Source organism: Pinus tabuliformis, chromosome Q, assembly GCF_031772625.1.
Source record: "Pinus tabuliformis cultivar Carrire ecotype Pingquan chromosome Q, CPIR1, whole genome shotgun sequence".
Taxonomy (NCBI): Eukaryota; Viridiplantae; Streptophyta; class Pinopsida; order Pinales; family Pinaceae; genus Pinus; species Pinus tabuliformis.
The window spans coordinates 884,189,028-884,333,206 of NC_142296.1; the positions used below are offsets into that span (position 1 = coordinate 884,189,028).

The 144,179-nt window shown below is 39.8% G+C and overlaps 1 pseudogene; it reads right to left on the minus strand.

Annotated features, from left to right (window-relative positions):
* Nucleotides 1–99,151: 99,151 nt before the first annotated feature.
* LOC149222314 (cytochrome P450 71AU50 pseudogene) lies at nt 99,152–99,688 on the minus strand (annotated as a pseudogene).
* Nucleotides 99,689–144,179: the final 44,491 nt, after the last annotated feature.

Sequence of the window (144,179 nt, forward strand, 5' to 3'; positions counted from 1 at the left end):
CCTCTGATACTGGGTTGACCTTAGCTGGCAACAGTTGATGCATATATAGGCTGTCAAGAGGGTAGCATGACTATTGGAAAGGGGGATGCTGTAAAAAATCTTGTTTTATATCCCCTTGCCAAACCAAGTCTGCCCATTGTAAAAATATGTAAAAAACCATCAGCATACTTGGAAGAAAGCATCCGTTCACCACTCACAGTAGCAGAGGCACTTGAATTCAAAGATCAGACTAAAGATGACGTTATCAACAACTTTATCAATCAGCCAGCTAATGTGAGCTATGTAAAGTGTCAAATTCTAAAAGAAATTCTAGGTAATGAAGCCTTGGAAGATCCCTTGAAGGATATTGATGATCAACACATCCAAATGACTGTTGTTCATAACAGCAAGCTTGTGGAAAATAAACCAGGAAAATCTTTAAACATTAATGATAGCCTGGACAGTGATTAATAGCAAAATCTCATTCAAGTCCTGCAAAAATATAAGGGGGCTTTTTCCTGGGATTATCCTGTGTTCATTTATGGTACGTTCTATGCTTAAAGCAGTTTACTTCTTTTCTTATTATTATCCATAGATTAGCAATCACATGTACATTAAGTAAAGTGTAGATAGAACATTAAACGATCGACATAAAAACAATCCAAGACAAGAGACACAAGATGTGGCAGCTAGCCAGGGACAAACCCCAATATGGGGAAACCCTTTGATCAAATCTTCTTTTATCTTCAATGATTCAACAAAGAGAAATAGTACATAAATCTGATTTACATCAGCAGCAACAAACCCTAGATCAGCCCTCAACTAGGGAAAACAATATCTTGCAAACTAACCGTCGGATCGGCTTTATTCCTTTACCAAAAAATGCGGCCTTCTGAGGAGATTCAGTTCCACCTACAGTGCAATTATGAGAGAGAGTCTTGATGGTCAATGTTGGTCAAAATTTCAATCTACAGTTGCAGCCCTAAATCTACATCCTTCCTTCCACACGTGTGAGAGAAGATTCTCTTTCTACGCATTAGGAGAAGAGCCTCTTTTCTGCGCAGGAGAGAGAGAGATGTGATGAGATGAGTGTTTCCAAATGAGGAAAAGACCTCCTGTATTTATATACAAATGTTGATGATTGAATAGATGCAACTGTTGGGCTTCTGAGACTACATGAGTTGCTGGTCGGCTTGATAATTATTCAATAATCAAAATAAATTCATATCTCCATAAATACTTATCAGAATCGGATGATCTTTAGATCAATCCTACACCTCCCGATAAGAGGAATCTAATAAAAATATTATCAACCATGAATAAGATGACCCATATGGAGTTTGGCCCTAGTTGCCAATTTTAACACTCCCTCTCAACTAGGGAGAACTCCATCTGCAATTCGTCTGTTAGTCGCTACTATTCATCCATCAAATGAACTGCCCTATACAGCTTGACCCTTGCTCTGCTCTGCTCTATTCTGCCTGCTCTGCTCTTGTTTTTTTCAACCCTATTCTGATCCGCACTGCTCTGCTCTGCTTTGTTCAAATTATGAAGAAGAAGAAATGATCGAGGATGTATCATACCATCCTCCATTGACTCAAAGTCAGTCTCAGAGTGTGTACCACTAGTCCCAGACCAGTCCTTAATCGACCCGAAGTCGGTGTCATAGTGGGTACAACTCCTACCACTGGTCCCAAACCAGTATCATTGATCCCATATCAATGAAGTCATCCTAGCATAGGGAGTATGGTGGATACAGCGATGCGTCCATCGGTACTACTATGGTCCCTATCCTCATTTCCCTGCTCATTGATCAGATGAGAGGTACTTCCCATGAATCCCAGACTGCATGGGTAGGATGCCTTGATAGGAGAACTAATCAATCATGTCCACAGGAGAGAAAATCATCCTGTCCCACAAGAGAGCGAATCATCTTGTCCCACAATAGAGCGAATCATCTTGTCCACAAGAGAGTGAATCATCTTGTCCATAGGAGAGTGAATCATCCTATCCATAGTCACCATGGAGAACACATCATCCAGGCCTCACATGAGAACTAATCATCTTGCTACACAATTTTCATGGAGAACACATCATCCAGAACTCACAGGAGAACTAATCATCCTCCTACATAGTCGCCATGGGGTGTCACAGGGAAAGTTTTGATTCTTTTACCCTATACACGTACACCACCAGGGGATGGTGAGTCACCCTATGGTCATATGTCACTCCAAGAAGTACCCCGCGCCCCCCCTAGAGCTCCCAGAGCTCAATACATCATACAGGACCCTCATCATAGGGTTTTTGAACGACACCAAATCGTTCTCAGAAAGTCAGGAATTTAGCCTTCTCCAGGGGCTTTGTCAGAATGTCGGCGACCTGTTCATCTGTACCGATATGTTGGAGCCTTATTGCTCCTCGCTGCACCATATCTCGAATATAGTGGTACTTGATATCGATATGCTTGGAGTGATCATGAAATATGGGATTCTCTGAAAAATGAATCCCACTTTGGTTGTCACATAGGATCACGGTGGTATCCAATGTAAATCCAAATAGCTCACTGAAGAGCTTTTGCAACCAGAATACCTCATAGGAGGCCATGCTAGCAACAATATACTCTGCCTCGATGGGGCTCAAAGCCACCAACTTCTGCTTCCTGCTCATCCAGGATATTGAAACAGATCCCAAGGAGAAACAACACCCGGAAGTGCTCACCACACTGCCTGCCCAATCAACAATAGTGTATCCAAGTAGTCTCACATCTCCGGAAATGTATCTTAACCCATATGTAATTGTGCCACGAAGATATCTTAACAGAATCTTGGCACCAATCCAATGTATGTGGTGAGGTTCAACCATATTTTCACTTAATGTGTTGACTACAAAACATATATCTGGATGGGAGTTCACTAAGAACATTAATGCTTTGACGAGTTTCCGATACACGGTGGCATTTCATAAAACAGGTCTAGCAGCACTACCGCTTAACTTCTTGAAGTCAAGCTCCACTGGAATAGTTACAAGCTTGCAATCCACTATACTGAATCTCTCTAATATCTTCACCACATATTTTCCTTGAGATAGGAAAATTTCCCCTAGCTTATGCCACACTTTAAGTCCTAGGAAATAGTGCATCAGTCCTAGGTCCTCATTTCAAATTCAAAAGCCAACTCCCTCTTTCATTTGTGAATGAGAGGGTCTGCACCTGTTAGAAAGAGTTCATCCACATACAACACCAGTATGAGATGTTTGTCGTCTTCAACCTTAAAGTAAAGGTTAGGATCAACTTCACTCCTAGTGAATCCGAGCTTCATCAAGTAGCTATCGATCCTCTCATACCATGCTCGGGGTGCTTGCTTCAGCCCATAGAGAGCCTTCTTCAACCTGCATACATGAGATTTTCGATCATACATCTCAAATCCTTCGTGTTTCTCCACGTAGACCTCTTCTTTGATCGAACCATGCAAGAACGCGATCTTGACATCCAACTAATGTAGGTTCCATCCTTGTGAAGCCGTAAGGGCTATGATCAAGTGGATGGTGGTATATCTAGAAACAAGTGCAAATATCTCGTCATAGTCTATACCTTCCTTCTAGGAGAAGCCACAAGTGACAAAACGAGCCTTATACTTTTCTGTACTTCCATCTGCTACATGATTTATCTTGTAAATCCATTTAGAAGTGACAATTGTCTTGTCCTGGGGTCTGGGAACTACTTCCAAGACATCATTCTTCATAATAGACTCATATTCTTCAGTCATAGCATCCTTCCATACTTGATGCTTGATGGGATCTGAGAATGAGGAAGGCTCATTTTGTATGATCGTGCTCATGATGGTCAGGTATCCCTGATACCTGTTAGGTTTCTTACTTTCATGGAAGGTTCCTCGTGGTGTAGTGTGTCCTTCAGCATCATCGAGTAGACCCCTAAGCCAAGAGGACCTCTTCCTAGAAGAGGAAGGCTCAGGTGGATCAATAGGATCCATGGGTTCATCCACATCAGGCATTATTACATAATCTTTTTCTTTCAGCTCCCTAGTGTCAACTTCTTGAGAGGTCCTCAAAGTAGGAAGATTGTCCACATTGCTAAGAGCCATATCTTCGTCAAAGGTGACATCATGACCAATTACGACTTCCCTTTGACCAGCTACATAGATTCTATAGCCCTTAGTATTTTCACCATAGCCCACGAAGATTCATTTCTTTCCAGATGCAGCCAATTTATTCCTTTTCTCTTTCGGCACATGAAAATATACAGGGCTTCCAAAAATTCTAAAATGAGATACGTCAGGTTTCTTACCGGTGAACATTTCTTCAGGAGTCTTGGAACCCAATGCTTGATGAGGGCATTGGTTTTGTACATATACGGTAGTTTTTTCAGCTTCGGCCCATAAAAACTTCTGAATTCTTTGATCATGGAGCATGGCACAGACAACTTCCACAATCATACAGTTCTTCCTTTCCACCACACCATTCTGTTCAGGAGTATATGGTGTAGTAGTCTTCCTCTTAATGCGAACCTCTTTACAAAATTCATGAAACTTGTTAGATTCATATTCAGTCCCATTATCAATCCTTAAGATCTTGATCTTCTTTTCATTTTGATTCTCAATCAAGGCTTTGAAGTGTTGAAACCAAGAGAACACTTCATCCTTCTTTTTCAAGAATCATATCCAAGTATTTCAAGAATAGTCATATGTAAAAGTAAGGTAATATGAATATCCTCCCAAGGAGTTCACAGGCATCATACCAGATATGTCTAAGTGAACCAATTGTAATATATCAAAGTTCTTACTTTGGCTTGAGGGGAATGGTCCCCTTTTGAGCTTTCCTTTGGCACATCCCAGACATGCACCTTCTTTCTCTACTCAGAATTCGGGCATACCTGTCACCATTTGTCTTACATTAGGTAGAGGTTTATAATGAAGGTGTGCAAACCTTCGATGCCAAAGTTCATAATAAAGTGATGTGTCACAATACATGACACCTATCGGACTTCCACTGACCTGATATAATGAATCAACTCGAAACCCAAAAGTGAAGTCATTTTTAAAATTGTTTTTCCATACACGTACCTTGCCATCACTAAAGGTCACCTTGTAGCCTTTGTCTTCCATTGCCGAGATGGACACCAGGTTCTTTTTGAGGTTAGGTACATATAATACATCCTGTTAGTGGATCGTATTACCTTGATTCAATTTAAGAGAGACATTGCCTACACCTTTCATGGGATATTTCATATTATCTCCAAGGACAATTTCCAGGTTAGTTTTTTTCTCTATCAGATTATGGAGAACTTCTTTGTAACCAGTGAAGTTCTTTTAGGCACCACTATCAATAAGACAAATTCCCAGCGAGTCCAAAGGAGTAGAGGTAGATAGACAAACTGGTAGATAATATTCATCCTGCTTATTGTCAACAGTGTTAGATTCATACCTGGAATTTCTAGCCTTCTTGAATGATTGTCCTCTTCCTTGATTTCCAGCACTCTTTTTACCTATGCTATTAGATTTTCCATTCCTTTGATTGCCATGAGAGTGATTTTGATCATCGTCCTGGTGTGAGTCCCTTCTATCAGGGCACTCCCTTGCATAGTGGCATGCTTTATCGCAAATGTAACATCATCCTTTTCTTCCACCCTTAGGTCCAACCTTTCTTTTTTATTTAGCCCCGGAATTATTTCTTTTCTTAGCATGAGAAGAAAAGGCAATAGGAGGACCTTTAGGCATGGGCATTTCTTGCTCTTCTATGCTTGTTTCTTCTTAAATGCATCTTTCCATTAATTCCTCAAAACCAGGAATTACATTATTGTTAAGAAGAGTAGTCCTAAACACATACCATTCGGATGGTAATCCTCCAAGAGACGTGAGTGCCATTTCCCTATTAGTAATAATCTCCCCAATAGATAGGATATCGTTCCTAATCTTGGTGATTCTTAAGAAGTATGCTTGCATACTGTCATCTTTGCCCTTCTTAATTTACTTCATCTTATTTCTAAGAAACAAGACTTGATTTGCATCATTAACTTTAAATAAACTCACCAGTATATCATAGATTTCCTTGGAGGTGTTCAGGTCGGAGATGTAGGCCACCAAGCACTTGTCGATAGAGTCCCAGATGATCTTCTTTGTTTTGACTTTGTCGGTTTTCCATTTTTTCCTGGTAGCAGCAGGTGCATTTGATGGAGGCTCAACAATATTGCTTCTCACATGGTCCAACACTCCTTGATCTTCTAAGGTTAGATCGAGAGACATTTTCCATCTGTAATATTCATCTTTCTCACGGAGCTTGTCTTCAGCAGGGAAGAGTGTTGAGGACCCCATAGTTCTTTTAGGATAGCCTTTCCAATCTTCTCTTCAGTGATTTCTCTTGCTCTTGCTCGGGCTTTGTCTTCACCTCAGCTCCGATACCATGTTAATTTATGGTATGTTCTATGCTTAGAGCAGTTTACTTCTTTTCTTATTATTATCCACAAATTAGCAATCACATGTACATTAAGTAAAGTGCAGATATAACATTAAACGATCGATATAAAAACAAGCCAAGACAAGAGACACAAGATGTGGCGGCTAGCCAGGGACAAACCCCAATATGGGGAAACCCTTCGATCAAATCTTCTTTTATCTTCAATAATTCAGCAAAGAGAAATAGTACATAAATCTGATTTACATCAGTAGCAATAAACCCTAGATTAGCCCTCAACTAGGGCAGATAATATCTTGCAAACCGACCATTAGATCGGCTTGATTCCTTCACAAAAGAATGCGGACTTCTCAGGAGAGTCAGTTCCACCTACAATGCAGTTTTGAGAGAGAGCCTTGATGGTCAACGCTGGTTAAACTTTCGATCTGTAGTTGCAGCCCTAAATTTGTGCCCTTTCTTCCACACGTGTGAGAGAAGAGTCTCTTTCTACGCATTAGGAGAAGAGCCTCTTTTTTGCACAGGAGAGAGAGAGAGATGTGATGAGATGAGTGTGTCCAAATGAGGAAGATACCTCCTATATTTATATACAAATTTTGATGATTGAATAGATGCGACTGTTGGGCTTCTTAACCTACATGAGTTGCTGGTCGACTTGATAATTATTCCATAATCAAAATAAATTCATATCTCCATAAATACTTATCGAAATGGGATGATCTTTAGATCAATCCTACACCTATCGATGAGGAATCTAATAAAAATATTATCAGCCATGAATAAGATGACCAATATGGAGTTTGTCCCTAGTTTCCAATTTTAACATCCTGACACGAAGGATATAGACCCACAGTTGTGTACACAACACATCTATACCAAAAAGGATACTCGTCCTATCCGGCAACCTCAATGGGTATTGAATCCGCATCTCAAAGACATTGTGAAAGAAGAGTTACAAAAGTTTTCAATGTGAATTTCATTTACCTTATTTCAGATAGAAAATGGGTTTCTCCAGTGGTGGTCATCCCCAAGAAAAATGGGAAGTGGCATATCTGTGTTGACTACCGAGAATTGAATAAGACAACACAGAAATATCACTTCCCTCTTCCCTTTATTGATCAGGTCCTTGATACTTTGGCAGGGAAGCAGTTATTTTCCTTTCTAGATGGCTTCAGTGGCTACAATCAGATTCAAATCACCCCTGAAGATCAAGACAAAACAACTTTCACCTATCCCTGGGGTACATTCGCTTACAAAGTGTTACCATTTGGCTTATGCAATGCCCCAGCCACATTTCAAAGAGCTATATATAGCATTTTTGCTGACCTGATAAATGAAGGACTTGAGGTATATATGGATGAATTTACTCCATACGGGGATGACTTTGATCAAGCATTGCAAACATTAGAAAAACTTTTAGAACGATGCATTGTTACCAGGTTATGTTTAAGCAATGTCAAGTGTCACATGATGATGACCAAATGCGTAATATTGGGACATTATATTTTTGAAGCAGGGATATAGGTAGATCCAGCAAAAATATAGGTAATTCTTTTACTACCTGCACCCTATACTCAGATAAAGGTAAGTAGCTTCCTGGGATATGCAGGCTATTATTGCAGGTTTATTAAAAACTTTTCACAAATTGTTGTGCCTTTATATTCTTTAACTAGAAATGTTGATTTCAAGTGATCTAACAAATGTGGCACAACTTTTACAAGTTTAAAGAAACTAGTCTCGATGGCACCAGTATTACGAGGACCAAACTAGGAACTGCCTTTTCACATATCCATGGACGCATCAGAAGCAACAATAGGTGATGTCCTCGGCCAGGAGGAAAAAAAACCATATGCTATATATTATATTAGCAAAAATATTACTACTGCAGAGCTCAATTAGACAGTAACAGAAAAATAATTCTTAGCTATCATTTATGCCATAAACAAATTTCGACATTATATAACTAGCTACCAAGTTTTTTTGTATACTGATCACTCTATCATTTGGTATTTAGATACAAACCTATCACAAATGGTTGACTGACTCATTGTCTATTGCTCTTACAAGAGTTTTACATCACTATCAGAGATTGTCCGGGGAAGGAAAATTCAGTCTTTGATTTTCTGTCCCGAGTTTCGAAGATAAATGATCCATTGGCAGTGGATGACCAATTTCCAGATGAGCATTTGTTTGTCGTAGTAGTCAAGATGCCATGGTACACAAATGTGGCAAATTATTTGGAAGTGGGGAAGCTGCCCAGGCATTTGAAAATAAGGGAAAGGAAACAGATCGTTCATCACAGCGCCCGATTCTCTTGGATTGGCGGATATCTTTTTCACACAAGGTCTGATATGTGTATATGCAGATGCATTTTCAAGGATGAGATTTATGACATCCTGAAGGATTTCCATGACGAGCCCTGCGGGGGACACTTCGCAGGCATAAGGTACTACAGATGGGCTATTATTGGCCCACTATTTTTAAAGATGCTAAGAAATATGCCCAGGCTTGTGATCGCTGCCAAAGGATGGGCCAGCCTGGCCAATCTGATGAAATGTCACTGCAACCCCAACTAGTCATAGAACCCTTCAAACGATAGCATTGTGTTGGGAATGGAATCCCCCCAAGGCATGTTTTGGGGCTTAAAGCCCAAGTGTTGAACAAATCTTATTGAAAAACTCTATGAATTGCGGGTGCGGGGTGTGAAAGTATAATAGAGTCATAGGGTTGTCCACCCTAGTTTTTGTAATGTAATGTCGGCTGGATAGACCTACCCATGGTCCGCGGACATGGGATTGTATAAATAGAGTGAGGGTCTAAGTGTAAAAGATAACTAATAGGACAAATAAAAGGGAAGCATGAGAAGTCTAAGTGACTGAGTCGAAGTGTAAAGTGTGTCTGTGTGGATTACTGCGAATTGAATAAGACAACATAGAAATATCACTTCCCTCTTCCCTTTATTGATCAGGTCCTTGATACTTTGGCAGGGAAGCAGTTCTTTTCCTTTCTATATGGCTTTAGTGGCTACAATCAGATTCAAATCACCCCTGAAGATCAAGACAAAACAGCTTTCACCTATCCCTTGAGTACATTCGCTTACAAAGTGTTACCATTTGGCTTATGTAATGCCCTAGCCACGTTTCAAAGAGCTATACTTAGCATTTTCACTGACTTGATAAATGAAGGAATTGAGGTATATGTGGATGAATTTACTCCATATGGGGATGACTTTGATCAAGCACTGCAAACATTAGAAAAAAAATTAGAATGATGCATTGCTACCAGGTTATGTTTAAGCAATGTCAAGTGTCACATGATGATGACCGAATGCGTAATATTGGGACATTATATTTCTGAAGCAGGGATATAAGTAGATCCAGCAAAAATATAGGTAATTCTTTTACTACTTGCACCCTATACTTAGATAAAGGTAAGTAGCTTCCTGGGATATGCAGGCTATTATTGCGGGTTTATTAAAAACTTTTCACAAATTGTTGTGCTTTTATATGCTTTAACTAGAAATGTTGATTTCAAGTGATCTAACAAATGTGACACAACTTTTACAAGTTTAAAGAAACTAGTCTCGATGGAATCAGTATTACGAGGACCAAACTGGGAGCTGCCTTTTCACATATCCACGGACGCATCAGAAGCAGCAATAGGTGCTGTCCCAGCTAGGAGGAGGACAGAAAACCATATGCTATATATTATCTTAGCAAAAATATTACTATTGCAGAGCTCAATTAGACAGTAACAGAAAAAGAATTATTAGCTATCATTTATGCCATAAACAAATTTAGACATTATATAACTGGCTACCAAGTTTTTTTGTATACTGATCACTCTATCATTCAGTATTTAGATACAAACCTATCACAAATGGTTGACTGACTCATTGTCTATTGCTCTTACAAGAGTTTTACATCACTATCAGAGATCGTCCGGGGAAGGAAAATTCAGTCGTTGATTTTTTGTCTTGAGTTCCAAAGATAAATGATCCACTGGCAGTGGATGACCAATTTCTAGATGAGCATTTGTTTTTCGTAGTAGTCCAGATGCCATGGTACACAGATGTGGAAAATTATTTGGAAGTGGGGAAGTTGCCCAGGCATTTGACAACAAGGGAAAGGAAATGGATCGTTCAGCACAGTGCCCAATTCTCTTGGATTGGTGGATATCTTTTTCACACAAGGTCTGATATGTGTATATGCAGATGCATTTGCAAGGATGAGATTTTTGACATCCTGAAGGATTTCCATGATAAGCCTTGTGGGGGACACTTTGCAGATCGAAGGATAGGGCATAAGGTACTATAGATGGGCTATTATTGGCCCACTATTTTTAAAGATGATAAGAAATATTCCCAAGTTTGTGATCGTTGCCAAAGGATGGGCCGGCCTGGCCAATCTGATGAAATGTCACTGCAACCCCAACTAGTCATAGAACCCTTCGAACAATAGGCATTGTGTTGGGAATGGAATCCCCCCAAGGCATGTTTTAGGGCTTAAAGCCCAAGTGTTGTCCAAATCTTATTGAAAAAACTCTGTCAATTGTGGGTGCGGGGCATGAAAGTATAATAGAGTCATAGGGTTGTCCATCAAAGTTTTTGTAATGTAATTTCGTCTGGATAGACCTACCCATGGTTCGCAGACCATGGGATTGTATGAATAGAGTGAGGGTCTAAGTATAAAATATAACTAATAGGACGAATAAAAGGGAAGCATGAGAAGTCTAAGTGATTGAGTCAAAGTGTAAAGTGTTTCTATGGGTCGTAGAGTAGGAGAAGGCTTTGCAACTGAGTGCGCAGGGAAGGTTGAGTTTGTAACCATTGGAGAATTAATAAAGAGAAGTTTTGCTATAATTTTGTGTATATTTTCCTAGTTTAATGCATGATTGGATATAATTTTCAAGTATACTATTTATTTACTGCGCGATCGTGTATGAATGTTTTGTATTGCTACTTATAACTTAAGACATTCAAGTAGGCAATGGTAATTAATTAATGCTAGAGGATAAGTAAGATCTCGGGTAATAGCACAGAGTGTGGCACAGCCCCTGGTTAGGGATGCACGAAGGTAGTGTATCAGGTCATGAGGAATGGAAAGTGCGCGAAGCGACCTGCGCACAGGAACAAACTGAAGACTAGTCGTACCTCTTAGACATCTCAAGGGTGTAGAAACTGGGTTCTAGCACCCTCCCATACTACTTCAGGTGAGACCTTAGTCTGCTCTCTGTGGTCTATTACCAAAAGTGTCAGTAGTATAGGGATTTGTTTGGCTAATTAACTCCAAACCTGGGTCAGGCCCCAACAAACCAACAAATGGTTCAGTTGTCGGGACCGGGATCTACATAGAGATGTATGATGTCGTATCACTGGAATCTAACAAATAAAGTAATTGAATATTGGTTGGACCAAAAGATTCATGAGTTCGCGGCGTAGGAAAACATGAATCTGCGACTATCAAAGGAAGAGTGGTTAGATTGCTACTTGCATACAGAGATCCATGAAATTTTATTAGCATCCTTCCCCACTGAGTTGTACGAGTGGATCACAAAGCTATCAGAACACCAAGGAAGGTGTTAACTTGACAAACCTATTGTGTGGACTCCAGAATTGGTGCACAGACTAGAAGCATCAGAAGATAAGATTGCATGCACTGTCGATCACTGGCTTGATCGAATCATAGGAGGATTCATCACCGAATTCAGAGTAGATACTTTAGTCAGTTATATCAAGGCAGAACAATGCTTCCTCAATGCTACTGTGTGAAAAGTAGGTTATGCGAATAAATTGATGTTTGGGGCTACGAGAAGTGGGAAAATCTATGGAAACGAAGTAGCACAGAACTAGAGACTATGCCCTTGATTTCACCTCTGCGAGGAGGCAAAGAGGAGCTCGCAAAGGTCTCGCCAAGGAGTGCAATCAATCTGATAAGGAAAAGAATTCTGCGCATACCACCTCCACCCACACCACCACCAGTTTCACCATATTCACCCTTGTCTTTGCCCATACCACCTCCACCACCACCGCGAAGCAGTATGGAAAGCACGATAAAGCTATCAATGTTCAAGGGAGTAGGCAATGAAGATCTGGATCAATGCTCTGCAAGATCGTGCACTAACCTGGTACATTAAACATTCCAATGACAATCTGAATGCGGGAATCGTGAATATCCAAGCTATGCTAAACAAATAATTCAGCAGGCCAAAGTTAGAGGCACAGTCGATAATTGTATTCAAGGAAATCATAATGCTACCAGGCGAAACCCCTTGGGATTTGGATTAGAGACTAAAGTGCACAATTCGCGAAGCTAACATGACATTAACATATGGTCAACACCACGAATTGTTTGTGGCATCATTAGTGCCGCATCTACGAAACTCGTTGTTGCAACAAAGGCTAACCACTCATGCTGAGGCTTTGGAGGTCACGATGAGATTGCACAAGACTCTGATACAAGATCCTAACCTGGGAGTTTAGTAGATTCACACGCAGTTGAAAAACTTATGCCTGGAGATGCAGAGTTTGAAACAAGATAGGACAACCCACCCAGAGATGTGCGATGAGGTATGGTGCATAAAAGGCAAGGGCTAGGGGCACGACAAGGACCACTGCCCGGTATTCACGAATTACCTTGCAGGAGGAGGGAAAATGCCACTAAGACCTGAGGCACAAGCAAGACCAAGTGCAGCTCCTGCATTATGGTGCGTGAATTTTCAGATAGGAGGAAAGCATGCTACAGATAACTACCATCTATTGAAGAAGTATACGCAAAATTCATAACAGTTGTTCTGTAATTTTTGTAGATCAGTAGGTCATGATGAGTGCACTTGTAGAAGTTATGAGCTGATGATGGATCAGACTCCTACCTACAAATTTCAGGCTAAAATGTGGCCCCTTGACCAGAACACAGGGATGGCGTGAATTGAATTTCAGGGGCATGAACGAGGCCGAGGTGGAAGAGGGCTAGGAAGAGGTTGCGAACAACTGCTATGTTACAATTGCGGAGAGCCAGGGAATTATTCCCGTGATTGTATGAATCCAACGCAACCATCATGCTTGTATTGTATGTTTTTTGGCCATGAGACGGAGGATTGTCCCACACTGATAGCAAGGTTGCGCGATAAAGGAGCACTCCAACCTCTCCCAACTCAGAACCCGCAAATGATGAGTTCTAAGCCGCGCGAGGAAGACCGTAATGTAAATTTCATGCTCCAGAGTGGTATTATGACGAGGGATGACAAAGGCAAGTAACCTAAAGAAAGCACCTGGGTTCGTAAGGCTCCAACGAAGGAAACAAAATTTTATTTGGAGCACGCTAAGGAGACCTTCATGGAAGCTAAGAGGAGCTTCGCTGATGCCTCCACTTCAGACATACTGGAGTCGAAAATGGACCCATCGATAACCACTACATTCTTAGAGACATGCATGAAGCTATTGCGCGATAGCAAGGCTGTAAAGGGGCTGTAAGAACTCATAACTAGATGCACTGGGACCATGCCAGGAGAACCACGCATAGTCTGGAAGCTCGGGAAGCACACAACGTGAATAGGAAGGGAAATGAGATTGATCGCGCAGATCAGGGAATATGAGATGGACCAAGTGATTCTAGATCTAGGATCAGACGTGAATGTCCTACCAAAGCAAACATGGGAGCACATGGGCAGGCCTGTGCTACAATGGTCTCCTATCCAACTGCGGATGGCGAACCAGCAAAAGATCCTACCTATGGGGAGATTGCAGGGAATCATAGTAGATATCAAAGGAGCAAGCGCGCTAGCAGATTTCGAAGTGATAGAGATTGTTGATGACAACAATCCCTACCCCGCGCTATTGGGAATAGATTGGGCCACTGACATGAATGGAGTGATAAATCTAAAGAAGCACAAGATGATCTTTGAGAAAAATTCATTGCGCATAGTGGTACCTTTAGACCCTGCAGAAGGATCGCGCTACACAGAGCCAGTGCATGACTACGACAGCGATGATGATCTAGACTGCATCTACAAGATAACTGCGCACAATCAAGACTAGGTAAATCCAACAGCGAATGGCCGAATCTCATGGGAGCGGGAAAGATCTTACACCTCAGATTCTGATGAAGAGATAGAACGATGACATAACTGATTAAACAAAGTAACCATGCTCAACTGTAACATGATGACGAGATCTTTGTGATGCATAGAAACAGAGGTAAGAGATCTGCCTACGTATGACAGGTTAAGCAAGGTGGATGACTTCTTGAATAAATTTGAACGAGAAGTACCAGAACGGTAGCGTTGCGATGCTGTGAAATGGGTACTATGAGCTACACCCACAAGATGGTGGGGTACACACCAAAGAAGTTTTGAGTATTGGCGCAAATGCAGCAGGGTGATGCACATATGGTTTGGGAAGCCTCTGATGCGATTAACAAACAAAATTGTCAAGAAAACTGGCTTGCACACCCACCTATCCAGGTGGATACATGCATATGGTATGAAACATGTACGAATGCACACTATCCTCATGGTAGGGGACACAATCAGTAAGCAGGTGCGGGAAAGGAAATGGCACGAATGACCCCTCCGGTTGGGACCACAAAGTATGGAAAAACCAAGTGCGCAGAAGCTTTTAACAAAGTACACGAAGCACTAAACAAGGTCCACAATCTGAAGCGAACTCACTGGGACCTACATGTACTAATGGTTCTCTGGGCTTATAGGACCACGTGCGCCAAGGCTGGAGTATGAAGCAATCAAAGTAAGCCCTATAGTACTTGAAGAGCTTAGACCACGCATGATAGCACCAGTAGATACTATGGTTCACGGAACCTTGGAAGCACAAATCCAACAAGGAAATTTTAGACTCCAAGAACTGGAAGAAGAAAGGGTACGATTAAGGACGAAAAGTGCTCTGGTGGACGCGGAAGTCAAGAAGCTAGAGGACGAGATAAAGGAAGATTTTCTTCGCAAAACGATCAGGGTGATAGGGCAGGATGCATATGATCGTGATGACGGGTTTAAGGCATATCGTCGCGAGTTAATCAATGTGATGCCTTGGCTTGGACCACACATTGCTAAGCGTATTGACTAGGGTAGCGCGTTGCATATGGTAAAGTGCGTGAGGCTGACTGTAATAATAATAGGTGGGTATTATCCAGGAAACATGATGGACGACCAGATGAAACTTCACAATGGTGGTGCGACCACCTGACTAGCCGAAGGAAGTACAGTCTTAGCGCCCCAAGTAGTTGAAAGGGAGCATGGGACTATAAACTATTATGCCCAGGAGTTGTGCGATGTTGGAGTTGCGCACAGAAGCAAAGAGTCACAAGGTCTGCGACCATGCATGGGGGGCTGCACTACCACGTGGGTTGGCTGGAAATTGACCGTTGAAGTCATTATTCATAATGGGAGGCTCGACTTGAGACCAAATGGAGCAGGCAGCAGGCATTTAAGACGCGATTTATGGGCAAGATTTAGGAAAATCTGCCACCAAGGTAGGATTAATGAACCAGATTTGGGGGCAACGATTGAATTCAAATTCAAAAAGCGCTATAAATTACAAAGGGCTGCCAAGCAAACAACACTTGGTCAATTGTGAATTGAGCTATTGAGCAGAGCCCTAATTGTTGTGTGTCGAGCATTGGTTGAGCCCCTAAGTTCACAAGTGCTAGATTTCTGGACGGACACAATGGCAACAGCTGAGGACGTTATGGAGATAACAAAACTGACCACCAAAGAGGTTGCGGAAGACCTAACTGTGGGGGATGCTTCGGAAGATGTCGAGATTGTGGCAGAAATCCCGAAGTCACCGCACACACCAAGACCCAAGAATGACAAACAAGCGATGGTTCCCATATGTATGTCCGTGCCGAACCCACTGCACATAAAGCTGTCAATGGAGGACAAAGGGAAAGTCGTCACCATAGAGACCGATGAAGAAGAAGAAGCCCTGGAGGAACTAATTATCGAAGAGGATGAGGATGAAGGCATGGAGGAGGAAACTCAGCCTGCGCACCCCCCAACGAAGTTTCCCACCTATGTACCCCCATGGAAAGGAAAGGCTAGAGTGTCCAAGGAGCTTGACGAGACCAAGATTTTTCTCTAGACCCCGCTCCTCCCAGAAAATATTATTTTTGAGGGCGTGCACCTAGGACGGGTGTCGAGCTTAAAATTATAATATTGGGACCTCGCTGACCATGAGAAGTTCCCTCACCTTGGGACCTCGCACCTCATGAAATCCAAGCAGAACACTGTGGCTGGGGTTATAGAATTAGTGCCGCGAAAGTGGTTGCGTGGAGTGGAAAAGGCTGGGCTACTAAACCTGCTCTGGGTGTCGCATTTCCACCTTGCCCCAATAACCATTTTCATCATCAGGAATCTGCTCTGCTTGGTGTATGGTGGGTTTTTATGGCTAGAGGAGCCCATCCCCATCACGGCAGACTTGATTCACCGCATTTCTCGACTTCCATGCAAAGGAGAGGACCCCGTGGACATCTGGGAAGGGAAAATCAATGACTTGGCCATTGCGGAGGCCATGAAGAAAAAGTACAAGTTGGCAAAGAAGAAAAGGAGTTACGCCATATCCAGCATTAATGACAAGGCAGTGAAAGTGGCAACCCAAATACTAGCCGATAAGGTTATACACAAGTGCCGCGCAGACAAGGTACTCGCACTAGTGGTCGCACTGGCTGAGCAATGCACAGAGGGGGTCCAATTTAACTGGTTTGAGTTCCTCTACAAGGATTTTTTAGAGAATCGCCACGAAGCTCAAGATTAGGGAAAAACATTCCACTATGCATGGCTTCTGTTGTCCATAGTGCTCGTGGCAGGGGAATTACCGGAGGATAGTCAATTCCCCACGATTGACAGATATCTTTCGGAGGCCATGAAGTATGGTTCACTCTGGGAAACAAAGGATGTCACAAGGATCCGTGACAGTAAAATATTCTGGGTGTTCATGGAATGAACCTCAGAATGGGGATCAACCACAAGTCATGGTTGTCACCCACTGTCTACAACAAGCCTTCAGAGTTTTCCGGAATTTAAAGTGGACATCCATAACATTTACATTAGAGCACGCAAGGACCCAACTAAGAAATGGTGGAAGCTACCCTTTGTAGCCACAGACGATGTCATATTTAACATCCTAGAGATATGGCCACTAGAGTGGCACCAGACATCACGGAGATAGAAAATTCAATGGCACAAAGGAAGAAAGACGAGGCCAAGCTGCGCATCGCACAGTTGGTAGAAAAGAGAAGAAAGGAAGCAGTGGCAACAGAAGTGCAGGCGGCACCGGACACTGCACAGATGGCAACTGAGCAGGAAAAGGCCGCAGCAACAACAGCATAAGAGGCAGCCACGAAAATGTGTGAGGGCCAAACGTCGCCTTCGCATGGGCAGGAAGCAGAGGAAGAAGAGGGAGGTGCAGACCCACAAACCGCGTCAACACAGTGGAAGCACCAACACCCAGCCGAGCAGATAGGGTCGTGTAAGAAGGTCAAGGCATAGAAGTTTTCTATTGACCCGATCACCCTAACCGAGGGTGATCTGCACGACATCAGTGAGACAATGCGCGATGTCACCTCTAAGGCCCTCCCAAATTTCATGCAGGAAAACCAAATTGTGTTGGGGGCCCTCAGATCGTAGCTACAAGAATTATAGGTGCACCCTTCTCAGGCTAGTACCCTTTCGACCAGCCTCGTAGTCGGAACAACAACAGCAGAACAGATGTTGCATACGCAGATGACAAATACCATAGTGGTGCCGGAAGGGGAACTAGTGACAAAAAATGAGGCTAACAGGCCTACGATTAGCATGTTGAAGGGTCTCGGTATTAATATGGCTGCACTCCCGTGAAAGACCTTATATGTTTTGCAAGATGGGATAACTGTAGAGCTGCGAGCTAGGGAGAGTCGTGCACTGCAAGTCCTCAGTGAGCAGAAAATAAATATGGAACAATTGAACTTGCAATCCGACAAAGTGGTGTCACAGAATCAATAGCTGGTACAGGTAATAGACGAAGCTTGCCAAAGCATCCCGGAGCTGGCCATCCCAGCAAACATACCAATAGAGGCACGCATCCATAGGTTAGTGGTAGGGGTGCGTGAGGTGCGGGAGGAAATGACAAAGGTTCAGCTGGAGCTGAACCTTCAGATCATCAAGCTACAGTTAAACGTGCAGCCATCCACCCCTCTGGAAGTTAGAGAACGGTGTGCTAGCACTATCACAGCGGGATTAGAAAAAATTGGTAGTGCAGTGCGTGACTGCATCAGCATGTTGGAAGAATCATTCGAGGTCCTCACAAATCTACAGGAGCACCTCAACATCCAGTGCTTAGAGACAGAGGCACAAGAACTCCAATAATAGTATGACAACGTCAAAGGAACTTCGCAAACAGTGGCCCTCACTTAAAGGCTCGCACGAATGCAACAAGCTAAAGCACTGAAAGAGCAGGTGGATGCAGCAAGACACAAGGAAGCAGTCCTGAAGGCGCACATTCAACCTTGGATCGAAGAGGCCTTCACCACCACATCAAAAGTTGAAGGTAAGCTCACACACAAGTAGGGAATGCATGCACTGATGCAGAGAAGCACTTCTGACACAGAGGTCTCGAAACAACGTATGCAGCAAATCCGGCAAGTAGCAGCTCAGTGCGTTGCTGACCTTGCCACAATTCGAGAATAGTTGAAGGGACTCCGCACAAATATCTTCGCGCCGACAGAGTGACTCGAGGGTGAGTCATGATGTTTGTGTTGGGGGCCTGTTGGGCATGGAATCCCCCCCAAGGCATGTTTTGGGGCTTAAAGCCCAAGTCTTGACCAAATATTATTGCAAAAACTCTGCGAATTACGAGTGTGGGGTGTGAAAGTATAATAGAGTCACAAGGCTGCCCACCCTATTTTTTTAATGTAATGTCGGCTGGATATACCTACCCATGGTCTGTGGACATGGGATTGTATAAATAGAGTGAGGCTCTAAGTGTAAAAGATAACTAATAGGACGAATAGAAGGGAAGCATGAGAGGTCTAAGTGATTGAGTCGAAGTATAAAGTGTGTTGTGGGTCGTAGAGTAGGAGAAGGCTCTGCAACTGAGTGCACAGAGGCCTAGTAGTTCGCAGCTGAGTGCATGGACCCCTGCAGCTGAGTGCACAGGGTAGGTCAAGTCTGTAACCATTGGGAGAATTATATTTTCCTAGTTTAATGCATGATTGGATATAATTTGCAAGTATATTGTTTATTTACTGCGCAATCGTGCATGAATGTTTTGTATTGCTAATTATAACTTAAGACATTCAAGTGGGCGAAGGTAATTAATTAACACTGGAAGATAAGTAAGATCTCGGGTAATAGCGCAGAGTGTGGCACAACCCCTGGTTAGGGCTACGTGAAGGTAGTGTATCAGGTCGCAAGGAACGAAAAGTGCATGAAGCGACCTGCACGCAAGAACAAACCGAAGACCAGTCGTACCTCTTAGACATCTCAAGGGTGCAGAAACCTGGTTCTAGCACCCTCCCATACTACTTCAGGGGAGACCTCGGTCCGTGCTTCGTGGAATTTTACCGAAAGGGCTAGTAGTATAGGGATTTGTTTGGCTAATTAAGTCCGAACCTGAGTTAGGCCCCAACAAGCCAACACGTTGGACATTGTTGGCTCATTCCATCTACCATCGAATCAGAAAGCCTACATACTGGTTGCCACAGATTATGTGACGAAATGGGTGGAAACATTAGATTTACCAAGAGCTACAAAGGAGGTCGTGATCAACTTCCTCTTTGGGCTATTCATGTGGTATGGTTTACCACAGGAAGTGATAACAGATGGGGGAGGACAATTTGTAGGACACAAGATTATAGCCACTCTCAGAAATCATCACATTACACATAGGATCACTTCCCCATATCACTCGTAGGAAAATGGGTAGGTTGAAAGCACCAATAAGGTCATTGAAGCAATTCTGACCAAGACAGTCTCAACACATCGGCGAGACTAGGCTGCTAGACTACCAGAGGCATTGTGGGCCTATTGCATGACTTGGAGGAATACTAATGGATACTCTCCATACCAAATCTTGTTTAGAGAAGAAACTATTTTTCTGATTGAATTCAAAATAAAGACTCTAAGAATGGCTCAGGAAGTGGGACTGGATTTAATAGTAACCCAAACCAAGCACCTTCAACAAATAAACAAACTAGATGAGGCTCAAATGCTTACTCTGCAACGAACTGCAATTATTCAGCAACAAAGGGAAAAGTGGCACGAAAGCCTTATAAAAAAGAAGACGTTTCAAAAAGGGGATTGGGCACTCCTCTATGACTCCATATTCCAGGATTTTCTGGGCAAGTTGCAAACAAGATGGCTCGGCCCTTATGAAATTCAAGAAGTACATAATAATGGTACTCTCACTTTGACTACCATTGACGAGGCTAGCCATTCTTTCAAGGTGAATGGCCATCGAGTGCATCTCTACCACAAACCACTCACCAAGGAGTATTTATACGAGCAGGTACGTGAGGACCCCTCCATGCAAATTTTAGCTGCAGGGAGTGATGACTCGACAACTTTTATTTCGTAAAATTGTGATTTTCTTTAAATTGTAAATAATGTATATGTTCCTATGATTGGTTGCAATTCAGTAGGAACCGTCATGTAAATATGAGATTTTTTATTTTATTTTTTTGTAAGTTTTATTCAATCGATTGATTGATTGTCGTTCAATCAATTGAATAGCAACTTTTTGTATTCTTATTGTTCAAAAGATTGAACAACAAATTTGTGTTTAGATTTTTTGTCCAGTCGATTGAACAACACTTTCACGTTTTTTCTTTTTTCATTTTTGTTGTTCAAACGATTGAACGATTGTTGTTCAATTGATTGAACAACACTTCTGCATTTTTATTTTGTTGTTCAAAGGATTGAACGATTGTTGTTCAATTGATTGAACATCACTTTTGCATTTTCAATTTGTTGTTCAAACTGTTAAACAACATTATCGCGTTTTCTTATTTTTTATTTTGTTATTTAAACGATTGAATGATTATTGTTCAATTGATTGAATAGCACTTTTGCATTTTTCCTTTTTTCAATTTTGTTGTTCAAACGATTGAACGATTGTTGTTCAAACGATTGAACGATTGTTGTTCAATCGATTGAACAAAACTTTTGCGTTTTTCTTTTTTTCAATTTCGTTGTTCAATTAATTGAAGAGCACTTTTGTGTTTTTCATTTTTTCAATTCTGTTGTTCAAACGATTGAATGATTGTTGTTCAATCGATTGAACAACACTTTTACATTTTTCAATTTTTGTTGTTCAAACGATTGAAGGATTATTGTTCAAATGATTGAACGATTGTTGTTCATTCGATTGAACAACACTTTTGCATTTTTTTAATTTTTTTTGTTCAATCGATTGAACAACACTTTTGTGTTGTTTTATTTTTTCAATATTTTTTATTCAAACGATTGAACGATTATTATACAAATGATTAAACAACACTTTTGCGTTTTTTTTTTTGTTGTTGTTGTTCAAACGATTGAACGATTGTTGTTCAATCAATTGAACAACACTTTCGTGTTGTTTTCTTTTTTGATATTTGTTGTTCAAACGATTTAACTATTATTGTTCAATCGATTGAACAACACTTTTGCATTCTTTTCTATTTTTGTAGTTCAAATGATTGAACAATTATTGTTCAATAAATTGAACAGTAGTATTGTTGTATTTTCGATTTTGTTGTTCAATCGATTGAACGATTTCTATTCAATTGATTGAACGATCTCTGTTCAATCAATTGATCAGTGGTTTGGTATTCTTTTCGATTATGTTGTTCAATCAATTGGACAATTTCTATTCAATCAATTGAACATTAGTTTTATTTTCTTTTTGATTTTTTTGTTCAATCAGTTGAACGATGGTTGTTTAATCCATTGAACAACACTTTTTGTGTTTTTTATAGGAAGAACTGTGATTTCTTTTATTGTTTCATTGTCGATCATTGTGCCATTTTTCTTTTTTCTTTTATGTTTTGAATAAACACCATCGTAGTGGATTTGTGTCTAACATAAGAAAAAACAGTAATGTCAATGCCATTATGATCTATGAAGCCTTTTGATGGCTATCTTTAAATTCAAAAGTTGATATGGTGCTTCTCTATGGTGACTGGGTGAACATCTTTTCTTTGGACACATCATAAAATGATTCATTATTTTAAAACCGTGATGACTTATTTTTCACACTTTCAAATGGATAAATACCTTTGATATGATGAGATGGGGGTAAAAGTATAAACTTTCATTGGCATTTTTCTTACTTCTTACACCATTCCTGACTCTTAAGGAGTAAATGAGCCTCCCTCTTTTTACAATAAAAGCATCAAAATATGAAAATAACAAAATGTGAAAACACAAAAAAAAGAGGATAGGGGGTCTCATCACGATCCAACCTACCATAATCATAAGGATGTAACAGGTGGCATTCCATGTTGGCCACAAAACAAGGTAATGACCTTCTTGATAATTAAAACTGTCAAGAGGACAGGGGGTCTCATCATGATCTAGCTTGATCACTTTGATACATCCTGTTGAATGGAACTATGATTATTTGGTCACCATGCTAGCATAGTGGTCTCTTTATGACGAGAAAAGAAAGAATCATCTACTTGCTAAAAGGAGGACTCTTGCTCATTTGTGGGGTTAAAAAGAAACCCTATAAAGACCATGAACGCTAGCTAGTAGCAGTGGCTCTGCTTGTGGTATCAGAGTATTATCTTACATTTCCAAATGTCCTCTATTCTATTACCACCTATGGATTCGTTTCTAAGGAAATTTCCCATTTGAACAGCACTCTTACAAGTCAACATGCATGGTAACTTATGTTATATATTCATTATATTATATTTGTCCAATCACTTTTGTTGGGTTGTGTTATATTCTTTCCATGACTAGCCTACCTAGTTATGGGGGGGCAGAGCCCCCCCTTTGCTGCGTCGATTGCGCAACGGGGGGGTCACAGGGGGGGGGGAAGCCCCCCCTGTCCAGGGGCTTTGAGGGGGGCAGGTAGCCCTCTCTACAAGGTCTAGGGTAGTGCCTCGGGGTAAAAAGAAAAGGACCCTATATTAGGTGGGGCAAACCTACCTATGGTTTTTTGCATGGTTTTCGCACATGGTTTTGGGCGCGATGGTTTTCGGTCTATGGTATTGGATGCTTTGGAATGTATATATATGTATTGTAACATTGAAAGGAACATAATGCAAAATCAATTTGGTAGTCCCTGTTTCGAGATCCAGGGGAAAATCTTTGTGTATATGTGTTTTATGTGTTATGCTCTCGCATTGTTTATTTTCTGTGTTTTAGAATTCATATGCAAGTAATTTTTGTATGGGATTAAAGCCTACATTTGATATCAAAGTTGTTTTGGCTTCAAGGGGACGCCTTTGTTGCTGAGGGGTTTCGCTCGGGCCTATGGTAGACCCTGTTCAGTGGGAGATCCGCGGGATCAGTTCTGGTGGTGAAAGAAGATGGCGAGCAGTGGAAAGATAGAGATCGAGAAATTTAATTGTCAGAGTTTTGAGTTATGGAAACTCAAGATGTAGGATTTGCCGGTGGATAAATATCAGTGGATCACGGTAGATCCAGGTACTAAACCAACGAGAGTGTCCGATGAAGAATGGAATAAGTTGGATCGGAAGGCAAAGAGCACAATATGATTGTGTGTCTCAGATTCAGTATTGCTGAATGTATCAAGGGAAGCTACGGTGAAGGCTTTGTGGGACAAGTTAGGGACTTTGTACCAATTTAAGTCTCTGGTGAATAAACTGTTCCTATGGAAAAAGTTGTATAACCTGAGGATGAAAGATGGAGACTCGGTGATAGAGCATCTGAATGCATTTAATATTGTGGTAAGTCAGTTATTATTTGTTGATATTATAATTTCAAATGAAGATAAGTGCATTAGTTTGTTGTGGTCTCTACTAGATTCATTGGATGGTCTGGTTATTGCAATAGGTAGCAATGCAATTGCCTTGTAGTTTGATGAAATAGTCTCATCCTTGCTGACGGAGGAGATGAGATGGAAAAATATGGAGAGCCAGAATGGTGATGCCTTGTCTGTACAAGAACAGTCCCAGAACATAAACAAAAATAAGTCATCGAGTGGGAGATCTAAATCTAGAGGGAGATCTAAATCTCCAGGAAAACCTGTAAAGTTAGTGTGCTGGAAATGCAGAAAGGAAGGGCAATACAAAAGGGACTGTAAATCTAAATCTCCTGACAAAGGAAAGGGATCTATTGATGCTCCTTCTGTAGAGGTGAAAACCACCTCAGATGAAGGTGGGGATTTATACTTGGATTCTTCAAGAACACATTTATATAATGAGGCATGGTTGATTGACTTAGGTGCATCCTTTCACTTCACTCCCCATGGAGAGTGGTTCTACAAGTATGAGAAATATGACGGTGGTGATGTAAATACAGAAGACTACTCCATACACACCTATGCAAAATGGAGTTGTAGAAAGAATGAACAAGACGTTGATGGAAAGGGCAAGAAGCATGCTCACTAGTTCCAGGTTAGGACAGGAATTCTAGGCAAGGTGGTGGAGACAGCATGTTACCTGGTCAACAGACCACCTTCATCAACATTGGAGGATAAGACTCCACAAGAGGTATGGACTGGTAATAAACCCTCTCTTTCATATCTGAGGGTATTTGGTTGTGATGCATATGTACATGTTACAAAGGAGAAAAGAACAAAGTTGGATAGCAAATCTAAAAAGTGCGTCTTTATTAGGTATAAGGATGGTTTAAAGGGTTATAAGCTTTGGAACCAAGTAACAAGGAAGGTTGTGTACAGCCGAGATGTGGTGTTAAGAGAGGTGAAAAATGTTATTAAACATGAAGTCCCATCAAAGGAACCTAAGAAGATAGAGTTTGAGCTAAAGGAGGAAGAATCAGACTCTACAGAAGAAGAGGAATCAGAAGATGAAGAGCCACAAACTCCAGTTGTGAGAAGATCAGTTTGATAAAGAAGGCAGCCAGAAAGGTTTAGTCCATCTGCTTTCTGTTCAAATTTTGCTCTATCTATTATTGACGATTATCCTAGAACTATGAAGGAAGTAGTAGATTCAGATGATGGAAAACTCTGGAAAGAGGCCATAGTTGATGAAATGCATCTTTGCACAAAAATGAGGCTTGTGATCTGGTGGAGTTGCGAGCTAAAAGGAAACCCATTGGCAGCAAATGGGTGTTCAAGAAGAAGATAAATGCAGAAGGAAAGGTGGAGAAATACAAAGCTTGGTTGGTAGCAAAAGGTTACCTAGTGTCAGGAATTGATTTTGGTGATCTTTTTTCTCCTCTTGACAAGGTAGCTTCTATTAGATTACTTTTATCTATTGTTGCTGCTTTTGATTTTGTGGTAGAACAGGTGGATGTGAAGACAACATTTCTCCACAGGGATCTAGAAGAGGAGATCTACATGAAACAACCTGAAGGCTTTGCGGTGAAGGGTAAGAAAGAACTGGTATGCAAGTTAAAGAAGTCTCAGTATGGGCTAAAACAGTCACCAAGGATGTGGTATTAGAAATTTGATACATTTATACGGGGACTTGGTTTCACCAGAAGCAAAGCCAATCACTGTGTGTATTTTAAATTAATTGGTGACCATGTTATTTATCTGGCCTTGTATGTGGATGACATGTTGTTGGTTGGAAATGACAAAGAAATTATCCAGGATTTGAAGACCCACTTATCCTCCAAATTCAACATGAAAGATCTTGGTGCTGCAAACTATATTTTGGGCATGGAAATTAAAAGAGATCGGGCAAAGAGGAAGCTCTGGTTAAACCAACGAAAGTATGTAAAGACAATATTGTAGAGGTTTAATATGCAATATAGTAAACTAGTGAAGGTTCCTATTCCTGTAGGTGTAAAGGTATCTGCTGAACAATGTCCCAGGACACAAGAAGAGGAAGCGGACATGTCCTGTGTTCCATATGCAAGTACAGTCAGTAGCATAATGTATATGATGGTCTATACTAGACCAGACATTGCACATGTAGTGGGAGTATTGAACAGGTTTATGTCAAAACTAGGGAAGGAGCATTGGATAGGAGTGAAGCGGGTTTTCAAGTATTTTCATGGCACTAGTGATTATAGTTTGTGCTACCAAGGAAGACAATGATTAGATAGATATTTGGATATTCGTGGCTTTGTTGATGCAGACTGGGATGGAGATCTGGATCAGAGAACATCTACAAGTGGGTATGTGTTTAACCTATTTGGAGGTGTAGTCAGTTGGATGAGTAAGAAACAATTTGTAGTGGCACTATCAACTACAGAGGCAGAATACATGGCAGCCACTCATGCAAGAAAGGACGAAGTTTCGTTACATAGATTGTGTTCAAGTATGGGGTTTGTACAGGTAGCTATAAGGATAGACTGTAATAGCGAAAGTGTAATTTTCTTGGCAAAGAAACCTTCTTACCATTCAAAGACAAAGCACATTGATGTTCAGTATCACTTGTGAGGGATATGATAGAAGACAGAAAGGTGTTGCTGGTAAAGGTGGACACTTTGAAGAATACTGCAGATGCATTGACAAAATATGTGAGCTCTGAGAATTTCTCTTGGTGTAGAGAAAACAACAAGTGGGAGAATGTTGGGTTGAGTTATATTCTTTCCACGACTATCCTACCTAGTTAGAGGGGGGCCGGAACCTACTCTTCATTGTGTCGATTGCATAGCGGGGGGGGGTCACAGGGGGGCTGGAAGCCCCCCCTATCCAGGGGCTTTGAGGGGGGGCGGTAGCACCCCTCTACAGGGTTTGGGGCAGCACCTCGAGGTAAACAATTTTGGACCCTATATTGGGTGGGGTGAACCTACCTATGGTTTTGTGCATGGTTTTCACACATGGTTTTGGACGCAATGGTTTTCACTCCATTGTATTGTATGCTTCGGAATGTATATATATGTATTGTAACATTGAAAGGAACACGATGAAAAATCAATCTGGTAGTTGTGGTTTTGGGATTCAAGGGAAAATCTCTATGTATGTGTTTTATGTGTTATGCTCTCGCATTGTTTATTTTCTATGTTTTAGAATTCGTATGAAGGTAATTTTTGTACAGGGTTAAAACCTACAAATTTATGAAATTCATTAATACTTACCACCAATTATGCATTTGTTACTAATACCGCTTAAGGTGAAAATCTTTAACATAATAATTTAAATATGTGTTTTTTACTTTTCAGCCATTTTACCTATGACACGTGTATTTCTTTAATTGCTTTGTCATAAATCACGTCGCTTTTATGGATTGGTTGCCTGCATTTATGAATTACCGATTCATTCTATTGCTTTTCACATGCTTGGCAGACATGGACATCCTTTTCTCATTGGAGGGGGGATGGTCCACGTGTGAACAACATGTGTGACACTTATGGATAATTGAGTGATAATTATTAAATCTATTGCTGGGTAAAGGACTACATGATGATTGTGTATGCGTAATAATTATCAAAGTATTTTTTATTGGAGAAAATATGGCGACCATTATGGATGGCATGCGGATTGATTATGAGCCTGCATCAAATATGGCTGACAAGATAAATGACTTGACTGTGTATGTTGTTCATTCCAAAAACAACATCATTTTCATGTTAAGTGCTTTAACATTCTTTGTTGTTGTTTTAAACTGCGAGAGTGCAAGAGAAGTCCATACGAGTGAACCAGTCACAGGAAAATAGCAACCATGGGAGGTAGACATATCTGAAATGAACCCATAGTGCTCATTATATCAGACTAGGCTCGTGAAATTCTCGAGTGCATTGGCTGGCTGCAATATCTGAATAAATTGTACGGATTTCACAAAGAAATGACACTTGAATTCTTGCAGAATTTGCAAAATGGCAGCACCACAATAAGAGGCAAGGACATAACAGAGTTTGAATCGGTCATAGCTGAAGTCACTGGACTTCCAGTTGAGGGAACAAATTGGACAGACAAGAACATCCTTCTGCACAATGTGGTCACAGTGTTCCAAGACCCAGGTGAGAAATTGGTGAAAACAGGGAAAGGGACTCACCCTTCAGCGTTAGGACAACCATGACAGGAGTTGGCAGTCATTGTGTAATGGTACATCACATATGATGGTCTCCAGGATGTGGTAAAGTCCCACCAATTGAAATTGTTAGCCATCCTAAAGTAGAAAATTTCAGTTATTTGTCGTTTTATTTGAATTCCCTATTTCATGATGTCACTCATCGAGTTAGGAAAGCTAAGGACCCACACACAATCATCAGTCATCACGGACTGATCAAATTGATTATCATGGATGGACTGGCCCAATAGCAGCTAACCTAGGATAATATTGTAAATCCTACTCTGGCCCCACCTCCAGAAAATCCAGCAACATAACAACAAGGGCCAAGAGCCCCGGGTCCGAGAAGGACACTAAAATGAAAGAATTCCTCTATGCCATTGAAACTAGCTGTTAGCGTCGATATCTTCATCCCTCCATCTGTGATCAAATTTCTCTTTTTACATGCATGTTAGGTTTCCCATCCAATCAGCTGCATTCAATTAGGTCATGGATCAACTGATGGTAGTGGTTCGTTGTCATTTTCCCTCGTGGAATTTACCTACTAGCCTGTTTTCACATGTTCAAATCATTTACTGTTACTTTATTTCATTCCATTTACCAAAATCATTTTTAGGGTTTTATGGCTCACTAGGTCTAGGATTTGTCACCATGGTCATCAAAAACCTAATAAAAGGTCAGCAGGCACATGAGGTGATCATATAAGTTCATCAAATCAAAATTTCACTAATAATATGCTCAATAAATTATTTTTACCTCAAAACTCTGTTTTGAGGTGAAAAGAGAGTTTTCTATTTTTATGTACAAAATTTATGTAATTTGAAATTTTTTCTATATGTAATAAGTTCCAGTTGTTGCCCTTACCTACCTTGCCAACTCCAACCATTGTAGACAAAAGCAAAAGCATCAATGCATTAGTTTACCAAGTGACCAAGAAAAGTCAATTTAAATGAAAAAACAGAGCTAATGACCAAAAGTGACTTGGAAATTAGAAAAGTGGGTTTGAATAAGTAAAAAATTTAAAATCCATCCATATATAAAGTCAAAGGAGTTCCATTCATCACTTCATTATGCAAAAGACCATTGGAGAGCAAAAAATCACGAATTGGAGCAAAGAAGGTCAAAAACCTTGTTTTTCAAGTAAACTTGTCTGGCGCTGCGCATCAGAGGCAGTGCGCTGTGCATCAGACTGGCATTGCGCATCAGTCACTTTCTTCCAGTGTAAATTTGCACAGGTGTTGCACATTGGGGCCAGTGCGCTACGCATTGGGCCGAGTGCGCTGCACATCAGTCTATAAGTTTCCAAATCATTCCAAATTTCTCAATAACCCTCAAAATTGTTGTATTTCAATTCTACAAGTAAGTGATCATTGCCCTAGAGCTAAATTTGATGTCATGCTTGTGTCCTTCATGAGCTTTTCATACTGAAAGTGAAACCCTAATTGTCTTCATTGTTTTCCATTACATTGTAAAATTTTCACTCCACCATCATTAAAAACATCCTTAAACCCTTTTCCCTCTTTCATTTGCCTAAATCACTCCATTAATCCCATTTTCCATATCCCACTCCCCTAAAACAACTAATTCCCTTCACCAAACCCTAAATCTCTCACTAAACCCTAGTTTCCCAAAACTAATCCCTTCATCCCTCAACTCCATTTTCCATTAGTAAAATCTCTTCATACTCATCACCCTTGTCCTCCCTCATTTCCATTTTTCACCACATCATCATCATATCACTTTCCTAAGATAAGCACCAAACACCATGGCAAGAAACAGTGAGTCAAGCTATGAAGAGGAGACACTAAGTGATAGTTCAAGAGAAAGGAATGTAAAACCTAGAAGTTCAAGTGATACCAATCTTGCTTTGAGTTTTGTGAGATGGTTGAGAGGGTTAAGTATCATCATGAATTGGCAAGGCAATTTGTCATAAACATGGAGAACAATATGGTAAACCTTGCTAGCATCAATTTCACACTTTCACCAACCATTATTATAGAAGCAACTAGAATGCCAGATGTAGGGGAAAAGTGGAACAAAAGACAGAATATCAGCAAACAGCATTATGAACCATACATTAAGGCCAAATATCGTGGTAAATTGAGCAGGGTGTTTCCTTTCAAGTTCTTGGAGGACTGGTATGTTCCACTCATGAAACTCATCATCAAATACTTCACATGTGAAGGAAGGTTCTCCAGACTCTATGCCTATCATATCAGATTACTTATGCATTTCACCAGGGTTAGAATGATGAGTATTCCATATTTCATTTGCAAAAACATAGAGAGGATGAATGTGATTGCAAAGAGAAAACCATACCCACAACAGCTTAACGGTATTTATCACTTTGTTGTCATCAATATTATTGTTCTGCATCATCTTACTCAGTTGGGAGTGCCATGGGACACCTTCATTGCCCATGAAATCTTCAAGGGGCCTCAAATTTTTGCAAATCCTCAAGATGAAGGTGGACCTTCCGGGCAACAAAAAGAGCATGAAAGCAAAACTAAGAGGCTCACATTCCTATGTTTATAACTTATGAGAAAGGTACAAGAAGACTTTTTGCATCTATCAAACGAGTATTATCTCCACCAGGGGTGGAAGGGGTCTCATTTCCTTCACCAAATCATAGACAAATGCTATCTTCACCTGGGGTGAAAGGGGCTTTGCCTTCTTCTTTAGCAGTACAGGTGCAGGACAAAGGAAAACAAAAATTGCATGATGAAGGCCCTACTGAAGAGTAGGACAGAGATTTTGTTTAGGTTGAGGAAGATGACACTGATTTGGGCTCCCAAAGCTCAAGACTCAAGGATGTGGTCATCAAAGAGAAATAAGTTGAGATCCAAGCCTTATCACTTGACCTTGAGAGGGCTAAGTGGATTATTAATGTCCTTGAGCAAGAGAACAAGCAATTGGAGGAAAAACAAACAATCATGGAGCTGCAAACCATTAGGGAAAAACGGCAAGTGGCAAAAAGAACGAAAATCAAGATGACATCACTAGAACAAGAAATAGAGGCTAACAAAGAATCATGGTTGGAAAAAGTGAATATCCACCTTGAGAAGATGCGTGATAAGGCCAACAAGGAGAAGAACATGTCGTGCCACATGGCTTATCACTATTTGGCCCAGAACAAAATTTGCAAGACAAGGATAAGAAGCCTAAAAGCTAAGTTAAAGAGAGCCTTAGAAGCCAAAATGGAGCAAGATAAACCTAAAATTTTGGCTGAAGCCTTCTTGGCTTAGAAAAGAAATTAACAAGCTTACCTCTTGCCAAATTTGAAGCAATTTTGAGAATTTTTTGTCATTTCACAAATTTTAATTTCAAAACACAGGAATTTTCCTCTGATGCACAGCGCCACTGGCAATGCACATTGATTTGACTTGGAATTTTAACAAATGGCTTACATTTTTGGATTCCTCATGGAAAAATAATAAAACCCAGAAAGTTTCATGAAATTTGGAGGAGATTTGGGTCACCTAAAGGGAAAAAAACACCTAAAAAATGCCCTCTCTGCCACGTTTTGGACCCACAGGAAGCAGTCTTGGGAGAAGTGATTTTTTAAGGGGAAAATGGACTCCAAATCCAAAAATTCCAATTTTCCTAGAAAGTAGATAGATAGATATTTCCAACAAGCCATCTTGGAGCTAATTTGGTGAAGGGTAAGGCTTTCAAACTTAGCCTTGAAGTGGCGCTACGCATCAGGCAAAATTTTGCCAATTTTTCTCAAAAAATCAGAATTTCGCCTAGTTTTCTACCAGTTTGACTTTTTCTTCTCTCATGGTAAAATTCATGATGTATTATGATGTAACTTGATGTACTATGATGTAAAAATGATGAAAAATGACTTAAGGAGGTATATACATTAGTTATAGTGGTTTTGAGCTGAATGAATCAGTTTCCATAGTTTTAGAGGCAAGTTGTTCTACTGCCTATTTTCAGTTCCTAGTTTAGATCATGTTGAAACAGCTCCTTGACTCATGAATTTGAACCATGATGGCTAGCATAGGTGGTTTGATGCCTATATATTGTACTTTCTTAGTGATTTGTCAAGGTTGGACTCTTTTGAATGCATTGAGCTACTTTGTACATCACTTTTACAGTTTGGCAAAGAAATAAACCAGGGTTTTGCAGCATTTTGTGGGATTCTTCTGGTAATGTGAATTAGAATTGTTTTATTCTATGTTATTTAGTTCATCTTATTTTTATATTTTACATCATCTCTCTCTTTCTGCATAGCTAAATGAATCAATTTTAAAAGGTGGAATCCATTGGTATATCAGTGCTCCGCCTTGGGGTTTATTTAGTTTTAAATGTTTTATGTTGTTTGAAGAGGACTCATGAACCTTACATGCCCTCTAAAACTCCTCACCAGTCTTTAGACTCACCATCACATTCATTTCTAAGTGCTAAAACACTTGCCTACCTTGCCCCACAAAAACCTCTGCAAATCTGAGTTGATTTCCTGGACCCAAAGCTGTTGTTATAGACATTTTTGTGCCTTACAGCTTTAAGCATGAAATGTCCATAATACAAGGGATCCAAAGTCACTAAAAGTGTTGTTCCTGCCCCTAAAGGAACAAGGTCAACCAATGACAGCTTCTCCCATAAGTTCTCCACCAAAAACCACTCAGAATCAGTCAATTCAGGATCAATTCAGATGCTCTACTAGCTGCCTGCGTTGCAATGCACCCCAGTACACTAGCTAGGTGCATTGCAACACACCTAAATGCACTACCAGGGTGCACTGAGCGAGAAATGCCAAATGGCAGTGTCATTCCGTGAGGTGTACAGACACTGGAAGCTTCCAGAATCTTCTCTAATGACACTTGCCTCAATGAATTCGACCAGTGATGAGTAAGAGGCTCTCAGCCTCCAAGTGGAAGCAAGAACTGACAGAGAGAAGCCACAAGTCAAAACATAAGCTGACTCATCATATCTGCTTACATCTATATATGGATCCCTCATCCCAGAGATCCAGGAGGCTGGAATTTTGTACTTTGCAGAGAATTGATGTTGGTTTGAGATTGAGATTAGTACGTTAGGTGATTTATGCTTTGTTGGAGGAGAGGAAGGGATTCCTTTGCTGGGAGGTAGATGCTGGATCGAGACTCACTTGGTTGTATCTCCTCTTGGACTTTCTTATTCTATCAATAAAACTATTTGAGTTTCTCCTACATGCTGTGTATCAATGATGTTTTGTTATGTTTGCATGTTTAGCTTAATCTGATCCTGAGATTTTTATGAATGTATATCTATATCTTCGTGTAGTTTCTCTCTCTTGTGATCTTGCAGGAATTCGGTGAAGCTGGGCCGGTAAGGGAGCAGGGAGCTGGGAGCTATTGAAGAGAGGAGTGATTGGATCAACAAACTAGCGAAAGACACAGGTTAGTTACATCCTTCCTCTTCATTTACATTTCATAAAGAAGAATACTCAAGTAGTTTTCCTTGTTTGTTGCTAAGGCACTATCACACCTTAGAGTGGGATAGGGGCGTTCTGAATAGATACTTTTCCCAACAAAAAATTGGCGACTCCACTGGGGAACGTATCTAGTTAGTTTATTTGTGTTTCTATTGTTGTTCTTCTCATAAACTTAGGAGTGGCGAATCGAACTGCATTTGCCATTTACAAATGCAAAGTAGAGATCTGCTACTCTAGTCCACTCGCTGGGCCTGTTTATGATCTAGACAACTGATCCACAAATGCTCTAACAGCCCTTTGTGATAGATCTTAGTCCTCCTTTAAATCATCCCTCTAATTGTACCTAATTGATAGCTTTTATCCAGCCAAAAACCGTAGATTAAACTGCAAACCGTGACCCAGAACCCAGAGACAATTCTTGTTTCTGCTTCAGCGCAGGCTCTGTGAAGAGGTTCTGCATTTCAACGCAGGTCCCAAGAGGGCTACCTGCGCTGCAATTTAGTTTCTCTGTGCTGGGGGTGCGCTGATCAGCCTTTGCCTTGTGCAGCTGTGGTTCTCTGCTTCTTTTTGCTCAGTTTTGTCTCTAATTTTGCAGCCTGTTATCAGTGTGTGTACCTATCTGAAAACCCCTTTTCTTTGCCTTAATTCTACCTTAGTTGTATAAAAGGAACTGTACTTGTTTTTGTGTATTTGTTACATCATTTGCAGTTTCCCACTACAAAAGTGAACTAGTCATACTATCGCCCTTAGATCTAGACCTGTCGTAAGTGTCGTTTTGATCTTAGGAGTAAGCTTGTTTGTTGTTGACAGTTGATTACGCTTTTACTTTTGTCTGTTGGTTTGAATTTATGAATTTCTAGTGTCGAAACAAGTATTTGCTTCAAAATCATAAAGTGTCGTAATCATCTTTTTGATTTCGAAAGAAGCTTGTTTGTGTTTTTCACTTGAAATCGAATTCAAATTTGTACAACAGCTTTCTTTTTAGGCATCAATATTAAGAAAGTGAAAACAAATACATGCATTTGTGCATTTTCATATTGAAATTTTGTATGGTTTGATTTAGGAAAAGTGCATTTACAGTGTGCTCTATGCTCTTTGAGAAAATATTGTGTCTTTCTTTTCCCCTTATAGCTAGGATTTTCATTGTTGAAAAGATATAAAAGCTTGCTTATCATCTTTAGACTGCATTTAGGAATTGTATCTACATCTCGTGGTGATTCAAAAAGGCAAACTTCTAAGAAAGATCAACCTAAAATAAATTGAATGAACTTAACAACGCTTTGTAACTTAACGCACAACATAGAGGTCTAGGCTAGAGACGTGTTCCGGCGTCGTAAAACCTGGTAACTGTTGCCTCACTAATGGTTGGGTGATTCCTCCTGAGAGACGATAAGTGCCAGTATGGATTGTGCTCCCACGTACCGTCGAGTATATATTGGGAGACCCCTATAGGCATAAAACCTTTATCCATATGAAGCCGTGTCGGCCGCCCTACTGATCGCAATGCACTGAACACAGCATTCGGGAAGATTGACCGCCCGTACCTTAAAAAGTATTCTGCGGTTTTGCGATTGGTTTGGCACACCCTCTACCTAGAACTCCAGAGCAGTCCCTTTCGTTCCTTTTTAGACTCCTTAACGGAAAAGGTCCATCTGAGCACTTGTCACTTCAGGCTCATTAAAAATCAAAGGAGACTGGAGTCATCTTTTGCTTTTTCTCGACTCTTTAAAATTGAAAAAGCAATTTGTGTCCAAGCGTCATTAAAATTTATTTTAAACGGAATATTCATCCCCTTTTTCCTGCGTTGACCTTTAGGTTAAGAAAATGGAGCCTACCAACCAAGGAATTCCCTTTGGTGGAAATCCTAGTCCCTTCTCCTCTTGGGGAGATGTTGGTGCGCCCCATATGGCCACATTGTCGCTTCCAGCACTGACAATTGGCTTGCCGGTCTGGCTTTTCTCAACCAATGTCGTTCAGAACACCACTATTCCTGAACAGTCGAATCAGCAGTTAGACCAGTCCATAGTTACCCACCAGCCTTCTACTTCCTCTAATTCTTCCTCTCCTCCTTCCTCTTTGCTTGATGGGGCTGGCAAAGCCAAAAGTCAAGTTCCTAAGGAGAAGAAGGAAAAGAAGAAGAAAGAGAAGAAGAATAAGGAGCCAAAAGCGACTGGGGGCAAACGAGTGTCGTCTAACGAAAATCCACACACTGCACTGACCAGGCCTAAATCGCCATGTGTCATTTGCAAGGGAGACCACTTCCACAGAGATTGTCCCTGCATCCCTCAGATACTAAGGGACTGGTCTCCCCGTTTGCACAATTCGGTGGCGTCAACCTCTGATAGCCATGTTGAAAGCACACCGTCAACTAGAAAAAGTGAAGTCCCAGGACGAAAAGGGAGAGCTAGATCTCCCTGTAAACTGTGCGAAGGTGACCACGCCATCCACCGTTGTCCCTTCTTAGATGAAGCTAAAAGAGTTTTGGATGATCGTCCGGTTTCACCGTTACGACTCCCTCCTCGATATAAAAAACTCTTGCCGAGTCCTTCGTTAGTTGAAAATCCAGCCGGCCCGCTCAAGTGGTCAGCTGACTGGTCATTGAAGATGAACCAGCTGAATCCATACCCGACGAAAGTCAAAAGGTCGAGGCGGCAGTTGACCCGGTCTTGCCTTCAGAGGTTTTATCTTCGAATGATACAGTCACTGAAGAGGATAAAGATGACACCATCCAAATTCTCTTCATCAACACAGACTCCGACGAACACGGGGGTAATCCACCTATTCCTTTATCATAGTAAGGAAGTTCGTCAGAGTGATACCCGGTCGTCTACTCGGTCCCACCACCAAGCAACCTAGTTGTATCCTTCGACTGGAACCAACTAGGCAGACCCCGTTTGCTGGCAAGCATACCATTCCGAATTATCATTCAAATATACAGAATGGTCATGGCTGGCACCATCATTGATGAGGGGGCATCTGTGAGTATCCTTTCCTCTATTGCTTGGAAAGTGCTTGGTTCACCATCGCTTTTGCCTGAAATGAGAAATCTGACAGGCTTTGATAAAGGAACCAGTCAACCTTTAAGGATCCTCCCCAATGTGCCCATAACATTGAAAGGGAAGACCGTTCAAATGAACGTGATGGTCGTTCAAGGACCCTTGAATTATAACCTACTCCTTGGACAAGACTATATTTATTGCATGGGAGCCATCGTCTCCTCACTCTTTAGAGTAATGTGTTTTCCGCACGAAGGAAGAGTGGTCAAGCTCGTGGACCAGCTTTCATTTCCCGAATCACGCATCGCAAATAGTCATATACCATCCCTAAATGGTCTCTTCACGCAAGAAATGTCTCAACCCACGGTCCGTCCTCCCGATGAGCACGAATAATTCAGAGGGATATGACTGGAACCCAGGGGGCATGCGTCCTAGTCTGCTTCAGCAGGAAAAATTTGGGTATAGGGTAGGTTTCCGCGGGAGAATATGACTAGTCTGTACCCCGTCCGTGATTGAGATAGGGGTTATTCTAGAATAAGATTCTCTTGTCAAAGTTATGTGAGTTGGCGGGCATCATCGCTCACCTTTGTTTATCTCGGTAGACATCGCCGAAGAAGTGTTTTGTTTGCTGTGTGAATAGGAAAATCTTTGGGTAACCTGAAAGAGGTAGGCCTCTCTCGGTAAAACAAATGTTTTGGCGGAAGTGAAGTAGGGGTAACCTTGAAATCATACTTTATACCTGGGGGCATGCAAACCTTTTGGAGTGCAAGCAAGGGGCGACTATTTATTTTTTAAATTTTTAGGTCCTCCCTTTAAACCTGTAGGTCTAACCCTTTACACTTGTAGGATTAGTCGTTTCCGAACTTGCATAACGAAAGGATCCGAAGCAAAGCTTTGTAAGGCGCAAGCTCCATAAAAATGGAATCTTAAATGAGACATTCTTATCATATGACTGGAATCGAGCAGTTTTAACACATAGTTCATGCTCGTTAAAAAATAAACATAAGATCGAGCAAGTGTTTCAACCCGCGTTTAAGCTCGTTAAAAAATGAACTATCCTCCGGTAAATAACCACCGTGAATGTAACATTATCAGCCATTAAAGCCTTTGTCGTGTTTGCACCGTCACCTCCACTTTTCCATTGGCCGATCATTCACCTTCATTTGATTGTTTACCCATTTTGAGGACAGCTGCGAAGAGTGATTGTACTAGCCATCCTTGTGACACTACTGTGATTGGAAAATTCCAACCCTTACCTGGAATCAGCTGCTACCCATTTTATCACTCGTTCCTCAAAAGATGAGTCTTCTTTAAGCTCTTTTCATCTGACTCGTAAAATATGAAAAGATTGTCGAGTTTTGGTCTTCCAGCTCGTTAAAGCGACAGGAAGAGCTATCCCTCCTCTAGATTTTAATCTTTTTGGACCTGAGGGATTATTGCACAAAAAGATCAAGCGCTTATTTTGTTCGGCTCGTTAAAACTATCGAAAATTCATCCCTTCTGTATTGTTTTATACTTTTTCGGACTTAAGGGATTAGATGACGAAAAAGGAATTTCGGAGTTAACTTTACGTACCTTTTCAGACTCTCTAAAAATGAAAAGGACCGAGTTATCTTTGTCGTTAGACTCGTTAAAAACATTAATAGCGACAAACTTGTCTTTAGACGAGAACGAGTTTCACTATCGCTAGGCTCGTTAAAACATAGCCATGGGTTTGCCCGAAGGGCAAATTATAGAACAAGCATATGTTATCCTCCTCAAGCTTGACAAAAATAAAGAGGTACTGGTCAGCAATGACTGGGGAAAAATTGGGAAGAAACTCAAAAAACCTTTATTGGTAGCAAGTCGCTCTTGAACATGACACTTCCACTCCATGCCTGAGTCGGGTTGGGTTGTTTCATTCACCGGTCACATAACCATGGTCTCGCCATACCATCCACCTTTGGGGTAAATGCTACCAATCCATCATATAAGTGTCGCCGATATGTTCAAGAGAAGTCATCCAGAGAAGTCAACCGTGTCCCATCCACTATCCTACATTATACTTCATTGTTTCATGACCGCCACCCTGAACCATATATCATCAGATCGTTTTCACCTCCATAAAAATCATTTGCTCCGTTCCGTGTCACTGATGTGGGATACATCAAGGCCCTCCTTTAACAGATCGCTTCTTGTCGACATCAGCTCATTATCCAAGAAGTTGATCTAGGAACACCCCCTTCAGTACTTTGAAGCTTGCATGCCTCAATGGCAAGTTTCTCACTTCCGGCGACAGGTATACATCAATGATCTTCGACCAAAAGATTTTGCGTGGTGTTCGACGCCAAGTCCTTTATTCACACCACGTGAATTGTACTGCAGTACCTTGAGGGTCATCATCATTATCGGTGATTCCTCTCATGCTTGTTAACAGTTTACATCATTGACTGGTAATCAAGTGATGTCTTTCCATGTTCGACTTCAAAACATTTCTCACATGGATCGACTTGTACTTAGAGTGAAGATCGGACGAGATTGAAGACCCCGGATCTTGTTTCATCCATCCAGGCTGCGATATATATTCAGGAAAAATAAAGACATTGACATGTACAGCATTACAGCACAGACAATCATCCTACCAAAAGGATGATGATTTCAGCAGGATCATCAGTCTACCATCAGACGATTGTCTGTCATATGTACATAAAAATGAATTTATAAAGCTGAGCATGGGAATGCCTGCCTCAGCTAAATCATGAAAACAGTATGAAAAATAATGTATTGTATTGTATCTTAGTACAGGTCTCCTCCCAGCATTGAATGAACTTCGGATCCTCCTAATAAAGCATTTCACCCAATAAACGGCCTCATACTTTAGGGGGCAACTGTTATAGACATTTTTGTGCCTTACAGCTTTAAGCATGAAATGTCCATAATCCAAGGGATCCAAAGTCCCTAAAAGTGTTGTTCCTGCCCCTAAAGGAACAAGGTCAACCAATGACAGCTTCTCCCATAAGTTCTCCACCAAAAACCACTCAGAATCAGTCAATTCAGGATCAATTCAGATGCTCTACTAGCTGCCTGCGTTGCAATGCACCCCAATACACTAGCTAGGTGTGTTGCAACGCACCTAAATGCACTACCAAGGTGCGCTAAGTGAGAAATGCCAAATGGCAGTGTCATTCCGCGAGGTGTACAGACACTGGAAGCTTCCAGAATCTTCTCTAATGACACTTACCTCAATGAATTCGACCAGTGATGAGTAAGAGGCTCTCAGCCTCCAAGTGGAATTAAGAACTGACAGAGAGAAGCCACAAGTCAAAACATAAGCTGACTCATCCTCTCTGCTTACATCTATATATGGATCCCTTATCCCAGAGATCCAGGAGGCTGGAATTTTGTACTTTGCAGAGAATTGATGTTGGTTTCAGATTGAGATTAGTACGTTGGGTGATTTATGCTTTGTTGGAGGAGAGGAAGGGATTCCTTTGCTGGGAGGTAGATGCTGGATCGGGACTCACTTGGTTGTATCTCCTCTTGGACTTTCTTATTCTATCAATAAAACTATTTGAGTTTCTCCTACATGCTGTGTATCAATGATGTTTTGTTATGTTTGCATGTTTAGCTTAATCTGATCCTGAGCTTTTTATGAATGTATATCTATATCTTCGTGTAGTTTCTCTCTCTTGTGATCTTGCAGGAATTCGGTGAAGCTGGGCCGGTAAGGGAGCAGGGAACTGGGAGCTATTGAAGAGAGGAGTGATTGGATCAACAAACTAGCGAAAGACACAAGTTAGTTACATCCTTCCTCTTCATTTACATTTCATAAAGAAGAATACTCAAGTAGTTTTCCTTGTTTGTTGCTAAGGCACTATCACACCTTAGAGTGGGATAGGGGTGTTCTGAATAGATACTTTTCCCAACAACAGCTGCCTTCCTCATCTAATCCAGCAAACAACCATTAAAATCAAACAAATTCCTCTGAGCATATACCTATCCTAAAATTAGTATTTACATCAGTCATCTCTAGCATTATTTGCCTTATTTTCCTGAGATTGACAAGGAGAGAGCCCTCTCCCGACCTGGTAGGGCTAGCTACCAGGTTAAGCGTGGTTTGATGTTACCCTAGACCTACCTTTCTCAACTTGAGGTAGTAGGCGCTAAAATAATGGCGACCATACCGGGGAAGAACAGAAAACTATTACCTCGGTATCTTAAAGTAATTCTAGACTTTTGGACGATAAGTTTAGAATTCAATAGGCTGACAATATTGTAATGTCTATTTGATTTTTTGGAACAATTCAACACACTGGCTTCCAGACGATACACCAGGTCCAATCCTAATCTTGATCCTCCTCCCGTGTATGAAAACCCAAATATCATTCCAATAATTCTCCGACAAGAAAGTTCTGTGATATCGGTTTTCAGATCTCATTCATGCCCAATTGTTTTTGAATATCTTGAAGTTCTCTAGTTTGATTAACATTTTGATCTATCTTTGTTCGAAACTAAATCTGAAAGTGTAGTTGGTGCTACTGTTCTAAATCTGGAGTTTGTCAAATATCTTGAAACTAAAAGGGCAAATAGATCAATTGATGCTTACATTTTGAATCTTCAAATTTCCATTGTGGCAACCAATATTCTCAAGTTCTTAGAATTTGCATCTGCTACTCTTGGTTCATCTGTTGTGTGTATAGTTCCGAAATTCCTACTGAACCTCCTTTTATCCCCACCATTCCTGTGCAGCCCACCATATTTGATCATAGATCCGCTGTCTCTTCTCCCCCATCAACCCCTTCAACACCTTAAACATCTAACATTTCTTCACCTCTTTTGACACCTCACACTCCCATCACATCGACTGCTATTGTTTTTCCAACTCCTCCTACATCTCCAAGGCTAATTTCCAATCCACCAAGAGCAATGGCTACCCAATATGCACCTCTCGTTTTGCCACAGAATTTGGATGCTATGCCCACTGATTACCAAAGTAAAATTCCATTGTTTGATGCTACCCAAGTTATCACAGTGTAACAACATGTTGATATAATGATCGATTTCTTTAACCTTCATGAGATAGATGAAGAAAATGTGACTATGAGGTTATTTGTGCAAACTTTTGGAGGCGAAGTGAAAAAGTGGTTCAGAGCATTACCTGTTGGGACTATCAATACATTGGCGGTTCTTCATAGACAATTTCTAGATTTTTGGGAGGTAAAGAAAAATCCACTCCAAATTCTTTCCGATTATGAAAACATAAAGAGGAATGTTGGTGAAAGTGTCTAGGATTACTGTGTTAGATTCAACACTGTTTATAATGCTATTCCAACTGATATCAAGCCACCAATGGGGCTGGCTTTGATAAAATTTCCCGATGACTTTGATCCCGACATGGCATATCAATTGAGAGAAAGAGATCCTGCCACATTGGAGGATATGCAGAAAATTGCAGTGAGTGTGGAGGAAAATCTGCTAGCTAAGAGAGCTAGGACAAAGACCAAGAAGAAGGTGACCATAAAGGAAGAAGCTTCTTCCTCAGATCATTTTCTTCACAAAATTGAGAAGATGTTTGATAAACTAACCATTGCAGATAAGCCCGAGACATAGATCAGAAATCCAAATTTCCGTGGTCAGCAGCAACCACAATTCAGGATTAAACAATGGGAGCAAAGAGTGCAAGACCAAGCAGCACAGTAGCAAGTCAAAACACCATTACAGCATAACTATGTTCATGGCATGGAATCAGATGATGATGAGAATCCAATAGGAGAGGAGAATCACTTTTTTACACCAGATGGTTTGCCAATTTATATCACAGAGGATGAGGAGTATTCAGAAAGCCCAGCTATACAGAAAGATGAAGATTTTATATTAGCCAATGAAACAGTCCTAGAAGAAGAATCAGATGAATATCAGAGGGGATATATGAATGCATTGATAGCGTAGCAAAGACAGTATTCACTTAGGAGCAGGGATGTACCGATCAATCCAATTCAAAAGCGGAAGGAAGCAACACCATCAAAGAATGATTCTCCAAATGTTTAGAAGAAAGGAAAGGAGCCAACAGATCCTACTTCCAGCAAAGCACAATCAGCAAATGAAAAGTCAAATCAGCCAAGTGCAGCAAAGGAGAAGTCCGAAAAGAAGGATGCTTCGCTCAAAGAGGTAGAGAAAACTACAACCTTTAGCTTAGAGAATGAGATTGCTAAGTTAAAAGTGTCGATACCTTTGACTGAATTAATGAAGAATAGTAGCTATAAAGGTCAAGTGTCAAAGATTTTGAATATAGATCCCTTGTCTGATATGGTTAATGTGGAAGATGACCAACCTGAGCTTATCTTTGGTCCGGCATTAGAAGGCCAATCTGAGGATAGTGATGTAGCCCCTTTTTACATCAGCCTTAGATTGCATTATTATGTCTTGCACAATGCCATGTTTGATTTAGGAGCATCTCACAACCTGATGCCAAAGGAAATTATGGAAAAATTGGGTTTGGACATCACTCGCAAGTATCATGATCTTTATTCCTTTGATTCTGGTAGGTTCAGTTGTATTGGTCTCATTAAGGATTTGGTTGTGACTTTAGATCAGATTCCAGCAAAGAATGTTCTCATGGATGTGGTTGTGGCCGATATTCCCCATAGATTTGGCATGCTTTTATCTAGGTCATGAGGTGCAAAACTCAAAGGGACATTGCAATTAGATTTCTCCTGTGCCACTATTCCCGTGTTTTGTTAGTTGAGGAAATTATATAGGGAGAAAAAGATGAAGTATATGATCACAAGCAAGGAGAAACCTTTGAATTTAATTATGTACATACAGATTTAAAATATTTTGTTCTTTATTCTAATAGTGATTTTAATGATGTGAATAGTCAATTAGTTGAAGTGGGAGATATTCCATAGATAACAAAAAATTTCAGAGCAGTACTTGATCAAGAGAGACAAACGCTTGAAAGTATCGTTGAACAGTCAACATTCCACCAGCAGCAGAAAATTGATGGATAGTAGCCAAAGGTAGAAGAGCGGGTAGAATTCCAGCACTTGGAGGAAGAAGCGAGTTTGTGGAGTATGGAATTTGATGGAGCAGTAGGTAAGGATGGTGCAAGAATTGGTATTTGGATACGCAGCCTAGTTTTCCTACCAAATAAAGTCCCAAGTAAGGTAAGAGTTTGTTCATATAAATTGGCTTTTGATTGTTCCAATAACGAAGCCGAATATGAGGCACTGATTGTAGGCTTGAAAATCCTTAAGAAGTTGAATGCAAAGAGAATTTCAGTTTATGGCGACTTCGAATTAGTAATCAAAAAAGTCAATGGTGAATACCAAGAAAAACATCCTTGAATGAGGGCTTACCGTAATGCAGTTTTAGATATCTTGAAGTTGTTTCCAGATCATACTTTGACATGTGTCCCTTCTACACAAAATGTTATTACAGATTCCCTTGCTACAGCTGCAAGTAACTTAAAGATCCCATTGAATTCAAAAAATAAGTTTGAAATTCATGTGAAGCATCACCCAGTTGTCCCTGATAATCAAAGATATTGGCAGGTGTTTCAGGATGACAAAGAGATTGAAGATTTTCTGCAAAATGAAGGAAAATATAAAGACACTTCTATAGATGGTGAGCAAGATGATGGTGAACCTGAAATAGAGGTAAATCAGATGGAATATTCTAGCTGAAGGACAATGTCATCCCTAAAGGCCTTATACCTTTAGAGGAATTATTTGATCAAGACGATGTATCCCACAAACCAAGCTTAGTGCCGACTGAGAAGGGAGTTGAGGATGTGAATATCGGAACATCAGAAAATCTAAAGATGGTGAAGTTGTCAAAGGCATTACATGCTCAGGTAAAAGCTAAATACATTAGTTTATTGTCTTCATTTTCTGATGTATTTGCATGGGACTATACAGATTTGAAGGAGTATGATAAAAGTATAATTCAGCATATCATTCCAATCAAGCCAAATCAAAAGCCATTTTGCCAAAAGTTGAGAAGGATAAATCTGAAGTTACTGCCATCAATAGAAAAAGAGGTGAATCGATTGTACAAGGCTGGTATAACATTTCGATAAGATTTTCATATTGGATCTCCAATTTGGTACCCGTGCGGAAGAAGACAGGTGAGATTAGATTTTGCATTGATTTCAGAAATTTGAATAAGGTGTCCTTGAAAGATAATTATCCATTGTCGAAAATGGACCACCTACTCCAAAGAGTAGTTGGGGCATCTCATATGTCGCTGCTGGATGCGTATTCCAGCGACAATCAAATTTTGGTCCATGAAGATGATAGGGAAAATACATCATTCACCACTCCGTGGGGGACATTCCACTATGCCAAGATGTCATTTGGTTTAAAGAATGCTGGTGCAACATTTCAACAGGCCATGGACATTGCCTTCGCAAATGAAAAGTAGTATATCTGGATGATTTGACTGTCTTTTTAAATTTAGATGAGGGGCATCTTTACCATCTGAAAATTGTTTTTCGGTGTTGCAGAAAATATGGAATATCACTCAATCCCAAAAAGAGATTTTTTTCCATGGACGAGGTAAAGCTTCTCGGTCACATAATATCAAAGGAAGGCATTGTTACACTAAAAAATGTCACCATGGCTATTTACAGTTAGTATGGCTCTATCAACAGTCATGCTATCCTCCTGGGCAAGTCTTATGCCTTTGCTCTCCATGTCAAAACTCCAAAAAGAGAGAAAGTCTTTGTAAATGTGTTTATCTCTGGGTACGCAGATTCTCTCGGCCTTACCTGCGTATACGCACCTAATGTTCACAAAAACTGCGTACTCGTACGCTCTGTATGTAAAGGGGCAGGTGCGTACCCCTGTAAAGGTCAAAAGGCGCAAGTTTTACTCCAAAAAAGTTACTTATGGTCATTTCTAGAGGCTTCTAGAAGTATGTTTGACGTGTATGAAGCGCCTCCAGATGGTTCATGCACCCCTACCAAAGAGGAACTTATCCCATCAATAAGGGAGCTATCCCATCCAAAGAGGGGATTATCCCATTGATGGTGGACCTAATTAACTTCCTCTTGAGCACTATAAATACAGGCATTGGGCCAGAAGGAGGGGAGGTTGGAAGCTAAACATTTCTAAGGGTAGATGCTGCTGGAATTAGGACTCCCATTTAGAAGCTTGTGAGGAGAGATTACCATCTTTGCTTGTTCTATTTGGAAGTGGGTGAGCTTTGTCAAAGTAAAGGAGAACTCTTGATGGACCCTGGGAGGGACTTGCACAACACCAAGGCTCAGGTTGTAATTGTTCCTTTTGTTTCCTATTAATGCAAATGAGTCCATTCTTCTCAATAACTTGTTATTTATGAGTTGTTTCATGTACTCCTTGGTCTATGTGTTAAATATGTTTTATTTTATGAGATTATCAAGTGCTATTTAATCGTTTGATTGTTAGTGAACGCAGGTTTCAAAGTGAAGGAGGAGCTCATCCGGATCAGCGAGGCTGGACTGCTACAACAACGTTGGACTACAGGTAGGATCTAAACACTTGATTTCTTGTATAGTAAATGCATGTTTAGAGAATGATTGCTCTTGTTTGTCTTGTTTGTCACTAGAGAGTCTTAGGCTCCTAGGGAGGTTGGTTGTGTCCGCACTATCGACTCTTTCCGCCTGACAAAATGGCGACTCCGCTGGGGACTCCATTGATGAGAAAGTTTTTTCCTTTGTATGCAACTTTGATCTGAGAAAAGTCATTTATTTTCTGGTTTTTGGCTCTGTGACTTTGTATTTGGGTGGGTTAGCTTAGGGTTAGATTGAACTTAGTTTTTCTTGGTTTTTCCAGTAGTACGCACCCTCTGAGTATTGCACAGTGTGTACCTGTACGCACTGTTGTTGTGTGCACAGAGCGGGCCCGCACCTGTCTTAACAGGTTGCCTGCGTACCCTGCTAAAAATTAAGAAATTTCCATTTTTTACATTTTTCCTCTTAGATTTTGTTTTTTCTTAGTTTTTACTACCCAGATCCATTAGTCTCCTGTCAAAGATCTTCACCTGAACTTGTTTCGATAGCATTGAGTGTTTTAGTGGATTTCATAGAAGTTTAAGCCCTAGGGTTTGATTTTTGAGTAGGTCCTGTAGTGACTTTGGCGGTAGAAGTTGTCAAGCCTTAGATCTCTCTGGTTTTGTCATCCTTCTTAGGAGTCGGACCTGTCATAAAGTCTACCTGTGAGAGAAACTTACTTTTGAGTTGTCTCTTTGGCAAATTTCGAAGTGCTTGTTGATCGAGTATTGAATTCCATTTTACAAAAAGAACAAAAAGATTTGAGTTTTGTTTTGACTGGTCTTTTGATTCTGCATTAGCTGGTCCTTGGCTTGATTGTGGTCAAGTAAAACAACCTAGAATCATCTTTGTAGGCTTTTGCCTCGTTAGTTTTGCTTTAGAGTAAATTTCTTTTTGATTTGCTTGTGAGTCAATTTTTCATAGATTTTATAGATTTTGAGATTGATTTTCGTTAAAATAGATTTATATGCTTTATTAAATAAGAGAAAATACAAAACCATCTCCTTTGGAAAGTTTTGTTTCAAGTAGCTTTGAGGTATTTTGAAAGAAAAAGAATTTTTCGTGCACGTAAGGAGTGGTCATGTTTGTATGCTTGGAAAGATAAAGGGAATTGTTTCTTTGATTGTCTTTACTAAGAAAGTTGTTTTCTATAAAATTTGCATTTTCTAACTCTCTTAGTTAGGAGTTTCATTGAAAGAGAAAAGTAGCGTAAATCATCTTAGGTGCATCTTTGTAGTGGTTTGAGTCGAGTCTACACACCATTGGTATCATTTCCGCTACCTTTTGTCTTTAAGAAAAACCATAAAATTAACGCTTAAAGTAAAATCAACTTAGTAACTTTTATTTACTAGGGCTCTGAAACACCAATTTAGATCAGGCTAGTGTCTTGGAGTAGGAGAGTAATTAACTCTCCAAGACAACAAAACCAAACAAGTAGCTTATCTTGTGATAGAATAAATCCAATTGTCTCATTTGTACTCTGGGAAAGCTCCTCTTAAAGGAGAAGCACGAGCTCGTGTCCAAACCAGTGAGGGGATCAATCCTCCCTCGTTGGGAATGACGCCAGACACGCACGTATTACAAACGGTAAACCTCGGATTAACCATTGTCGAGGAGCCAGGGGTCACTTGTCGGTAAACCTTGGATTATTGTCAGGGAACCGGCAAGGGGATTGAGCTTGATACTCTGCCCTTGCGTGCTGTCGGAGTGTAGATTGTTCCCCCAGGTGCATTTGTTGCGATTGGTAACCTTAGTGACCATTATCTTTAGGATTCTACCGAGGTGACGATGGAGGGAAGATCCCACTGTACCTGGAGCAGACGTCGGCTAGACTCACTTGGATTTTCCGGGGGATTCACTTCACTCGAGACGGTTAAAGTGGAGGAACTTGTGCCGGTCTATTCATTAAGCAGGTTGTCGGGGTAACTGTTCCACCCGCCACTTCTGTACTGAATCCGGCGATGTTGGGTTTCATCTCCAACTAGCGTTTTCGGTCTGGAAGGCTACTGTTTGTGCTTGGTTTGACGCCCTAGATTCTTTAGGCGTGTGATTCAAATTTGTTTGGTTCTTTAGCGACTTTAGGTGGTTTGATTTGAGATTTTACTTTGTTTTCGTGTGTAGTAGTTAAAAGTTTTTAGCTGTGGCGGAATTACCGAGACAGTCCCGTAGACTTCGGGGCAAGTCACCTAAGATTGTTACCGGAACTGATTTGTTGAGGAAACTCCGTAGATCACGGGGTGGATCTCCTAAAGACATCCCGGGTCAGTACGAAGGATTGAAGGTCCTTGTAACTCCTCCTAGTGGCAGTAGAGTAGGTTCACCTGAAGAAGGAGAATCTTCCTTGGTAGTCCATCCAGATTACCAAAGTCTAGAGACAGGTTATAATCCCGAAGCTGTTACAGTTTCTGAGCTTGCTGGTAGTTTTTCGTCTACTAGTGATATAGGCGAAGAACCTGAAATATCTGAGCCTGTTACTCCAACTTCTAGTGTTCCAGATTCACCAAGAGTAGAACGAGTTATCACCGAAAATCTTCCTACTGGTTTGATTGCTATTGAAGAACTTGCTCCAGAGGAAGAAATAGGCGTCTCTAACCTTGAAGATCAACTTACTATTGAGCTCAGGGAGCGTGAATCTATATTTTATAGTCCTCCTAGAAGTACTACTTGGTACCTTTCGTTAACCAATTATTTAGACAACTCAGGGATAGGTTTTTCTACAACTCGTACTCCTTTTCCACCTGGAGGTATTTATACTCCTGTAAATATGTCTGGTCAGTCGTCCGTGTTTACTCAAACTCCTGAATCTTTCTTACATGGCGGTCCTTCTGTTCCCACCGGGTATCAATCACTTTCTGGTACCTTTGCGGGGGCATCTCCTCAACCCATTGATCATGGGTTATTAGCTGGAAACAATGGTAATAAACCGTTGGGTGTAGGAGACATTTACATTATGTCAGGTTTGGTTCCCGTTTCTCAACCTCAAGGTGGCCAATTACCGCCTGGGGGCCAGCCTCAATTAACGCCTGGGGGGCAACCTCAAGGTACACAAATTGTGTCTGGGGGGCAGCCTCAAAGTCAGTATGTACCTATGGTGCAATACATGCCTCAAGGTCAACCCCAGCCTCAATATGTACCCCAGGGTCAACCTCAGTATCAATATTTACCTCAAGGGTATCAACCCCAAGGGTATCAACCTCAAGGGTATCAACCTCAAGGTCAAGGTCAACCTCAGTATCCGTATTTACCCCAAGGTTATCAACCTCAAGGTCAATACTCGAGTCAAGGTTATCAACCACCTCAAGGTCAGTCATATGTTCAAGGTATGGGAACTGTACCTTTCAGTTATCAATCCTATCCTCAATCCGGTTATGGATCTCAGTATTCTCAACCTATTACAGGTCAATACCCCGGAATGATAGTGTGGGATCCATCACAGGGTCAACAGGTGTTGCAGCCAAGTATACAGTTGGTACCTCAAGCTGGACAACCTGTAGTTTCTGGTCCACCCCAGCAACCGCAACCTGTCCAGTCAAATGTTCAAACTTCTGTAACTTCGGTAGTTACTCAGCCGCCAATTGCACCTAGTACTCCATCTCAAACGGCTGCTGCAACTACCGCAACATCTGCAGCACTTACTTCTGGAGTATCGACAGCTCCGGTTTCTACTGTCTCTGCAACCACTCCTCAGACATCTTTACCGTTGTCTGGATCTACGATTCAAACCACAGTCCAGATGCCTATAGGTCAGCCTGGTATAAGTATGGTTGTCACTACTCAACCTCAATTTGTTCATCAACCGTACCAGGGACAGTACCAATATGGGCAAGCTGTCCAGCAGCCGGTTTACCAGTATCAACCACATCCTGGGTACACTTATCAACAACCTCAACAACCCCAGTACGGTCCGGTTAATCCTGGTTTTCCAGGAGGATATAATATCCCTAATGCGATTCCTGTTCCTAGTTATCCTGGATATCCTCCTCCTGGGACTGGTCTTGTGACCCAGAGTTTTAGAGATCCTAACCGGCAATTACCGTTTATCGCAACTTTGGATTTACCAGACTTGACGCGCCTAACGAATGATCCAATTCAATATCTTCCGTTCTGGCCGCCAATGCCAAATAAGTTGCCCAGTGATATACCCAAGTTCGAAGGTAAGTCTGGAGAGGATCCGTCCAATCATGTGATGACTTACCACCTCTGGTGTGCTTCAAATTCTATCTCGGATGATTCGATCTACTTACGTCTTTTCCAGCGTACACTCATTGGTCTCGCGGCCAAGTGGTACATTGAGTTACCACGGGCCTCTTTTTACAATTTTAGCCAGTTAGCTACCTCGTTCTTAACTCACTTTCAGTTGCCGGTCAGATACGATAACGGCACGGAGTTATTAACTTCACTAAAACAATCGACGTCCACGTATATTTCTGATCACATTCATGAGTGGAGACGTCGAAGAAGGTTAGTGAAAGTTTTTATTCCGGACCAAATATTAGCTGAATGGTTTGTTAAATCATTATTACCGAAGATTACTGAAGATGTAGCTAAGGCCGGAGTAGTTACTGAGGAGCAAGTCATTGCTCAGGCGCAATACCTTGACTTAGTTTATACTCAGTCAGGTACGTTACACGAGAAGATCCCAGATCTTCCAAAATCGAATCAAATCACTGCTGCTCCTTCAGGATCTCATGCCGCTGATGGTATGATTGGCACGGTGAACACAAAGAGCAAGAAGAAATCTTCCAAGAATTCGACTACTCCTATAATCACCTTGCCTGATTCCCCGACAGGAGAGTCTTCTCCTGAACTTTCCGCCGATATTCATGCCGTAGAGTCTTCTACGGCCAAATCAAAAAACGGTGGAAAGAAGAAAGGAAAGAAGAAGGCTAAAGCAAACAAGGCTCCGAAGGAGAAAAAAGAAAAGTCGGAAACCAATGACGAAAAGCGCAAACCTCGATATCCTTGTCTTATTTGTGAAGAGGATCATTTTACAAGAGACTGCCCTCATCGGGCTGAGGTTGTGAAAATAGTCAAAGGTTCTCCAACTCCTGCTGTGTTAAAAGATCCATTTCCAAAGCAGGAGAGTAAGATGATAGGTTCTTCCTCGACTGCCAGTGAAGAACCCATTTTGATGATGTCTCATGTGAGGATTGCGACTCGATCGCAAGATTATGGTACTAAGAATCCTGTTGATGGTAAGGAAGCAGAATCTTCTCATTCTAATCCATCAACCTCAGCTCCTGGTTCCGATCCACTACAGATCGAAAAACCTAACCCGGACTTAGTAATCAAACCGCCCGCCAAGGGTGTACTTCGAAGGTCTGCTTTTAATCCACATGCGAGAGCGGCCCAGAATTACAACATTGTTGATGACTTAGCTGTTTCACCCTCAGCAATGTCGGCTTTAGAAGTGCTGCAATCATGCCCAGCACAACGAAAATTACTTTTGTCGGCTATCGGAGCTGTTGATGTTCAGGACCCGAATCTGATAATCTTCGATCTAGAAAATAGTACACCGCGCCTTCCCCATCAAATGGCTTTCCAGATTCCAGTGATAGTCAAAAATAGACCTATTCATCGGACTGTAATTGATGAAGGAGCTTCTACGTGTATTATGTCGATTCAGTGTTGGAGATCGCTTGGTTCTCCTTCGCTGAACCAATCCCCGACCATCCTTAAGGCCTTTGATGGCCGTGGGTTCCGTCCGTTTGGTATTCTACAGGAATTGCCTATAGGGGTAGAAGGTAAAACCGTTAGTCTGGATGTGGAGGTGGTTGATGCCCCTCTAGACTACAACCTTCTTTTGGGTCGAAGTTGGTCATATGCTATGACATCGGTCGTTTCATCGGTCTTCAGAGTAATAAAGTTTCCACATAACGGTAAGATCGTGACAATTGATCAGCTGACATACTTTTCATCCGACCCAGCCTCCTCAGAGAGTATCCAGCATGTCGGTAAGACGACAATCCCTTATAGGGACGTTGGCGTAGGTTTAGTTAAAGATTCTGGTTTACTGGGAACTTTTCCTTTCCCTCCAATCAACACAGACCCTTTATTTGCATCAATTCATATGATTACATCAGACACCATTATTTACGACGATCCTTGGATTGTCCCATCTGAATCTAAGATAGACTCATTCGGTGATGCTATGCCTTTGAGTCCATATGAAATTGCTTATGAAGCCGTCATGTCTTTTACCGACTCGCGTTCAACCCAAATCGACCAAATGAATGTGGTCAGTGAAGAATCACTTTTCACATCAACCTCAGAACGGATAGCGTTTCCCGAAGTCGTGTCATCTGACGAGCAACTTCGCGAAATCCTAAGTGTAGACGATCTACCATGGGAAGATCTCCATCATAGATCTTCATTTTTACCTGAGGATGATGCTTTTGAAAATGATTTTTCATCTATTTTTACCGCTGAATATGTCAAAGACGCTCAGAATCCAACGAAACATTCTGAATCAGAGTTGAATTTAGGGAATATTTCTCGCACTATTCCCATTGACATTTCAGTGAAGCCCGGAATTGAGGAAAACATTCATATAGGTGCCTCATGTACAAAATATGAAATTCAAACTTACAAGGCCCTATTCCAAGAATTCCGCGATGTGTTTGCCTGGTCTTACGAGGAAATGCCAGGAATCGATCCTGCCATTGTTGTTCATGAAATAAAGACCTACCCGGACGCTAAACCCGTCCGGCAACGGTTGCGTCAGATTCACCCTCGGAAAGTGGCTGCGATTAAAGCAGAAGTCGAGAAGCTGTTGAAAGCAGGTTTCATTTATCCAATCCCGTTAACGGATTGGGTATCGAATATTGTCCCGGTTAACAAGAAACAAGGAACAATAAGAATAGGGATATGTATCGACTATAGGGATATAAATCGAGCTTGTCCAAAAGACAACTATCCTACGCCTTATATCGATCAAATTATTGATGATTGTGCCGGAAGTGAAATGTTTTCCTTTATGGATGGTTTTTCAGGCTATAATCAAATCAATATTCTACCTGCCGATCAACCAAAAACGGCATTCATTTGTCCATGGGGGACATTTGCTTACTGCAAATTACCTTTTGGGCTTAAGAATGCCGGAGCCACTTTTCAACGGGCGATGTCTTACGCATTTCATGACATCAAGCACATTGTGCAACCGTACCTCGATGATTTGCCTGCTCATTCTTTACATCGAGCTGATCACCTTGTCCACTTACGAGCAATCTTTATGAGGTGTAGGCATTATCGTATTCGGTTGAATCCCCACAAGTGTGTATTCTGTATAGAAACGGGTCGATTGCTGGGATTTGTTGTTTCAAAAGCCGGCATTCGCGTCGATCCCTCGAAGGTCGAAGCTATCATCAAATTGCCTCCTCCTTCGAGTTTGCGCCAACTCCAAAGTTTGCAAGGGAAAGCGAACTATTTACGCCGATTCATTCCAAACTACGCCGAGGTCACTAAAGGTTTTACACGGTCGTTGAAACAGAACGCTCAATTCTTTTGGGACGAGATTGCCCAACAATCTTTTGATGCACTTAAACACGCGTTGACCCATGCACCGTTGTTGCATCCTCCCAACTACAACCAAGACTACTTCTTAAACCTCGCAGCTTCGCATTCCACTATTGGAATGGTGTTAGTTCAAGAAGATGAATTCGGAACGGAACATGTGATATATTATCTTAGTAGGACATTAAATCCCACTGAGCTAAAATATTCGCATGTGGAGAAATTGGCCCTGGCAGCCGTTCAAGCTGTCCAGCGTTTTCGTCACTACATTCTTCTCCGTAAAACTACAGTTATTTCGGATTGCAACCCTATGATTTATATTTTGACAAAAAAACTGCTAGGGGGCAAGTACTCTAAATGGATCATTATTCTGCAAGAGTTCGACTTGGAGTTCGAGAAGTCCAAGTCTAAGAAATCCTTAGTTTTTGCGGAATTGATGTGTGATTTCCCGCGTGCTGACACAGAAACTGTGGCAGAGGAGTCCATTGCAGACGAATCTTTGTTTCTTATCAGTACTTTAGATCCGTGGTATGGGGATATAATCATCTATCTCCAAACCCAAACCTTTTGGCCTGAAGCTTCAAAGTCGGAACGTCGAAAAATTCGGTTTCAATCCCAGCAATACAGAATTATTGGAGATACACTTTATCGCTGGGGGGTAGACTTAGTTTTTCGACGTTGTTTAACTCATGAAGAGGCTGAGAGGGTTTTGAATGATTATCACTCTGGAGCATGTGGTGGTCATATGTCTGGGTATGCCACAGCTCAAAAGGTGTTGCGCGCTGGCTATTTCTGGCCGTCCATGTTTAAAGATTGTATCATTGTGGTCCGAAAGTGCCACAACTGTCAAGTGTTTGATCGCAAGATGCGCGCACCACCTGCTCCTCTCCATCCTATAATTGCCATTGGTCCTTTCGCCAAATGGGGTATCGATTTTATTACTTGTAACCCTCGCTCGGCCGGGGGGCATGTGTATATCATCCTCGCGGTTGATTATTTTACTAAATGGGCCGAGGCGATGCCTACATTCGACGCAAGCGGCAAAACAGCTGCAGTTTTCGTATTCAATCACATTATAACTAGGTTTGGTGTCCCGCAAGCAATCATCACTGACCATGGGAGCCATTTTCGAAACATCATGATGAATGAGCTTACAAGCCAGCTTGGTTTGCGCCACGATAGCTCTACTCCTTATTATCCGCAAGCCAACGGTTTGGTTGAGTCTATCAACAAAGTTCTGGTTATCATGATCCGACGAATCATTGGTATTCATCGGTCGAATTGGCACAACATGTTATTTTCAGCACTATGGGCATACCGAACTTCAGTGAAAACTTCAACAGGGTTCACTCCTTTCCAGCTAGTTTATGGCTTGGAAGCTGTGTTACCCATTGAATGCGAAATCCCATCACTTCAAATGGCTGTCGAATTACTCCCAGCTACTTCTGAAGAGGAGAAACATTTATTATACTTAGCTCAGTTAGATGAGACTCGACGTGTCGCTGCATTGGCAATCGAGACTCACGCGAAGCGAATGAAAGCTCAGTATGATAGAAATGTGACCCCTCGAAGTTTTTCGGAGGGAGACCTAGTGCTATTATATGATCAAGCTAACGATAAGCTAGGTGCTGGAAAATTCGTTCCTATGTGGCATGGACCCTACATTGTATAGCGAAAGCTAGCAAAAGGGGCCTATGAGCTAGTAGATTTTGATGGGGACTCTTTGGGTAAACCCAGAAATGGACTTTACCTAAAGAGGTATTATGCTTAAATGGTGGGTATGGAGAATTTTAGTTAGGTTAGGTTTTCTTTCTAGCTAGTATGTTTGTTAGTTTAGATAGTGTGCTTAGCTTAGAAAGTATGTTTTTCGTCGTTATTCTGGCTTATCTTAGTTTTACTCTTGATATTGCAGATGTCAACGCCTCTCCAAACGTACATTGGATTTGCCGATGGTGCTTGTCGTAGTACACGGAATATCTCTTCCGCAACTTGGGTTATCTATTCGCCCTCTGACGAGTTAGTTTCTATGCATGGGGTGAGCCTCGGTCAAACAACAAACAACATTGCAGAATATAGTGCAGTGGTTGAATTATTGTCTGAATCTATTTCATTTGGAATTCGACGTTTGATAGTGAGGTTAGATTCTGAACTCGTTGTATTACAGCTTAATAGAGTATATGCCATTAGAAATCCTGTGTTGTTAAGGTTGTTTTTGAGAGTGCGCCTCTTGGAACGTGAATTTGATTACATTGAATATCAGCATATTCCAAGGTCTTTAAATACATTAGCAGATGCAATTGTTTCTCGAATGTTGGACAGACATTTACGATAATCATGCAAGTAAATTTAAAAACATTTCATCACATATGTTAAACAAGATGAGCCGGTAATAATGATATATATATAGATAGGAGTGTGTCAAAAATATACATCGTCTTCGATCATAGGTTGAAAAACACCTTATGATCGGCAAAAATGATAAGTACAAAAAACCAAAAATGTCATATGTGTCTACAAAAGTGACTAGCCAATCACTGGTGGTGCTCTCTATACGAGACCACTGCCCGCGCTACCCTACACAAGAACCTCCTAAAAGGTCCTGGGACTGCGACCACATAGCGCTGAAGTCGAATGGGAATGTCATCTATGGTGGTCTCTGGTATATCCGCCGTCAGACGCTCTAGATCCTGTTCCATCTCGGCTAAGGTCTCTGCGGCCGCATCCTGTGGGGCTGGTGCTGGTACAACTGGTACTCTCCTCTCAAAAGCCCGAAGGTTGGCTGGATGCCGTGGACCTACATCTGCATTTTGAAAATTTGTGCTGTCAGTTTTGAGGTGATATATAAAAACAAAAAAAATATATATATATACATAATTTGAAAACTCGTGAAAAATGAAATACCTCTGTCGTCCCACTGTTCTCCCTGTTGTAGGGAAAAGTATCCGACTCGGATGACCCTATCCCACTCTAAGGGTGATAGTACCTCAGCAACAACTGTAAAGGAAACTACTGAAGGTTTACTTCTTTATGAAAGCAAAAGAGAATGAAAGAATGCACTAACCGTTGCCTTGCGCTTAATGTCGAATCCAAACTCTTCTCTATGGCTGCTTGCTCCCAGCTCCTTGCTCTATTGCTGGCCCAACTACAATGAGATCCTGCAAAATAGCAAAGAAGGAAACTACAAGCAACATGCAATCATAACTGATTCAAGGATTAGTGTAAATCAAATATACAATTATCACAATATATCATTGAAACAAGAGCATATAGAAGAACCTCAATAGCTTTTATTAATGAAGAAGTAAAGTTCTGAGAGAGTTACAACCATTGAAGGCCCCAATCCAGCAACACCTCCCAGCAGAAAGAATTTCTCCTCTTCACCTCCCTCAAGCAATCACCCAATAGCTCTATAGTGAAACCAACAGCATAGCATTACTTTGCACAAAATTCCAGCCTCCTGAGCTCATAGGAGAGAGCTCAATATATAGATGAATTGAAAAAGGATGAGTCAGCTTGCAACTGATGTGTAGCTGCCTTATGTCCTCTCTCTCTTCAGTTGATCTTTAGTTGATCTTCAGTTCTTGAGTCCACTTGGAGAACCTTGCTTCCACTTGGAGAAACAGAGCCTCTGACTCATCACAAGGCGAAATCCCTGATCCAAGTGTCATTTTTGGAAGATTCCAGGGCAATGACTCAGTGTGCCACTTGTCCAATCTCGCTCAACGCAGGTGGCCTTTGTTCTACCTGCTTTGCAACGCAGGTACACCATGGAGGAGTTGTGTTTCAGTGCAGAAGCCTAGTGGAGCACCTGCTTTGATTTCAGGATTGCTTGTTTTTGAGTGTTTTCAGGTGGAGAACTGATCTGAGAGCTGTTGGTTTGCTGACCTTGTTCCTCTAGGAGTAGGAACATCATGTTTAGGGAACTTTGGATCCCTTGGATTATTGACAATTCATGCCTGTTGCTGTAAGGCACAAAATTGTCTATAACAGATGCCCCCTAAAGTATGAGGTCGTTTATCGGGTGAAATGCTTTATTGAGAGGATCCGAAGTTCATTCAATCTGCTGAGAAGTGTCCTGTAATAAGATACAATACAATACATTATTTTTCATACATTTTCATGATCTAGCTGAGGCGAGCATTCCCATGCTCAGCTTTATAAATACATTTTGGTACATAGAACAGACGATCGTCTGACTGTAGACCGATAATTCTCTGCTGAAATTATCATCCTTTGAGAAGGATGATCATCTGCTGTAATGATGTACATATCAAATGTCTTTATGTCCTGAATATATATCGCAGCCCGGATGGATGAAACTAGATCTGGGGTCCTCAATCTCTTCCGATCTTCACTCGATGTACAAGTCGATCCATGTGAAAATTTCTTGAAGTCGAACATGGAAAGACATCGCTTGATTACCGGTCAATGATGTAAACCGTTAACAAGCGCGAGAGGAATCACCGATAAGGATGATGACCCTCAAGGTATGGCAGTACAATTCACATGGTGGGAATAAAGGACTTGGCGTCGACCACCATGCAAAATCTTCTGGTCGAAGGTCATTGATGTATACCTGTCGCCGGAAGTGAGAAACTTGCCATTGAGGCATGCAAGCTTCAAAGTACTGAAGGGGGTGTTCCTAGATCAACTCCTTGGATAATGAGCTGATGTCGACAAGGAGCGATCCGTCAAAGGAGGGCCTTAATGAATCCCACATCAGTGACACGGAACGGAGCTAGTGATTGTGATGAGGTGAAAACAAACTGTGATGTATGATTCAGGGCGGCAGTCATGAAATGGATGAAGGACAATGTATGGCAGTGGATGGGACACGGTTGACTCTTTGCAGAACAACATCTCTTGAACATATAACGACACTGATGTGATGGATTGGTAGCATTACCCCAAAATGTGGATGGTGTGGCGAGGACCATGGTTATGAGACCGGTGAATGAAACAACCCAACCCGATGTGATACGGAGGACAAAGTGTCATGTTCAAGAGCGACTTGCTACCATTAAAGCTGTGAGGTTCTCCCAATTTTTCCCCAGTCATTGCTGACCAGTACCTCTTTATTTTTGTCAAGCTTGAGGAGGATAACATATGCTTGTTCTATAACCTGCCCTTCGGGCAAGCCCATCGCTATGTTTTAACGAGCCTAGCGATAGGGAAACTCGTTCTCGTCTAAAGACAAGTTTGTCGCTATTTAATCATTTTAACGAGTCTAACGACAAGGAAAACTCGGTCCTTTTCATTTTTAGAGAGTCTGAAAAGGTACATAAAGTCAACTCCAAAATTCCTTTTTCGTCATTTAATCCCTTAAGTCCGAAAAAGTATAAAACAATACAGAAGGGATGAGTTTTCGATTGCTTTAACGAGCCGAACAAAACAAGCGCTCGATCTTTTTGTGCAATAATCCCTCAGGTCCAAAAAGATTAAAATCTAGAGGAGGGATAGCTCTTCCGGTCCTTTTAACGAGCTGGAAGGCCAAAACTCGGCAAACTTTTCATATTTTACGAGTCAGTGAAAAGAGCTCAAAGAAGACTCGTCTTTTGAGGAACGAGTGATAAACAGGGATAGCAGCAAATTCCAGGTACAGGTTGGAATTTTCCAATCACGGCAATGTCACAAGGATGGCTAAGTGAAATCACTCTTCGCATTTGTTCCTCAAAATGGGTAAACAAACATATGGAGATGAACGATTGGCCAAATGAACGGATGGAGGTGATGGCTTATAAACACGACCAAGGGTTTTTAATATGGCTGTCAAAGGTTACATCTCTCAAGGTTATTTACCGGTTCATTTTTTCTGGGTGAGCTTGAACTGTAGGGGAAGATTGCTCACAACTTATGTTTATTTTTTAACGAGCATGAACTATGTATTAAAACTGCTCGGATTCTTGCGTTTATTTTTTAACGAGCATGAACATTGCTAAAACTGCTCGATCTGGATGCCCCCAGCATAATAATAATGCAGATGAGGCATATGCCCCCCTAAACTTTAAGGGGCAGTTCATTTTTTAACGAGCTTGAATGCGTTCAAACCTTGCTCAATTATACCAGTCTTAATACAAGGAACGCCTCAGATGAGGTATTCTTATTTAAGGAGCTATACCTCACTAGCTACTCCAAATTGGCAAGTTTTAACTTTTGCCCCACATTCCTTTTTATATGCAAGCTGGAAACGGCTAATCCTACGAGTTTAACGGGTTAGACCTACAGGTTTAAAGGGAGGACCTAAAAATTTAAAAAAATAAATAGTCGTCCCGTGCTTGCACTCCAAAAGGTTCGCATGCCCCCAGGTATAAAGAATAATTTCAAGGCTGCCCCTCCTCTGTCCCACCTCTGTTTTTCTAATTGTCGTCTTGCTATATTTTTAACGATACTTGTCTTCTCGTTATTTTTCGGTGCCGACGGTACTTGTCTTCCCATCAGTTCACTTTTTGATTTTGCAAGATCGCAACAGATAAAACATTGGTGTTACGGAGGGAGGCCCTCTTACTTATTATCCGAAAAATGGTTTTGTTTGCTGCCGCAAACTAAACTCTCTTTTCGGCGGTGTCTATCATTAGGTTGCTAAGGATGGTGACTACTTGTTGCAGCAATTTCATCTCTTTCTTTGGAGACTGCCCCTACTTATCCTTCAAAACATATGTTTTAATGGGTGAGGCTTGACATTCAAAGATGGTGGCTACTTGCCGTCACAAATGGATCTCCTCCCTTAGGAGAGCCTACTTTTTTAGACAAAGGGAGCGATTCTTCCGCTCACATAACTTTGACAAAAGAACTTTATCCTAGAACAACCCTCTCTTCCTTTCTTCGGACGGGGTACGGACTAGTCCATTCTTCTGCGGAAATTAACTTTATACCCAAGGTTTCCTCTGCCCAAGGCAGGCCAGGGTGCATGCCCCCTGGGTCCCAGTTCTTTCTTTCCGAATCACTCGCATTCATCGGGAAGTAGAACCGGGGGTGGAGGCATTCCTTGAGTGAATAGACCGTTAAGGGATGGTATTTGACTATTTGCGATGCGTGATCCTGGAAATGAAAGTTGGTCTACGAGCTTGACCATTCTTCCTTCGTGCGGAAAACACATAACTCTAAAGAGTGAGGACACTATCGCCTCCATGCAATATATATAGTCTCGTCCAAGGAGTAAGTTATAAACCAAGGGTCCCTGGACGACCATGATGTTCATATGAACTGTCTTCCCTTTCAATGTAACTGGAACATTGGGGAGAATCCCTAACGGGTGACTGGTTCCTTTATCAAAACCTGATAGATTTCTTATCTCAGGTAAAAGCGCCGGGGAACCCAGTGCTTTCCAAGCAATAGAGGAAAGGATACTCACAGATGCCCCTTCATCAATGATAGTTCCAGCCATCACCATTCTGTAGATTTGGACGATGATTCTGAATGGGATACTGGCTGGTAACCGGGGTCTGCCTAGTTGATTCCAATCAAAGGATACAACTAGGTTGCTTGGTGGTGGGACCGAATATACGGCCGGATACGACCCTGACGATGTTCCTTCCTGCGATAAAGGAATGGGCGCATTGCCCTGATGCTCATCAGAGTCTGTGTTGATGAAAAGAATATGGACGGTGTCATCCTTATCCTCTTCAGTGAGGGTGTCATTTGAAGATAACTCTTCAATGACGGTGTCATTTGAGGATGAAACCTCTGAAGGAAGAACCGGGTCAACTGCCGTTTCGACCTTTAGACTTTCGTCTGGTCTGGATTCAGCAGGTTCATTCTCAATGACTGACAGTTCAGCTGACCACTTGAGCGGGCCAGCTGGATTTTCAACTATCGAGGGATTAGGCACGAGTTTTTGGTATCCAGGAGGAAGTCGTAACGGTGATACCGGACGATCTTCCAAAACTCTCTTTGCCTCATCTAAGAATGGACATTGGTGGATGGCGTGATCGCCTCCACACAACATACAGGGTGATCTTGGTCTCCCTTTTCGTCCTTCACTCTCGCTAGTTGACGAACTGCAATCAACATGACTACCAGAGGTTGATGCTACCGGATTGTGCAACCTTGGGGACCAGTCCCTTAGTATCCGGGGAATACAAGGACAATCACGATGGAAGTGGGTCCCTTTGCAAATGACACATGGCGATTTAGGCCCGGTCGGTGCAGTGTGTGGATTTTTGTCAGATGTCTTTTGCTTGCCCCCAGTCGCCTTCGCCATAGGCCCCTTCTGCTTCTTTTCTCTCTTCTTCTTTTCCTTCTTCTCCATGGGAGGCTGACTTTTTCCGGCTCTACCTTGCGAAGATGAAGGATCAGAGGAAGTATTGTAATAAGTGGAAGGCTGGTGGGTAGTTCTAGACTGGTCTGACTGTTGATTCGACTGCTCAGGATTAGTGGCGATCTGCACTACATTAGTTGAAAAGAGCCATACGGGTAGGCCAATTGTCAATCCTGGAAGTGACAATGTGGCCATATGAGGCACACCAACATCTCCCCAAGAGGAGAATGGATTGGGACTTCCGCCAAGGTTACTTCCTTGGTTGGTGGGCTCCATACTTTTTCAACTGAAAGATCAACGTGGGAATAACAGGTGATTATGTTCCGATTTAAAATAAATTTTATTAACGACGCTTTAGACACAACTTTGCTTTTTCATGTTTTAAGAGTCGAGAAAAAGCTAAAGATGACTCTAGTCCCCTTCGATGTTTTAACGAGCCCGAAGTGACAAATGCTCGGATGGACTTTTTCAGTTATAGAGTTTGAAAAAGGCCAAAAGAAACTTCTCTGGAGTTCTAGGCAGAGGGTGTGCCAAACTTTTCGCGAAACCACAGAATACGTTTTACGGTACGGGTGGTCGATCTTCGTGAATGCTGTGTTCACTGCATCGTGATCAGTAGGGCGGTCAACACGGCTTCCTATGGATAAAGGCTTTGTTCCTATAGGGGTCTCCCAATATATACGCGACGGTACGTGGGAGCACAAGTCCGTATTAGTGCCACCGACTCTCAGGAGGAATCACCCACCTTCGTAGAGATCGACAGTCACTATGCTTAACGACGCCGGAACACGTCTCTACCTAGACCTCTATGTGTTTGCGTTATGTTACAAAGCGTTGTTATGTAAATTGAATTTATTTTAATGTTGATCTTGCTTAGCAGTTTGCCTTTAAGGATCACCACGAGATGTATATAACAAATTCCTGAATGCAGTCTAAGATGAGAAGCAAACTTTTCAATCTTTCAACTTTGAAAATCTTAACTACTGAGGGAGAAGAAAGGCAAATCTTTTCTCACAGATCATAGAGCACACACTAATGCAAAATTTCCTAAATCGTCATGCAAACAGTCAAATGCAAAATGCACAATGCATGTATTTTCTTTTCCCTTTCTTAATGTTGATTGGTTACAAAAAGAAAGTTGTTATATAACTTTGATTTCGATTTAAAGCGAAAACAAACAAGTTTGTCCAAAATCAAAAGACACCTTAAGATTTACTTGTTCAATCACTGGAAATGCATGAAATCAAACCATAATGACGAAAGTAAAATGACTAATCAGCTATGGACAGCAAACAAGCTAACTCTTTAGACCAGCAAAATGCCTAACACAGGTTCAGATCTAAGAGGCCAAAGCAAGACTAGTTTACTTTCGTTATGGGAAATTGTAAATGATGTAAGAAATACAAAAGAACAAGTACAATTTCGTTATATAACAGAGGCGGAATGATGGCAAGTAAGGTTGGTTTCAGAACTGGTACAAGACTGGTAACTGGCTGCCAAATCTATAGTGAAAACAGGCAAGAGAAAGGGAGGAAACCCCAACTGCACTAGGCAAAATTGGGCCAACGCAGGTGCTGCTCAGCCAGTCTGGCTCTCAGCGCAGGTAGCCCCTTCGGGACCTGCGTTGCAAAGCAGGTAGCCTGTGTACTACCTGCTTTGGAAAACGAAAGTTGCGTTTTCACAGTTTCCGGGTCACAATTTTCTCAAAAATGCACAGTTTTTGCTCAAATCAGAAGCAATCAGTCAAGCACACTCAAAGGGATGATTAGGAGGATGAAAAGCTATCACTAAGAGCTTACAAGGATCCTTGTAGATCAGCTCTTCAAATCATGAACATGCTCAGAAATGAGCTAGAGTAGCTGCCCTCTACTTCGCTTTTGATATAGTCAAAAGCTTTTCGATTTGGTACTCTTTTGTTCAGGAAATGAATAGCAAAATACTACAAACAATCAAACAGATACGATCCCCAGTATGGTCGCCAGTTTGTTGTAGGGAAAAGTATCTGACTCGGATGACCCTATCCCACTCTAAGGGTGATAGTACCTCAGCAACAACTGTAAAGGAAACTACTGAAGGTTTACTTCTTTATGAAAGCAAAAGAGAATGAAAGAATGCACTAACCGTTGCCTTGCGCTTAATGTCGAATCCAAACTCTTCTCTATGGCTGCTTGCTCCCAGCTCCTTGCTCTATTGCTGGCCCAACTACAATGAGATCCTGCAAAATATCAAAGAAGGAAACTACAAGCAACATGCAATCATAACTGATTCAAGGATTAGTGTAAATCAAATATACAATTATCACAATATATCATTGAAACAAGAGCATATAGAAGAACCTCAATAGCTTTTATTAATGAAGAAGTAAAGTTCTGAGAGAGTTACAACCATTGAAGGCCCCAATCCAGCAACACCTCCCAGCAGAAAGAATTTCTCCTCTTCACCTCCCTCAAGCAATCACCCAATAGCTCTATAGTGAAACCAACAGCATAGCATTACTTTGCACAAAATTCCAGCCTCCTGAGCTCATAGGAGAGAGCTCAATATATAGATGAATTGAGAAAGGATGAGTCAGCTTGCAACTGATGTGTAGCTTCCTTGTGTCCTCTCTCTCTTCAGTTGATCTTTAGTTGATCTTCAGTTCTTGAGTCCACTTGGAGAACCTTGCTTCCACTTGGAGAAACAGAGCCTCTGACTCATCACAAGGCGAAATCCCTGATCCAAGTGTCATTTTTGGAAGATTCCAGGGCAATGACTCAGTGTGCCACTTGTCCAATCTCGCTCAACGCAGGTGGCCTTTGTTCTACCTGCTTTGCAACGCAGGTACACCATGGAGGAGTTGTGTTTCAGCGCAGAAGCCTAGTGGAGCACCTGCTTTGATTTCAGGATTGCTTGTTTTTGAGTGTTTTCAGGTGGAGAACTGATCTGAGAGCTGTTGGTTTGCTGACCTTGTTCCTCTAGGGGTAGGAACATCATGTTTAGGGAACTTTGGATCCCTTGGATTATTGACAATTCATGCCTGTTGCTGTAAGGCACAAAATTGTCTATAACACTCCCTGTGGAAGAACCATGTCCGGATCATTCCGAAAATCCATTCCGGCATAAGGAAAGTCCTGAATAGCAAATACCTGGCTCTCTAGCCAGTGAAAGTAACCATCAGGAAATCGAACAACTGCTGCTCCCTCGTCAGGATGCCGGGCCATTACCGCAACCCATCTCGTCAAATTAGGCTCCCGAGGAGCCCCAACTGGAACTGTAAGATGTTGGGGGACCAGCATTGGAACTCTCTCTAGGGCAAAGCTCACGACTAAAGGCCCATATCCAAAGGTCTTCAGTTGTCCTCTCTTTGCCCTGGTTAGTTGGCCCTTCAAATGAGCCAACACAGCATCGCACCAGTTGAAAATGGTGCCTTGGAAGCAATATATAGCCATCCGCATTTGGGACCCGGTGGCATGGTGCAAAGCGGCCGCGCCGCAAATTCTGGTAACAGTAAAGGCTATCACCATAAGTTCAGGTCGGGATATGTATTTAATTTCTATCCCCTTCTCCTGGTTTTAATTGTTGCACCACTCTAGCCGGAGACTAGCAAGGGATTGGCCACCCGGCCTATTCCCAAATAGAGAGAGTTGCTCGCCCCTGTTAGGCAAGCCAGTGAGAAAATATATGTCGAAGGGCTCTATCTCGAGCTGGTGCTCTCCGATGTAGAAACATTGCTCCTGAATGTTCCACCTTTCAACCAGCCACTCAAGAAATGGCACCTGGCCCCTCATGCCAGGTATGGCCCAGTATTTATACAGTCCGCATGCTTTTAATGCATCAATGGAAGGTTGATGACCTATCACGGCCAAATCAACGTCCTCGTGCTCTCTTTCACGCCAATCAAGCATGGTGTGCTCCCTGCACATCATAAAACATCTGTTAGAGTCCTTAAAATTTTAAAATTTTGGTTCATTTTGGAGAAATGAGGGTTTCAAAATGCGTTTTGTGGGGTACGCACCCCGGCTTTTAGGGACAGAGCGTCTGGACGCAGCTTCCCTTAAGGCCGGGTGCGTACACCTGGTATTTTCCCCATTGAGAAAATATTGGGGTACGCAGGTCAGCAGTGCATGACCTGCGTACCCCGAAGGGCGCATCTTGAAACCCCAAGACCCCCAAAAAATCAAATAAAAACTTAAGAATGAATTCTAAACGGATGAAAAGCAAGAGAAGGATGTTGTAGAATACCTGATGAGATGGCGTTCGATTCTGACGGTCGGATTCTCCGCAATGACCACAGGAAGTTTTCTTGTCAAAAGCCCTTTTCTCAACCTCAACAGTAAAATGGTAAAATGACATGGTAAAAAGTCTTTTTATAGGTTTTTTGGATAAATGAATGCTAAGTTTGTTTATTTTTTACCATGAAAGGACATTTTTCAATGTATTTTTACCCATCTTAAACAGGTATGAGTAATGTGTCGTTTTTGTGCAGGACAAAAAGACTTTAGAGTAAAATCATCATTTTTCACGAACCAAAACATCAGAGTCATCTTTTAAGCTCTTTTCTGACTCCTAAAATATGAAAAGATTGCCGAGCGTTTCTTTTACACTCGTTAAAACGAAATTAAAAGATGGTCCCCTTATAGCTCTTTCTGACCATAAAAACAGGAAAAGATGGCCGAGTTTTTGTCATTTCAAACTCGATATGGAAATAAAACGACGTGTCCTTGATCGCTTTTTACTTTTCAGGTCAGAGACACTAATCATGAAAGTACTCCTTGGTCGAAAGATCAATCGGTTCTCCCAGGTATTATTTTATACTTTTTCGGGCTTGGGGGACACAAATTTACGAAAAAGTTCAACCTGGAGTCTTCTTAAGTTTTTCAGACTCTCTAAAATTGAAAAACGCCGAGTTTCTCCTATACTGGGCTCGTTAAAATTTCACAGTAAAGGACCTGTTCAATTACAAACAGGAATGAACCACTCCTTCCTAGGGTTCGAATCAAAACTAGGTTGGACTCATCCGAAGGATGAGCTTATAATCAAGCATATGTTATCCTCCTCAAGCTTGTTAAAAATAAAGAGGTACTTGCCAGAAATGGTGGGGGAAAAAAGAGAAGAATGAGCCTATTTGTTATCCTTTGTCTCAGAAGAAACCTTATTACCACTCTTGAACACGACACTTTTCATTCACCTGGGTTGGGAAATCCTTTACCTCACAGTTGATCAAACCACATTGAAAGTCTTCAGTCGGGTTCCGGGGATTAACTTTGAGTCATTCGTAACCAAGCCATCTGTTGTGTCGTTATGTGTTCAAGAGGTCTGCAAGCAAAACTTTCATCTACAAAATACTTGTCATCCATTTGACCATCCCTGAGTCAGTCCTTACAGCAACATTTCTTCAACTTGAACAATGATTTCGTGTTGTGGGCTTGCCTGCAACGGGTCGCTTTCTATCGACATCAGCACATTATCTAGAGAGATGACTTAGAAATCGTCAGTACCTTGAAGTCTGCATGCATCAATGGCAGGTTTCTCGCCTTTGACGTCAGTTTACATCATTGACTTTCGATCGAAGGATTCCGTGAAATGTTCAACATCAACTCATTCATTCACATCTCATGGATTGTACTGGATATTTTGAGAACCATTGACATTACTGGTGGTTTCTCTCACACTTGTTAACAGTTTACATCATCGACTGGTAATCAAGTGGTTTCTACCATGTTCGACATCAACTCATTTATTCGCATGGCTAGAATCGTACCAATTCGGGAAGTAGAAATGAAGACCCTGGATCTAGTTTCCACCATCCAGGCTGCGAGGAGTTTTGTATTCATTATCTAGTAGACTAATCATAAACAGATGGCTGCGCCCATACTGTGTCTACAAAAGTCTATGATTATGATGTACTGCAAGATCATTCCTGTATCAGAGTAGTTAGTCTGTTAGTTAAAGTTTTGATCTGAGTATGGGAATGCCTACCTCAGCGATGATATAATCTTATACATGTATTTTGTGTTGAAAATTGCAGGTTCTGACCAGGCTCTCCACGAGATAATCCTTGAAATGATAAAGCGCTTCACCCTTCCTAGATAATACAAAACCCTAATCTACTACAGGCTTCGCACTTTAGGGGGCAAACTGTTACACTAAAAAATTTCACCATGGCTATTTACAGTTAGTATGGCTCTATCAACAGTCATGCTATCCTCCTGGGCAAGTCTTATGCATCTGCTCTCCATGTCAAAACTCCAAAAAGAGAGAAAGTCTTTGTAAATGTGTTTATCTCTGGGTACGCAGATTCTCTCGGCCTTACCTGCGTATACACACCTAATGTTCACAAAAACTGCGTACTCGTACGCTCTGTATGTAAAGGGGCAGGTGCGTACCCCTGTAAAGGTCAAAAGGCGCAAGTTTCACTCCAAAAAAGTTACTTGTGGTCATTTCTAGAGGCTTCTAGAAGTATGTTTGACGTGTATGAAGTGCCTCCAGATGGTTCATGTACCCCTACCAAAGAGGAACTTATCCCATCAATAAGGGAGCTATCCCATCCAAAGAGGGGATTATCCCATTGATGGTGGACCTGATTAACTTCCTCTTGAGCACTATAAATACAGGCATTGGGCCAGAAGGAGGGGAGGTTGGAAGCTAAACATTTCTAAGGGTAGATGCTGCTGGAATTAGGACTCCCATTTAGAAGCTTGTGAGGAGAGATTACCATCTTTGCTTGTTCTATTTGGAAGTGGGTGAGCTTTGTCAAAGTAAAGGAGAACTCTTGATGGACCCTGGGAGGGACTTGCACAACACCAAGGCTCAGGTTGTAATTGTTCCTTTTGTTTCTTATTAATGCAAATGAGTCCATTCTTCTCAATAACTTGTTATTTATGAGTTGTTTCATGTACTCCTTGGTCTATGTGTTAAATATGTTTTATTTTATGAGATTATCAAGTGCTATTTAATCGTTTGATTGTTAGTGAACGCAGGTTTCGAAGTGAAGGAGGAGCTCATCCAGATCAGCGAGGCTGGACTGCTACAACAGCGTTGGACTACAGGTAGGATCTAAACACTTGATTTCTTGTATAGTAAATGCATGTTTAGAGAAGGATTGCTCTTGTTTGTCTTGTTTGTCACTAGAGAGTCTTAGGCTCCTAGGGAGGTTGGTTGTGTCCGCACTATCGACTCTTTCCGCCTGATAGGCATCCGCATTGATCCTGCCCAAGTGGAAGCTATTCAAAAAATTGATTTTCCTCATAGTAAGAAAGAGATTCAAGCATTTAACAGTAAGATGAACTTCTTACGTCGTTTTGTGCCAAATCTAGCTAAACACTTGAGGGAAATTACAAATATGTTGAAGAAAGATAGTGTGGTCAAGTGGACCGAAGAAGCCATGAAGTCTTTCAACCTAGTAAAGTTGGCTCTTTCTTCAGCTCCGATTTTAATCAACTCGGATTATTCTCAGGATTTTATATTATTTTCATTCGCTTCTGAACATACTATGGCAGCAGTTCTAATGCAGAAAAGAGACTAGCTTGAAAAGCCAATTTCCTTTTTCAGCAGGACAATAAGAGATGCAGCCTTAAAATATAACATTATTGAGAAACAAGCTCTTGCCTTGGTGAAAGCTTTGAAAGATTTCTGGGTATATATTCTACATTCTCATATTCTTGCTTATGTCCCTAACGCAGCCGTCAAAGATATTTTTGTACAAACAGATCCGGAAGGGAGACGAGGAAAATGGATTGCAACTTTGTTAGAATATGACTTGGAGATAAAGCCAACAAAGCTAATTAAAGGCAGGGTCTAGCAAAATTGATGGTGGAGTCTAGTTTGCATGCCTTGGACATAAATCTGATTTTTTCTATGTCTGAAGAAGATGAAGATAGTTCGCTTGTTTAGGTATCTGAAATTTTTCTCCATTCTCCTTGGTATTCAGATATTGTATACGTGCTTCAGCACCTTTCACTGCCACTGAGGATGGCTAAAAATAAAGGTAGAACTCTGAAATTGAAGGCTGCTAGATTTTGTATTATGAACAATGCACTTTATTGGAAAGATCCCGGAGGCATTTTGCTGAATTGTTTGGTTGAGGAGGAAGCAAAACAGGTCATGGATGATTTTCACAAAGGAGACTGTGGAGGTCACCTATTTTGGAAGACGACGGCTAACAAAATTTTGAGAGCAGGGTACTATTGGCCTACCCTCTTTGCTGATGTGTATAAAACTGTCACAAGTTGTCATGAATGCCAGATTTTTTAGGGAAGGAGAAAGTTTTAGCCTCTACTTCTCAAGCCAGTCGAAGTTAGTGCTCTGTTTCAGTAGTGGGGCCTAGATTTTATTGGAGAGATTCATCCTACATCTTCAGCTCAGCACAAGTGGATCTTAACAGCGACGGATTATTTTACAAAATGGATTGAGGCGATTCCCACTCGACAGGCCACAGACTTAGTAATAGTTCAGTTTCCTGAAAATAATAGTTTGTCATGTTTTGGCTGTCCTAACAAGCTAATTAAAGATAATGCAGCAGCTTTCAAGACCAAAATGATGATTGAATTTTGTAGCAAATACAAAATTACCTTGGGACATTCTACTGCACATTATCCGCAAGGTAACGAATTGGCTGAATCTTCAAACAAATCATTGTTTAACATCATTAAAAAGTTGTTGGAAACAAACAAAAAGAGTTGGCATAAGAAATTGGTTAATGCACTGTGGGTGGATAGAGTAAGTCAGAAGAAGTAAATCGTCATGTCGCCGTTTGAAATTGTATATGGTATTGACACAGTTTTCCCGACATCTCTCGCAGACCTAGTTGTAAAACTTCTGTAGGAATCTGGTAGTGAGGAAGATCATTTTCAGCGAAGAATAAGCCAAATGATACATTTACAATAGACGAGAGAGAAAGTATTTCAGAATACCTTCAGGCTGCAAGAGAGAATTAAGAAGATCTATGATTGGAAGGCAAAGGCAAAAAAATTTCAGATTAAAGACATAGTGCTAAAATGGGATGCTAGAAATGAGGATAAAGGCAAGCACGCAAGTTTGAGAATCTATGGAAGGGACCATACAGAATTGTTGCATATGAGGGTCAAAATTCTTTTCTACTCAAAGCAATAAACGAGTAAGATTTTCCAGGAGGGCCGGTCAATGGTCAACTTCTGAAACAATATTATCTTTGAGAAATTTTCTGCTATCACATTGTCATTGTACATACCGTTTTATTTCTCTCATTGCAAAGTATGTGCTGTCGTCATTCATTTAGTTTGGGGCCGGAAGTGAAGGCTATAAAACTGAATGTCTAGCTTTAGTCTTTCATTATTTAGTGATCATTGATTGAGTCAGTTTTCAGTCTTTGTAATTGAGTCAGTTTTGAGTCAAGAAATTTGTTTCAGTCTTCAGAAGTTATTGACTCCATCTTGCCCAATGGAAGAAGGCACTAGTCTACTTTTCCAGAGATCTATTGTTCTTGTCACCTCCCAAGAGCTACCATCCCCATTGAAACCAGCTTTTCGTGTCGGTATCTTCATTCCTCCATCAGTGAACAAATTTCTCTTTTTGAATGCATGTTAGGTGTCCCATCCGATCAGCTGCATTCCATTAGGTCATGGATCAACTGATGGTAGTGGTTATTTGTCATTTTCCCTCATGGCATTTACTTGTTGTCCTGTTTTCACATGTTCAGGTCATTTACTATTATTTTATTTCATTCCATTTACCAAAATCATTTTTAGAGTTTTAGGGCTCACTAGGTCAACGGTTTGTCACCATGGTCATCAAAAACCTAATAAAAGGTCAGCATGCACAAGAGGTGATCTTATAAGTTCATCATACCAAAATTTCACTAATAATATGCTCAATAAATGATTTTTACCTCAAAACTCTGTTGTGAGGTGAAAATAGAGTTTTTTATTTTTATGTACAAAATTTATGTAATTTGAATATTTTCTATATGTAATAAGTTCCAGTTGCTTCTCTTACTTACCTTGCCAACTCCAGCCACTGCAGACAAAAGCAAAAGCATCAATGCATCAGATTACCAAGTGACTAAGAAAAGTCAATTTAAATGAAAAAATAGAGCTAATGACCAAAAGTGACCTGGACATTAGAAAAGTGGGTTTGAATAAGTAAAAAATTTAAAGGCCATACGTATATAAAGTGAAAGGAGTGTCATTCATTATTTCATTGTGCAAAAGACCATTGGAGAGCAAAAAATCGCGATTTCGAGCAAAGAAGGTCAAAAACCCTGTTTTTCAAGTAAACTTGCTTGGCGCTGTGCATCAGAGGCAGTGTGTTGTGCATCAGACTAGTGTTGCGCATCAGTCACTTTTTACCAATGTAAATTTGCACGGGCGTTGTGCATCAAGAGGGTGCTGCACATTAGGCCCAGTGCGCTGCGCATCAATCTATAAGTTGCCAAATCATTCCAAATTGCTCAATAACCCTCAAAAATGTTGTATTTCCATTCTACAAGTAAGTGATCATTGCCCTAGAGCCAAATTTGATGTCATGCTTGTGTCCTTCATGAGTTTTGCATATTGAAAGTGAAACACTACCTGTCTTCATTGTTTTCCATTACATTGTGCAATTTTCACTCCACCGTCATAAAAAACATCTTTAAACCCTTTTCCCTATTCCATTTGCCTAAATCACTCCATTAATCCCATTTTCCATATCCCACTCCCCTAAAACAACTAATTCCCTTCACCAAACCCTAAATCTCTCACTAAACCCTAGTTTCCCAAAACTAATCCCTTCATCCCCCAACTCCATTTTCCATTAGTAAAATCTCTTCATACTCATCACCCTTGTCCTCCCTCATTTCCATTTTTCACCACATCATCATCATATCACTTTCCTAAGATAAGCACCAAACACCATGGCAAGAAACAGTGAGTCAAGCTATGAAGAGGAGACATTAAGTGATAGTTCAAGAGAAAGGAATTTACAGCCTAGGAGGCCTCACAAGGGTGGGAAAATTATCAGAGAGGAACCTATTAGCATTGTTGAACTCCTTGCTTGCCCCCTTTCTACCAATTGTTTCAGATACCAATCTTGCTTTGAGTTTTGTGAGATGGTTGAGAGGGTTAAGTATCATCATGAATTGGCAAGGCAATTTGTCATAAACATGGACAACAATATGGTAAACCTTGCTGGCATCAATTTCACACTTTCACTAACCATTATTGTAGAAGCAAATAGAATGCCAAATGTAGGGGAAAGGTGGAACAAAAGACAAAGTATCAGCAAATAGCATTATGAACCATACATTAAGGCCAAATATCATGGTAAATTGAGCAGGGTGTTTCCTTTCAAGTTCTTGGAGGACCAGTATGTTCCACTCATGAAACTAGTCATCAAATACTTCACATGTGAAGGAAGGTTCTCCAGACTCTATGCCTATCATATCAGATTACTTATGCATTTCACTAGGGTTAGAATGATGAGTATTCCATATTTCATTTACAAAATCATAGAGAGGATTACTGTGATTGCAAAGAGAAAACCATACCCACAGCAACTTAACAGTATTTATCACTTTGTTGTCATCAAGATTATTGTTGTGCATCAGCTTACTCAGTTGGGAGTGCCATGAGACACCTTCATTGCCCATGAAATCTTCAAGGGGCCTCAAATTTTTGCAAATCCTCAAGATGAAGGAGGACCTTTTGGGCAACAAAAAGAGAATGAAAGCAGAAATGAAGAGGCTCACATTCCTGTGTTTATAACTTATGAGAAAGGTATAAGAAGACTTTTTGCAGCTGCCAAATGAGTATTATCTCCACCAAGGGTGGAAGGGGTCTCGTTTCCTTCACTAGATCACAGGCAAATGCTATCTCCACATAGGGTGAAAGGGGTTTTTCCTTCTTCTTCAGCGGTATAGGTACAGGACAAAGGAAAGAAAAAATTGCATGATGAAGGGCCTACTAAAGGGCATGATAGGGATTTTGTTTTGGTTGAGGAAGATGACACTGATTTGGGCTTCGAGAGCTCAAGACTTAAGGATGTGGTCATCAAAGAGAAAGAATATAAGACCCAAGCCTTATCACTTGACCTTGAGAGGGCTAAGTGGATCATTAATTTCCTTGAGCAAGAGAAAAAGCAATTGGAGCAAAAACAAACAATCATGGAGCTACAAACCATTAGGGAAAAATGGCAAGTGGCAAAAAGAAGGAAAATCAAGATGACATCACTAGAACAAGAAATAGAGGCTGACCGAGAATCATGGTTGGAAAAAGTGAATATCCACCTTGAGAAGTTTCTTGATAAGGCTAACAAGGAGAATAACATGTTGTGCCACATGGCTTATCACTATTTGGCTCGGAACAAAATTTGCAAGACAAGGATAAGAAGCCTAAAAGCTAAGTTAATTAGAGCCTTAGAAGCCAAAAGGGAGCAAGATAAACCTAAAATTTTGGCTAAAGCCTTCTTGGCTCAGAAAAGCAATTAACAAGCTTGAATCTTGCCAAATTTGAAGAAATTTTGAGAAATTTTTGTCATTTCACAAATTTTAATTGTAAAACACAAGAATTTTCCTTTGATGCGCAGCACCATTGGCGTTGCGCATTGAGATAGCTTGGAATTTTGAAAAATGGCTTAATTTTTGGATTCCTCATGGAAAAATATTGAAACCCAGAAAGTTTCATGAAATTTGGAGGAAATATAGGTCGCCTAAAGGGCAAAAAACTCCTAAAAAATGCCCTCTCTACCACTTTTTGGACCCACGAGAAGCCGTCTTGGGAGAAGTGATTTTTGAAGGGGAAAATGGACTCCAAATCCAAAAATTCTAGTTGTCCTAGAAAATAGAGAAACAGATCTTTCCAACAAGCCATCTTGGAGATAATTTGGTGAAGCGGAAGGCCTTCAAACTCAGCCTTGAAGTGGTGCTACGCATTAGGCAGATGGCGTTGTGCATCAGGCAAAATTTTGCTAATTTTGCTCAAAAAATCAGAATTTTGCCTAGTTTCTACCAGTTTGACTTTTTCTTTTCTCATGGTTAAATTCATGATGTATTATGATGTAACTTGATGTACTATGATGTAAAAATTATGAAAAATGACTTAAGGAGGTAGATACATTAGTTATAGGTGGTTTTGAGCTAAATGAATCAGTTTCCATAGTTTTAGAGGCAAGTTGTTCCACTGCCTGTTTTTCAGTTCCTAGTTTAGATCTTGTTGAAATAGCTCTCTGACTCATGGATTCGACCCCTGATGGCTAGCATACGTGGTTTGATGCCTATATATTATACTTTCTTAGTCATTTGTCAAGGTTGGACTCTTGTGGATGCATTGAGCTACTTTGTACATCACTTCTGCACTTTAGCAAGGAAATAAATCAGTGTTTTGCAGCATTTTGTGGGATTCCTGTGGTAATGTGAATTAGCATTGTTTTCTTCTCTTTTATTCAGTTCATCTTATGTTTATATGTGCCATCATCTCTCTCTTTCTACATAACTAAATGAATCAAGTGTAAAAGGTGGAATCCATTGGTGTATCAGTGCTCTGCCTTCGGGTTTATTTAGTTTTAAATGTTTTTTGTTGTTTGAAGAGGACTCATGAACCTTACATGCACTTTCCAACTCCTCACCAGTCTTTAGACTCACCATCACATTCATTTCTAAGTGCTAAAACACTTGCCTACCTCGCCCCACAGAAACCTCTGTAAATCTGAGTTGATTTCCCGGACCCAAAGTTGCCTTCCTCATCTAATCCAACAAACAACCATTAAAATCAACCAAATTCCTCTGAGCATATACCTAGCCTAAAATTAGTATTTACATCAGTCATCTCTAGCATTATTTGCCTTATTTTCCTGAGATTGACAAGGAGAGAGCCCTCTCCCGACTTGGTAGGGCTAGCTACCAGGTTAAGCATGGTTTGATGTTACCCTAGACCTGCCTTTCTCAACCTAAGGTAGATTTAGGCACTAACACCAGCCAAACGTAGGTGCCCTGTGTGGGTGAGATCCTAGCGACATACCCCAATTCAAACAAATGAGGTCGGGCCATCTCACACACCACCTCCAAGTCCACAAAATACGCCTTTGTAAGACTATGAGGAAGAGGTGGACAGGGTATTGGAAAACATCGAGATATTTGGTGAGGGAAGAGAACAATCAAAGAATGTTGAAGGACATAATTGTACCCCCAATTAGTCTTCCTCTACCGATAGCCCTGGGTGTGATCAAACCCTGCCATTTACTGATTTCTTGGAAGAACAGAGGGAACTAATCCCTTCTATGGAAAAACCCCTTGAAGCTGAAGTGCATGAAGAGGAAGCCACTAGAGAAGAAAATCAGACGGTAGATACCGGTCCAATGGACCCCCCAACTGAAGAAAATCCTGTAGATAAAACCCTGGGAGATGCAAATCAACCAGCCAATACTATATTTTTAAGTCCCCTGAGGACGAGGCCTACCCAAAAGAAAACCAGGAGAATGATAACTGCTTAGAAGACACCATTTTATTGGGGTCTCCTGAGAGAAAATTCATGAGAAAGAAGAGCCAGAAGGTGAAGCTCCATCGGAAGATACAGTTCTGATTGAAACCCTCCCTGATGCTGGAATAATACCACCTGAGCATGAACTTGAGGAAAATGTTAGAAAATTATATATTACAGATGAATGGAACACATACAATATTGCAGAAATATAAATACAGAAAATGCATCAAACAAGAGACACACAGTTATACGTGGTTCACCAATTTGAGCTACATCCATGGAGAAACAGCCAGTCCTTCTTTTATTATATTATCCAACAAACTAAAGAGATACAACCTACAGTAGATCTGTTGTAACACCCTCTTTGCCCTCATTCTCCTCCCTCTTTCTCACTCAGAATACAGATCTACATAGACGCAATACAATTCCCTCATATATAGTGAGGGGTTGCCTTTTAGGGAAAAAAAACCCAAAATTAAACATAACTTCTACCGTCAGATCATCTGCCTAATGAACGACCCAGATTGACTAGAAATTACTAGACTTTTACAAGGCAATTTTACATCTATTTTTGGCTTCGAGGGCGTTGTCCCTGAACCCCCACGATGGGGACAAGCCCCCCCCCCCACGTGGAGGGGTGTACAATTTTCCTAGGGTATACATCCAGCTGAAACCTTTGAATACAGAAGATAATCAGGCTCCACACCCAACAATCTCCCACTTGGCGACTGATTTTATCAACTCCACTACTGCTTCATTTGCTAGACACTGACTCCACTTTTAACCTGGTTGTTTCTCATCTTCTTCATCATACTTGAAGACCAATTGAAACTGAGCAGATTCTCAGTTTCTCCCTGGTTACAACTTTTGTTAACATATCTGCAGGATTCTGGCTAGTGTGTATCTTTTCCAGCTTCAACTCTCCATCTTCCAACACTGATCGTATGAAATGGTACTTGAGTTGTATGTGTTTAGTCCTAGAATGAAATGCTAAGTTCTTTGCAAGATGTATGGAACTCTGGATGTCACTATATAACTTTCCCAACTCTTGCTTCTTACCCAATTCATCCAAAAACCTTTGTAACCAAATCATTTCGATACTAGCCTCTATAGCAGCAACATACTCTGCTTCTGTTGTTGAAAGTGCAACAACACTTTGGATTTTTGAAACCCAACTGATAGCTATTCCACTTACAGTAAACACATACCCTGTTGTGCTCCTCCTGTTATCTCTATCACCTGCCATATCTGCATCAACATATCCCTCTAGAGCAATGTTTGAACCACCAAAGCATAATGCTTGATTTGTTGTACCTCTCAAATACCTGAGAATCCACTTCACCGCCATCCAATGTTCTTTTCCTTAGATTGTTCATGTACCTACTTACAACTCCCACTGCATGTGCAATATCAAGCCTTGTGCAAACCATTGCATACATTAAGCTTCCGACTACTGATGCATATGGCACTTTAGACATATGAGCCATTTCTTCCTGAGTCTTGGGACACGCCTCCTTACTTAATTTGAAATGGCTAGCCAAAGTTATACTAACTGGTTTTGCATTCTGCATATTAAACCTTTTCAACACCTTTTCGATGTACTCACTTTGAGGCAATGTTAATTTGCGATTCTTCTTGTCTCTAGTTATTCTCATACCAAGGACTTGTTTTGTAGCACCCAAATCCTTCATTGCAAATGAGTTTGCTAATTTTATTTTGAGCACATTTATTTCCTGCATGTTAGAACCTGCAACAAGCATGTCATCTACATACAATAACAATATAATATAGCTGCCATCATTTTGCCTTTTGAGATAAACACAATGATCAGAGTGACATCTAGTATAACCTTGTTCAGACATAAACCTGTCAAATTTTATATACCACTACCTTGGAGCCTGTTTTAAGCCATACAAGCTCTTCTTCAACCTGCACACTAGTTTCTCTTGCCCTTTTACCTCATATCCTTGTGGCTACTGCATATATATCTCTTCCTCCAAATCCCCATGGAGAAAGGCTGTCTTTACATCTAACTGCTCAAGATGAAAATCTTCAACTGCTACTAGACTTAAAATAGTTCTAATTGAAGTCATTTTAACAACAGGAGAAAATATTTCATCAAAATCAATACCTTTCTTCTGTGAAAACCAATTCACCACAAGTCTAGCTTTGTACCTTTATTTTCCTCCATCTTCTTCCTTCAGCCTATGAACCCATTTATTCTGCAATGTTGTTTTACCTGTAGGCAACCTGACTAAGTCCCAAGTCTAGTTATGTGCTAAGGAGTCCATCTCTCCTTTCATGGCTTGCTCCCACTTCTTCCTGGTTTCTACCTGCACTGCTTCTTCATAACATTCTGGTTCACCAGAATCAGTCAACAATACATAATATAATGAAAGAGAGTATCGTTTTGGGGGTCTACTTATCCTGGTAGATCTTCTAACACCACTTTCAGGTGTTTGAAGTTCTTGTTGTTGTTGTGGTTGTTGTTCTGGCTATTGATCATTATGATTTTCAGGCACCATCACTTTTCCTGTGATATCATCAAGCACTGTGTATTCTCTGTTTTCTTTTTCTTGTTTCTTTTCCTACCACTGATTCTTATACAAGACCTTTTCATTGAATATTACATCTTTTCTCCTAATGATTTTGTAATTTTCATAATCATATAAGCGATAACCAAAATCATTAACACCATATCCAATAAATGTACATTTCTTTGATTTTGCCTCAAGCTTTGTTCTATTTTCTTTGTTAATGTGGACAAAAGATTCATAACCAAAAGTCTTTAAAAATGAGTAGTTTACCTTTTTACCTTTCCATGCCTCCTCTGGAATACCACCATCCAAGGAACTTGAAGGCCCTCTATTTATTAGATAAATAGAAGTATCTACAGCATCTACCCAAAATTATAAAGGCAATCCTGCATGCAATCTCATGCACCTTGCACGCTCCATGATTGTCCTGTTCATCCTTTCTGACACACCATTTTCTTGTGGTGTTCCTAGAATTGTCCTCTCTATGAATTCTATTCTCTGAATAGTACCTATCAAACTCTTTGCTGCAATATTCACCTCCATTATCTGATCTGAGACACTTCAACCTTTTCCCTGTCTCATTTTCAACCAAAGCTTTCCATTTCTTGAAAGTATCAAATACACCAAATTTATTTCGAATACAATAAATCCTGGTTTTTCTGGTTGCATCATCAATAAAAGCAACATAATAACGAGAGCCACCAAGATATCATACCTAAGCAGGTCCCCATACATCTGTATGCACAAGCTCTAATTTTTTGCTCTTCTTTTCTTTCCCAACTCTAAGGAATCTGACTCTCTTCTTTTTTCCATAAACACAATTCTCACAGAATTTTAAATCAACATGATTCAAACCTGGTAACAAATTTCTTGATTGAAGAATCTGCATCCCCTTCTCACTCATGTGCCCGAGCCTATGATGTCACAATGCCGTATCTTGTCCTATAGAGGTTAAAGCATTAACAGAATTATAAATACCATTGCATAAATACAATGTACCAACCTTTTCTCCTTTCACTATTACCAGGGATCCTTTAGTGACCTTCCAGGTTTTATCTGTGAAAGTAGTTATGCAACCTTCACCTCCCAACTACCCTGTTGAAATCATATTTTTCTTCAGATCTGGAACATGCCTTACCTTCTTCAGTAGCCACTAATTTCCATTTTTTTGTTTTATGAAAACTGTACCCATTCCAATGATTTTACAGGGTTTATCATCACCCATCGAACCTGTCCAAAATCTCCTTGAACATAATCATGAAAATGTTTCTTATCAGGTGTGGCATGGAATGATGCCCCTAAATCTACCACCCAGACATCAATAATATTTTCTAATGAAAGAATCAAAGCATCTTGCAACAGATCACCTGTTACATTTGCTTCATGATTAGTTTCTTGTTGCACGTCTCCTTCTTTTCCCTTCCGAGACTTGCAGTCTTTCTTCAAGTGTCCTTTCTTCCCGCATTTCTAGCACACTATCCCCAATCTAGACTTGGATCTACCTTTTCTTGACTTACTGCGATATCCTAGGCTCTTTCCTCTTTCCATTTTTCTTCCCCTAGTCTCTGCAGTAAAAGCATTACCTGATGTCTCACCGGAGCTTTTCCATCGCATTTCCTCGCTAAGGATTGCACCAACAATATCATCAAACTTTAAAGTACTAGATACAGAAACAGAGTTACTAATGGCCATAACTAAACCATTCCAACTTTCTGACAATGAGCACAGAAATAACAAAGCCCTAACTTCTTCATCAAAATTTACCCCTAGAGAACTTAACTGACTTGTAACTGTATTAAAATCATTTAAATGATCTGCAACAAATCCACCTTCTGACATATTCATATTAAATAAATGCTTCATAAGAAATACCTTATTTGAGGCTAAGGGTTTTTCATATAGTTTGGCCAATGTCAAAATTAAACCCTGTGTTGTCGTTTCCTTTGAAATATTAAATACTACCAACGCCGCTAGGCACAACCGTATTGTTCCAAGTGCCTTTCTGTCTAGAATATCCCATTATGTGTCTGTCCTACTTGTCGGCTTCTTTATCTTTCCACTCAATGGTAGGTACAGATCTCTCTAATACAAATAATCTTCCATCTGCATCTTCCATAGCTGGTAGTTTTGGCCGTTGAATTTTTTGACCCTAAACCTACCATCTTCCGCCATTGCTCCCACTCGAACCAGGAACCCTTCTCTCCTGCGAGTTTATCAGCCAAATAGACCTTCGGCTCTAATACCAGTTGTTAGAAAATTATATATTATAGATCAATGCAACACATAAAATATTGCAGAAATATAAACATAGAAAATGCATAAAACAAGAGAGACATAGATATACGTGGTTCACCCAGTTTGGGCTACATCCACGGAGAAATAGCCAGTCCTTCTTTTATTATATTATCCAGCAAACTAAAGAGATACAACCTACTGTAGATCCGTTGTAACACCCTCTTCGCTCTCAATCTCCTCTCTCTTTCTCACTCAGAATATAGATCTACATAGATGCAATACAATTCCCTCATATATAGTGAGGGGTTGCCTTCTAAGGCAAAAAACCCTAAATTAAACATAACTTTTACCATCAGATCATCTACCTAATGAACGACCCATATTGACTAGAAATTACTAGACTTTTACAAGGAAATTTTACATCTATTTTTGGCTTCGGGGGTGGTGCCCCCGGACCCCCGCGAGGGGGACAAGTTCCCCCCCCCCCCCCCCCCGTGTGGAGGGGTGTACAGTCTTCCTGGGGTATACATCTAGCTAAAACCTTTGAATACAGAAGATAATCAGGCTCCACACCCAACAGAAAATGCAGTTGCACCACCACCGGTTGGAAGTCCCAGAATAAAGAAGTCCTAAAAGGACAGGCTCAGAAAAATGCTTAAAAAGTATAGAAAATAGAAGAGAATAATTGGGCAGCTTAGATAGTGGTTAAAATAAGCAATTAGAGCCAAAAATTTGAAAGTGGAAATGGAGACCACAAGAACACGGATAGAACATTGTTCTGGAAAATATGTTGAAACCCAAACTGAGATTCTTTTGGTATGTTCAAAGGAAACTCAAACAGAGCCATGTCTTGTAGATGACACTGAAATGCAAATTGAAGACCCCTATGTCTTCTCACAGAAGAGCCAAATCAACTACCCTACTGTGAATTTTATCGTTCAGACTGATGCTGAAGAAAGAATTCCAAATGATTTTTGCATAATTCGAGAAGCAGCTGATGTTGTTGTCCAAACTGAGCCTATGGAGACACAAGATAATGAAGCCCAAATAGAGGAGACACCTGCTTACATTCCCTTAGTAAGGGAGGCATTTATTAGGAGGTTACAGAATGAACTACTGAAGGTTCAGTAGGAATTAACTCAGCACAAAGAACAAGTAGTGCCCCTATGTATACATCAACAATTAAGGAAAAAGTTTGAGGCACTCACAGCTATTAAGGATGAGACCTTCGCTCAGTACAACGCTGAATAGAAAAAGGTTGAAAAAGCATAGCAAAAATTACAAAAGGCTAAAGAGCAATTGGAAACTGTCTACTCTCTTTATTCAGACACCCTATCATGCAGATCTCCTACTACAAACTATACATTATTCCTCCTAGAAAGGTACGTCCTGCTGAAAATCAAAGTTGTTAAGGTTGGAAAGTCTGTGGAAATCAAAACTACCTCGGACTTTGTCAAGTGATTTAGAGAGGAAAATGAGCACGTACAGTGCCTCCTCTGTGAACTTTACATGCACAATTTATTTTTGGAAGATGACAGAGACAACAACCCTAGCCCCTTTATAGGGGATGTCCAATTCCAGGAATTTCTTTCTTTTGCTACTAACCAACTCCAGTGAGCCAAGGCTCACAATACTTTTAGAAAGCATGAATATGGAATTAACCTTTGGGTTAGGGGGGAACCTACAAAACCCATACATCTCTTTGTCAGGCACAAGAAATTTATGAAGTGAGCTAGTGTTGTAGCCGAATTAGGGCCATTCCACACAGATATTATACAAGCTAGAAAGGATTACTTTCAAGATATCAAGGATGAAGCCTTGTCTACAGCCAGACAAAGGTGGGAGGTCTCCAGAAATACTATTAGAAATTGAGAACCATTTGGATACCGGAATTTTCAAGTTGCCTCCTCTCATGTTGGGCATGGAATCCCCCCACAGAATGGTTTGGGGCTCAAAGCCCAAGTTTTGAGTAATATTGTTGTAAAGACTCCACAAATTACGGGCACAGAGCGCAAATTATATGTTAGAATCATAGGGTTGTCTGCCCTAAGTTTTGAATGTAGTGTCGGCCTACCCAAGGTCTGCAGACCATGGGATTGTATAAATAGAGCAAGGGTCTAAGTTGTAAAGGAAGGAATGAAAGGAATGGAATATGATTAATAGAATAAGATAGCGAGCATAGAGCAAGAGTCTAAGTATCTTGGGTTGTAGTAGTAGGAAGAGGTTCTGTAGCTGAGTGCGCAGGGCGGAGTCAAGTCTGTAACCAAGGAGAAAGAATAATAAAGATAAGTTTTATCTGAATTCTATGTATCTGTTCTTATGTTATTACCTATTTGATATCATTTGCAATTATATTGTTTATTTACTGCACGCATTTGTACGAATGGTGACTGAAAGCATATAGATAAGCTAAGTCAATCAACTAATATCAGGTTACTAGTAAGGATTTGGGTAATAACATTGTTCGGCCCCCGAGTAGGACTGCATGAAGGCAACATCCTAGGTTGCGAGGTACGAGTAAGCACGCGTAGTGACGTGCATGTAGGGTCGAACCGTGGACCACTTGGAACCCATCAGACATCCCCAAGGTGCGGAAACCTGGTTCTAGCACCCTCCCATACTACTTCGAGTGAGACCTCAGTCCACACTCTGTGAACTGTTGCCGAAATGGCCAGTAGTACCGGGATTTGTTTGGCTAAATCATCTTCGAACCTGGGTCAGGCCCCAACAAGCCAACATCTCGTTTCCATAAATACAGCAACATGGTCTTAACCATGGGGCCTGAATGGATAGGATGTCGGTATAGAACCCCAATCATATGGTCTCCTCCAGATAAGTATTGTAGTGACTACAAATTGAAGGATCAAGAAGTAAATCAGGCTTTTCCTATACTTAAGAAGAAAAATGGCTTCAGAGTTTATAAGGAGGAGGTATACCCTGCCTATTCCCTAACCCAACTGCACCTAAACCATTTAATTGCATGAGGACATGCAACAAAGTAAGCTGGGGAGTATGTTGGGTCAAGAAAAAGGTATGTTTTCTCCTTAGTGATAGCTTTATTTAGCAATCATCCTAACATGATTATCTTTGTTTATGGATAAAAGTAGAGGAAATAATAATTAAAGCTGGGCAAAATTAATCAGTAACAAATTAGACGAATCTAAGCAGGAAAAAATGATTTTTACTATCTTTATGTGCATAAGATGCAAATTGGACGATAGATGTTCAATTGACAGAATAGCAGCATCTCATAAAGGAAAAAGACAGCGTCTGAGGCAAAGCAGGATAGTGAAAGACCGGGCAAACCGATGCTATTTTATGACAAAACCAGATCGAGTATTGCGAAATCCTCAAGATCTCCTGATCCTGAGAATTCACTTTCATCTATTTATTTTTCTAATTGTTATATATAAGGCCGAAAGGCAAACTACACGACTAATTTAGAAATACACAGTTCATAATTATTCTTTTGGACATATAATATTGTTACTTTGGTGATGTTGTAACTCTGTTATCCGTATTAATGAAGAATATTGCATTTAAATCATAATTATATTCTGAGTATCTCATAGCCTTCTAGCGACTCTGGGCCCAATCAAGAGAAGATCTACTGCTTCATATGTGCTATAATCTTTTCTATTTTATTCTTTATTGTTTGTTAATGTTAAGTTAATATCATTTTGATTATCGTGAGGATTGTCGATTTGATTTGCTTTTGATGTTCATTCGAGATTCAGATTTAGCCGTGTGTTATATATGAGTAATGATTTTGGTTGGATTGGTTATGTTAGTTCTAGCATTAGATCATTGATTCATTCCAAGTAATGTTATCATAGATTTTTGAGATAAAATTGATCGCTTTCCACAATATAGTTATTTGTTGTTCAAATATCATTTGTTGTTCTATTATCATTTGTTGTTCAATTATCAGTTGTTGTTCAATTGGAATTTGTTGTTCAATTATCATTTGTTGTTCAATTGTTGTAGTCCCTTTAATACTTGAGTGAGTTAGTTTCAATTCCATTTAAGGTTTCCAAGTGTGATTCATTATAGTTGTATTCAGATTCATTCTCTTTCATGATAGGTTAAGTATAATTGCAAAGTATGTTTCTTTTAGAGTTACTTCTTTCATAATTGTTTGGGCTGAGTTTGAAAAGATAGTCATTAACAATTGCAACGATATGTTATTAGTTAACCTCTTAATTCACTGCATATATAGTTTGGACACTCTTGAAATAAAAAATACTTGCTTCGGATTGACAATTAATGTAGGAATTAAGATTTCCTATAAAAAAGACATCTTAGTGCACCAACAACGCACTCCTTCCACAAGATCCAATGGCATTACGACCCTAAGTGACTTATTTTCTAAGGTCATTTTCCTCTTCTTCAAATTAATGACCCCAATCATATCAATAGCCTAGTCGATTCCCGAGAGTGTGGGATAGGGATTGCTATCATCAACAATCTCTATAACTTTGAGGTCTGCTAATTCACTCACACCTTCAATATCAACTGTTAGTCCATACCACTGTCTCATGGGGATGATTTTCTGTGGACTCTCCATTCGAAGCTGAATTAGAGACCACTGCAGCGTAGGTCTCCCCATACTTTCCCATGTTTGTTTTGGCAGAACATTCGCATCGGACCCTAGATCCAACATTACTTGGTCCATTTCATAATCGCGTATATGTGTTGTTAGCCACATCTCGCGTCCTATTCATGTCTTATGCTTAACAATCTTTCTAACTGTGCGTTGCTCCATAGGAGTATTTTCCTTGTTGGCACACTTGTCTATTAAGTCTTGCAATCCTTCCACAGCCTTTCTCTCCTGCAATAACTTCATCTAGGTCTCCCAAAAAGTAGTGAGTACAGAAGGATCAACCTCTTGTATCGCATTGGTCTCTGGTGTCTTTTCCTGGCTTCCTGAGGTGAAGGCCTCAGCAAAACTCTTCTTTGTTTCCATGAATGTTTCCTTAGCGTGATTAAGGTCAAAGGTGGCTTCCTTCTCAAGATATTTGTAGACCCATCCATTTTCCTTAGGCCTCTTACCTTTATCTGTGTCAGTCGTCATACCACTTCTTAGTACAATATTAATGCTCTGATCCTCCTCGCAGGGCTTAGCCCTCATCATTTGTAAATTCTGTGTAGGCTGTTGGGGCTGAGTTTTCTTCTCTTACATTTTGGCTATTACCACTGGACAGTCTTCTATGGCATAGTCAAATTGTCTACAGTATTGACATGAAGGGTGTGTAGGATTCATGAAATCTCACACGAAGTGCCCCGACCATTTGTAGTTTTAGCAGATAATCTAACCATGACCTCTACCAGGTCCTCCTCTTCCTCATCCTAGGCCTTGAAAGCCTCCGTGTGCTCCTCATATGCCTTGATCTAGAGGCCAAGTTTCTGCTTCCATACGGTAAGTAGGGTTTCTTTCCATCATCAACTCATAACTTTTACAATGGCACTCATCATGGCCCACAAATTTACATAAATTGCAAAACAGTTGTTGGCGTGTCTAAACGAACTTTTGAAGTAAGCGGGAGTTATCCATCACATGTTTCCCAGTAACTTGAAAAATGGTGCACCATGATACAGCTCCCATGCTCAGCCTGGTTGGGGCCTCTAGCTTTAGGGAGTCTGCCCTCTCCCCAATTCCCCCTCTAAGATAATTTGCATATACTAGATAATGATATTTATCGTTCCCATGGCCCTTGTACTTCAAGCACCAAACCTTTGTGCGCACTTCTGACTTAGTCTCCTCTTTCTTTAGACTTTGTAATTCTAGGTGCAGGCTCTCTAACTGCAATTGGATTTTTTCTACCCCCATGTTTGTATCTTGAATAGGTGATGCATGTAGCCTCATTGTGATCTCTAAGGCTTCTGCTTGTCTTTTTATCTTCTTATATGACAGAGGTATTCTTAAGTGTGGAAGAAGTGACTCTATAAACCAGTCGCTATGCTAGTTAACTAAGATTTTCATGTTAGCCTGCCTGATCTGGCACTTCAACCTTTGATCAAAGTCCCAAGGTGTCTCATCAACTCTCATTTGAATCTCCTTAAATTCAATTACCAATTGCGCCTCAAATTTAAGCTTACTAAATTCTTTGTTCAAAGTTATCTGAGTCTCTTCTTATGATGCCTAAGGATTATCAGCACAATACTTAATGTACTAGGTTAGCACATCATCCTGCAAGGCGGTAACCAATTGTGCCTTCTTTATATTATCATCGGTGATTTTTTATGCTATCCATACAGCGTTCGCAACAAACCAAAATTGCTCTGGATCTTCACTTCGTATTCCCTTGAATATCGGCATCTTCATTGTGTTTATCATGATGAATGGTGGAGGTGGAGGCAGAGGTGAAGGTGAAGGTGTATGTGGTGGAGGTCGAGGTCGAGGTCGAATGGATGGATGAGATATTCTCAGAATTCCCTGAGTTATTAACTGAAAAGTGTTTCGCAGTGTAGTCAGCACTGCCCCTTCATCATCATTTGAAGGAGGTTCAATCAATGGACTATACTCTGGACCTGATCCATCACGACTTCTAAAGTATCTATCACTTCGCATAGCTCCAAACATTAAGATAATGGCATTACCCACTTTTCACATAATATCATTTTAATCCAAGTAGTCAATGATCTTAAGTACTTACCTTGCGGTCCCTTGAAGAATCTTCACTCCGCTTCACTATAGCTAACTGAGGTGTCAACTGCAAATTCAGTAACGAATCCTCCCAAAATTTGATCAAGCCAGGGATCGACAACCTACGAGATGTTGTTATCAGCTGCCTCTAGTCCTCGCCCCAGTTCTTACATCCATACTATAGGATTATCGAGCTTCCACCTCCCTTGACCATCAGGCAATTTTTCTAACCACCCATATAGTTCGCATGGAAAAGTGAAAAAGATAATTTCATGTACCTCTATATATAGATATCTATTCAACCAATCGTCCTATGACAAGCGAGGATTCCTGTTTTCTTGAGCCATAAACTCATGAATCTTCCGATCTAACCACTTTTCAATCTCTTTCTTAGTCGGATTCCAATGATGCCACATCACACATCTCTTAAGCAGATCCCGGTCCTGGAAATGGAACTATTTGTTGGCTTAAGGGGTCCTGAGCCAAGTTCAGAGTTAGTTGTGCCAACCAACAAAACCTTACACTATTGCCCCTTTTGGCAACAACCTGTGTAGCACAAGTTGCAGTCTCACCTGAAGTAGTATTCGGGGATGCAAGAACCAATTTTTTTCATCCAAAGACTAGTGTGATGTCTTCCAGTTCCTTAGATCTGCTTTTGTGCAGATCTAACCCTCCGACAAAGCTAAAACCCTGAACTCAACCCTAATTACTTTCAATCCTTCACGGAACCAATCAATTTCCTTATCCATACCATAAGAGCTTAGAACTTCTACTTTCGCACGCATAGACAATTCTTCTAGGGTTTCTGGGATCTATATTTGTTATCACGAAACTAACACAGTTTACCCGAAACTAATGCATTTTAGATCTAGTACTTCATGTACATTATTTAATCATCTTATTAAGAATAAAAAAAATCAATTAACCTAATTCGCACAGGTAAGACACATTAATTCAAGAAAACAGTATTCATAGTGAGATAAACAGATAAATTGTAGATGCAATTATTTCCAACCCAAAATCAGTCTTTATTAATTAGAATCAATTCAGTACAAACTTCAACTACCCTACGTACTCAGCTACAGGGGTCCACGCACTTAGATATGGACTCTTCTAGGCCTTCACGCACTCAGCTGCAGAGCCTTTCCTTTGCTACTAACAGGAATAGACCTTCCTGCCTATCAAACCCTTATAACCTCATTCATTCATCTCTCTATTCTTCTCTATCAAAAGTTATCTTTAAGACTCGCTATTACTCAACTATTTATAACTCTTATAATACAATACCATGGCCCCCGACTCATGGGTGAGTCTTAAAACTGACCAAAAAAAGGGGCTAAGACCCCTTTTACTCTTATCTATCTGTGTTCTCTACATCCATATTTCGTGGAGGCTTTACATCCTTTACAAAATTCATTACAAAAAATGACTAACTTAATTCAACTCTACCCCTGGGAACCCCATCCCAACACCAATAGAGGATTTATTACATTATGAAAATTTGTTTTCCTTGTCTACTAGTGTACCCTGGTTTGTAGTTATCCAAAATTATTTGATTGTAGGTAAATTCCCACAACACTTGTCACCTAAAGAGTGACAGAAAGTTGTCAAAATCAATGTTATGTACTCTTGGATTCAATGGTACTTGTTCTAGCTCTGATCATATGATCTGGCGATGTGTTTAGGAAGATGAAATATATGGCATCCTGAAAGAATGTCATGATAAGCCTTTTGGGGGGGCACTTTGTAGATAAAAGGACTATGAATAGAGTTATGCGACAAGGATATTATTAGCCAACAATTTTCATGGGTGCCAAAAAGTATGTTAGAATTTTTGGTAAATGTTAAAGAATTGGAAGACCAACACAAACTGATGAAATGCCTCTCCAACCATAAGTTATGATCAAGTGTTTTGAAAAATAGGCTCTTGATTTTGTAGGGCCAATTAATCCATTGTCAAAATAGAACGCATACATTCTGGTGCGCACTAACTATGTAACTAAATGGGTCGAAGCTAAGACCCTACCAAAGGTGACAGAACATGTAGTGGTTGATTTTATGTATGAAGGAATATTTTTTTTTGTTTTGGCATACCATGGGAGATTATTACCGATCAAAGGACTCAATTTAATTCTAAATTGATCCAATCCAGATGTCCACTCCATATTACCCTCAGGAAAATGGATAAGTGGAAGTTACCGACAAGATCCTGTAAGTTATTTTAGATAAGATAGTAAAACATCATCACAAAAATTGGGCCAAAAAACTTCTAAAATCCTTGCGCCTATAGAGTTACTTGTAAGAATTCCACTGGTTTTATGCCCTATGAGTTTCTATATGGGAAGTAGGTTGTCCTCCCTATTTAATTTGAATTCAAGACATTAAGGAAAACTTTACAAGTAGAGATGGACCTCTGTGAGGCTCAACAATATTGGTTGGACTAGCTCAATGAACATGATGAAATCCATCTGGTTGGCATTCAACAAAAAATATCATCTAGTAGCAACAAGAAAAATGGAATGATAAATTCATGAAGAAGAAGAATCTCAAAGAAGTAAATTGGGCCTTATTATATGATTCCACATAAAAATATTTTAATGGAAATTTTCACACTCAATGGTTGGGACCATACGAAGTAAAAATTGTATTAAAAAATGGGTCTATAAGGCTTCATACTATTGACAATACCCAAACACCATTGATGACCAATGGTCATTGACTCAAGCTATATCAGAGGCCCAAGTCCAAAGAAGATTTAAACAAGGAATTATTGAAGCAATCTGATTTACAATTCATAGGGAAGATGGTTATTCCATCCACTCCCATGACCTCTTGTTTTTCTAGTCCTATTTTTCTAGAAGAGAGAGAGAGAGAGAGAGAGAGAGAGAGATATGTAGCGGAAAAAAATTGTCTTGGGCTCTTTTGGCACCCTAGTAGTATTAGAAAACAAGTTTTTGGTCAAGCTACTCAACAAAGAAAATCCTTTGGACTGTGAAAACATTTTTGAAGGCACAGTAGAATAAGATTTTGTTGGAAAACCAAGAGACTAGCCAATGGAGTCTGAAGAAGAGAGAGAGAGAGAGAGAGAGAGAGAGAGAGAGAGAGAGAGAGAGAGAGAGAGAGGATTTGGGGTTGAAAACCTGGTCTTGGGCACTTCCGACACCTAGTAGTATTGGAAAACCATTTTCTAGCTAAGCTACTCAAGAAAGAAAATCCTTCTGACTATGAAAACCTCCTTGAAGGTGTAGTAGGACAGGATTTTGCTGGAAAACTAGATGACTTTCCAGCAGAGTGAAAATAAATAAATGTGTGTGTGTGTGTGTGAATGGAATTATATTAAGGTATCCATTCTTATATTTTCCATGAAGGCACCTAATGATGTAAAGATTGTTTTTTAGGATGGGTCAAAAAATTTCATCTAGAGTATGAACATAGGTATCGAGAAAATATGGTAATGAAAAAAGTATGATTCCTCCTACTATATAAGTTCTTTCTTTTTCAATCTTTTGATTTTTCTTTCACCAAATATTTTAGATATACTTAGCAAGAAATTCATGTACCTGGATATTTATTACACCACTTCACCTACTAAAAATTGTTGAACTGTGTAGCTATGGTCAATCTTCATAATTAATATTTTATCCCTTCATATATTTTTAATCATAAATATAAAGCATGTTCCTCACGCTAATTGTCAAAAACAAAAATTTTAAGGCATTTTCCTCATGTCCTATTCAAAAGAGAAAATTTTAATTTTAATATTTGAATTTTTTGCTCCAAAACAAGCCAAGTCGACCCTTCGCCTAGTTAAGTCGGCCCCAGTAAAAGAGGCACCCATTTGACTAGCCATAATTGTATATATAAATCACTTTACCTCCTTTCTTCGACACAATCTAGATCGCACATATAACCAAGTATCTTTTATGATGAAGGAAAGGAATAGAAGGTTGAATTTGTCTAGAATAATAAGAATACCAAGCTCTCTCTCTCTCTTGTGGGATTCCTCACTGCATCTGACTTTGCACATGTGAAAGGATGAATTCTTTGAGGCATTACAGATCTATAGGACCGAAATTATTGGTTATAGAAGAAGGATGAAATTCTTCCCTAGTATACCAGGTCAGGCCAAAGTTCTTAGGTAGTTGTTTGACTTGACTAAGAGGCAGTTGGAACAGGTTTGACCAAGTATAGTTTACTATTTAGTTTTATCTTTTGATTGACTAGATGATATAGATATGTCTCTTATTGAACTGAAGAATTTATCTAAGGAAAAGGATGTTAGTTTTTCCCCCGTGTGGGTTTTCTCGAGGTAAATTATTGTGTTCTTGATTTGGCTGTCTCTTTATGACCCTAATATCTATTGTTGAACATATTATGTGTAACTTCTTAATTATTAATGTGAATATGAAAGAATCTAAAGTGAATTTCATTAGAAGTAATTATCAGATAGAAGACCTATGAAAAATCAACATGGTATTAGAGCATGGGTGAAAGAGAAATCTTACAAGAAGCCAATATACTTCAAGATATCCTCTAAGGCTTATTATGTCATCACCCCTAGAAACCTTAGTACTATTTTGGTTAAAAAAGGCATGAAGTCTAGATATTTATAGTTTCATGTAAGAAAAAGAATAAAAGGGCCGAAGCGCAAATTTAATCTCAGCATCAATCTAGGGGATCTCGGACAAAGGTCAAAATAAGAATAACGACCACCAAAATTATATCTAGAAAAGGTGAATTATATTATACACAAAAGAAGGAATAAAAATATTTGAAAGGAGGCATAACAAGCCTCAAATTCAGCCTATTGCAGACGTTGAAAAGACTCAAACGATTCATTGAAACTATGTTCCTCAGAAGTCCAAAATTCCTAGAGGTTGAATATGGTTGCATGAAGGCCTCATAATTTTTCACAATCCGAGAAGCCTCATACATGGCCTCAGAAGACCAAAATTATCATAAGATAAATTTGGATGCAAGAGGCTGGGAGTCTTATATTTTCCTCATAATGATTGAAGACTTAGTTTAAGACCAAAACACCATCAAATTCAGTTTAAGGTCTATTCAAGATTGTGATGATATTCCGAGAAGGTCAAAAATCCCTTTTGATCAAGTTACCTCAGAACTGGAAATTTGAAGGAGTATTAAAAAATCCCTTAATTTATTGATGAACCAAGTTGGGGTCACCTTTAAGGAAGTATCCAAAAATGAAGCTTCAAAATATCTATGTCTGGAGATAAGCCAACAAAGTCATCAGGTTGAAGTATTTGAAGATTTGCTCTAGCGACCAAATAAGCATGACTTTGTTTCCATGCAAGCATACTATAGTAAAGAGTTAGATGAGTATGAGACCTATGAAATTACAAGTCTATGGTTTAATTCTTGGAATAAAAGGTATGTTTGTATCTACAATGATTTCATTTAGATCAAATATCTTCTAAGATGTAGCTAGAGGAAATGATCATTTATATGATTGGTTGAAAATTTTGTATCAAGATTGGTCATGAAAATTTGAATAAGACTATGATCTACCCTTCAGAAACATCATAATACTTGCATCAAAGTTTTTTTTCCTGATAAAGTAAGATATATTTCCTTAGAAAAAGGAATCTTGAAGAATCCTTTATAGGAAATTTATAATAAATTATAAAAGAGTTCACCTTACAAGTTCATTGATGAGATACAATACAAATTTGTAGCATGAAAACATCACAATTCAAATGATCTATATACATGTGTTGGTCATTTGAAGTACAACATAACAAACTTGAAGATGTTGCATTCTATTTTCAGAAGCATGACATTATTGATGTCATTTGTTGTAATAATCCTTACATTGTTAAAGGCCTTGAAATATGCATTACATTGACTGTTGATACTAAGGTATTTGGATGGGATAGATTTTTCTCAATTGTGAAGTTTATTCCTTACATTCTAAGACAAGCAGAATCCAAAATAAAGATCATTTTCATTGAGAAAGTTCGTGGATATTACCTTTACATTTAAATTGATAAGCTTACAATGAAGAAGAGGTCAACTTCCTCCTCAAGATTAGAGAACGAAATCATCTTGATAAAAATGAGTCTTTCATAGAACTAGAAGTGTTCTTATTATGATCAAGCATAGGCTACTTAGATTAAAAGGTTTGTAATCAAAGTTTAGATGAAAACACATATTTTCTAGTAATGAAACAATAACCAAGTATGTTGTGGTTCTATCATATTGGGACTCTATGGTTTCTAGTCATTTGGATATGGAAAGGGGAATTTTCACACTACAAAATTTGATTGGATTTGCAATAGGAATAAGATGTAACTATGGTTTATCCTAGAAGACTAAAAGTCTTGGATGTAAAAATTCTAGGGTTTGTAGATAAAATATAGATCTAGATTAATGCTTTTGTTGAAAGAAGAAACCCTAGCCTATGCAAGCAAGGAATGACATCATAGTTGTTGATGAAGGAAAGGATGTTAAAGTTACAATGTGGATGCAAGAAGGCTAATATCAAGAGGGAGATGACATTTCCTATAATCCTCAAAACATAAGTAGCTCCCTGTCAACATGTTCAACATGATCCTTCCAAGACTTGCTGTAGATTAGTATATCATCAAAAAATACTAACACAAATTTTCTAAGGAAGGGTTTTAAAATGGAATTCATCAAACCTTGAAATGTAGAACGTGCATTGGTAAGGCCAAAAGGCATGACCATAAATTCATAATGACCCTCATGAGTTCTAAATGTTGTTTTCGGAATGTCTTTAGTCTTCATTCTGATTTGATGATATCCTGAATGAAGATCCAACTTGGTGAAGTAAATTGATCCATGAAATTCATCCACTAATTCATCAATGACAGGAATGGGAAACTTATCTTTAATAGTGAGCTTGTTGAGCTCCCTATAATCCGGATGCATGCGCCATGATCCATCCTTCTTGTGCACCAATACTACTGGAGCAGAGAAAGAACTTTGACTAGCTTGAATTATACCAGCCTCTAGCATTTCTACAACCATACGATCAATTTCACTCTTTTGGGCATAGGGATATTTGTATGACCTAATGTTTGGAGGAACACTTCCTGGAATCAGATGAATAGCATGATCATGATCACGAATAGGTTGGAGACCTTTGGGAGTCTCAAATACCTTGGAATGATTGTCCAAGGCTTTTTGGAGATCTGGAGAAATAGATGATTTCGATGTGGAAACATCTAGTGAACATAATTGTGCAATTAGACCTCTTTGTTCCTTTTTTAGAAGCTTTGTCATACCGTTAGAGATGATTATATTTCCTGGTTTCCCTGCAATACCCCTTAATTCCACTTCCTTTCCTTCCACAGAAAATTTCATGAAAAGTTCTTGAAAATTAAAAGCTATTACACCCAAGGATTGTAGCCATTGGACTCCTAGTACAACATCAGCACCTCCCATTAGAATGGAAAGCATTGGACTAGTCAATACATATTCTCCCATGGATAGCTTGATATTATGGCACTTTCCAGAGAAATTTATTGCTCCTCCATTTGCAACCATCACTTGACACTCTGGTGTTGGATATAGGAAGCAATTCAATTCTTTTGCTATCTTACAATGAATAAAATTGTGGGTACTTCCTGAATCAATCAACACTATTACCTTTTCCTTCTTGATTTGTCTTTCTATCTTAATGGTTTGAGGAGTAGTAATTCCAGCAAATGCATTACAAGATATGGTCGAATTAATTTCTTCTTTATCTAGGCTTTGTTCCTGTAGTATATCCTCTTCTTTTGACCTTTCTTGCTCCTTTTCTTCTTCCTCTTCACAATCTATGTAGAATAATTTCTTCTCGGCACACTTATGACCTTTAGTGTATTTGCTATCACAACTGTAACAAAGCCCTTTTGCTCTTTTTTCTTCCAATTTTTGTGGTGTCAACCTTATAGGTTGTGGAATACTATGGGCAACAACACTTCCATCTTTATAGTTGTGAGTGTTATGCTTCCTGGTTGCCATAATTTTGCTTTCCATTTTTCTTTCTAACCTGAATGACTTCTCTAATGAATTAGGTTCCCAAAGGAGAACATCATGTTGGGTATTATCCTTTAAAGTCCCTATGAACACATCAATCCTATGCTCCTCTGGAATATTTTTTACCCTTATGTTCAATTTTTGGAACTCCTAAATGTGCTCCATTATTGAACCCTTTTGTTTGAGACTTATCAATTGGCTAAAAAAAAATTTTATTTTTGTATACTCATAATGTGCTATCAATTCTTCCGTAAAAATTGCCCAAGTGATAATTTGTTTACGAGAGCAAAGCATTGATACCATACAAACTGATTTGGTTCCAAACATAAAGTTGCAATACGTACCTTTTGTGTGTTTTGCACATTATTGAGATCGAAAAATTGCTCCATCTATAATATACATGTTGCGGGATCCTTGCCATCAAACTTCCTCATATAAATATTTGGAATATGGTGGGTCTTCAACCCAACATTAGAGTTTATGAAATCATGATTAAAATTTCTTTTGTTCGCATCATGAGTTTCCTTTACTACCCTTTCACCATTAGTAAGTATTTCTTGTAGAAAATTTGTCAAATCTGTCTTCAAATCTGCCATGACTGTCTTCCAATTTGTGTTCAAATCTATCTTCAAATTGTCCATCTTAGCTTCCATGCCATTCATCTTATCTTCCACGCCATTTATCTTAGCTTTTGTTAGCTTTTGTGAGAGTGACATTGTTGCACTTGGTCTTGTAATTTTGATATATCATGTAGCATTTCTTCCTCTTCTTCATGAGTCATGCTAGAGTTTTCAGGTTGCTTACTAGGTGTTTGAATTTTCTTTCCTCGGGGCATCAGTTACCAATAATAATGCTCTACTATGCCCTTTGAATTCCTTCAAAATAATTTTTCAAACCAAGCTTATGCAAGAATTTAAATAAATCTACACACATTTTTTCACTTTGTAGGAGATCGATATTGCCTCTGATGTATCTCTGTAATTTCGGATCATCCAGTGTTGTAATTGCGAACTGAAATATCCCTTTGTTTCCTCTTTCCAATGCCACCAGTCTAATCCAAATTGGATTCTCCAAGGAAGAGTTATGTCAAATCTCCCACAGTGACCTAATTATAGACTAGTTCAGTATAGCAAACTTGTACAACGTGCCACGTGTCCCCGTTTCGACCTTTGGCTCTGACAAATATACACAAGAAACTATAGTCCATTTTCTTTCTATAGCTTCTTACAAAATTCCAATCCAATGCTCATAGAGAAAGTTATGATGATTTTACCCAGGTCACCTGTTTGGAATGTAATTCAGGAGTCTGCCAAAAGACCAACTTCCTCAGATCATATCTCCGTAAATATAGCGCGAAAAGCTATGAAATTCAGACTTGAGGTTTAGTGCGATTTCATCTCAAATGGGTTTTGTTTTTGGCTTCTGAAACATCGCAGAAAAACATTTATGGTGAAAATTCCATGATGACCTATTTGGAGCAGCGAAACCCTAGAATCCAAAAGCTCTGATACCAAATGTTATGAATCCAGCTCACAAAAAGATAGAAAAGATAGATCAACGCCTTAGAATTCAGCCTCTTCGAGGGGGAAACCTCCTTTACATTACACAAATGAATGATTCCTTGATGACTCAAATGACAAAACCTCCTTTCTATATATAGGAGTATAAGGAGTTACAATATAACCCAGCCGACCTAACAATAATAATATAAAGGCACAAAAATAACAATAGAGGGATTCTATGAGGCACAGTAATAATAATATGGGGACAATAGGGGCACAAAAATATTAATAAGGCATACAAAACAATAGTAATGGGGTAATCACTAGTATTATAGGGACCTAACAGAGCATCTTTGGTGATAGATCTAGTGAAGGAAGAAAATCAATTTATGATTAATCCAAGGCATGTAGCTTAACATGTGTTGGAGTACAAGCATGGTATATGTTGGACACCTAATCCTAAATGGGTTAGTGTGGAAGTCGAATGGACAAAAGCAGTCCAAGAGACCTTGGGATCTAAAACCCACGAGTCACATAATGTACTATAAATGTAAATCATTTGTCAATAAAAAATGTATTGCATGATTTATCTTTCATATTGTCTTTCCTGTCCATGTGTGTTTAACATGGTATCAGAGCAGGCGTATTCCTACCCTGAAAATTAATTTGAGCCATTTGTTTTATGGCCTCTCTATGCAGTTTATTTCTGCCATAAATTTCATGAATATTTTATCATGAATATTTTCTCAGCTAAAATTTAGCTGCAATCTGTTATTTCCCAGTGCTATTTTTATTCACCTGCCTTCTAAAAACGCTCCTTGCTCAGACCTGCCATCTCTACCCCAGCAATAACGTATCTCTGACTGCAATGCGTTCCTGACCATGGCCTCTGCGCATTCCTGAATTTGTAACGCTGGTCCTTGATTTAAACATTGAAGTGTTATCTGCCATCGTCTGCGCCATTGTCTGCCATATTATCTGCATATTTCCAGCGAGACCTTCACGGTGGGAGGTTACTAGTGGACCATTTATTTCTATCATGATGGCAAGCATGCAGAGGAAAATTCGCTGTATGTTTCCGTTTTTATCGCATTGACCAGCGAGGGAACTAACGTTCGCGCTTTGTTCGAATTGACGTTGGTGGATCAGAGTAGGAAGGGCAAGAACAAGGTCCATAGACATTTTGACAAGACGCTCGAGAGCGGGCCTTACACTTTGAAGTATCGAGGAAGCATGTGGGGCTACAAACGGTTCTTTAGACGGGCTGTACTGGAGACATCTGATTACCTCAAGGATGATTGCCTGAAATTAAATTGCACAGTGGGTGTTGTGGTCTAGTTGAAGAAGCAAATTGGTGCTGTTTCAGATCCGAACCAGCTAACCGAATCGATTGTTCGTCAAGTTCCGTCCGTCCCTTTCTCGACCAAAACGTTTGTACCACGGGATATCGCAAGAAGGGTCTTTTTATTTATGCCCGTAAGGTATATAAGCTCGTAGGCCTTGAACCCTTTCGCATTAGTAGCGAAAATCAATGTGTTTTTCAAATTAAAAAAAAAAAAAACAGAGCGTCTCCCTTGAATATTTACAAGCTAATTTTATTATATTGAGGTTAACGCGTAATAAGCCGTATGTTACATCGTCTCTGGCTTGAAAGTTTCGGCGTCCTCCCATAACTTTGGGTTCCTCCCAAATGCCCAAGCATTAACGAGAACACGAGTGTTTTTAGGGAATTCGTACCCCAATACATTGCAGGAATCAGCGGATAAGCGACGGTTCAAAAGAGGCCCCGCTGGGTGGAGTCGAAGCGTTTCTTTTACCATAGCTTGTAAATAAACGAGCTGAGGCAGATCAGATTCGCATACCATGCGATCCAATCCAACGACGCGTTCCAGCTCGTCCTGAACTTTCTTCATCACTGGAGGGTTTATCAGCGCCTCCGTCATTGCCCACTCTATTATTGTAGGCGCTGTGTCTGATCCACCGAGCAACATATCAAAGAGGATTCCTTTTATGCTATCTCTTGAAATTTGGAACTTGCGATCATTATCTGAAGAAGCTGTAAGTAAGACATCAACCAGATCATGCGTGGTATTAGTCCCATTCTGCGCAACGTGTTCATCTATCACTTTTTCTAACAACTGGTCTTGTGTGGTATGTAACTTCATCATCTGACGGTGTTACTAAGGACGAAAGGAATACAACTTTTGGTTGGGTCAATTTGTTACTGTGCTTCAAGAGATGCACTCATCGAAAATTCTTTGACAGATAATATTTCTCCTCTGGCACTCTTGCAACTCAACACATCCTTGTTGTTTATTGGCGCCAAGGTCGAACCTCATGTATCACTCTTGAGTATTTTAGTTCAGAAATTGGCAGAATCCACCCTATATATTCGCCCTCCTCGCCAATCATGTCAATGCAGTTCATTGTGGTATATGCTCTGTGTATATCGTTCTGACGTTCTCTGTTCATAGCTTATTTGTTATCCATGGCGGTCTGCAATGCCTGGCTTCTTTTCTTTTTCTTGATGTGCTAAGAGCCCAAGTTGGTATCTGTCTTTTTCTCCTTGTTTTTCCATTTTCTGAGTTGGGTATTCCATAGCTGGAATCTCAGGCCTTGTCTGTTCCAGCGCCCTGATAGCTTTTGGGATTGTGTTTGATACACAAGACGGCAGCAGAACCAGGATAATCAGCAAGAAGGCCCTTACCTCAGAGGAGGCTGCAGGAGCTGGCATCAGAGAAGGGAAAACTATTCTTGAAGGCTTGTTGCTCACAGCAAGATTATATAATGCCTGAAAATACGATATTAGAGCTTCATTTTTGTATTTTGTTGCTGCAAGCTATTATTTGTTTGAGGAGCAATGAACATGACATCTACATATTTATTTAAGGACGGTGAAAATATTTGTTATTTATACGGCAACAGAAGTAACAACTTGCAGAGTCCACCTATATTAAACAATAAAGTTTGAATTTACCATAACGCATTGAATTTTATGTGGGGCATTGGATATCAAAGTCTTTTTAAATATTTTTGGTGGCATTTATCATATTATATTGAAGACAAAGCGACTGAGAGCTTTGCCACAGGAGGAATTTGTTTTCTGTTCTGGAAGATCATCATTTTCACACCACAGCAAGCCATTTGTAGTTTATGAGATTATGTACAACTCTTTCTCTAGCGATCTGTAATCCCACAATTGCAGCTGCTCCACATGCTATCATCAATAGTTACAATAATGTATTAACAGTCGCTATTGAAGTTGACTATTCTTTTCCACTGGCCGAGAAAGTGAAGGAGTATTTGAAAAATACAATTCAATTTAAAGTTGCTGCTTGTTCAATTTACTTGTTCCTATTGTGCAGTTTGGGCATAAATTTATGTGAAACAAACAAATTTGTTTTTCTCAACAGATTCTAATGAGAAGATTGCTTTAATTGTTGGGGTGATTGTCTGCTATTTGTTGCAAGCATTTTGATTATTTAGGGTACATTTTCACTCCAAAACAAGTTTCTAGTGGTGCATTTCTATTGAGAAAAATGGCTACAATTACTGAAGTATTAGAGTTCATGAAAACTCTTATACAATCCACTGTTGATGACACATTACAAATCAGCAAAGGATCTCTCTTAAAAATTCAGACATGTCTACAAAATGCACAGGAAAAGATCGATTTTTTGCAGCTTGAATCACAGCTACAACAAGAAGAGCTACATCAAAATAAACACCATTCTGAACCTGTTTTTGTTCAGAACATTGAGACAACCACCCATCAGCAGCATGTTAATATTGTTCAAGTTCATTCAGATCCAGTACCCAATAAAGTAGCAATTGTACATGCAGATGCAGAAACTCAATCTGCACTTCCCAAGCCCATCATCAGACCTTGGGAACAGCTTGTCCACAACAAGCACAGAACTGGTCTTCGATATGACAAGGACTTGTCCTTTCATATTCCAGACTATGCCAAGCCCATTCAGTTTCATAGTGTTGGATTCATTCATGACAGTTCACCTGCTCTTCATGACAGTTCACCTCCAGCTGTTCCAGATTCTACTCCTCTTCTACAGCAACAACAACAACAACAGATCATAAAATTCCAACACTGTGACCGAGTTGGCCATCTGAAAGATCACTGTTTTGATCTTCATCCATGTAAGCACTGTCATAAAACCAGCCATTCTTCACACAGATGCTTCAGAAACAAACATCCTGCAAGAACAAAGATTCATCTTGGATGGATCGCTTCTTGGCAATGGGCATCAACAGCCAAGAAGATATTCCAAACACATGTCAGAACTTGTTCCAGAATATTGAACAATCTTGCAGTTGAGTTTTCGCCATCTTCTCACCTTGTATCTGACAAGGGGGGAAATTATGGTCATCTACAAGCTTCAAAGCCACATCAAGCGAGCCTGAGGCACAACCTGCCACACCAGTTTCAGAGTTGTAGCCAGAGACAAAGATGCCCCTGAACATGCCTTCAGTTGGCAATCTGGGACACTTCCTCTAGCAGAAGACTCCAACTTCTTGCCAGTTTTGGAAGAATTCCAGGAATTGTAGAGTTGTTGGTCATCCTTAAACCATCACAGATTAAGAACACTTCCTCTAGCAGAAGACTCTAGCTTCTTGCCAGTTTTGGAAGAGTTCCAGGAATTGCATTAAGCATTCCAGAGTTGTTGGTTATCCTTAAACCATCACAGGTTGAGACTTCCCTTTTCAGGTTGAAGTTTTACCTTTTATGAAGGGTGAGACCTCCCTTTTATGGTTGAAGGTTTCCCTCTTTAAAACAATAGGATCACTTCCTCTAGCAGAAAACTTCATTTTCTTGCCAGTTTTGGAAGAGTTTCGGGAACTGCACTAAGCGTTCCAGTATTGGTGGTCATCCTTAATCACTGCCCTTTATACCAACATTTCATAGAGTACATTCATCCTAGTGCTGCCATGCATTTTTTGCACATTTTGTATTACAGCTCTCTTCTTGGACTCATACATAACCCTTCGGATTAAGGGGGGGAATGTTGGACACCTAATCCTAAATGGGTTAGTGTGGAAGTCGAATGGACAAAAGCAGTCCAAGAGACCTTGGGCTCTGAAACCCAAGAGTCACATAATGTACTATAAATGTAAATCATTTGTCAATAAAAATTGTATTGCATGATTTATCTTTCATATTGTCTTTGCTGTCCATGTGTGTTTAACAGTATAGTTGGTTATGACACAGTTAGTTATGGTTTGAGAGATGTCTCAAACAAGTGGAGTACAACTGCAAAATTTATATTGGGAAGATAGTGCAGAAGACAAAAATAGATCATTAGGATATTGCTTTAGTTTGGGCTCTGTTATTATTTCTTGAATGAACAGGAAGAAGACATTTGTTGCATTCAGTATTACATATGCCACGTATATTGTAGCTTTGTTGGCAAGTTGAGAAGTAGTATGGCTTTAGAGACTACTTGAAATATTGTCTTTATCAAGTGCAGGAGACAACCACAATGATAATTCAAAGTACAATGATATCTAGTACGGAGACATGGTACATAAGGAAGTAGTGTGGCTTTAGTATTATTTTGAAATCAAGTGGATTGCTGACAAATCCTCTATCCAAGGATGAAGTTTGAATACTTCAAGAACAAGCTTAAATTTATTGTGCATGTATCTCTTAGCAAGAGGGAGTGATAAAATTGAAGCATATAGGATACTCATTCTCCCTGGGTCAAGTTGACCAGGATTAGGGAAAATTTTCTAGAGTGATATCTTTAGGGATAGACATTCTTCCTGTGTCGACTATGTTGACCAGATTAGGGAGAATGGTCCAGCAAAGGAAATCCATTCTTCTTGTGTCAAGTATATTGACCATAATTAGGAAGAATGGTCCTAGAGGCTCAAGATCACTTAGTTGAGTGGGTGCCTTTTAGCATCATGCTCAGATTACTTTCTAGATAGGTAAGGTGAGCCTATTTAGCATCATGGCCTAGATTGACACATTTGTATTTGGGACAAGATTACTTAAATGAATTGAGTGTCCCGAAGGTTTTACCATGAGTCAAAAATATTGACCAAGATGATGGTGAATCAAGACTACTTAGTATAACATGGGACAGAGGCGCCGACCAGAATCATGGTGACTATTTGATGCTAAAGATGTGCCATGTGTCAAGAGTAGTAACCAAGATTATGGTGAGGATACAACATAGGTCAGCAGTACCGACCAAAATTATGGTAACTTGTTGATGTTGTTGATTTACCATATGTCATATTCATTGACCACATTATGGAAATTGGATGATGTTGATGTTGATTGTGAATTGTTATAACATTTTCTTAGAGAATTTTTTCAACATGATAACATATAGATAGTCATTACGAATACCTCCCTAACTAAGTGGGAGTGTTGAATTTTGTAGCTATGGCTAGTATTCATAATTAATATTTTATCCCTTGATGTATTTGTAATAATAACTATAAAGTATGTTATTCATGCTAATTTTAAAAAAGAAAAATTATAAATAATTATCTTCATGTCCTTTTCAAAAGATAAAATTTTAATTTTAATATTTAAATTTTTGGCTCCAAAACAATCCAAGTCATCCCTCCAACTATTCAAATTTTCCCTAGTCAAATAGGCACCCATTCGTCCATCTAGACTTGTATATATAAGGAACTTGACCTCCTCTCTTGGACACAATTCGGAGAACACATATAACCAAGTATCTTCTATGATGGACGAAAGGAATAAAAGGTTAAATTTGTATAGAAGAAGAATAAGACTGAGCACTCTCTCTCTCTCTCTCTCTCTCTCTCTCTCTCTCTCTCTCTCTCTCTCTCTCTCTCTCTCTCTCTCTCTCGTGGTCGAATTCACACATGTGAAAGGATGAATTCTATGAGGAATTACGGAACTATGAGACTGAAATTCTTGGGTATAGAATAAGATGAAAAAATTCATCCCTCCCTAATCAAGTTCTCCCCAGTCAAAGAGGCACCCATTCGTTCATCTAGACTCGTATATATAAGGAACTTGACCTCCTCTCTTGGACACAATTCAGATCACACATATAACCAAGTATATTCTATGATGGAGGAAATGAATAAAAGGTTGAATTTGTCTAGAAGAAGAAGAAGACTGAGCTCTCTCTCTCTCTCTCATGGTTGAATTCACACATGTGAAAGGATGAATTGTATGAGGCAATACGGAGCTATAAGACTAAAATTCTTGGGTATATAAGAAGATGAAAATTTTACCCTATGTTGGCTTAGTGGGCCCTAACCTAGGTTTAGCATTAATTATCCAAGCAAATCCCTACACTACTGGCCCTTTCAGAATCAATCAGCAAAGCGCAGACTAAAGTCTCACCTGAAGCAGTATGGGGGGATTTAGGAACCAAGTTTCCACACCCATAGATGGTAGTGATGTCGTTTTATATCATAAGCCTTCCTTGGCATAGATCTATAAGCCTTTTAGGGCTTATCGATATACTTCTCCTATCCGGCTTCTAGGATTTCGCGAAGGTCTCTGATCATCCTTCGCAGACCCTAAACATGTGATTTATCTACTTACGTGCTTTTGTAGATATTCTTACCTCTGTATTTACCCCAATCGGCTTAAGTATCTAATAACTTCAACATGCATTAAGACATTCTTCGCGTAAACAAATATTATTACTTGTGTTCATATAACAAATTAAAACATATAGATTTGTGCATCAATATAGCATTAAATCATAAACCCAATATTCTTCATAACATAGTTGCATGAATTCATAATAGAATTAAATAGATCAACACATGTAATTCCAAAATAATCCTCTTTATTAATGCTACAGATCTTCTTTACATACTCTAACTATCCTTTGCACACAGTTGCAGGAGTCTGCGCACTTAGCTGTGGACTTCTACCCTATGCCTCTATGCACACAACTACAGAGCCTCTTTCCTATGCTAAGACTCTTCACTCTTAGCTCTTACTAACCCATTGCATCAACATCCATTGCCAAACCTAATCTGAACTGCCTTAGACTCTTCTAAGACTTCCCTTTTTATACAATCCCATGGTCTATGGACCATGCATAGATCTCCTAAATCCGACATGACTTACATAAATGAAGGGCGGAACCCTTTATGAAACTTTACATCTTCGCTCTCTGTGACCACAAAATGCGGAAACTTTACACTTTTTATACAAAACTTGGGCTTTCTACCCCAAAACTTGGGCTTTTAACCCAAAAATGACCCTAGGGGACCCTGTTGTAATAGACCCCCAACACAAATATGGTGACTCGCCCTTGAGTCACTCTATTGGCGTGGAGATCTTGTTGTGAATACCTCTCAACTCCACTTGTACCATTGCAACTTCAGCGGTACACTGCGTCACCACCTTCTTAACCTACTCTACTAGCTGCTTCATCACTGGTCTGGCACTATCTGCCTAGATCTTTTGTTGTATTGTCTGTAGGCTAGCCAAATTTCCTTCAATTTTGGTGGTGAGTGCATAGGCCTCATCTAGCCAAGGCCCCAATCTGGCCTTGAGTACTTACTCTTTGCATTGGACTACTTCCGCATGTTCCTTCAGTTCCTTTGCTTCCCGCAGTTTTCCCAATATCTGCATGATGACGACAGTGCATGTCGTTGCTCTTGCTTCATCATACCACTGCTTTAATTCCCTTGCCTCGGTATTTAACCTTGTAGGTTAGGATCTTCCTACATATTGGTAAGTACCTTCAACGACTGCTCAAAGAGCGCAGTTCAATCCGTCACCGCATTATCTACTACAACAACTGTGTCCTTGACATTTGCCTCGCACTGTTCTTTGACCTCTAGTGGAGTTGAAGGATGGGCCTTCAACTCAAGCTCTGTAATCTTAAGGTTCAACTCAAACTGAACCTTAGCCAGCTCGGTCTTGGCATCACGCACACCGGCAGCCAACTTCTGAATCTTGGCTTCCACCAGCGCTTCTTTTGGGATATGTAGCTCTAGAATGGTTCTACATGCTTCAGCAACCACTGCTGCAGTACACTCATTCTTCTCTTGGACCTTTTTCCAGGTGTCAATTGCTGAAGTATTCTCTATGAACATTTGTGCATTATTAACCTTCTACTCACTAATCACACTCAGCGCATGCTTCTCTCAGGCCCTAAGTTCTACAATCACACATGCTTGTAGTGTATAAAGGGCTTCACTTGGGAGTGCGGCCAAGTTCAAACCAATGTTTCTTAGAGCATTGATAGTAGCCTTGTCAGCTTCCACCTCCACTGTTAGAGTGCCATGCAGCAACGCGACGGCTCGAGGATCCAACGAGCGAACCATCTCCACTGCTTCAATAGTTCCTGGCACCAAACTAGTTGATGTCACGCTGCTTTGTGCTCCACTGGTCTATAGTTGAGTAGTTTGGATCTGCAGCTCGTGCAGACCCATCTAAATGGCGACCAGAGCTTGCTTCTACTGCTGCTAAAACTGATGCAACAGTTCTGCGATCGCGTCCCTTACATTATCCCCAATGTTATCTAAGTCACCTTTTGTCAAGGTGATTGGGTCAAGTGATGACTTAGAGGCCTTGGAATTCTTCTGTGGCCCTTCTTTCTCTTGCTTCTGCTTTTGCTTCACCCGGAAGGGGGTACTCTCTTAGTCTCCACCACCCTATTTAGATTTCTCCTCTTCCTCTGTCTGCAGTGAAGGAGACTTCTAACTTCCGTCAGAGTCATGTTCTTCCTCATGTTCCTTCGTGGCGCACTCCACTTCTGCTCTTGTTTTTTCCTCGGTTTCCTTTTTCTATCGTTCAGCCATCTGCTGCATTTTCAACTATGCCTCTTCCTTCTTCTGCTTTCCCGCGGAATTGTTGGATATATGAACAAATCTGAGGTTGTGCACCATTCTATTGGCTAATGATCGAGGATCACTGCTATAGCATCATCTGTCACAAGGTATGGGAGATCACACCACTTTTGTTTTGGGTCCTTCCACACCTAGATGGAGATATAGCGGAAGTCTGCCTTCAACTCTGTGTATCTTGACAACTTCTCATAAATAGTTGGTGACAGTCTTGGCTTGCGGTGTATGGCTACACAGATGCTTGCCTCCATGAGTACACAAAACATTTTACTCTCCTTGACTCGCTCAACATCATTTGTGGCCCATAATGAAGCAAACTTCGCTGCTTCTAGTAAATCTATGCGATCGGAGGAAATTGGTTGTCCTCTGATAATTGTCACGTGACTAACACAATTGAAAGAAATAGCCATACGTAATGAAATGTTTTTCTTTGCTCATGTTCCTCCCTACAGTTCACGAGGAACTCGCTGCACAGGTAGCCCACCCAATTGAATTGTATGCCCCCCGCACACTGGGTCGCTAATGACACAACTGGTGTCGGCACCTCATCTGCACGACACTTCCGCACGATTTTCCCAACCAAGATCTGGGTGGCTACCTTGACGGCTGGGTTGGTTATGCTTAAAATTGAGTATCCGCGCGGCTTCTTGACAAGCTTAAACTTATCCTTCATTCTCTCGGTGAGGTCATGCCCGCCCACCTTTCCACCAAATGCCTTGGCTGGATTTAGCCCTGAATGTGGTACCAATGTGATCTTATGGATCAGCATATCCATGATTGGTATCGGCTCTCCCAACCACAGGCAACTGTCATGCACTAGACACAACAATTGTTTGATCATGATCAAATTTATAGGAGCGCAGTTGTAATATGGTACCAGGGCAGATTCAACAATCCTACCTTCTCCACCCCTCTAATCCACTTCACCAGCTCCAGTGTGGTGACACCAGAATCTTTATAGAATACGTGCATCATAAATGTATCAGTGGCTAGGTGGGGAATCGCTAAGTATCCTCCAAGTCACAATCCTATAACTTCAGATGTGGGACATGCGCCAAACACAAACCTTCAAATGTGATCTGATCGGGTAGCAAAAGTGTATTAAGCTAAAATTTTCCCTCATCTAGTTCCTTCGGGGCCTTCACCTTACCCCGACGTGGAGGGATGTATTCAGGTGGCTTTGAGATAGGGACTACTCCTTCGATATCAATATCCTCTATGCCTTCATCTACGCCCTCGTCAAATTATAGGTTTACCACCTTGCTTTTCTCCTGCGCAGTGGGATTCTCTCTCTTCTAGCACTTCCTTGGCAACTCATGCAACGGCTGTGTCACTTTCTGTTTGTCTTTATTTGTCTTAAGTCTCTCTCTTGTTGGCATAGGCCTCAGCCTGGGTGACCTCGGTGACTTTGGCACATCTGCAGGAACCTCCACACTTACCACCTCAAGGGCAGCTCCCTCACCAGCACTTACAGTTTCTGTGTTCGTCGACATCAGTCTATTAAGGAGCTCCTAGGTTTCCTTAGGCAACCTTTCAAACACTAAACTGGCCACCAAAGCCTTTAAAATCGCAGGGTTCATGCGCAACCAATAGCTCAACACCTCAACTCTCAGAATGCAAAGTGTTTTTTGTAGTGCGGCCATTTGTAATTTATAAACAAATTCGAATTCAAATCTGACTATTCCCCCCAAAATCCATTCATAAATGCTAGATTGGGGGCAGATTTTCAAAGATCTCGTATTTAAATTCCATCTTAAATGCCGCCCCCTACTCCTCTTAGCCATTTTCTCACTATCAAATCATGAACAGTGACCATAACGGTCACTTGCTGGCTGCTCTGCATGGTCTCTCCTCCTATAGTGCAGTTCCCTTCACGCTTTTGTTGATGTTGTGACATTCTTCCATCCTGCGCAGTCCCCCAATCGCGCAGCCCTACAACATAGGAAGTGTAGTTTATAGTCCCGCACTTCCTTTCAGCTACCTAGAGTGCTAAGATTGAGCTTCCATCATATAGTCACATGGCCAGATCCTCGATGTATGGCTTCAATCAACTACCATTTACCTTTCTGGGAAATGGATCTCCATTCAATTTCACCAGTTGAACTGCTACACCATCGGTAATCTCCTTGATGACATAAGGCCCCAGCCAATGCATCTGAAATTTTCCTGGAAATATTTCAAACTTGCTGTCATATAATAAAACTAAATCATTTACCTTGATGTTGTGCAGTTTGATGTGTCGATCATGCCATACCTTTTCGTGCTCCTTATAAACTTGCTGGTGGAATCCAGCCAAAAATGTCTTCTTCAAGTTTTTTCAGTTGTGCGAGCCATTCCTCTAGGGCTCTGTAATCCTCCATTCCTGTGAACATTGCTATGCATATACTAGGTACTATATACTCCATTGGCATCACAACTTCTATGCCATAAACCAGCCTGAAGGGTGTCTTTCCCGTCAGTTTCTTACAAGTAGTTCCATAATCCCATAGCACTGCAGGTACGCACACATCCCAATCATTCCTTTGTGCATTAAAAACCTTCATCAACGTGTTCTCCAATATCTTATTAAATTCTTTGACCATCCCATTAGCTTATGAGTGATATGGCATGTTCTTTTGATGATAGACTTGGAATTCCTCTGTCAGTGCGTTGATTGTTTCATTAAGGAAATGTGTACCATGATCGCTCATCAAAATCTTCGGGCAACCAAACCTAGTCAGCATATATTCAAAGAGGAAATTCACTGTTGTTTCCCTCGTACAGTCCTTCACGATCTATGCCTCCACCCATCTGGTCAAATACTCCATCGCGGTGATGATATATACGCACCCGTCTTCTTTCCTGGAGGCTGAATCAAGCCTACAAAATCAATGGCCCATTTCTCAAATTGTTGTAACGACATTTGCGGATTAAGAGGCAACTCATCCCTCTGTGATGGCCTGCCCATCCTTTGACATGCATCGCATGCCTTACAATAAGCCTTGGAATCCTTATGTAGTGTCGTCCACCACAACCCAGCGCATAAAATCTTATGCGTTGTTGCTTTTCCTGCATAATGTCCTCCCGCAGCTCCTCCATGATATTAGCGAGGATGTTGTTCCATTCAAAATTAGGTACATAACGTTGCAGAACTCCATCCAAGCCCATTCTATATAAATTTCCTGCAATGACAGAAAATTATGTCACGCACACCACTAGCTCCTTATTTCGTTGACTATTCTACCCTTCTGGAGCCGTCCCCGTCGTCAGGAAGTGTATGATATCTACAAATTGATTTTTAGATACACAGACCGTAAAGAGATGCACGTTAGGTAGTTCATCCTCCAAGTTAGTAGGCTCCTCTCCTGTTTCAATGTGTGATAGATGATCTAGTCCTACACTCAATCGTCCTGGCTTCACAATGACCTCAAAATCATATTCCTAAAACAACAGCAACCATCTGCATATATTCCCCCCAACAAAAGCTTGTTAACCAAGTACTTCAATGCAGAATGGTCTGTATACATCTTAAAGTGTTCGCCGAGCAAGTAGTGTTTGAACTTCTGGAGCACATATACCATAACCAAACCTTCGTGCTCTGTTGTTGAATAGCTATTCTCAGCTTTAGACAACTTCCTACTTGCAAACGCTATAGGGTGATCCAACTCTCCCTCACTAGCCTATGTCAGTACTGCTCCAAGCATAATACATGACGCGTCCACATGCACAAGAAATTCCTTCTTCCAATCCGGGAAGACTAGGATTGGTGCAGTGACCATCTTTTCCTTTAACACATCTAAGTTTCACTGACACTCTTCATTCCAGTAGAATGTAGCATCCTTATTTAGCAGCTTTTCCATCGGTGCGGTAATCTGTGCATAAATCTTGATGAACTTTCTATAGTATCCTGTATGCCCCAACGTTGCGCGCAACTGTTTCACACTTCTTGGCACCTCTAAATTAATTATAACTGTTATCTTAGCTAGGTCCACCACTAATCCCTATCTGCACACCACATGGCCCAGCGAGATTCCAGAAGGGACACAAAACAAACATTTCTTCAAATTGAGCATGATCTGATACCTTCAGCATGTATCCAGCATCAAGTGTAGGCTGGCTACATGGTGTTTCACCATCCCAAACACCATCCAATAGTCAAAGTATACCTCCAAAAACTTGTGAATGAATTCCTTCAATGTCGTGATGACTACGCATGAAAAGATTGCCGACACGTTCTTCAGTCCAAAAGGCATTACAGTATACTAAAAACATCCCCACTCAGTTGCGAAGGTCGTCTTACTCCTATCCTTCGATGCAATCTTAAGTTGATGGTACCCTAAGAACCCATCAGTGAACAAATATGCTTCCTGCCCTCCTACATTATCCAACACTTCATCGGTGAATGGAGTTGGAAAAGTATCATGTGTGCAAGCTCATTCAGCTTCCTGAGATCTATGCATATCCTTATTTCATCATTCTGCTTATTTTCCTGAGCTACTATTGGGCTCACCCAATTAGATTCTTCCACTGATTCAATAATACTTGCCGCAAGAATTTTATCCAACTCTAAGAAAACCCTTTCTTTATACTTCGAATTGAGGTGGTAAGGCCTTTGCTTGATCGGCTTCGCATCCAATTTCAACGTAATTTTCAAAACTCCCAGGTCCTCTATTATCCCCTTTAAGTTTGAGAACTTCATAGGGAACAAGTCCTAGTATTCGCAGAGCAACTCATCGACCTTATCCACCGTAGCATCATTCAAGTAGTCCCCTATGTTATCGGGAAATCTAGTGTCCACTCGGATTTGCTAGTCCCACTAAGACTGGTAGCTATCTTAGAAACAAACAAACTAAAACCACTTTCGTTTTCCTTTATGAAAAGTAGATAAGAGTGGGAGGAAGGACACCAACCTCAGTCTTGCCCTTGGTTCCTTGCTTGATTCCTCTCCTTTATGATAGATCCTTGCTGCTTCTCCTTCATCTACCCAGCCTCAAAGAGCACCTGTGGAATCAAAGCAGCATAATACTATCGAAGAATAGAGATCTACAATCATAAACGATATAGGACCAGATATATATTGACCACACAAATGCATATATCATCTAACATACAAGAATGTGGAGGAAAACGTGAATAGCTTTATTAATAATCAAGAATAGCAAAGAGGATTACAACCAATTGTTCTGACCCAGCGTCATCCTCCAGCATGAAAGCCCTTCTTTCACCTCATGAAAAGCTTAGATCACCCAACACTATGATATTCCAACAAGAAACCAACAGCACTTCCTTACAAGATACAAAATTCCAGCCTCTGGATCTCTGGGATGATGGATCCATATATAGATGATTGCAAGGCGGTGAGTTAGTGTCTGGGATTCTGATTAGTGTCCTCTCTCTGATAGTTCTTGATTCCACTTGGAGATTGATGATCTCTTACTCATCCCTGGGCGAATTCAGAGAGGCAAGTGTCATAGGAGAAGTTTCTGGAAGATTCCATGATCATCCACCTCACAAAATGTCTCTGCCATTTGTCCACTCTCACCCATCGCACCCCATAGAAGGGTTTTTCAGTATGCATCGCACCTCCCGTGTGCATTAGGTGGGATGCATCGCACTTTGACCATGGAGCAGGTGACATGGTCTAGTTTTGACCAGTTCTGAGCAGTTTTTCATGGAGAACTTCTGGGAGATGATGTAATCAGCTGACCTTGTTCTTTTAGGGTACGGAACAAAACTTTTAGGGACTTAGGAGCCCTTCTTTTATGGACATGTTTGATTGGAGTTGCAGTGCCCAAAAATTTCTATAACAGTTGCCCCCTAAAGCATGAGGTCGTTAATCTTTTGATGTCGTGTGAAATGCTTTATCATGAGGATCCGAAGTTTTTTCGAGCTAGAAGGCGACCTGTAATAAGATACAATACAATACATTATCTTCATAATATTTTTCATGATCTAGCTGAGGCGGGCATTCCCATGCTTAGCTTTATAAATTCATTTTCATGTACATAAGACAGACAACCGTCTGTGCGGGAGACTGATGATTCTGGTAGAGTCATCATCCTTTGATTCAGATGATCATCTATGCAGCAACAATGTACATTTGATGTCTTTATTTTCCTGAATATATCACAGCCCAGATGGATGAAACTAGATCTGGGGTCTTCAAACTTGTTCAATCTTCACACGGAGTACAAATCGATCCATGTGAAAGATGTTCTGGAGTCGAACATGGAAAGACATCGCCTGATTACCAGCCAATGATGTACGTTGTTAACAGGCGCGAGAGGAATCACCGATAATGATGATGACCCTCAAGGTACTACAGTACAATTCAGGTGGTGTGAATAAGGGACTTGGCTCGAACACCACGCAAAATATTTCGGTCGAAGGCCATTGATGTAAACTTGTCGCCGGAAGTGAGAAACTTGCCATTGAGGCATGCAAGCTTCAAAGTACTGAAAGGGTTGTTCCTAAGTCGACTTCTTGGATAATGAGCTGATGTCAACAAGAAGAGACCTGCCGTAGGGGGGCCTTAATGAATCCCACATCTATGACACGGAACGGAGTAAATGATTTTGGAGGTGAAAACGATCTGGTGATACAGGGTTCAGGGTGGCGGTCATGAAAGAAAAGAGCGTGAGTGCATTGCAGCGGATGAGACACAGGTGAATTCTCTAAGTGACTTCTCTTGAACATACCAGTGACACTAACATGGATTGGTAGCGTTAACCCCAAATATGGATGGTGTGATGGACCAATGGTGATATGACCAGTGAACGGAACAACCCAACCCGACTCGGATGCGGAGTGAAAGTGTCATGTTCAAGAGCGACTTGCTACTAATAAAGTTTCTTCAAGTTTTCTTACCAATTTTTCCCCAGTCATTGCTGACCAGTACCTCTTTATTTTTGTCAAGCTTGAGGAGGATAACATATGCTTGTTCTATAATTTTCCCTTCGAGCAAACCCGTCACTATGTTTTAACGAGCCTAGAGACAGTGAAACTCATTCTTATATGTATGGACAAGTTTGTTGCTATTCGGTTTTAACGAGTTTAACGACAAAGATAACTCAGTCCTTTTCATTTTTAAAGAGTCTGAATGTGACGTAAAGGAAACTCCATTACTCCTTTTTCGTCATATAATCCCTTAAGTCTGAAAAAGTATAAAATAATACGAAAGGGATGAATTTTCAGTAATTTTAACGAGCCGAACAAGACAAGTGCTCAATCTTTTTGTGTAATAATCCCTCAGGTCCAAAAAGATTAAAATCTAGAGGAGGGATAGCACTTCCGGTTGCTTTAACGAGCTGGCGAGGCCAATCGCTCGGCAATATTTTCATATTTTATGAGTCAGGTGAAAAGAGCTTAAAGGAGACTCGTTTTTGAGGAACGAGTGCTAATTTCGGGTAGCAGTTGATTCCAGGTAAGGTTTGGAATTTCCCAATCACGACAGTGTCACAAGGATGGCTAACAGGATCACTCTTCGCAGTTGTTCCTCAAAAGGGGAAAACAATCAAATGGAGGTGAATGATCGGCTAAAACAGAGTGGAGGTGATGATGAGAACACGACCAGGGCTCAAAAGCTGATGATAATGCATTCACAATGGTTATTTACCGGAAATTGGTTCATTTTTTAGTGAGCTTAAACTCTGGGGGAACGTTTGCTCATTGCTTATGTTTAATTTTTAACGAGCTTGAACTCCCCATAAAAACTGCTCATGCCAGTCATATAATAAGGATATCTCATCTAAGATGCCATTTTTTATGGAGCTTGCACCTTTCAAAGCTTTGCCCCGGCACCTCTCGCATGCAAGCTAAGAACGAACAACTACACCTCTCTACTCAACTACCAAGATCACTACCAAGGTTAGGTAGGAAACTTTTTCCTTTACTTTTTCGGTGCCATGGTGGGCCCTGCGAAGATGAATGGTCGATTTTACCACTCACCTGACCTAGGCGGTTGAAGTCAACGGAATCATAGAGTTAACGTTAGTTGGTCATTTCTTGCTTGCTCACAAGAGGTTTGCATGCCCCCAGGTATAGCGAATTAGAGTTTCCAGGTTACCATATGAAAGCTCTCCATCTGCATCACAGACAAAAATTCTTCCTTGGCGGTGTCTACCGAAATAGACAAAGGTGAGTGGCGCGGTCGCCTCCACTCACATAACTTTGACGAGGTAATCTTATTCTAGTCTAATCCCATTTTCCTAAACGGGCGGGTGTGTCAGACTAGTCATATATCCTCCGCGGAAAGCTACCCTATACCCAAGGTTTTCTTGCCAAAACAGACCAGGGTGCATGCCCCCTGGGTTTCAGTCATGTCCTCCCAAATCACTCGCGCTCATTAGGTGGACGGACTGGAGATTAATGAGACATTCCTCGCGTGAAAAGACCATTTAGGGATGGTATTTGACTATTTTCTATGTGTGAGCCAGGAAACGACAGCTGGTCTATGAGCTTGACCACTCTGCCTTCGTGCGGAAAACACATTACTCTAAAGAGTGAGGAGACAATGGCTCCCATGCAATAAATATAGTCACGCCCAAGGAGTAGATTATAATCCAGAGGCCCTTGAACTACCATTACGTTCATGTGAATGGTTTTCCTTCTCAATGTTATCGGCACATTGGGAAGGATCCCTAACGGTCGACTGGTTCGTTTGTCAAAGCCTGTCAGATTTCTCATCTCAGTCAGAAGCGATGGCGAACCAAGTGCTTTCCAAGCAGTTGAGGAAAGGATACTCACAGAATCCCCTTCATATATGATGGTACCGGCCATGACCATTATGTATATTTGTGCAATGATTCAGAATGGTACACTAGCCGGTAAACAGGGTCTGCCTAGTAGGTTCCAATCGAAGGAAACAACTAGGTTGCTTGGAGGTGGGACTGAATAGAAGGTCGGATATGACTCTGAAGAACTTCCTTCCAGCGGTAAAGGAATGGGTAGACTGCCCCCATGTTCATCGAAGTTGGTGTTTACGAAAATAACTTGAACGGTGTCATTCTCATTCTCTTCGGTGACTGTGTCATCTGAAGATGGACCTTCTGAAGGCAAGACCGGGTCAATTGCCACCTCAACCTTTTGACTTTCGTCTAGTATGGATTCAACGGGTTTATCTTCAATGACATATGCTTCGACCGACCACAATGGCGTGTCAGTCGGATTTTCAACTAGTGATGGACTTGGCAAGAGTTTCTTATATCCAGGAGGAAGCCATAACGGTGAAGTCGGACGGTCATCCAAAACTCTTTTAGCTTCGTCCAGGAAGGGACAATGGTGGAGGGCATGATCGCCTTCACACAGTCTACAAGGGAATTTACATTTTCCTTTTTGTCCAGGGACTTCATTTTCACTAGTTGATGGTGTACTCTCAACATGATCTTCAGAGGTCGATGACACTGGATTGTGCAAACGGGGAGACCAGTCCCTTAAGATCCGAGGGATGCAAGGACAATCTCGATGATAGTGGTCTCCTTTGCAAATGACACATGGCGATTTAGGCTTGGATGGTGTAGTGTGTGGATTTTTGCTAGACGATACATGGTTGTCCCTTTTCACCTTTGGCTCCTTATTCTTCTTCTCTTTCTTCTTCTTCTCCTTCTTCTTCTTAGTTACTTGGTTTTGGGCCTTACTGGCTTTGTCAAGCGAAGAGGAATGAGGAGAGGGAGAATCGGAGTAGAAGGTTAGGGGATAACTTTAGTATCATCTAGTTGCTAACTTGATTGTTCAGGAATCACGGTGTTCTAAACGACGAAGGTCGAGAAGAGCCATATTGGCAAGCCTATCGTCAATCCTGGAAGTGACAATGTGGCCATATGAGGTGCACCAACATCTCCCCAAGAGGAGAAAGGACTAGGATTTCCTCCAAGGGGAACTCCTTGGTTGGTGGAATCCATTTTCCTCAACCTAAGACCAACACGGGAATGGTGATATTATTCCAATTAAAATAAATTTTAGACGCTTTGACACAGCTTGTTTTTTCAATTTTTAAGAGTCGAGAAAAAATGAAAGATGACTCTAGTCACCTTCGATTTTTAATGATCCCGAAGTGACAAGTGCTCAGATGGACCTTTTTCTTTAAGGAGTCTAAAAAGGAAAGAAAGAGACTACTCTGGAAATCTAGACAGAGAGATTACCAAACCAATCGCAAAACTGCAGAATACTTTTTATGGTACGGTAGTCAATCTTCCCGAATGTTGTGTTCAGTGCATTTCGATCGATAGGGCGGAAGACACGGATTCCTATGGATAAAGGATATAGCCTAATGTGGTCTCCCAATATATACTCGACGGTACGTGGGAGCACAAGTCCGTGCTGGCACTTTTCATCTCAAAGAGGAGGAATCACCCAACCAACAGTGAAAGTGACAGTTACCAGGCTTTACGACGCCAGAATACGTCTCTAGCCTAGACTTCTAGATGTTGTGCGTTAGGTTCCAAAGAGTTTTTAGGTTCATTAAATTTATTTTACAGTTGATCTTTCTTAAGAAATTTTCCTTTCAGGTTCACCACGTGATGTAGATGTACAATTCCTAAAATGCAATCTAAGATGATAAACAATCATTTAATCTTCTTTTTGCAATGAAAATCCTAGCTACTAAAGAAAGAGAGACGGTATTCTTTCAACATAGAGCAGAGATCACACACTAGATGCACTGTCCTAAATCAAACCAGCAAGTAGTCTAAATGCAAATGCACATGCATGTATTTGTTTTCAGCTTTCTTAATGTGTGAATGACAAGAAGAATGCTAAGTACAAATCTGAATTATCTTTCAAAGTGATAGTACTAACAAATTTCTCTTCAAAACGAAAGGAAGATAATGACGACACTTTACTATTTTGAATTGAAAACTACTTTCGACACTTGAAAAACTACTAATTCGAATCAAATACAAGAGTAACTATATAATCGACCATCAAGAACAATAGAATTATTTTATTTGACTAAAAACGACACTTGCGACACTTTCAAATCAAAAAGACGACATTTCGACTATGCTACTACTTTGTAAAAGAGAACTGAAAATGGCAGAAAATACATAAAAACATTCACAGTTCTTTGCACAATGGAGGTGAAATAATGGAAAGGAAGGGAGTTTCCACAATGGTATACTGATCACAGACAGCAAAACTCCAGAATAGAGCTAAAAAGAGTGAAGAAAAAACCAAGACCTGGAGGAAAAATTAGCCTTTTCTAATCATCACACCTGTAACACAGGGAAATAGGGATGCATCCCACCTACTGCACACAGGAGGTGCAATGCATACTAGTTTCCTTGAAGAGAGGGTGTGATGGTACCAGGACGAGACTTTACTTGGCTCTTGGTCACAGTTTGCAGCTCAGTTCAGGGATTTAGGCCGAGCAAATGATGTACAGTAAATAGAAATCACAGGGGTTGATCTAATGAGGTTACTAGAGCCACCACTAAGGCAATTAGAAAGTTTGCAAATCAATTGTTCAGTTTATAAACAAAACCCGAAGATAGACTGAAGCAGCATTAATCTACTTTGCACTTGCATAGCAAATGCAGTTTGAAGGCTAGATGGCTTGAATTCAGGCTCCATCTGTAAGTTTATAAAACAAACAAATATAGACAAACAAACACTCTATTCGCTCCCCAGTGGAGTCACCATTTTTTTATCGGGAAATCTAGTGTCCACTCGGATCTGCTAGTCCCACTAAGACTGGTAGCTATCTTAGAAACAAACAAACTAAAACCACTTTTGTTTTCCTTTATGAAAAGTAGATAAGAGTGGGATGAAGGACACCAACCTTAGTCTTATGCTTGGTTCATTGCTTGATTCCTCTCCTTTCTGACAGATCCTTGCCACTTATCCTTCGTCTACCCAGCCTCAAAGAGCACCTGTGGAATCAAAGCAGCATAATACTATCGAAGAACAGAGATCTACAGTCATAAACAATATAGGACCAGATATATATTGACCACACAAATGCATATATCATCTAACATACAAGAATGTGGAGGAAAACTTGAATAGCTTTATTAATAATCAAGAATAGCAAAGAGGATTACAACCAATTGTTCTGACCCAGCATCATCCTCCAGCATGAAAGCCCTTCTTTCACCTCATGAAAAGCTTAGATCACCCAACACTATGATATTCCAATAAGAAACCAACAACACTTCCTTACAAGATACAAAATTCCAGCCTCTGGATCTCTGGGATGAGGGATCCATATATAAATGATTGTAGGGGGGTGAGTCAGCTTCTGGGATTCTGATTAGTGTCCTCTCTCTGATAGTTCTTAATTCCACTTGGAGATTGATGATCTCTTACTCATCCCTGGTCGAATTCATAGAGGCAAGTGTCACAAGAGAAATTTTTGGAAGATTCCATGATCATCCACCTCGCAAACTGTCTCTACCATTTGTCCACTCTCGCCCATCGCACCCCATAGAAGGGCTTTTCAGTATGCATCACACCTCCCATGTGCATTAGGTTGGATGCATCACACTTTGACCATGGAGCAGGTGAGATGGTCCAGTTTTGACCTATTCTGAGAAGTTTTTCATGGAGAACTTCTGGGAGATGATGTAATCAGTTGACCTTGTTCTTTTAGGGTACGGAACAACACTTTCAGGGACTTAGGAGCCCTTAGTTTATCGACATGTTTTATTGGGGTTGCAGTGCCCAAAAATGTCTATAACACCCTATCTTCACAGACTTTGGCATTGCCTCTGTCTCGATGTTCACTTGTCTTGTTTTCAGTGACGTGGTGATATCTGTGTTTTCTATTTATGGCCCCCAAACTTTGCGATGTCCTTCTATTTTCAGGATATTAATGTTCCTCATATCCTCATCTTCTTCTTTAGCAGTCACATTGTAACACTCCAGTGCGTGGCATAGCTAAGTGGTCCAATCCAGTTGAACCAAATCCAAGGGATCTTGTGGTATTCTAAAGCTCGATGCTTTGAGCTCCTGCAGTGCTTCATCAATGAACTCAAATCCATCTTCAAAGTTGAATTCCATCGAGAATCCCTATCTCAAAATATCCCATTCGTCCGTGCAATGGCGGATCTCTGTCTCCAAGTACCAATTCATAGGTATCACATCCAAAGTGTGACAGAAAATATGCACCCACTCTGGTTGCGGTTCTACTCCATAAGCTTCAATCAATTTGGCCAAGTGATCGTGTGGATCACTCCTTCCATCGTATTTCACTGTCAAGCGTACCTTTGGCAACCAACCCATACCCTCATCATTCTTCTATATTCACGCCATCCATCGAAGTTGTCTTTATGCATACCCCACCATCTTGCAGGCGTAGCGCACAGTGCCAATTCCAAGACTTGGAAATGATGCTTCTTTGGCACTTCCCTTTCAGATGCATCTATAAATTTATCAATGTCAATTAAACCATCATAGTAAGGAAAACTTCTTACCTCCGATGATACGCAACACAGTGATTTGGTCATCATGTTACATCGTAGCATAGATACTTTATGCAATCTATTCTATTAGTGTTCCAATTCCTCATCTGAATCTGATGTGCAGGAGCTTTCACGTCCCATGCAAGATGTCTATAAACTGTAGGATTCACCCAATCTTGATCTCATGCCATTATCTTATAAATCTGGTCCAAATCGTCATCACTTTTGTAATCATGGACTAGTTTAGTGTAGTGTGGTCCTTTTATAGGGTCCAATGGTACTACTACACATAGTGATTTTCATTCAAATGACATCATCTGCTTCTTCAAATTAATCACCCCGTTCATGTCAATAGCCCAGTCGCTCCCAAGGAGCACAGGATATGGATTTTTGTCATCCATAATCTCTATCACTTCAAAATCATCCAACGCGCTCGCTCCTTCGATATCGACTGTCACTCCCTGTAGCCTTCCCATGGGGATAATCTTTTTCTGATTTTCCATCCTCAATTGAATAGGAGACCACTACAGCATAGGTCTCCCATCCTCTTCCATGTCTGTTTAGGAAAAACATTCATGTCGGACCCTATAACCAGAATGACTTGGTCCATTTCATATTCTCATATCTACGCGGTGAGTCTCATCTCTTGCCTTATGCTTACCAATCTTCCTAACTATGTGCGGTCCATCAAAAGCGTTTTCTTTCCTGAAACACTTATTTATCATCTCCTATAACCCTTTCATAGCCTTTTATCACGCAATAGCTTCATAAAGGTCTCTAAGAAAGTATTAAGCATATAAGGGTCTATCTCTTCAGCTGGCTTATCCTGAATTCCTAAGGTATAGGCCTCAGCGAAGCTTTTCTTTGCATCCATGAAGGTTTCTTCATGCACTCCAAATCAAAGCCAACCTCCCTTTATGGAGCTTTGTGGACCCACTCACCTTCTTCAGGCTTCTTCCCCTTGTCTTCGATAGTCGTCATCATACTCTACAACATGATTTTCACACTATGATCCTCTTTGCGGGGTTCAGCCCTCATCATCTGTAGATTCTAGGTAGGTTCCTGAGGTTGTGCCCCTTTTTCACATATCTTAGCTAGTAATACAGGGCAGTCTTCTATCCATGGTCAAACTGAGTCCAATATCTGCATGACAGGTGCATCGAGTTTGTACATTCTTTTGTGTAGTCTCCTGGTCCCCCACAGTTGTAGAAAATTACTTGTCCTCGACATCTACCAGGTCCTCCTCCACCTCGGCCTCGCCCGCACCCCTGAAATCCTCCTCGCGCTCCTCCAACGCCTTAATCCAGAGGCCAGATTTCTGCCTGCACTCTATATGCAGGTGTTCTATCCATCATTAGCTTATATCTATGGCAGTTACACTCATCATGACCCAACAATTGAAAGAAGTTGCAGAAGAGTTTTTGCGGCGTCTGTACAAATTTCTACAGCAGGTGACAATTGTCGGTCACATGTTTTCCAATCACCTGACAGATATCATGCCATAGTGCAGGCCCTGTACTTGGCCCTACTTGAGCTTCCATCCTCAGTGGCATCGGCCCTCCTGCTGCAACATAATTCACAAATACGGGGTAGTGATATTTGTCATGCCCCTGGATTTTTCATTTCAAGCACCAAAATTCTTCGCGCACCTCTGGCTGAATTGCTCTATCCTTCTTCAGACTTTGGAACTTTAGGAAAAGGTTCTACAACTGCGCGTGAATCTATTGAACTCCCAAATTACCATCTTGCATCGGCGTATCATGCAATCTCCAGGGCTTCCACCTAGGTCCCAATCCTTTTTTACAAGGAAAATTTTAAGGATGGAAAATTTTCTTGAAGTTTAAAACATTGGCGAATCTCACTAATCCCTAATATGCAAATTATAAATGTTTATTGATATATTTGTAAAATTAATCAAATTTATAATTATTTTATATATAGTCTCTCTATAATGTTGGCGATTTTTAAGGTAAAATAATTTTATATTCTAAAATTTGGGCGAATTGTCTTTTATAAAATTGGAAATTGGCGAATCTTTTTTGTGGAAAAATCATGGAAAATTAGCCCACTGGGCGAACATTAGCCCCTAAAATTTTCCATTTTTTATGATAAAGCAACCCTCCAATGATGTAAGATCGAAGCCACAAACCATTCGCGGTGCTACCCATCTGTAAGATTCATGCTAGCTTCATGGATCGTGCACTTCAATCTCTAATCCAGATCCCAAGGTGTCTCGCCAGGCTTCATCATGATCTCCTTGAATCCCACATTTGATTGAGCTTCACACTTAGGCCTACTGAACTCCTTATTCAGCATGGTTTGAATATATGCTAATGAATCCATTGAGTTATCAGTACAATACTTAATGTACCATGTCAATGCGCATTCCTATAACGCAGTGAACAACATTGCTTTCTTCATTTGATTGTTCTTTATACCCTATGCCTCCCATATGGCCTTCATGACGAACCAAAACTGGTCTGGGTCCTCTGTTCCCACGCCCTTGAAATCGGGAAACTTTATTGCATTCACCATATTGAATGGTGGCGAAGGTGGTGGTGGTGTGGGTGAAGGTGTATGCAGCGGAGGTGAAGATGGAGGTGGTGTGGGTGGATGGGGTATTTGAGGGAACCCTTGTCTTATCAATTGAATAGCGCTCTATAGAGAAGCTTGCGCTACTTCCTCATTGTCATTCAGAGGAGTTCCAATCAGTGACCTATATTCAAGGCCTGTTTTCCCTCTGTCCCTGAAGATATTTCCACTTCGCGTAGCTCCAAAAATCAAGGTAACTGCATAACCCGCTTTTCACACAAGAGCATCTTAATCCAAGTATTTAAAGACCTTAAATACTTACCTCACAGTCCCTTGAAGAAGCGACACTTTGCTTCACTATAACTAACTGAAGTATCGACCGGGAACTCTGTTACGAATCCTTCTATGATACGATCGAGCCAATGATCAACAGCGCGTGTGATCTTACCTTTTGAGGCTTCCAATCTCTGCACTAACTCTAGCGTCCACACTATCAGACTGTCAAGCCTCCACCTTCCTTGGCTATCTGCCAATTTAGTGATCCACTCATATAATTCAACCAGGAAGGAAAGGAAGGAATAGAAGAAGATTTTGTGTATCTCTATGTACAGATATCTATCCAACCACTGTTATTTCATCAATCGCATGTTCATGTTCTCTTTCACATCGAATTCATGGATCTTTCTATCCAATCAGTCTTTAATTTCATTCTTAGTTGGATTCCAGCGATGCGACATCACACATCTCTTTATGCAGATCCTGGTCCTGGCAATGGAACCATTTGTTGGCTTAGTGGGCCCTAACCCAGGTTCAGCATTAAATAGCCAAGCAAATCCCTACAGTACTGGCCCTTTCGACATCAATCCATGGAGCGTGACTGAAGTCTCACCCGAAGAAGTATGGGGGGATGTAGGAATCAATTTTCTACACCCACAGATGGTAGTGATGTTGTTTTATATCCTAAAATTGCCTTCGCGCAGATTGATAAGCCATTTAGGGCTTATCAATATACTTCTCTTATCCGGCTTCTAGGCCTTCACGAAGGTCTGCGATCATCCTTTGCAGACCCTAAATAGGTGATTTATCTACTTACGTGCTTCTGTAACTGTTCTTACCTTTTTATTTGCCCCAATTGGCTTAAGTATCTAATAACTTCAACATGCATTAAGATATTCTTCATGGAAACAAATATTATTACTTGTGTTCATATAACAAAGTAAAATATATAGATTCGCGCATCAATATAGCATTAAATCATAAACCCAATATTCTTCATAACATAATCGCATTCATTCATAACAGAAGTAAATAGATCAACACATGTAATTCCAGAATTATCTTCTTTATTAATTTTGCAGATCTTCTTTACAAACTCTAACTATCCTGTGCACACAGTTGTAGGAGTCTGCGCACTTAGCTACGGACTTCTACCCTAGGCCTCTACGCACACAGCTATAGAGTCTCTTTCCTATGTTAAGACTCTTTGCTCTTAGCTCTTACTGACCCATTACATCAACATCCATTACCAAACCTAATCTGAACTGCCTTGGACTCTTCTAAGACTTCCATTTTTATGCAATCCCATGGTCCACGAACCATGGGTAGATCTCCTAAAGTTGACATGACTTACATAAACGAAGGGCGGAAACCCTTTATGACACTTTAAATCTTCGTGCTCTGCAACCACAAAATGCTGAGACTTTACACCTTTTATACAAAACTTGGGCTTTCTGTCCCAAAACTTGGGCTTTTAACCCAAAGATGACCCTAGGGGGGCCTGTCCCAATACCTTAGCAGACTAGATCAGGCCTGAAGTTATTAGGAATTTGTTTGACTTGACTAGGAGGAAGTTGGACCAGGTTTGACCAAGTATGCTTTGTTGGTCAATTTAATCATGTGAGTGTCTAGATGATCTAGATGTGTATCTTATCTAATTAAAGAATTTCTCTAAGGAAAAGGTTGTTGGTTTTCTTCCCATGTGGGTTTTCCTAGGGTAAATGATTTTGTTCTTGATTTGGTTGTATCTTTATGGTCCTAATGTCTATTGTTGAATATATTATGTGTAATTACTTAATGATTAATGTGAATATGAAAGAATCTAAAGAGAATGTCATTACAAGTAATTATCAGATAGAAGACTAATGAAAAAACAACAAAAATCCTTTGATATTCCTAGTTTACCTACCCATTCATTATCCTAACCTCCTTTTGTCCTATCATCTATTTTGATCCAAATAAATTTCTTAAAAATATTTATACCCGAATTATTACCCTTATCCTAAGTTTAAGGACTAAAATTAAAATAAAAAAATTGGAGAGTTTGGCTTAAACCCTTCCTATCATCCTAAAATCTAAAATATTTAACAAAGGCTCTTGTCTAACCCATTTCCCTTGTGGACTTTATAACACCCATTTCCATCATATAACCATAAGCCCTTGTTAATATGCATCATGATGGGTTATACATAAAAATGGAACGTGGAGTGATACTCAAGAAGTCTTGACCACTGGGTTGGCTCGTCATCATTTGACTCAACAATAGAATGACCTACCAGGAACAGTTAGCATGTCAGATCAGTAGCTCCATGTGATGGGGGTCTTATCCATATCTAGTCAAAGGCATAGGATGCATACATCATGCAAAGTAATAGAGGTTTACCACCTTCTATTATTCCATAGTCAATGAAATCTTGTTTACATAGCTCAAAACATTTGTTGGTATTTTGTTCGTTGGAATGGTCACCCATCAAATTATGATCATCCATTTAATAAGCGTACTGTCACATAGCAGTTTGTATGAGAATTGAATTGTAGTGCAAGGTTTACAATAAAATCCATGGGGGCCACTGTCAATCTTGTTGATCTTGAAAGAATCAATACTATTCAAATTAAACCTAAGGTATGGAGCATATTTGTGGATTCTATATGGGTCGCGTTCCTTAGATGATTCCATGGGAACGACACATTTGTTGCACTAGAATTCACCCAGAATTTTAATCGAGCACGAGCATTTGTTAGGAATATTTCTATCATGATCAGAGAATAAATGTTATTTTCAGTAACTAAACTCTCCTGTGATGGAGATAAATCATTGAAAATTAAAAATTGAAGGAGAATGTTGGATTCCTTTCCTGCAAAATCTATCTCTGATCCCAAATTGAAGGAAGGGAATTCACCGAGAGGCCATACTTCTTCTCTAGTAAGACATTGTCTTTGTTATTTAAAAAAATTTGATATGTGAGGGGAGGTATATCATGGTCTACCATTATTAGGTCAGGGTCTTAATGCACTTAACATGGAAAAAACCACTTGATATGTCATATTTATTGCTTAAGAACTTAGCAAAAATGATTGCACTAGTTCAGAGAAAAAAAAGAACTCATCATTAGGGTTATATTATTAGGGTCTGATAAAGATGTTAATTTAATTTTAATTACATAGTTTGGATATCCCATGGGAAGTATTCATATGAGGTATCAGAATCAATTTGAGGGAAAGGGTTCTACCTTGTAGTGAATAAGTGAGTCTTTGGATCCCCTCAATGACTCAACGTTTCTATACTACCAGAAATTGACAATTCCAAAAGCTCAAAAAGATAAAGTTTCAGCCCATATCTCTTAGACTTCAGGATCGGTGGATGAAATAGCATCACCTAGGGAGACAAATTCTAATGTCCATGAGACTATTGTAGAGGAAATTTGGAATTTTGGGTATGAATATTATGTTGACACTGCAACCTCTACTTAAGATACTATTATTGAGTAGTTTCCATCATTATTTGAGGTTGGTTCTGGCATTGAAAAATCTAGAAAAGTAAGTGTAATAAAGGTAAGGCTATAAATCCTCAACCTTCTTGTTTTTGTAGTCCTGGTTATTAGGCTTTGTTGAGTCTTGAAAATGTCATTCATTTCCATTACACTTTCACTATTATGTCCATTATATCACCTCCATTTCACCTCCATTTCACTACTATGTCACCACATTCATCCCACTTTCATTGTCATTGGGCTACCTTTATGTTTTTCCAATATTTATTATTTCTAAGCCTTTTAAGTGAATTTGTGGTTAAACATTAGAAAATAATGCACATATGCTTATACCTAACAAATGGGTTGAGTTTGTTGACATGTGTAGGTTGAAAGGAGACTTCTAGAAGACCCTTATGTGGCACTCTAAGGCCAAATTCGAATTTGGTTGGAAAGAATAATGGGATCATGAGGATATGTGTCACATCTCCTAATTGTATTGTAACTCTCAAAAGACATGTGTCTTATCAGTTCCTATTTTGATTAGGACTCTAGAGGTAGAGGGAGAGATTCATGGATTATCATTAATGAGATGGCTCTCATCTTTTTGTATAAATAGGAGATCTCTCTCCTTCATTAGTTAGTCTCTTTTTAGTCTCTTTTTAGTCTCTCTTTAGTCTTTCCTTTAGTCTTTTCTTAGTCCTTTTAGTTTGTTAGTCCCATGGCTTTTGAAAGCTTTGGAGAGCTTTGTTGTACTTTGCACTTTTGAAGAAATTGAATAAAGCTTTGATGTTCTCAACATGGAAGGAGATGTGAAGTAGATGTCATGGAGCATATTAGGATGTAAGTAGATTAGATTTCATTTTGTAAATATTGCTTTGTAGAATGTAAGGTAGATTAGATTTTCATTCATGCAATTTTAAGTATGCTTTGATTTCATAGGTAGAAGGGGGCCCCTGCCTTGTACAGTTTGAATTATTGCATTTTATTTTCTCCCGGGATTGTGTGTGTTGTATTTGCTTTAATATCTAATGGTAGTTGCAGTTGTCTTATTCATAGTGCTGCCCTTTTTACTTTGTTTTTATAGCTGATTTTTAGTCTTATTTCTCAAAGTTCTGCTAACACATGAATGATCTTTTATCATAAATTGTTATCTTTTAAGGATCAGAATACCACTAACTTGCAGTTGGCTTTGAGTGCTTTTTAGACTATTCTTTCACTACTTTCTAATCATACTTTGCATAGTACATATGGCTGAAGTAGAGAGTTAGAAAGAGCAAAACGTTATCATTAGTCTTTAAAGCGGATTTTTCTCATTTTTAATCACTTTTCTAATTCAACTTGAGCTACTTTCTATCCGTGTTTTACACAGTACATGTGTTTGAAGCAGCGAGTTAGAGAGAGATAATCTTTATCCTTGGTTTTAAAAGTGATTTTCTTATTTTCTTTTATTTGCAGCAATATGAATAGAGACTAATGCCATTAGAATGTGGTCATTTACTTTCAAGTCATTTCAAGTTCTTTGTTGTCAGTTTCATTTCAAGTTATTTCTTTCAAGCTCTTTCTTTGCAAGTTTAAAGTTTGATTACTTTCTAGACTTATTTCTAACTACTTAATCATGCTTAACATAGTACTATATGTTGAAAGCAGGGAGTTAGGAAGAGTTGAACATTATAACTAGTCTTTAAGGTGGTTTTTCTTACTTGTCACCTTAGAGCTTGATTACTTTTTGGACTTATTTCTGACTACTTCTTAATCATGCTTAACATAGTACTATATGTTGAAAGCAGAGAATTAGGAAGAGTTGAACATAAACTATAAAACAATGAAGAAAGAGGTTAACTAAGCACATATAGTGCACCACACTTCATCAGTTTACGATACCCAGATTGATAATTTATGTAGAGCAATTTAAGACATTAAATTGACTAAACATTTTGGCGCCGTTGCCGGGGAAGTGTAATTAGGAGACCTTATTTCTTACATCTGGAAAAAAAAATTAATAATCCTTGAGTATGCTCTCCTCTTGCACTTTGTGTGATCTAGAGGATCAGAAAAAAGATTGTTAAGTAAAAAAAGACAAAATAATAATTCTTGAGTATGCTCTCCTCCTACACTTTGTGTGATCTGGAGGATCAGAAAAAGAATTGTTAAAAAAAAAAAAAAAATAGGAGACAAAATAAACTTCATCACTTCAATTGATTCAATAAAAAAAAAAAAAAAATATGAAAAAATAAAACTCAAGTGCTTTGATAGGTTCAAATTGTCCAAAATTGTCTGGTTATGCTTTGTAGTGGTCTTCAAAACACTGTATCTTGTTCAAATAAGGTTTTGCAACTTAGTTGCAGAAACTGCCCTGATCCCGCAGCTATCTGACAATCCCGCAGCTATCTGACAATCCCGCAGCTGTTTCAAGGTTTAACAGGTTACAAGCATCTAATGAAAAAACCGACCACATGGGCATCTCCAGAATTGTCCTGACATGGATCCTATCCTAGTCATTCAGCTCAGATCGATGAAAAACCAGCCTAGGACCTCAGTCAAAGTCTTGGTTTTAGCATGTTTTTCTTGAAGTGTTTGCTTGCCCTCTTTCTCTCTGTTACTAATGGAAACCTAGAGGGAATTAGTAACTTCTGATTGAAGAACCATTTGCTGATCAACGGCTTAGTAATCTGCTCCCCCAAGTCTTCTCCTAGGGTTTTAAAGTCCAGCCCCACATACTCTTCGTCTCCGTCTGTGACACTTTCCCTTTCACCATCTTCAAGCACTCCAGTGGTATCCAACACACCTTCTGCCAGCTCATCATGGTTGAAAAATACCAGAACACTGAGTAATATAAGTGGGAGTTCTGAAGCTGCAAAAGAAAAATTATACAGAGGGAATTCACACGTAGAAACTCCCTCTATGGATCTCGGCAGCAATTCTGGTACAGTAGACCAAAACAAGAATATTATACAAGAAATGTCTATGTTCTTGCAGCATTGCAGAGAATTGGATGAGAGGCAACAGTCATGGTTGGTGCACAAGAAAGAAACTTGCTGGAGACTGAAACGACTTGAGCAGCAGCTTGAAGCTGAGAAAATTCATAAACAGCCGAGTGCAGAACAGAAAATTAACTCAGAAAAAAAAAACGCAAAACCTGAAAAACGTCAAACTTTACACGCTCGATTTGCCCAAATGGTAGCGAATTTCAAAAAAATAAAACATGGGTTTTTTTGCCAGGTGGGTTAATTAGATAACCCAGAAACCGTTTGGGAAAATTCGTGGTGGTCTGGGAGAAATGTTCGGTTCTTTGGAGCCCATTTTTGACTGCCGCGCGTGAAAAATTGAGTTATTAACTGGTTGTTTGAATAACTCCGCGTGCCTGAGGGAAAGAGTTCTAATAGGGATCAATTACATGCTGGCATAAACAATAAATTACACGACTTTACACCTGTTAGAGACGTGTTTCAATTAAACACGACTCTCTGTCATTAATCGCTGCCGGTTAAATGTTGGGTATCCAAAACACTAACCCTCCTACGCTCATAACACTCCATTTCACGCTGTTCCATTCTCTCATTTCCTTCATTCCGTTCCATTCACTACGTTGCCCCCATAAACCATACTCTGTTTTCTCCTCTCTGCTAATTCTGAGAAACAGTGAATACATATAACCAGTGAACGTATGTTACGGTTGTATTACGACTGCTAAGCCACCGTTCCACTGTGTTAAAGCTGTTAATCCACCTTTTCACTATGTTCAAGCCGTGAATTCACTGTGTCCAAGGCTATTGCTGAAACCATACAACCTCTTTTCCACAAAATTCTGAACAGAGCCGAGAATTTACTGTGTAAAGCCACCATTGAAGTAGTGTTTTAGAACAGAGCCGTAGAGTCAATGGGGAAACTTTTAAGGGCTGAACCAGAAGGTTCAAAATTCCTGGAAGCATATCCTCAAGTTGAGGAGGCATTGCAGAAAGCCAACTAGCTACAGTGCATCAAGAAATTTAAAGGCTACCACAAGGAGGTTACAAAAGCCTTTGCAAGGTCATTCAGAGATAAAGACAGTCAAGTGGAGGTGGAGGTTATTAAACCCCGCAGCTCTGTTTCAAACTCCACAGTTCCATTTTTCAGCCGAAGTTTGAGATGGAGAAATTGCTTAGTTTGTTCGCACACAGCCACTCCATTTCACAGTATTTTTTACACTCTGCAATCCCGCAGCCATTTAGTGATCCCGCAGCTGTTTTGTTAAACTCTAGGTTGTAGGTGTCATCAGGCAAAACAGGTCACATGGGTAGCTAGGGAAATGTCAGTACATGGATGGTGTCCTATTCATTCGGTCAAATTTGATGAAAAAGACCCCGGTCAAAGGGAAGTCAAATTGGGTGTTATCATAAAGTCGCCACACTGAGTCGCCACATTAAGTCGCTGCATGTCAAGAAAAAATAATAATTTTGAATCAATGAAATGAACAAGTTATTTTCTCACTTTTCTGAAGGTATTGATTAATTTTGGACTGATAATGAAAATTGAATGGCTAACTTTTTATTCAAGATTTTTAGCTACAGAGTTGTTCCTCAATTCCGCAGCCAGAAAAACCTCATTGTTCAAATCAGCCTATCTTTCTCATACAGAATCAGATTTTGATGATTTAAGTACCATTGGAAAGATCTCAACAAGATCTATACAATGAGAAATATATCATTAGAGTTTGAAATGACAAATAATGAAATAAATTGCTGAAAAGAAGCAACATCAAATTGAGGCACTAATTCCAAAGCAGGTATAAATTCCTTTGATTTTTCCTTTGAGAACTTGTTTCATTAATACAAATTCTTAGTTTTGTGTGTAAATATCATAACTAGAGAGATTGATCACCTCTCTCCTTTGATAATCTTACATTCCATTGCAGAAGAAGTATTAGTTTTTTTTGCAGGTTCCAAGAGGAAGGACAAATGACTACAAGGGAATGATGTCTCTCTAAGAGACCAATTTGTTTCATAAGAGGATGATCAGCAACAAAGAGGAAATATGTTGATGCAAAATCAGATCCAAATACTTGAAAAACTTTCAGATACTATTGTCTCCATCACATCCATACTCCATAATAAACCATTCACCTCATTCCACTCCATATTTTCCATTTTCATTCACATACACTTTCCATCTCTTTTTGTCCATTCATAACCCACCAATAAAAGCAAAAGGCTCATTCACATGCTTATTGCCCATTGTCATTTCTGTTCTCCATTGCCATTTTCCATTTTCACTTTCCATTCCTTGTCATTTTCATTCTGCAAATAAGCCCTGCTTCAATGCAAATTATTGAGTCCATAGTCCTTTGAGTCTAAGTTCTTTGTAAAAACACCTTGAGACTTGCATGCCTTAATGGCAAGTCCTCATGCTGACAAACAAGAGAATACATTAATGTCCCTTGTTCGTTAGATCTTCTAGGTGACTCGACATCAGCAAATTCATTCGTACCTAGCAAGATGTGTTTGGGCATCTTGACTCTCATTGACATCAATGGTGAGAGTACTCGTGTTGACTAGTGGCATCCATTAATGGCCACTAAGCCAACAATTTCCTACTATGTTCGACATCAGAACATCTTTTCACATAGTAGGAATTGTGCCAATGAGTTTTGAAGACATGAAGACTATTATTTTCAGCATTTTGGAGCAGATTCAGCAAGTTTTAGTAGAAGCAATAAAAAGCCATCTTATCTCTCTATCCATGACTCCTCTTGTTCAGCCACTTGAAGAAGAATATGATCAGAAGTTTTCAGCCACTACATACATACAACTCATCCATTCCAAAGGGTAAGTAAAGGTACGGCATTTTCTAACTTTTAACCATAGAATTCCATAAAAAGCTAGAATGATACTTGTTGGAAAAACATTTCTCTTCCTCATTGCATAAAATTGCCAATACCATCAGTTGGGGGGGGAATACATTCATATTCATATCTTTCCATGTCCATAACATATTCAAGAGCTCACATACTTCCAACATATATTAATTATTACATTGCTATTATGAGCATACAATGGCTTTTGAAAAAGTGCTTAAAGGATAAATTGGATACAAACAAAATCATGGTTGTCACACAAGAACCAACCATCATGCAATCCAATAAAGATATACTTTGCAACAATAATCAAAATATCATTATGCAAAGTTCAAAGATCAAAATAGAAGGCAAAAAAAAAAAAAAATGGTTGTAACACAAGAACCAACCATGTTGCAATTCAAGTAAAACACTTTGCAGAAATATGAAGTTATCAAATGATATCATGCAAAGTTAAGCCAAAGCTCAATGATCAAAAGAGTCAATGTAATATATGTTGCATGAGGACATGCAATAGCTTCAGTTGGGGGGTATGTTGAGTCTTGAAAATGTCATTTATTTCCATTACACTTTCACTATTATGTCCATTATACCACCTCCATTTCACCTCCATTTCACTAATATGTCACCACATTCATCCCACTTTCATTGTCATTGGGCTACCTTTATGTTTTTCCAATATTTATTATTTCTAAGCCTTTTAAGTGAATTTGTGGTTAAACATTAGAAAATAATGTGCATATGCTTATACCTAACAAATGGGTTGAGTTTGTTGACATGTGTAGGTTGAAAGGAGACTTCTAGAAGACCCTTATGTGGCACTGTAAGGCCAAATTCGAATTTGGTTGGAAAGAATCATGGGATCATGAGGATATGTGTCACATCTCCTAATTGTATTGTAACTCTCAAAAGACATGTGTCTTATCAGTTCCTATTTTGATTAGGACTCTAGAGGTAGAGGGAGAGATTCATGGATTATCATTAATGAGATGGCTCTCATCTTTTTGTATAAACAGGAGATCTCTCTCCTTCATTAGTTAGTCTCTTTTTAGTCTCTTTTTAGTCTCTCTTTAGTCTTTCCTTTAGTCTTTTCTTAATCCTTTTAGTTTGTTAGTCCCATGGCTTTTGAAAGCTTTGGAGAGCTTTGTTGTACTTTGCACTTTTGAAGAAATTGAATAAAGCTTTGATGTTCTCAACATGGAAGGAGATGTGAAGTAGATGTCATGGAGCATATTAGGATGTAAGTAGATTAGATTTCATTTTGTAAATATTGCTTTGTAGAATGTAAGGTAGATTAGATTTTCATTCATGCAATTTTAAGTATGCTTTGATTTCATAGGTAGAAGGGGGCCCCTGCCTTGTACAGTTTGAATTATTGCATTTTATTTTCTCCCGGGATTGTGTGTGTTGTATTTGCTTTAATATCTAATGGTAGTTGCAGTTGTCTTATTCATAGTGCTGCCCTTTTTACTTTGTTTTTATAGCTGATTTTTAGTCTTATTTCTCAAAGTTCTGCTAACACATGAATGATCTTTTATCATAAATTGTTATCTTTTAAGGATCATAATACCAATAACTTGCAGTTGGCTTTGAGTGTTTTTTAGACTATTCTTTCACTACTTTCTAATCATACTTTGCATAGTACATATGGCTGAAGTAGAGAGTTAGAAAGAGCAAAATGTTATCATTAGTCTTTAAAGCAGATTTTTCTCATTTTTAATCACTTTTCTAATTCAACTTGAGCTACTTTCTATCCGTGTTTTACACAGTACATGTGTTTGAAGCAGCGAGTTAGAGAGAGATAATCTTTATCCTTGGTTTTAAAAGTGATTTTCTTATTTTCTTTTATTTGCAGCAATATGAATAGAGACTAATGCCATTAGAATGTGGTCATTTACTTTCAAGTCATTTCAAGTTCTTTGTTGTCAGTTTCATTTCAAGTTATTTCTTTCAAGCTCTTTCTTTGCAAGTTTAAAGTTTGATTACTTTCTAGACTTATTTCTAACTACTTCTTAATCATGCTTAACATAGTACTATATGTTGAAAGCAGGGAGTTAGGAAGAGTTGAACATTATAACTAGTCTTTAAGGTGGTTTTTCTTACTTGTCACCTTAGAGCTTGATTACTTTTTGGACTTATTTCTTACTACTTCTTAATCATGCTTAACATAGTACTATATGTTGAAAGCAGAGAATTAGGAAGAGTTGAACATAAACTATAAAACAACGAAGTAAGAAAGAGGTTAACTAAGCACATATAGTGCACCACACTTCATCAGTTTACGATACCCGGATTGATAATTTATGTAGAGCAATTTAAGACATTAAATTGACTAAACAGGCTTTACTCAAACAAAATAAAAAGTTGATCCTAGTGAATGATAATCTTAAATATAAATTAAAAATACATGGGCCTAAACTAAACAATTTAGGGGCCTTCTTTAAGCCATAAATCTCCAGTAAGACTCCATATCCAAATCCAAAACATTATTTGAAGGTTACGCTGAGGAAACTCATCATGTCATTAAGATCACCCTAGATGACATCTTGACCAATGCCTATGCTTTCCTTCAACTTAAACCTTATATGCCACAATGTAAAATGAAGGATGAATTAGGAATTATTAATAAAGAGAACCATAAGAAGGTGACAGAAAAATTAAAACAACAGTGGTTCTCAATGTATGTAAGTCAAGAAGAAAAGTAGAGGAATCATATTTCCAAGTGGAAAAATTTGTACTCGAAAAAACAAAAGTTGAAAGAGGTAGCCTATGAGATCGGTGCAAAGATATATACTTTTCAAGTACCCTTAAGGGTTTATCCTAATTTCTTACATGATCTATGGTATCTTTCCAATTCAGACAAATCAGGGATAGTCAACATCATGAGGTAAGCCAATCATAAACAACTATTGAATTCCACCACAATTCAAATGCATCATACTAGAATTTACTGTTTGAATTATACTTATCCAATTTTATTATGCCAGATAACTCTCATTGGAATCCCAACCCCTTTGTCAAGGATCTCCAAGTCCTAGCTTTCATGTCCTACATCACCAAATTAGTTAAGTGGAGGAGAGCCTTACATTTTTATGGAAATATAAAAATAAATGCTTGGTTAATGGTATAAGAAGAGTATCAATTTCTCAGTATTTTAATCAATGACCTGGAAGGGTTGGGGGAAGACCCTGGGGATTCTGCTACTAGCATCCATAATCATTGTTATGATACTACAAAGTACCATGAACTGGAACATACCTAATTCTTTAGAATCTCTTATTGTGGAGCAGTATAGATGGGACGAGTTACCAACACTACTACAGGATAGACATCCCATGGGGTACCCATATTTTAGCTTAGCTCTTAACTAAGCAACATTTTACACCTATTCACTACTCAAGCTTGGTTCAATATGGATAGGAATTTGTTTTCATTATGCAATTATTTTGTGTCCCACTAGATTTTATAGGTCTCCAACTCAATGGGATGCGGAGGAAGAGCACTCCAGCTAGACAAAAATGGACAAACCCTTGGGTTATTATAATACAAGAGAATTTGGCCACTCAACTTATAATTGGGATTACATTCATGCCAAACTCCCCGAGAGAGAGTAAGTTGCATGGGGACATGCAACCGAGCTAGTAGGAGGGAGATGACAAGTCCCTCATTTTGGTTTAAAGGTTGGTGGAGGGAGACCAACCCTTTATCTATAATCCTCTCACTTTAGGTTTAAAGGGTTGGTCTCCCTACACCTCAAGGGGTATTCCCTTTGACTATTTTGTAAAATATATTCAAATAAGCAAATATGTATAGACCGGATTATAGATATCATAAAAAGAGGTGTACAATGTTAAGGCTTACATGTGGAAGAAACAAACACATTACAAATAATCATTGATTTCAAATTAAAACCTTAATTATGCAATAAGAAAATAACATCTCACAAGATTATAAATGAACATAACAATTAAATATAAATAATAAAATGAAAATATAAAACAATTTATGCTTATAATCGTTACTGATAACTTATCATAATGAAAAGTATGAAAATCATAATATCAGGTATTATTACTTCTCATTCACTTAACCAAAAGATAAGTGTCAAGAATATGATCATCCATTGATAATATGAATACCAATAGAAAAATGAATCTCTTGTTGGCTATAACAACATAATATTGATCAATTCAACTATTACCTTGTTAACAGATATTAAGACATAAGTATATAAATGAAAAAAATTATAACAATGAAAACAAACAATGCATACAACTTATGTAAAATATATTTGCATGAATTGTATTAACATAATGACAACATCAAGTTTTTGAAATTCAATTAATAGCAAGTCACGTAAATATCTCAATTGATTTACCCTTGATAATATTTGTATCTAAGAGGAAACAAAATCAAGTAATGTAGAATGGTCTAAACAATTTATCAAGTCAATTATGTAAACCACAACATGAATCAGTATTTGTTCACACAAAATAGAAATAGAAAGAAAAATGTGGAGATATTATATTCAGAATTGCATAAAACAAGATCGTAAAAGCATCTTGATAGGTCAATATATCAGGTACATTCAGATTATTAGAACATAAATTTATTCTCATCAAAAATTTGACCCCCTCAAATGAGAAATGAGGTCCTTATATACAAACTTTTGGATAATTCTCTTAAAAATTGTCTGTGTATATGGAAAATTAATAACATAAATAAAATAAACTAAAACTAATTCTGATTCCAGAGAATTAGTGTATCATTTTTCCTTCTCCTTTGATTCCTTAATTAACTTGTCAATCTTTTCCTTTAATTCTTTGCATTGAGAATCACTTATAGTCAATGATTTTTCCTTTTCCTGTAGCTTTTTGTTTTGTTTTTATTTTTGTTGAAAAGTCTCCACTAGGTTGGTCAAACTGTAATATGGATTCTTCATACTCAACCTTAAACTCTTGATTTCTTTGTCTTTATATTCCAATTGTTTCTTAGTTATTGAACCATCTTTTGGAATTCTTGATTGTTTGATTATTATGTCTTCAAGGTACTTTATCTTATTAACTCTAGTTTTAACAGTAGCCTTACCATGATTGGTTTGTGCTTGTACCTTGGCAATAAGGGTTTGATACTTTTTATTATTATTCAATGTTTAACCTCTGAATTTTCCTCCTTTTGATAGTCCATCTTCCATTTTCCCACCCATTTTGTTCCACATTTTCACTTCATTCCATCTCTTTCATGGTTTAAAATTCATTTAGGTCATGCAAATTATATTGAAAAGTTAATAATCCATCATCATCTCAAAATCTATGTTTTTTATTTATGAAGTTGGTTTAACTATACTATAGCTACCGAAATATGCACTTTCTACAGATAACCTAAATTTTCGTAGCCAAATCCAAAGTTCCACAAGTTCACATGCACTAGAGAACAACCGGAGCACATGAGCAATTGTCAAATGTCATCAATATGGAGGTCCACATATTGGTTACGTACAGAATCTCATAGGATAAGTGTATCTGATGGTCAAACCTATGGTCATTGTAGCTATGACATACCTAATTTGCGTAGAGTATCAAGTGAACGGTTATATAATCAAGCAAGAGTGGATAATTAGCAAGCGAGCAAGATCTGAAGACCATGTTGAAGTTGATGATGTGTCAATAAATGTATTCTCATGATTCACTACTGAAGGAGTGAATGACGAGAAGCGAAATTTCTATTTTGATTCAAAAACTTAGATATCGATTTCTGTTCTAATTTCTAGGAAGTAATTCCTCAAGTTGTTTAACTTTGTAAACATTATAAAATGCTTCATTTTTGGAAGGAAAGACAGGAAATTAAGTTCATAATTGTTTTTATTAACATTTCCTATTGTGAAGACTATGTTTATACACTTCAAGTAATACAAGTCTTATTCATGGCATGTTGGGTCCCTATAATACTAGTGATTACCCCATTACTATTGTAGTTGTATCCCTTATTAATATTGTTGTGCCCCTACTGTCCCCATATTGTTATTACTGTGCCCCATAGAATCCCTCTATTGTTATTTTTGTGGCTTTATATTATTATTGTTAGGTCGGCTGGGTTATATTGTGACTCCTTAGACTCCTATATATAGAAAGTAAGTTTTTTCATTTGAATCATCCAAGAATTGCTCATTTGTGTAATGTAAAGGAGGTTGCCCCCTCGAAGAGGTTGAATTCTAAGGCATTGATCTCTCTTTTCTATCTTTTTGTGAGCTGGTTTCATAACATTTGGTATCAGAGCTTTGGATTCTAGGGTTTCGCTGCTCCAAACAGGTCATCGTGGTATTTTCGCTATAAATTTTTTTTTCTGCGACGTTTCAGAAGCTAAAAAAAAAAAACCATTTGAGAAGAAATCGTGCTGAACTGTGGGTCCAAATTTTAGAGCCTTTCACGCTATATTTACAGAGATATGATCTAAGAAAGTTGGTCTTTTTGCAGACTCCTGAATTAAATTCCAAACAGGTGACCTTGGGAAAATCGTCATAACTTTCTCTCTGAGCATCGGATTAAAATTTCTTAAGAAGGCACAGAAAGAGGACAGACTGTAGTTTCTTGTATATCTTTTTCATATCCAAAGGGTGAAACAATGACTCGTAGCACATCATACAATTTCGCTCTATTGAACTAGTCTATAATCAAGTCATCTTGGGAGATTGTGCATAACTCTTCCTTGGAGAATCCAATTTGGATCAGAATGGTGGCATTGGAAAGAGGACACAGAGGGCTACTACAAATTGAAATTTCAAAACTGGATGATCCAAAATTGCAGAGATACATCAGATTCAATATCAAGCTTCTACAAAGTGAAAAAAAGTGTGTAGTTTTTATTTTTTATTTTTGCATAAGCTTGGTTTGAAAAATTAGTTTGAATCGGTAATTGATGCCTCGAGGAAGGAAAATGTAAACACCTAGTAAGCAATCTGAAATCTCTAGCATGACTCATGAAGAAGAGGAAGAAATGCAACATGATATATCAAAATTACGAGACCAAGTGCAACAAGTGTCACTTGCACAAAAAGCAACAGAATCTAAGATGGACGGTTTAAGGAAAGATGTAGAAGCTAAGATGGATGGCTTAAAGAGAGGTGTAGAAGCTAAGATGTATTGTTTAAAGAAAGGTGTAGAAGCTAAGATGGATGGTGTTATCACTTAGAATTGCAGTCAATGTATGTAATGTTGTCCAAAAAATTTCATAGTCAAAAAAGAGTTGTCTAGTGGTTATGTTCCTATGTGTGTTACTTAGGGATAATGTTTTAAAAAGCTATTGATGTGAGTCATTTTCAAAAACCGTTTATCATCCTTCATCATAATTGTTTAAGGCATGTCTTGTCTTGTTTGCGTCATTGGTCCTTTGCGCAGTTTCGCAGCGCAGTCTGATTGGCCAATTTGGCAGCGCAATAATGTTTCCGCCTTTTCGTAGCGTGTCAATAATCAGCCATTTCGTAGCGCATTTCATTAATTTTTAACTGTCTGCGCTACTAAATCGGGGATTCGGGGATTTTGCAGCGCGTTTTCTTGAAATGTCAAGTCTGGGGGGATGAGTCATTAGGTCCGTCCATATATTGTCAGTTGATGTCCTCTCCAGGTCATTATGGGTCATCATTCCGCCATGAGGTTCAGAACCACGCACATAAACATCATTCAAAGTGATTTTATGATGTATGGTAGTGTCATGATATTTGTTATTAGTGCGTAAACTGACTTGCTTGTATGACAAAGACTGTTGAAGCGCAAAGGGAGCCCGAGTTTTCATTTAAAAGGACCTGATTGCAAGCGAGCCTGCATTCCAAAGTTTGAAATTGCATTCTGAGTTGAAGCTGCTGTTAGTTCTCTGTCCGAAAGTTTTCAAAGTAAAATGGAGAAAATGGAACATCGATCCGGTAGGTGCCAAAGAACAGAACCGGAGGGGCTTGATATTACGTTAAAGGATGAAGGTGTAGCAAGAGCTTTTAAAAGTGTTGGTTGCTGGAGGTTTTGTGAGAAGTTGCAAGGAGGGCACGCAGAGGTAACAAAAGCTTTTGCATTGAATTTTACTGGTTTAAACTCTAAGGTGTCAATGCTAGAATTCCCTGTATCCCTAGAAGCCATTTCTAATGTGACTGAGATTCCTAGAGGTGGACATGAATGGTTCAAAAATTTTAAATTCGACATGAGCCCCTGTAAGGAATTTTTGAAGGAGCCTTATGTAAATGAGGATCTCACAAAAGCTGTGCCAAGGAGTTACGTGAAGGAACATTTTGCCCTACTCCTCACATGCATCCAAAAATATTTAACATGCGAAGGGAGGTATAACAAAGTTTATTCATATCATTTTAAACTTTTGTTACATTTCACAGGCAAAGCATCAATAGATATCCCTTTCTACTTGTTCAGAAGCCTAAGTAAAATGTGTGATAAAATTCAGCTGAAAAAAATGACTGTGAAACATCACTGTTTCATCATGGTTTGGTGAAGTTGTTAGTGTTAGATGGCTTGCAGAAGATTGGTAAAGATTGGGACTCCTTTATTTTTATGGCTGGCTTTCAGAGCAAGACAGGCCTTACTCCATTACCTGTTAAGGAAAGAGAAAAAGCAATTGAAGAGCCTACTCTTGCTGAGCTCAGAAAGGAGGTGAAAGATCAGAAGAAGTCCAAAACCAAGTTGAAGAAACCAGTGAAGCCTTTGGTGATCAAGGAGACACCTCAATCATCATCAAAAGAGAAGGTCAAACAGAAGAAGGATGCACCTGCATCAAGTGGAGTTGAAAAGGTATCAAGAGTAAAAACCAGAGGTCAGTTAAGCAAGGAGAAGGGTAAGTCAATTGCTGTGGAAGAAAGTCCTGTGTCAAAAGCTAGTTTAACTGATTTACTTGAAGCAATTGAACTTGAACAAGATCAGTCAGTGCAGATTGAGCCAATGGAGCTTGAGCAGGACCAGCCAGTGCAACCAATGCACATTGACTTAACCCAATCCTCACCAGAGAGCATGAAGAAATCAAAGGCTTCGAAAAGGTTACGGTTTGAGGAGCCAAGTGAAGAATATGTGTTCAAGCCACGGAGGCCAATTACAAGAAGACAAATGAAAGAGGCCGAGAAAGTGCAAAAAGAGGAGGCAGTTGTTAAAATGCCTAGTACAGAGTTTCTTGAGGTTTTGACTAAAACAGTGCATGCAGTCAGGAGTAAAGACAAAAGTAAAAAGGTTATTATTAGCCAAGGAGGGAATGTCATTGCTATCAAGAACTAGGCAGGAAAAACCCAGGAAGAGGTGGCTCAGATAAGGAGTTTTTCTAGAGAACGTGCAATGAGATATGCTAGTTATAGAAGGGCTGTATTAAAAGGCAGCACAAGTCTACTGAAGCAAGCTGGCTCAGGGTCTGATGTATTTTCGTGGATGATACCAGCACTTAAGCAAGCAAAACACGTAAGAAAGTTGAACCTGTGTCTGAGATCAGAAAATAAGGCTTTGAAGGAAGAGGTTAGCAGTTTGAAGAAGAAGCTAGGTAAACTAGCTCACTGACTTAAGAGGAAAGGTACTTTTCAAAGTTTTGATAAATTTTGGTTCAACTTCCATCATTTTGAAGTTATTTAGGTCCCTAACACCTGTATAAAATATCTGAAGAAATCATGAGTTTTAAGCAGAAAGCGCTGCAAGATAAATATGTTTTGTTTTGACAAAAACAGTAGTTTCGTAGCGCGCTACGAAACTACTGTAGAACATTGTTTTATAAGAAAACAATGAATTTGATGATGAGGTCAGCGAATTTTGAAAGGAATGCCTCGAGGACAGGAGGGAGATCATACAAGGCTATCATAGCAATTCAAACAGTGACAGGTGTAAGTTTTGAAGAAAAAGTGAAATATTTTGCTTTTTGCTAAAGTTTTCTTAAAGGCACTTTATGGCCGAATTACTAGGGTTCTGGTAGGGTTACCGGGATTTTTGGTTTGTACACCTGTTCAATCCACAAGGCATCCAGATCATGAGGCATATGGTGTTATGCGTTGGTAATGAAGGATTAAAGAGCTTGGAGCGTGGTCTTTAAATGGTGAAGAAGAATGGAAGACAGGGACCGTGAAAATAGGGTGCTTATCTTTGCTAATTAATGAGCTATCTATACAGCTAGCATCCGAGGCCAGCCTGTTCAGTGAATGTTCCTCAACATATCTCAGCCACAACAGAAATTGTACAGCTGTCAAGGATCCAAGAAGAATCATGCATACGAGGAGATAGAGTTGGATTTTCAATGTAATTAGGACTCTATGTATTTACAGCACAATACCTTATGTATTTAATAAGTTTGTTTAGAAATAGATAAGGTTAATTAATGTTAGATCATCGAGCCCTCCCCTCATGCTTGTTGAGGAGACTCAAGATAGTTTTAGTTTTGGTTTTCCTATATATAGTGAAAACTCTGATGTAAGTAGGGTTGGAGATTTATGAAAAAACAGAGTTTTTATCAGCTTATGTAAAAAGACTTTTTGACAGTAATATAAGGATTACTTTTTCTTCCCAAGATTCATCATGTGTTCAATGCTCAGAATATGTGTGGTTTTGTCATTATCCTTTATATATTTTACAGCTCACTAAATATGCAATCACTCTGAATTCACCTAGTGCTCAGACTTCCTGTGTATATTTATGAGTTGAGGTTCTTTTTGAGAGATGTTTTGAGTGTTAAACATTATATGCCTTGGCTTCTATGATTGAGTGGTTTATAGTTTACTGCAGAAGTATTTGACTCCATGAGCCCAATGGAAGAGATGTTATTTTGTTGTTCCAACCAGCTTGTTTTCATAAAATGTTTGAAGAGTTAGCCATCTTTTCTTGTTAATAATTCCTATCACAAATCTGTGAGAGAGCCCTCTCTGACTAAGGAGGCTAACCTTAGTCTAAAGCCTGGTCTGAAGTAGTTACATAAAATCTAACTGGTAGCAGCCATCAGTACATGATTTTGTGATAACAGGTGGCATGGAAGCTAAGATGAATGGCATGGACACTAAAATTGATGGCATGGATGATAAGATGGAAGAATTGAAGATAAATATGAATAAGTTGCTACAAGAAATGGTCACTAATGGTGAAAGGGTAGTAAAGGAAACTCATGATGAGAACAAAATAAATTTTAATCATGATTCCATAGACTCTCATGTTGGATCGAAGACCCACCATATTCCAAAAATCGATATGAGGAAGTTTGATGGCAAGGATCCCACAACACGGATATTACAGATGGAGCAATTTTTCGATCTCAATAATGTGCAAAACACACAAAAGTTACGTATTGCAACTTTATATTTGGAACCAAATCAGTTTGTATGGTATCAATGGCTTCGCTC